The sequence below is a fragment of the Sturnus vulgaris genome, chromosome 26, assembly GCF_052056855.1.
Source record: "Sturnus vulgaris isolate bStuVul1 chromosome 26, bStuVul1.hap1, whole genome shotgun sequence".
In the NCBI taxonomy this organism is placed as follows: domain Eukaryota; kingdom Metazoa; phylum Chordata; class Aves; order Passeriformes; family Sturnidae; genus Sturnus; species Sturnus vulgaris.
Genome location: NC_142268.1, coordinates 1,200,220 through 1,308,667, shown reverse-complemented (window position 1 = coordinate 1,308,667; position 108,448 = coordinate 1,200,220). Strand labels below are relative to the sequence as shown.

At 53.2% G+C, this 108,448-nt stretch overlaps 7 protein-coding genes, 1 long non-coding RNA gene and 2 other non-coding genes across 23 annotated transcripts; 5 read left to right on the top strand and 5 right to left on the bottom strand.

Moving 5' to 3' along the window:
* Positions 1-533: 533 nt before the first annotated feature.
* Positions 534-55,787, bottom strand: UHRF1 (ubiquitin like with PHD and ring finger domains 1). 8 transcript variants are annotated; one of them, XM_088179132.1, is made up of 23 exons: positions 55,680-55,787; positions 53,810-53,860; positions 47,986-48,120; positions 47,610-47,765; positions 17,985-18,067; positions 17,590-17,662; positions 16,677-16,757; positions 16,173-16,241; positions 10,194-10,457; positions 9,252-9,424; positions 8,625-8,840; positions 7,772-7,878; positions 7,433-7,616; positions 6,577-6,700; positions 6,395-6,502; positions 5,509-5,613; positions 4,848-4,954; positions 4,101-4,263; positions 3,864-4,001; positions 3,398-3,509; positions 3,124-3,281; positions 2,782-2,880; positions 534-1,977 (listed from the first exon to the last, which is right to left on the bottom strand). In XM_088179132.1, exons 7-23 carry the CDS (start codon positions 16,737-16,739, stop codon positions 1,831-1,833), a joined length of 2,337 nt encoding a protein of 778 aa, XP_088035258.1. In that variant the 5' UTR covers positions 16,740-16,757; positions 17,590-17,662; positions 17,985-18,067; positions 47,610-47,765; positions 47,986-48,120; positions 53,810-53,860; positions 55,680-55,787; the 3' UTR covers positions 534-1,830. The 8 variants fall into 8 exon arrangements, 7 of the variants coding, with proteins under 7 accessions (XP_088035258.1, XP_088035257.1, XP_088035256.1 ...); XM_088179131.1 differs by having other exon boundaries at positions 47,610-47,762; XM_088179130.1 differs by having other exon boundaries at positions 47,610-47,734.
* LOC106859680 (uncharacterized) lies at positions 22,784-28,239 on the top strand. Of its 2 annotated transcripts, none has more exons than XM_088179137.1 (7): positions 22,784-22,852; positions 23,284-23,479; positions 24,021-24,103; positions 24,375-25,569; positions 25,993-26,192; positions 26,380-26,508; positions 26,580-28,239. In XM_088179137.1, exons 1-7 carry the CDS (start codon positions 22,793-22,795, stop codon positions 27,159-27,161), a joined length of 2,445 nt encoding a protein of 814 aa, XP_088035263.1. In that variant the 5' UTR covers positions 22,784-22,792; the 3' UTR covers positions 27,162-28,239. The 2 variants fall into 2 exon arrangements, with proteins under 2 accessions (XP_088035263.1, XP_088035262.1); XM_088179136.1 differs by having other exon boundaries at positions 22,793-22,852; positions 26,577-28,239.
* TICAM1 (TIR domain containing adaptor molecule 1) lies at positions 28,458-32,049 on the top strand. Its single transcript, XM_014887143.2, has 2 exons — positions 28,458-28,531; positions 29,653-32,049. Exon 2 carries the CDS (start codon positions 29,790-29,792, stop codon positions 31,803-31,805), a length of 2,016 nt encoding a protein of 671 aa, XP_014742629.2. The 5' UTR covers positions 28,458-28,531; positions 29,653-29,789; the 3' UTR covers positions 31,806-32,049.
* Positions 34,231-38,225, bottom strand: FEM1A (fem-1 homolog A). The gene has a single exon (XM_014887200.2). It carries the CDS (start codon positions 38,071-38,073, stop codon positions 36,067-36,069), a length of 2,007 nt encoding a protein of 668 aa, XP_014742686.2. The 5' UTR covers positions 38,074-38,225; the 3' UTR covers positions 34,231-36,066.
* A 5,129-nt stretch (positions 55,788-60,916) lies between the features above and the next one.
* LOC148221189 (uncharacterized) lies at positions 60,917-69,520 on the bottom strand. Of its 2 annotated transcripts, none has more exons than XR_015808502.1 (4): positions 69,354-69,520; positions 69,076-69,239; positions 68,055-68,182; positions 60,917-66,454 (listed from the first exon to the last, which is right to left on the bottom strand). It is a non-coding gene; the product is annotated as an uncharacterized LOC148221189 (long non-coding RNA). The 2 variants fall into 2 exon arrangements; XR_015808501.1 differs by having other exon boundaries at positions 69,076-69,235.
* Positions 69,521-69,547: 27 nt separating this feature from the next.
* On the top strand, positions 69,548-69,620 carry TRNAV-CAC (transfer RNA valine (anticodon CAC)). Its single transcript has one exon. It is a non-coding gene; the product is annotated as a tRNA-Val (tRNA).
* Positions 69,621-69,984: 364 nt separating this feature from the next.
* TRNAG-UCC (transfer RNA glycine (anticodon UCC)) lies at positions 69,985-70,056 on the bottom strand. The gene has a single exon. It is a non-coding gene; the product is annotated as a tRNA-Gly (tRNA).
* A 650-nt stretch (positions 70,057-70,706) lies between these two features.
* DPP9 (dipeptidyl peptidase 9) lies at positions 70,707-90,177 on the top strand. Its single transcript, XM_014887198.2, has 21 exons — positions 70,707-70,769; positions 72,573-72,660; positions 74,924-75,177; positions 77,779-77,891; positions 78,606-78,779; positions 79,334-79,502; positions 79,670-79,783; positions 80,058-80,186; positions 80,683-80,744; positions 81,264-81,364; positions 82,742-82,919; positions 83,083-83,248; positions 83,340-83,419; positions 85,212-85,364; positions 85,450-85,585; positions 86,349-86,494; positions 86,982-87,128; positions 87,272-87,424; positions 87,908-88,050; positions 88,345-88,456; positions 88,865-90,177. Exons 2-21 carry the CDS (start codon positions 72,605-72,607, stop codon positions 88,955-88,957), a joined length of 2,679 nt encoding a protein of 892 aa, XP_014742684.1. The 5' UTR covers positions 70,707-70,769; positions 72,573-72,604; the 3' UTR covers positions 88,958-90,177.
* A 2,356-nt stretch (positions 90,178-92,533) lies between these two features.
* MYDGF (myeloid derived growth factor) lies at positions 92,534-95,921 on the top strand. The gene is made up of 6 exons (XM_014887207.2): positions 92,534-92,741; positions 93,469-93,519; positions 93,768-93,829; positions 94,129-94,210; positions 94,761-94,833; positions 95,132-95,921. Exons 1-6 carry the CDS (start codon positions 92,562-92,564, stop codon positions 95,209-95,211), a joined length of 528 nt encoding a protein of 175 aa, XP_014742693.2. The 5' UTR covers positions 92,534-92,561; the 3' UTR covers positions 95,212-95,921.
* Positions 95,922-97,078: 1,157 nt separating this feature from the next.
* On the bottom strand, positions 97,079-104,412 carry TIPE1 (TNF alpha induced protein 8 like 1). 5 transcript variants are annotated; one of them, XM_014887206.2, is made up of 2 exons: positions 103,851-104,412; positions 97,079-98,466 (listed from the first exon to the last, which is right to left on the bottom strand). In XM_014887206.2, the coding sequence occupies exon 2, from the start codon at positions 98,462-98,464 to the stop codon at positions 97,904-97,906; it is 561 nt and encodes a 186-aa protein (XP_014742692.1). In that variant the 5' UTR covers positions 98,465-98,466; positions 103,851-104,412; the 3' UTR covers positions 97,079-97,903. The 5 variants fall into 5 exon arrangements, with proteins under 5 accessions (XP_014742692.1, XP_088035269.1, XP_088035268.1 ...); XM_088179143.1 differs by lacking the exon at positions 103,851-104,412 and adding an exon at positions 103,286-103,402; XM_088179142.1 differs by lacking the exon at positions 103,851-104,412 and adding an exon at positions 101,988-103,279.
* Between the last annotated feature and the right edge of the window lie 4,036 nt (positions 104,413-108,448).

Genomic DNA, 108,448 nt, shown 5'->3' with positions numbered 1-108,448 from the left:
CATCCAGTGCCAATTTGCACTCAATTATTGCCGAGCGGATCCTGGGTTCTGTGCCCACCCTGGGAATTCCCAGAATAGAAGCGGATCCTGGGTTAGAGTTTTGTTACTGTCACTTGCCCAGGAACTTTGGTTCCCGTTCCCATCCCGGGTCTTTGCAGCAGGAAAGGACCCGGGTGTGAGTGGGAGGTGAAACATCACCCCAGCACATCATCCCCAGCCTGAAATTCCTCAATACCCACAGCCAGAGCCACGCTCTGCAGCACGGGAATTCTCCTAGTAGGGCTTGATAATTTGGGACAGATAATTTTGGCAGATCTCGCCAGAAAGTGTCCAATTTGCAGAGCAATTCTAATTGTTGCTCAAAAAAGAAACTAAAAGAACAGTACGTTGGCACCTATGGAGGAAACAAAGTTTGTTTTCCAAGTTCCAAATAACAAAACCAATAAACGAAGGAAGCAATTGCAGTTTTTGCAATTTAAATGCAATAACACTTCCTCACTTTTACTCACTCACCCCCAATGAACAGTCAACAATTAATTTTAAAAGATATTTATTTTGAGAACATCAACTTGCACATTATACAAAAAATTGACAAATTCATCAAAAAATCTATAAAATGTTGTGGGGTCTTTTTCCCTAACATATTAACATGATCACTTTCCAAAAGGGTAAAAGTTGAGGAAACCAAAAATAGGCACATTTGTTCCAGTCTGTCTGCAGAAAAGTGTGATTAAAAACATCCCTGTCTTGCTGAGGTATCAAACTGCAAACTTTGGTCACTTTAGAGGGAGACCAAGGGAGCCTTCTCGAGGCGTGGCCAATAAAAAACAGTTCATTAAAAAGCCAGAATCAGTTATATTTCATTTCCAGGTAGAAATGCAGTGAAACAAAGAAAAAAAAAAAAACTCCCCAATTCATCTATGAGTAGGAAACCTGATCCTCTGCAAATCCCCGCTAATCACACACAGCTACAGTGATCCATGCTCCCAAAGAATCTGGCTGGCAAGTCCCAACTATTCAGTGCTTATGAAAAAAAAAAGGAGATCATGATGGTGATCCAGAGCCCAGTCTTCCAGCAAAGGACAAAAGGCACTTAAGAATGGCTTTAGGATATTCCACAATGGCATTTCGGGATAGGGGACAGCGCCTGGCTGAACAAATCCTTCCCTAAGAGAAGTCCAGTGAGGTAGTACTTCATATTGCTCCAACCACTTGGCTCTAAGCAAGCAGCCTTCTGGTTCTGAGATACAAAGTTAGCAGGAAATGGCTTTTTGTCAAATGTATAAAACCCAGTTCTTACCAAAAAAAAATAGCAAAATCCCACTTGTGGTACAAAGCCAGGAACCATCTTGTACAAATTGAGTATCAAAATGCTGCCAAGGTGATGCACAAGTCTACCTTGATGGCCAAATCCCCAGACAGTGAAGATTGTTCTAGCAACCAAGCCATTTTTGGAATAAAAAAATAAAAATAAAGGGGGCACGGGGGCACTCTGAGAACTTTCCTCATCATTAGCAGCCTCACCAGAAGCACTTTCAGTCCATTAGAAACAAATAATTCTGTGCTGATGAATGGCAGGTTTGAGGGCATGGAAAAAAAATAAAAATGCAAAGTTCAACATGGAGAACAAACACAAAATCCACGAACATACAGAAGGATAATCCTTGGAGTTTACAGGGTTTTTTTAAAAACAAGGAAGACTTAAATTCATTTTTTTTTTGTGGGGAAGTGGGAGAAAACACAGACTACCTTTTTTTTGTTTTAAATTAAGCCTGGGGCAGGTGTGGGGGAGGCAGAGGAGAGGGGAGGAGGGAGAAGTGCTCTGGGGGATCATCGACCACTGCCATAGCCAGGGAAGAGCTGGGCCAGGACGCTCTGCAGGGCCTCGTTCACCTCCATGCTGTAACTGCGGCCCAGCTCATAGCGACACGCGGGGCAGCTGAACACCGAGGCCTTGAAGGACCTGTCCAGGCAGTCCTGGGGACAGAAACCAGCAGGGTCAGGGAGGGGAGCTGGGCTCAGGTGGCACAGCAGGGTCAGGGATGGGAGCTGGGCTCACTGGGCACAGCAGGGTCAGGGACAGGAGCTGGGCTCAGGTGGCACAGCAGGGTCAGGGAGGGGAGCTGGGCTCACTGGGCACAGCAGGGTCAGGGAGGGGAGCTGGGCTCACTGGGCACAGCAGGGTCAGGGAGGGGAGCTGGGCTCAGGTGGCACAGCAGGGTCAGGGAGGGGAGCTGGGCTCACTGGGCACAGCAGGGTCAGGGATGGGAGCTGGGCTCAGGTGGCACAGCAGGGTCAGGGACAGGAGCTGGGCTCAGGTGGCACAGCAGGGTCAGGGAGGGGAGCTGGGCTCAGGTGGCACAGCAGGGTCAGGGACAGGAGCTGGGCTCAGGTGGCACAGCAGGGTCAGGGATGGGAGCTGGGCTCAGGTGGCACAGCAGGGTCAGGGACAGGAGCTGGGCTCACTGGGCACAGCAGGGTCAGGGAGGGGAGCTGGGCTCAGGTGGCACAGCAGGGTCAGGGATGGGACTGGGCTCACTGGGCACAGCAGGGTCAGGGAGGGGAGCTGGGCTCAGGTGGCACAGCAGGGTCAGGGAGGGGAGCTGGGCTCACTGGGCACAGCAGGGTCAGGGAGGGGAGCTGGGCTACTTTGGCACAGCAGGGTCAGGGAAGGGACCCTACCAGGGATGGAGCAGCCACAGCTTCCCTGGGAATTCCATTCCAGGGCCTCCCCACCCTCATAGGGAACACTTCCTTCCCACTAGCCCAGGCCCAGCCCACCTTGCAGACGTTGTGCTGGCACACGGTGGTGACAGGCCTGAACACGACCTCCTGGCAGCAGATACACAGAAAGGCCTCCTCCACTTTATTCAGAAATTTCTGCAAAGAGAACATTTGAATCAACTTAGTGCTGACAGACACATGAATTAACCCAAACCTGCACCATTAAACACAAGGGATTACTTTGATCACAGAAAGATTCTCAACAAATCTTACTAAGCAAAATCTGTCCCATTAAAGCTGATTGGGGTGTTTACACTAAAATAAGACCATTTTAAGTCTGAGGCTGTTCTTTAACTCGGGGGACAGCACAACTACAGCTGGGGGAAAAGCCCAAGGTACCGGTCCATCTTTGAGAGCCTCTAGGACTTCATTCCACAGTTTTTCGTTGGCTTCATCACTTTTGATAAGAGATTTCTGCTGGGATGTCAGTTTGTATGGCTCAACTTTAGTTTTCTTTGGAGACCCTACTGGAGAGCTGATGAGGTTTTCCTCCCCACCTGAAAGAAAACACAAAGATTTGTTTAAAAACCAAAAAACCCCCAGAAAAGAGTAATCAAGTAAAATGCACAAAAACCTCCAAGGCTTTCTATATGCACTTGCCTACTCCACAAACCTGCTGATTTCCTTTTCCTCTTCCCTTTCCCCGGGGTATCAAATTCATCATCTCCATTATTTTCTTTTTCCTTATCTTTGTTTGCAACAGCTTCCAAATATCCTTCAGGATACTGCAGGGAAACAAAACAAAGAGCATCCAATGCAAACACATCAGGTCAGACTCACTGACCAAGGCACGTCCAGGAGTGACCTCTGGAGAACTGCTCCAGGAGCAGTTTTAGTCTATTTTAAGCAACAGATCCCTGCTACAGGGAATCACTTCACAGCCTATAGAAATTCCATTAAAAAAAAAGTGAGTTTTGTCCTTTTAGTCTCCTGATGTATAGAAACAAACAACCCTGGAAGCATTTCTGTCCCCCCAAGTCTCAGTTTTTAGCTAAGGATCATCCTCAGTGAGAACATGTAACAGAAAAATCCCTGCTCTCCATTAAGTTCAGAGTGCAGCTGATGACCCAAGGCAGTACCTGCATTGTCAGGCCAAGTTTTTTCATCCTGTCCTTTCCCTCTTTGGTCCAAGGAGCAGGTTCTTCATCGTCCCTCCTGAGCAGGTAACGCCACACTAGAAACCCAGATTTCCCCGTCTCAGGCCAGTATTTCACAACCTGGAAAAGCCAAAGCAAGCCCATCACACCCTGCCAGAGCCCCTTGGCCATACCCACATCATGTTTGCCAGTCCAGGCAGGAGTCCCAGCCCCCCTCACCTTGTAGATGCCATCGTATCTGTTGCCCTCCAGGGGAGCGTACTTGCTGTGCTTGCCCCCCTTGACGTTCCTGACCACCCTCACCGGCTTCCCTGCACGCCAGTCCTTGGCCTCTGCCCCGTGCTTGTCATTGATGGGGGCACTGCAGTTCAGAGCCAGGGCCCTGCAGGAGAGAGCAGAGTCAGTGTGACTGCCTGGACACAGCACTGCCATGTGTGACACCTGTGTGACCCTGCCATGCAAACCTGTGTGACCCTGACACTTCTGCCCTCACTGAACCTCCTGACAGGGGCACATTTCACACTGCTGATTTTCCATGGCATTACCCTAATGCACCAGCCCAGATCACTCCCTCAAGTCCAGGCTTATCTGTGAGAGTAACAGCTCAGAATTACAAATGCACTGGTCCCCCAAGCTGGCCAGTGGCTGCAAAGGTCTCCAGGAGAGAGCAGAACTCCTACACCAATTTACTGCTCTGTTCCTTAAGTTCAGCCAGTATTGCATGTGACACCAACACCACTCCCAGTTCTGTCCCACTGCAGTGCACTGAAAGGAGCATCCCCATCGTACAACTGCAGCCCAAACCCCAGCCTAGACCCAATCCTGACCCTTTTTCCACTCAGCCACTTTCTGGGGGCTGTTTGCAGCCAAGCTCAGTTTGATTGGATGCAAAGATTCCCCCCAATAATCCCTGATGCTGCCAGACTGGCAGGTGCTGAGGGCAGGATGAGCACAGACGGTGCCAACCTGTTCATGTTGGTGAGTTTCTGGTCACAGGATTGCTCTGCCGTGCGCTTGTTCCCAGACAGGTCTCGCCCTCCACTCCCCGTGTACGTGAAGGAATTCCCGTGGTCCTGAAATCAACATGGGTGGGTTTGACACAGTCACAAAAAGAATTCAATAAAAGAAGAAGAGTCTTTCAACCACGCAGTTTTTAGCAGGGCAATTTCAAATAAAGGATTTAAGCTCCAAACTGGGCCAGTCTCTGGCTCTCCCTGAGGCTGCCAGGCTGAGGCCAGGGTGACAGTTGTCAGGGTGACAATGCTGTCTTGTCACAGCCCTGAGCAGTGCAGGGACCCTGAGCAGCCCAGGCTCACACAGGACCTGCTGGAAGTGAACAGCAGCAGCAGAGCCCATGAGACTGTGCAAGCTGTGGGTGTAATGCAGACCTTGAGAAGTCACAACTCTGGGATCACAAGTTAACGCAGGGATATTAAATTTGGTTTGGATGAACCTGTGGCTCAGGCTGACACAGATTATTGCAGTTTTTCCTTGCCTCATTTGCTTCTGAAGGAAATAGGTGAAGCTGGGCAAGTGTTTGGTGTAGAGTGTAAAAAGTAATGAAGGTCAAGCCTTTGTTTTAACAACTTTGTTTGGCTCTGTGCATAAAGAATCAGAATCCACTCACGATGTCATCCTCATATCCTCCTGCCAGCACCAAGGAATAGGCTCCATCATTGCTCCTGCCATGGATCCCTGCCACGTGGGGCCTGTGCACCCCGGACTCGCTCACCTGGGGACAAAACCAAGCCTTGGAGGGACCTGCTCCCAACAGCCCCACAGCACTGGGCTTGGAGCTGAACCACCTGGGCTATTTCAAATTTGCTTTCCATGTATCACAGGGGGAAGCTGCTCTCATCATCATCTTCCAAAAAAGCTCCAGGCAGAAGAAAGAAAAATTAAAAATGCTTCTTAAAAAATAAGGCACTGACTGTATCAGTAAATTGAACACATGGATGAGGTTTGTGGTGCAAACCTGACAATTGGGATAGTTCTTACTGAAATTGCTTATTAAAAGGCATAAAACAGGCATAATAAAAGAATAATACAGATATTAAATATTTGTATAAAGTTTTGAAAGAGTTGTAATAGCAACCTTCCCTCAATACTCGAAAACAAGATCTGTGTAGGCCAGCGCTTTTTTCTGCCCCAATTTTCTAACAGGATGAGAAACTTTGTTTCATATATGTTTGAAACACACTTGCCAGGGCACACCACACACCTCCAGGACAAACTACTGGGAACAAATCTGTTTGCTTTGGGGTTTCTGAGTTCCCAAAAAGAGCACTAAAACAAAATAAACCAGCATTGATGGGCCCCAACAATGCAGCATTAGTTATGGAACACTTGATCCAGACAAAGCCAGAATTCTTTTCCTCCTGCCCTTCCATATATCCAGTGACACACACACATTTCCACATTAACTGTTTCAGGTTTCTTGTTTCAGGAGCTGGACCATTTGGATCATTCCCATTTTTGCCCACAGTAGGTCAGGCCAGGATTCAGCCTCATACCTGAACTCTGAATTTCCACATGGTACCAACAGGGATGCCAGGAATGGGTCCATAGTGGTTGGAGGGGACAATGGTGCATTCCTTGGTGCGCCCCACACACGCCATGCCCTGGGCAGAGAGCAGCATCAGCCAAGAGCCCAAAGGAACAAACACAACTCCAAATAAAACAGCTTTGGACTGACCTTGCCCCAGTCTCTCCGGGAGGAGGAATTAGCAGATGCCATCTTTTGTTTCTTTTTACTTTCTTTTAATTTCTCTCCTGCTAAAACCACCTCACTTGCATCATTTCGACATTCAGGGCAATACCTAAAGTCAGTGAAAATTACAAGTAGCAAAGCCTTCAGTTAGGAGCATTTCCTCCAAACACAGTGAGTTCTTGTTACAACTTCCCCCTGTGAAACCAGTCAGGACATGGAAACACTCTCCATGCTGGAATTTGACCTACAACATCTCCTGTCCTTGCAGATATGTCAGGAAGCAGCTGTGCCATAAAATCATTGCACACAGTGCTGAGACAGGGCAGAGAGAATAAAGCACTGCATTTCACTAACTCTGTGTCAAGTGAAAGATGCATTTCAGTATCCACATCTCTCACTGTACATATCTCAAGTACAAACCAGCCTGATCTGACGGGGCCTGGGGCCTGCCTGAGTGACCCATAAAAGTCACTGCACAACTGAAGCCTCCCAACATCAAGTTCTCACTTGGTCCTCTTTGAATCCCAGGCTGGTTTGGGTTGGAAGGACCTTAAAGCTCATCTTGTTCCACTCCCTGCCATGGCAGGGACACCTTCCACCATCCCAGGTTGCTCCAAGCCCTGGCATCAGGCAGGTGCACAAAAAAAGGCACCTAGATCCCAAAAGTAGGAAAAGGAGTGTGCAAGCCACTGGCTTAAAACCTACTCTCATTGAACTCAAGAAAAGTTGTGAAGTTTTACCAAAAAAAAAAAAAAAAAAGCCCCAAAACACACACATCCCAGTACAGCTTCAGGCCCCAGCTGATGTAACTGTGACACCCCCAGCCCTCCCCAGAACCTACCAGTCCTCATCTGGGATCCTGCTGAGGGGAGGGTTCAGGCAGTAGATGTGGAAGGCCATGTCACACTCGTCACACATGAGCTGCTTATCTGGATCCTGCTTGCCCCCACAGATGTGACAAGCACAGACCCTGCAGGTCTTGTTTGGGTTGTCCTTGCAGGCCTTACACACAGGTCCACTCTGTCCTGTGGGCAAACACAAACCTCGCTCAGAGAGTGCCAACGTCCACTGGAAATGGTCAAAGGAGGCACAACTGAACGAGTTTTGGGACTCTGAAACCTTTGATCCTCTCAGACACAGCTGGCAGGACAGACATGCAAGAGCTTCACATCACACTCACGTTTTGGGGTACCAGCACTGATGGGAGAAGCAGTGCCTGGCTCTTCAATTTTATAGATTTCATCCACTAATATAATTGTGCAGTCATTCAAGGAATCACCAGCTTCCCTAGAAGAAGTTGAGAAAAGAGATGAGACTTTGGAAGTATCCCACAGCTCGAGTTCACAGCTGTGCATGCATCAGACTGCCCTGGTATTTAAAATCAAATCACTTTCATGCAATTAGAATTAACCCCCTCTTATGTCAGGGAGAATCCAGGTACTTGTAGCATTTCAATTATCAAGAGTGACTGTTCTCCCTGCCCCCAGATAGATTTCAGACTAATGCTTCTCACATTTCATAGTCTAAAAGTCAAAATCACTGTGGTGAGAGGAAAAAGGAGGAATATTCTGGCAATTCTGTGAGAATTACCTGACATTTAAAAAAAATATATCCTTTTCTTCCTGAAGTTGAGAGTCTCCTTCAGGAGAGAACTGGAATGATTTTTCATTACCTTTATAAAGTGAAAGTTCATTCTACATCATCCTATCTCCACAGAAATATTGCACTGCAGTTTTTGTAAAGCCATTATGGATAATAAACACATAAACAATAATTTGCCTCATGGTGAATAAGGGGCTCTGCATCCTTTTCAGCATTAAGTGAATGGGTCAGCATTCCTTAAAGTGTCCAACTCCTCAGTGGAAGTTAATCAGAACTGCAGAATGTTCAAGTTAATCACCCAAAAAGGACAGGGCACTTTTCATCTGCCCCCAGCACTGCTGTTGTGCCATTCTTTGCCAACAGAGTCACTCAGACCTCAGAAAGCTGGATTAGAGCAGGAGAATTCAATTTATTCCCTGTGAACAGCTTACCCGAGTAATATCTTTGCATTGAGCTCCCTGGTCATTTTTGTTTCCCTTTTCTGCAGGATTTCAGCATCGTACCAGAAGCCCCTCTCCTTGGGCTCGTCAGGGTTGTAGTTGACCATCACCACCTGCCCCACCTCCAGCTGGTGCCACTTGAGGATGGTCCTTGCCCGAGCCCGCACGTTCCCCGAGCTCATCTGCACCACCCCATTCTCGGGGTAACTGCGAGGGAAGGAGGGAGGGAGGGACAGAACAAGAGTCACATTCAGCAGCAGCTCTCAGGAGGAACAGGTGCTGTGCACACACGGTGATTTTGCTGTGCAACACAAGAGCAACATCAAAATAAAATCTCCTCCACACAGACACGGCCAGGACCAACAAGTCTGGCTTTGCTGCTGTTGCCTCCCTTTGACACTTGCACATCAGCATTTCCTATAAATGCTAAAAACATGATTCCAGCCCCCTGGAATTCCAACTGCAAAACAACTTTACAGTTGCCAGGGTTCAATGACATAATCACTATGTCACTGTCCAGTTTTGCTTTAATTTGTGCAATATCTGCAATAAAATTTCCCGTCAATATCATGACCCGAATGACTTTATTGGCCGAGAAGGCAACAAAACAAAACTCACTCATCATATTTCACATGATAAATTACATCTTCTTCAGGGACAGCTGTGGGCTGCTCAGGATCTGTGCAGCTCTCAGCTGATTGACTGGTGGGTTTTTTCCTGGTCACATTCACAACCTGGGCTTCAAACCACGCTCCCATGTCCGTGTCCCGAGCATCCACCAAGTCATTGATCTATACAGAGCAAAGAGCACAGCTCACCAAGAGGGATTTGCAAAGGAGGCATTCATTCCCAATCTAGCTGAAGATTTAACCATCTCAAGAACTGCACCATTATCAAGATATTCAACTGATCACCTTAAAAATTAAGATTTCCTCTGTTTTCCCAGTCCTGTTGTGCAGGCCTAGAGTCTTAGGTTGAATTTGTAAGGTTATAAATCCATTCTACACCAGCACGTGTAAATCCAGCCTTGTTAGTGAGCCCAAAACATCATTGGTTAGTCTGTAACAGAGTTTCAGAGTGTCTTGCTCATAACCTGGCAAAGACATCACTAGATCTGTAACAAAATCCATTGAAATAGAGAAGTAAAATTATTCTAAACAGTTGCTCGAGATTTTCTTTTGTTCATTCAAGAAAGTTTCGGCTTTGACAAATATAGTGACTCCAAGCAAAAATATTGTGAAAATTTGTAACAAAAAAAAAAAAAAAATCAAACCAGACACTCTGAATACTCCTTTTTTCTTTTTTTACTCAATTAATGTATTGTAGTTTTAGTTCAAAGGACAAAATGAAAAAATTAAGTATTTTGACCTACAGCATGTTGCATTGAATTGGTTTGTGGGTTGGTTGGTATTTTTGTCTTTGTTATTGGAGGGTTTGAGAGGAAGAAAGGAACTGCCCACACAATTGGAGTGTGAAAGATTTTTTCAGCAATTCTGCAGCTCGGAGAACAATTCCCCTGGCAGGGCACAGCTCGGGGGGCTCCGAGCTGGGAGGACCCACCTTGTAGAGGCCGAAGCCGGGGTCGGTCCAGTGGGGTTCAGCTGCAGTGCTGGGCTGTGCCTCCAGCTCCAGGGCCCCCTCCCCATTGTGGGAGCTCTTGTCGGACTCGCTGGGGCCGGAGCCGCAGCCGGAGTCGCTGTCCCAGAGCTCCGAGTCCTTGTCCTTGCTGGCTGCAGGCAGCAGGGCCGGGCTTTGTCTGACCAGCAGCTGGACGATATCGTTCAGCCCCACGCTGTAATCGAACAGGGAGTGCCCATCTTCCATCTGCAGGGGAAAGCACGGAGCCATCTGGTCACTGCCTCCAGCAGGCACCCCGTGCTCACCCCGCTCTGCCCGCCAACATCCACCACGTGGCTTTGGAACCATTATCTGGGCCCTTCTTCTCTCTTAGTCCTGCTGTTTAAATGTTCTTTTTTTCAGCCACCCCACAATCTAAGAGAGAAAGGTTTCCATGCTGCCCTGGGCTTGCTAGCCAGCGTCTGTGAGATCTGGGAAAGTTTGCAGCACATTCCCTGGAAACACCAATTAAACAACTACAGACCCCCCCCACATTCCCGTCGGGATTCAAAGATAATTCCACATTACCTACACACTCAAAGGGAAATTATTCTTCCTCAATTCAGACACATCCCAAATGCTAATGCAGACTGTCTGTATATTTTGTGTGTGATCCAGATTATTGTTACACCATCTCCATTAATTGTAGCATTAAGTAGAAGCCAGAATTAATCACGCACTTTTCTCCCAGCAAACACACATTTTTTCCATTGAAAGTAAAATCAAAAAAGATTCAATTCAACTTGAAACTACCCATCCGCTCTTTGGCATAGCCAGGCGTGTTCTAATTTCACACCCTCTCTAATTCTAAGAGTTTATTTGGCAAGTCTGGTACGGTTTGTAGTCAAATCAAGACCCTGCCCCTGCAAAAAGAGAAGTGCAGAGGGAGAAAGAGGTCCCTCAATAACCCCTCAGGAGCTCTAAGGAGCACAAGCATTTCAGAGTTAACATGTAAGGCTGGAGCCCACGGAGCAGTCAGAAGTTCAGACAAGCTTCCCCACATATTTAAGGTCTGACTAAGAAATTATACAGGAAATGATCATCCCCTTCCAGCCCAAACCACCAGAAAAAGCAATCCCTGGAGCTTTGTTCTCTATCAGGGGGAAGCAGAGCAAAACCACAAAAATTTACACTTCACAGGAATCACTATGATAATTCAATTCTGATTTATGGCATCAAATGGCTATGGAACAATCCCTGGAAATCTGACTGCACAGGAAGAAGTCTGAGCTTTTTGCTGGTTTAGATGAAAACTCCTCGAGATGCAGAGGAACACACCAGAATTTGGTTGTCTCTTCTCAGCCCGGACTCAGCGTCACAAACATGGGAACAAACCCAGCAGAGGACACGAGTGACAACAGGTGCAGAGCAAAAGGGAAGAGCACAGGAACGGGACAGGAAACCACAGGAGCTCAAAGCACAGCCAGAGAGAAGAGCCCGGGACTCAAACCTCGAACAAAGGAGGCAGGATTTAACCAACAGCCAATTTTCTAACCCCATTTCAAATTGTTCACGAGTAAGGAATGGAACATTTGCAGGGATTCCAACAAAGCACAATGGGAACGAGGCCTAAGAGAGGCTGGGAACGCTCCTGCCTGAGCTAAGGAAAGCTGGAACTGCAGGAGGAGGGATTGATTCCCTTTGTAGGGCAAGGACATCCTGACTGAGATCATCACTTCTGAAAATCTGTTTTATCCCCGGTGTGTGCACAGACCTCAGGGTAAGGCTGACAGGTGACACCTGCCCTGAACCAACCCCTCCTTCTCACCTGATTTACAACACAAATGGGTCATCAATGCATCCAAACCTACACTAACCCAGCAGACAGGCAGGTCACACCCAACAGCCCTTCCGAGATGCTACACCAGCCTACGAGCCTCTTTTTATGCTAGAACTGGTACCTGAGCTTAGACTGAGGCTAGTCCAGGTGTATTTCCATGTTCTACAGCCATACCTGCTAATTACAGAGTACAGTTAGCTCAAGACTGCCTAAAACAGAAAGAAAAGCAGATAGAAAAAATTGTCCATCTCCATCCAACTCAGCATCCCGCTGCTTTTCCTGAAATTAATCCATGATCAACAAAACATCAGATCAGGATTTTCTCTAGCATGAAGGTTTAGCAGCATAGGACTAGGCAGAACACAGCAACCGTATTTTAAAATTGTTTTCATTGATTTCAGTGCTAATTGAGTTATATTATTAACTCACAGGGAAGAAAACAGCTGTACAACAGCAATTGTAAACGTATTATTGAGAACATAATCAGCACTGAACCACTCAAGTGCTCGGTACCTAGCGTGAATTTGATACCAGACCTGAGGAACTTCAAAATCATGAGTTGCTTTTCCCAATAAGAAAATTGAGATCTTTATGGCTTTCAGAGCAATGAAAACTTGCAAGGCTCAAGAACATTTAAGCACTTTAAAGATCATAAAATCACTGGTAATTTTCAGACACTTCATAAAGGCGATGTCAAGGCAGAAGAGCAACACATTAGGTGGAAAATAGTAAAGAAAAGTAAGAATAAAGGCTTCTCTGCAGCTGGCTCCTGCGCTTGCAAACCCACGGCAGGAGCAGCGCGGGAGGAAGCCGGGCATCACTAGATGGCAGCAAAACCCCTCATTTCCACTCAATTAAAAATAAATAAATTAAAGCCCTCGTCCTCCGCTGGAGAGGAGTACGGGGATGCGCGGGCTCCCCGCCGGTGCCGCCCCGCGCCTGTCAGTGCCCCCGGCGCGCCCGTACCTGCTTGCCGCGGTAGAAGAGGCGCTGCCGCTGGGGCTCCACACCGAACACCTCGTGTATCCGCAGGCGCAGCCCCTCCACCTTAGTAAGCTTGGAGAGAGAGTCCACGCGGTGCGTCTGGCTGCCGTCCATGGTGCGCACCTGGATCCACATGGCGCCGGTGCTGCCCCGGGAATGGGACCGCGCTCAGGCGGCGGCACCGCCGGGGCGGGCCCGGCGCCCGCGGCCGCGCCGCCCTCACGCGCGCGCCGCACGCCATTGGCCGGCGGCCCGGCCGGCTCGGCCGCTGATTGGCTGCGGGGGGGCTGACCCCGCCCCCCCCACGCGGGAGCCTAACGGCTCCGTTCGCGCCGGCCGCATCTCGCGCCACAATTGAAACCCGCCCGCCGCGCCCACGCGCAAAGTCTCGCGCGATCATGCAAATGCAGGAGGGGATAAAGGGGCTGGGGGGTGAGAGGTGGGGGGGGAAGGCCGCGCGTGCTCTTAAAGGGGCCGTCACCGGCACCGCCCGCGCTCCCGGCGCGGCCCCGCGGGCACGGCCAACCGCGCACAACGCGGCCCCTCGGCCGCACACGCACCCCGGGACAGGAGGGGAATGCCAGGGTGTCAGCGACCCCCGCCGCGCCCGGACCCGCCCCAGCCCGGCCGCGCGCATCCCGCGGGGCGATGCCACTCTCCGGGCCCGGAGGGCACCGGTGCCGCCGGCACCGCCCCTGACGGCCACACCCCCTCCCGCGGGCCCGTTCAGGGGCGGGGGTCGGTGCTGCTGTCGCGGCCCCGAGCGACGCGTCCCGTCCGGGACACCGGACCCGAGCTGTCACCGCCCGGGCACCGCGGAGCGCTCCCGCCGCTTCCCGCACCGCCCGAGCACCGGCACCGCGGGGAACACCCTGCGCTCCTCGCTCTCCTCCCGTTCCCGGTGCCACCGGCCGCACCACGGCCCGCGCCGGGATCGCGATGGGACAGCGGTGTCGGGATCGGGGGTCCTGCCGGACTCACCGGAGTCGGGGGTCCCGCCGGACTCTCCGGGGCGCGGTGCCGGGGTCGGGGGTCCCGCCGGACTCTCCGGGGCGCGGTGCCGGGATCGGGGGTCCCGCCGGACTCGCCGGGGTGCGGTGCTGGAGCCGGTGCCGCGCGCGCTCTTCGCGGGCTTTGGAGTTTGGCGCGGAAAAGCCCCGCGCGCTCCCCGCGCGCGCCCATTGGCCGCCGCTGGCGGGAACGCGCGGGCGGGGCGGGACCGCCGCCGCCTCCCGGGACCGGGGGTGGGGGGGCCCTGGTGGGGGAGAAACGGGACCGGGAAAACACCCCCAGGAACCGGAGACGACAATGGGGATCCCCCGCCGCGCCCCCCGCTCCGCTGCGATGGTGGGGGCGAAAGCCCCCAAATCCCCAAGGGCTCCATCAGCCCTCCATCCCCGGCGCCGTGGGCACGATACCGGTTATTGTCCTAAAACCTGGTGAGCCCCAGCGGGAGAGGGGACTCCAATGACGTCCCTGTGACAGCCACCCTTCCCTGAGGTGTCCTGTCCCCCTGAGGGGCTCCAGGCCCTACCCTGATGCGAATAAACGGAATAATCCGAATAACCGAATTCGAATAAACGGAATAATCCGAATACACCAAATAATCCGCAAAAGGGCTCTAACTCCCCGGGCCGTTAGCTCCACAGGGATTTGTGGCACTTGTGGCAGGGCCCGCTGGTGACAACGTGGCCAGGGTGACATGGCAGGGCCGTGGCGTGGCCGTGCAAGCCGACAGAAAGGGCTGCTCCGGCAGGATGTTCATCCCCAAAACCACTGATGCTATGAGGAAATTTAAAGTGATAATATTTGCTTAAAACAACCATTGCATGGGGGAAAGCGTGGCCAAGAGGCCCCTGAGAGAAATCTGCTGGAAGAAGAGGGAGGATTGGTGATTGTGGGGGAGAGAGGCCGGGCGGGGATGGCGGCGGGTTGGGCCGGAACAGCCCCGCGGACAAAGGAACACGAGGTGCGGGAGGCCCCGGCAAACCCCGGCACAAAACCCCCTTAAACCCCGGCACAAAAACCCCTTAAACCCCGTTAAACCCCATTTCCCGTGCTCTCCTCCCCGCCCCCCAGCCTCCCTCTCTGCACTAAAACACAGAAAGCAGCGGGACGTGGTGCCCTCCTGGCCCGGGTTTGCCCCACAAAGGACACGCAGGGCAGCGCCTCTGTCCTGTCCTGCTCCTTTCTGTGACCGGCCCTGGACCCCTGGACAAGCCCCAGATCCCGGGCTGGCAGCCAAGGCCCGGGTGGGTCGGTGCTGGAGGCCTGGGGGGTGTTGGGGCGCTCAGGCCGTGTCTCTGACCCATGGCCTGCAGCAGCCAGGCTTCATTTCCTCCCAGGGCTCAAGGCTCTGCCTCGACACAAAGTCATTCCTTGCCCTTGGAGATGTACTGGAGGATTTACCTGAACCCACCACAGCACCTCCTGCAGCCTGAGAGGGTTTTGGGATATGGGGAAGGAATTCCTCCCTGCCAGAGCTGCCCAACACAGTCGTTCACCACCCCTGACCCAGCTCGTCCCATAGCAGTGGCAGACAGGTCCCAACCCCAGTTTCTGTACTGCTGGGGTGTTCTGTGGAATGGAATATCCCTCTGGCCAGTCCAGCTCAGCTCTCCTGGCTGTGCTCCCACCCAGCTCCTTGTGCCCCTGCTCGCTGGCAGAGCCTGGGAAACTGGGAAACTTGGAGTAAATACAACTCAGCCATAACGACAACATCGGCTCTTATCAACATTATTCCCATGCTAAATCCAAAACACAGCACTGGACCAGCTACTGGTTAGAAAATTAACTCTATCCCAGCCAAAAGCAGGACACAGGCAGTGGCATTTATGCTTTTATGTGCATAAATGCATATTCCTGCCATAGCTGTTGCCAAGGACAGGTGATGATTCAGGCCTGTCACACGCAGCACAGCAAGAAACCTGCCCCCAGGTGAGGCAGTGGGACTGCAGTCAGGGGCAGCAGTGCAGGGGTGTTCCAGCCCCACGTGCTCTGGGATGATCCAGAGTCACACTGCACCCAGGAACTCTCTGCATTCCATGTTCCCCTCCCTCCATGCAAAGCTCAGTGTGAGGGGACACATTTAGCAGGCCCAGGTGACATCCCCTCTCCCACCTACCAAAACTAAGCAGCTTTACACTACCCCAGCTCACCTCTACCTCAGACGAGAGAGCAGCAGCAGAGGGAAGAGCAGCCAGGCATGTAGAAAACCATCCTGCAGCCTGAAAAAGCAGCAGAAAGGTGAACTGGAATATTGGGAGAGCAGCCAGGAAGCATCAGGCTGTTCCCTGCTGTGAGGGCAAAGCGGCTGGAAGGGGAGCAGGAACCTGCCAGCACCTGTCCTTGTGGGAGGTGGGCTGAGCTGAGGGAGGGGAGCAGGGCCTGGAGGTGAAACAGGGGCTGGGGAGCCCAGGGGAGCTGCTGGAACAGGAGCAGGAGTGGGACACCCTCAAGGTGAACCAAGCAGGCACAGGAGACAGGAGGGTCCTGCTGGGCTGATGCAGCAGGACAGCAGCAGAGAGAGACCTGCAGCACATCCTGAGCCAGGAGAGTGCTCTGAAGGCCTGGGGGGACCAGGAAGGTTGGTGGGCTTTGCACAGCAGGGAATGACAATGACACTAAGTTGTCCCCTCTGCCCAAGGGTTTGCTTCGCTTACCCAAGGAACAGAACCAAAGCTCTTCGTGCCCCAGTCCTGAATCATCATTCTCATCATTCCCATCACTTCTCGTGCCTGTGCCTGCTCCAAGGAAGGTGACAAGGGGAAGGTGACTATGGCACGGTGGCAGCAGATAAATCTGCAGTGGGAACTCCAGTGTCACGTGTGGCCTCTGGACCCAACGGGACAATGCTGAGCTGTGACACAGCACAGAGCAGGGAAAGGAATGGTTCCCAACACAGGGACCTGACCCTCCAAATCCCACACACACCTGCAGGGTTTGCACTCAACAGAAACCCCACAGGCAGAGCCAGGAGGCAGCTGGAGGACAGCAGAGGAGCAGCAGCAGGGCTGAGGGACAGGGCACCTGGCAGCAGGTGGAGTTCACACCTGGAGGATGCTGCCCCAGGTCTGGATGCTGCAGCTCTGCTCAGGGCTGCTCAGGGCTCCTGTGCTCCAACCAACACAGCTCCTTCCCCAAACGTGTTTCTCCACTTCCTCCCACGCCTACCAAACCTCTTAGTGATGATTTTATCTTGGATTTAAATCTGTGTATTTCATACAGCACCAAGGCTCACAGAAATGATTGTGCAAACCTTTGCTCTGACACTGCAATCCCCCAAATGCAGTGTCCTGGCCCTGCAGGCAGTTCTGCCAGCCAGCAGGAAATCCCAGCACTGATATTTTACCCTATTATCAAAGGCACACATTAGATATTAAACACTGCCTGGTTAGTTTTAATGACTGGTTATCACTTCTCACGTTCCCCTGTGCCCCACCACAGCCACATGAAGGTGCCTCATGCAGACAGTGCTGAAATAGAACCTGTCCCATGAGACTTTCACCACCCCACCACAGCTGACCCACTGGGGCACCTCACACCCATGAACCACCTGGATCACTGACACGTTACCTGAGGAGGCAGCACTGGCCATGTCAGGCCAACACTCCAAAGCACACAGGACTCATTTCTTGATTCCCTGTTCCTGTAAAAAAACCCTTCATTTCATCAACTCTTCACAGGACAGACAAGAACAATTTCTATTTCCCTTACAAACATCACAATTGTTAAAAGCCAACACTCCCAGCTAAGTCAGCATCGGGATGAGGATTCCTTCCAGCCCCAAAGCTGAGGAGTGACAATTGTCTAAATTTTTGTCAGCTTAACAGCACGTTTTTTAAAAACCATTGGCACCCCCCTGCCTGAATGGCAATACAGAAACAGAGCCAAGGTCTCCTGCATGCAGGGCCCAAAACAAGGTGACTCAACCACTGTAATAGCATTAAAAGACTTCAGATAATTTTTACCTGTGCCTCAGTTTCCTCCCCCGCTGATCTTGAAAACAGACAACAGGAAGCTTAATTGATGTTTTCAAACCAGTTTTTGAGAGCTGGGGATGAAAAGGCACAAATGGAAAAGCATTAACTGGAGTTTTCAGTATTTGTTACCACTGTTAAAAAGCCCTGAGCTCCCTGGAGTCCTGCACTGCTGGGTCCTCTGCAAGGAAAAAAACCATGAATCAACTCCTACCCTGAAAATCCCAGCAAACAGGAGAAGCAGAAAGTTTCATCATCAGGTGTCTGCTGGCACGGGCTGAGGTGGGAGAGCACGTCTGACCCCTCGGGGAGGCACAGCAGCCCCGATGTGAGCTCTGCCAAAAAAACATCAGAATGATGATGGTGATGATGGTTCACACCACAGCCCCATGTCCTGCTTCCTTGGGACTCGGTGACAACATCTGTGAGCCCCTGCAAGGAGCAGCCCAAGGGCACAGCCGGGGACAGGCAGGGCTCAGCTCTGTGCAGGAACAGCTCCCGGGTCTGTGCAGGGCCAGGGGTTGATCCCTGTGGATCCCTCCCAACTCAGGGAACTCCAAGATTCCATGACCCCAAGGCCAAAGCAGGGGTGGATGGAGACCCTCTGACAGGTCCCCTGGACGCTGTGCCGGGTGTGTCCATCCTGAGGGGACAAACAGCAGCTCCCAAACAGCTGCCACGGCCCCGAGGGCCCCCAGCCCCTCACCTGCGGCCCCACCCGCTGCCCTCCGCCCCTCCCGCTCCCCATTGGCCCGGCCGGCCCCAGCACCCCGGGGTATTTAACTGGGGCCGCGCCCAGTGCTCCCAGTGCCGCCAGTGCTCCCAGTGCCGCGCCGAGCAGGCAGGTAAGGCTGGGCTGGGCTGGGGGGAGGTAAGGTGGGTAGTGGGGGGTGGTCTGTGACTTGGCTGGGGGCTCCTGCTCTCTCAGGGGTTCTGCAGCCCTCGCCAGGGTGGAGGTTGGGATGGCCCCGCTCGGTCCCGCAGCCCCTGGCAGGGGGAGCCGCGGCTCGGGGGTCCCTTGGCTGCGGGAGGTCCCTGCTGGGGGTGCCACAGGTTTTCCTTTCCACAGCCTGGGATAACAGGAGCTGGGGGCTGTGTCCCTGTTTTTGCTGTGCGGGGAGGGGGCTTTGCTTTCTGAGGCCGAAGGTGACACTTTCTGGTGTCCCCAAGTGTCTGCCTCGGGTAACAGGGCCAGGCTTGGGGGTCAGAGGTCGGTGATCCTTAAGGTCCTTCCTAACCCAAACCATGGTGGCATTCAAACCCTTCCCAGCTTCGAGAGGGCTCCTCGGTAACTCCATGAATCTCTGAGCTGTGACTGAGCAGTCTGGGCTTGGTTTAAAAGTTCTTTTCTGCTTTTTGTCTGTTGAGGATCCCGGCTGGGGGGGGTCCACAGGCGGTGACTCCCAGCACCGTGTTTGGGGACAGGATGGATGGGACAGGTGACACCCCTGGGGACATGGGATGCCAGCTGGGCATTCCCTTCCCGTGACAGCGCTGCCAGCCCTGCCCGGGGCTGTTTCTCGTGATCCTCTGGAGGAGGCACAAGAGCTGAGTGATGAGAGAACTCTTGCTCAGGAGCGCCCTGTCCCTGCAGGGCTCTGCCAGCTCCCAGGGGGAGCTTTAGCAAACTGGATTAGTGTTTCTCAAGACTAACAAGGCTTTAAATGTGGTCATGACTACCCTGAGCTGTGGATGGCTGGGAAGGATTTCAGTTTCTAAAGCTGGTTCTGCTGAAAATTCCAGATGGAAATGTGCTGAGCTGCTTGCTCTGCAAGTTACAGCTTCCAGGTGAAACCAAGAGCTCTGTCCTCATGGAAAGTTTGGGAAGTACTGAGAAGCTGTTTTAGTTAAAACTATCTTTCCTCTTTCCTATAGTATCTCTGCTCCAAGCAGTTACTGACCCTGTAGTGGCCGCGTTGTGGTGTTTAATTTCTGTTGGAGGGTGAGGGTGAAGCCCTGCATCTATCAGTAAGAGTGGCTTTGGTCTTTGAGGTTTCCTAGTGCTGCTGGTTTATCCAGAAAGGTGAGATGGGCACCTCTGCCAGCCCTCCTGAAACTACTGTCCTCAGGTCAAAGCTGGGAATCATCTGATCTTCCTCCTAAAACTGATTCTGTCCTCAGAGCATTTGCAGCCCATTCCCCACAGACATCCCATGACCCAGTTCTTTGTTTTTTGGGAACCGGGTATCAGTGGCAAATCTCGACAAGAATGTAAATGGGTGCTTTAACCACAATCGAATTCCTCTGCACTGATTAGCCCTCCTGCTCACATCTAAAGCACTAAATTTAGCTTTGTTTTCCTCAGTGGTCATTAAGGAATTGCCAGTTCAGCCACTGAACCAGCCACGCTGGCTGTGGCTCAGTCTTCCAAGGTACAACCCCTTGGAAGGGGGAGAAGCTCCCTGAACATGAAGATCCTCTGGGAGCACAGAGCAGCAGCCTGTTCTCATGGAGCTGAGCTGCTTCCCCAGGGAAACCTCCCAGCCAAGAGGAGTAAAGAACCAGCTTTAGGTGAACTGTTCGCTGCAGTGACAGAAATCAGGGAGGTGCTGATGCCAGCAGGGGAGTTCCTGGCTCTTCTGCCAGGCCAGTGAGGGATGAGGCAGGAAAAGGGAGCAGCTGGGTGGGTTTGGTGTCACTGTCCTGCTGTCTGGTGCCAGCCCTTGCTCTTTTACTGACTCCAACTGGGCAATGAGCAAGAGTTCAGCTCCTGATCCCAGAAAATCTCTTGACCTTGATGCTAGAAAAGAGCACTGAAGTTTCATCGTTCTGAAACCACCTACTTCAAGAGCTTTCTCCAGCAGTGACCTAATATTTCGGATGTAGCAATGGTGTGAAATCGTCTGATCATCACTTTCATACGAAGCAAACCACAACCCATGCAAAGTGCTGCTGTTTCTGTTCCTCTGCCCGCTGGGATTTCCACTCCCAACCATCCTGGCTTGGCTGTGGCTTCTCCAAAGGATTCAGAACCACCTGACCCAGAGTTGCCAAGCACTGGGCTTTCCTGCAATCTCTCGAGTAAAGCAAGGATTGCTCAGCACTTCTGCAGGGCAAGAGAAAATAAAACCATGCCACGGATAATAAATAAATAAATAAAGCCTGCCCACACTGCAAATCTCAAATCTGGGCATTGCAAAACATGGATTTCTCCCACACAGTGGAGAGCAAACCTTGTTCTGACACGGCTGTGCAGGATTGGCCCTGGCAGGCTGCATCCATCATTAACATGGGATTCCTACACTTCAGAGGGACAATCTGAAGTATAAACTGACTTTATAACAGTTTTTGCATCAGCCAAGGAGTTACTCCTGTATTATTCTAACCAAGGTCCTCCCCTCTTCCTTTTGCTGCAGTGTCTCTGAGCTAGCCCTGACATCAAGGCCACCACAGTGTCAAACTCCACAGTCTGAGCTTTTTTTCACCTGTCCAGAAGTAAAACAACTGAGCAAAGGGGTTGTTTGTGATGGTGTTGAAAGAGCTGTGCTTTGCCCCTAAGCCAGCCCTGCTTGGCTCCAAAGAAATAACAAACCTGCCCTGAGGCAGAGAGGGACAGCCACTGACAGCAAACCCATGGACTTTGGGACTTGGATTTTATATTCAGCTTTGCTTTGGAGGTTTTTACAACTTCTCCCAGCCTGGTGAGGATCCATTGGTGTTTTTGCAGTGCAGGTAAACTGGGGAGTGCTCCCAGAGGAGAGCTGGTTCCCAGCTTCTCACTGGAGAGGCTGGAGGTGACAGCTTGTGTGACAGCTTTTGCTATAGGCATGTGGCACTCAGCATCCCTGCCCTGCTCAAATCTCACTGAATTCTGACTAATTCAGGGGTTAATGCAGCAATATTTGCTGTTTTGCCAAGTCACCTCCTGAGAGGTCCCTGGCCAGTGTCAGAGCCCAGCCCAGGGCTCACAAATGCTGGTTTCACTACTTCTCTCCATCTCTCTGTTCCTGTTTCTCAGCAAAGAACACAAGAAACAAGACAATGGGTTCCACCACAACTCAGATGGCAAATTATTTTGGGAAGAGTCTGCCAGTGAGCCTGGGGCAGTGCATGACTTGGAAATCCAGTTTGGGAGGAATTTTGGTTTGAGAGTTTTCCACTGGAAAATGTCATAGCAAATCTAAGAATAGATTAACTGGCAAAGGAGAGAAAAGCAGAGTCTGTCCTGAAGAACAAATGTGCTGAAATCCCTGCTGTGCCTGACTAAGGCTCAGAGTAATCCTGGGTTTATCACCAATACTGGAGTGTCCAGATACCACAGGAGATCTGTGCTGGTGAGCCAATACCCCTTCAGATTGTTGCAACATTTTATATTTCTTCAATCCCCTTATGTCACCACAATGTCTCAGCCTTGGTTTCACAGGAAGTGAGATTTCCTGCCTTGCTGGTCAGTAGGATGGGAAGGCAAATGTCCAGGTAGCCATGGAATGCTGCAGCTGGGAAACCTGGCTCATCCTCCAGGGAAAACTCCACAGGACTTTCATGTCCTTCCCAAACTGGTTATATTGTTCTATTTTCTCTGCCCTGCCCAGCTGAGGAGGAGGGTGATGGAGTGGTTTTGGTGGGTACCTGGTGTCCAGGCAGAGTCATCCCACCCCACAGAGAAAACACAAGACAGATAAAATAGTTCTCACCTCTTTCTAACCTGAACCGTCCTGGGAGCAGCTGAATGACAGATCCCAATGGATTTGTTGCCCTCTGCTTTTCCCCTGTTCTGGCAAGATTTTATTTCTTTGGAGGCAATGAAGTTGTGCTCATGATACTTTTGTTTTTTCCCTCCAGCTGCAGCTGAAGTCAGCATGGCCTCAGGAAAGACCCCAACCCCAGACCTGCTGAAGGCTGAGGAGCAGCAGACTGAGGTAGGTGCCAGGGCACCCACAGCAAAAAATCACCCACTGACCTCTGCCAGCACCCCAAAACCAGGCTGGGGGGACAGAAAGATTAGCCCTAGGAAGCTGTGGCCAAATCAAAACCCCCTCAGTACAGAAGGTAATTGTTTTGCTCAAGAGACAACTTTGGGGCTGGCAAAGTGATGCAGGCAGTTCTGAAGCAGGAGCTGTTACTTCCACATCTGGTTTGGTGCTGAAACCACTCTGAATTCAGGAGCAGAGTTCAGACTTCTTAACCCTGGCTTGTTCACTTGGTGGAGGCCTTTGGCTGAGTCTCCCCAGCTCTGAGCTGGAGAAGGATGAGGAGATGGATTTGTTGGGACCTTTCAGGACAGACACAGGGCTGTGTTCACTCACCAGCTCGGCCTGGGCTCTCATGTCACCGTTTCTCTTGGCTTTAGAGCGCTGTCAATCGAGTCACCAGCCTGCCCTTGCTCAGCTCTGCCTTCAACCTGGTCTCCTCTGCCTACACCCACACCAAGGAGTCCCACCCGTGCCTGGGTGGTGTCTGCAGCGTGGCTGAGACCGTGGCTGCCGTGGCCGTGGGCAGCGTGGTCGGGGGGGCACAGCCCATCCTGAGCCAGCTGGAGCCACAGAGTGAGTGCAGGGCTGGGGACCCCTGGGACAGAGGGACACAGGGAGGGGACCTTCGTGTGTCTGTAGGGTGACCCCACCTCCCACAGCACCCTCTCCTCCAGCACTGAGCCTCCCGAACACTGAATGGGAATGAAACTGTTTCCAGCAGAAACACAATTTGATTTCTTTAAGTTACTAAGTAGCACCTCCCTGCTCGCTCCCCCACTCAAATTTCTGACCATCCCAGGTAGGAGCTGTGTCGGTCTGGGATAGAGCTCAGTCTGGCTTATCCCAACACTTTCCAACCCTTTAAACCCACCAAGGGCAGGTACTGCACTGCAGTTGGATTAAAGTCTACAGTTAGAAAGCTGGGAAGGCAAAATGGAGACTATTTGAACTCCCCAAATTAAAGGGTTTGTTCACTTTTAACACATCCCATCCCAGAATGGTAATTTATTTTCTGGGGGGCTTGTTTTCATGAGTGTATCCTGAATCAGCCATTGTAGGGTTAAAAAGCCATCCACAAATGTAAGAATAAACTGGTGCCTGTTGTCTCTTTCAGTTGCCCTTGTGAATGAATATGCCTGTAAAGGTCTGGACCAGCTGGAGGAGAACTTGCCCTTCCTGCAGCAGCCAGCAGACAAGGTAAGGACAGGCTTTTCCTAGGGAAGCCATGGCTTGATGGAACTGCTATGGGTGCAAAAGAGCACGGGGAAATAAATAAAAGCTCAGCAGCAGCAGGGAAAGCTGGAGAGGCACTGAACACATCTGTGTCAATACAGGTGTGCTCACCTGCCCAGCCTTCCCACAGACTGCACAACTAACCCAAGCTGGAAAGCTTTTTCAGGGAGGGAAAACATTTTTTTGGAACAACAACAACAACAAAAAAATCTTTTTGTGCCTTTTCCTGGTGCAGGTAATCTCGGACACCAAGCAGCTGGTGACCACCAAGGTGACATCAGCCATGGACGCCGCCTGTGAGGCCAAGGAAGCAGTGGCTGATAAAGTCACTGAGGTTGTTGGGGACAGTGTGAAGCTGACCAGGTCTGTGGTCACCTCCACTGTCAGCAGTGCTGTGGAGGCTGCCCAGGGTGCCAAGGAGCTGGTGACCAACAAGGTGACAGAGGCTGTGGATGTCACCAAGCACATGGTGGAGGACAGCGTCGACAAGACCAAGTTTGCTGTTGCCTCCACGATTGTCAACGCTGTGGAGGCTGCTCAAGGGGCCAAGGAGCTGGTGAGCAACAAGGTGACAGAGGCTGTGGACCTCAGCAAGCACCTTGTGGAGGACAGCGTTGACAGGACCAAGTCTGCTGTGACTTCCACCATCACTGCAGCTGTGGGGGCTGCCCAGGGGGCCAAGGAGCTGGTGGCCAACAAGGTGACAGATGCTGTGGACAAGGTCACCAAAGCTGTGGATGTCACCAAGCACATGGTGGAGGACAGTGTTGACCTGACCAAGTCTGCAGTTGCTTCCACGATTGTCAGTGCTGTGGAGGCTGCTCAAGGGGCCAAGGAGCTGGTGACAGACAAGGTGACCAAGGCAGTGGACCTCAGTAAACACATTGTAGAGGACAGTGTTGACCTCACCAAGTCTGCTGTTGCCTCTACAATCGTCAACGCTGTGGAGGCTGCCCAGGGTGCCAAGGAGCTGGTGACCAACAAGGTGACAGAGGCTGTGGATGTCACCAAGCACATGGTGGAGGACAGTGTTGACAGGACCAAGTCTGCTGTTGCTTCCACCATCACTGCAGCTGTGGGGGCTGCCCAGGGGGCCAAGGAGCTGGTGGCCAACAAGGTGACTGAAGCAGTGGACCTGACCAAAGGGGCTGTTCAAGACAGTGTTGAGAAAACCAAATCCGTGGTCACCTCTACAGTCAGTACAGCTCTGGATGCTGCCTATGGCACCATCAGCAGCAAGATCAACACAGCCCTGGAGCAGGGCAGGGAGGCTCTCCAGGAGGGTGTGGAGATGACCAACTCAGTGGTGACCAACAGCATAAGCAAAGCCAAGGCAGTGAGCCAGGCAGTGGCTGGAGGTGTGGAGTCTGTCCTGGGAATGTCAGAAGATCTGGTGGATCATTATCTCCCAATGACTGAGGAGGAGCTAGGTAAGAAAATCCTTACCTGGCGCTTGTAAGTGCAAGTCCTTTTCCACGTGAGTAGAGAGCACCTGACACAGCAAGACTCACCTTCTGAAGCAGACAGGTAGCTCTGAATTTGTCACCAAATTTCTGGCTGCTAACACCAAATTGCCACATGGTATGGGACTGAGTTCAAGCATTTGCTGGCTGGTCCTTGTCCATCAGCCTCAAAGTAAATAAACTCGTGGGTTCACACTTCAACCTCTCCATCATCTGCTCACCTGAAGATTGAGCAGGGACTAAACCTGCCTTTAACACACGAGCAACTCCAAACCTCCAGCTCCCACAGCAAGCTTCAGCCTTCGTGTTTTCCAATGGGTGATCCAACCTCTACCACCCCTCCCAGCTGGCAGTGGAGCCCAGCTGCAGCTGTGTTCTTGTTTCCTCCAGGTAACCTGGCCACCACGGTGCAGGGCTTTGGCGTGGCCTCGGTGGAGGAGCAGAAGAGGCAGAGGAGTTACTTTGTGCGCCTGGGCTCGCTGTCGGGCAGGATCCGGCACCGAGCCTACCAGCACTCCCTGGCCAAGCTGCAGAGCTTCAGGCAGAGCACCCAGGACACCCTGGCACGGCTGCAGCTGGCAATAAAACTGGTACCAACATGCTTTGCCCTTCTTCCTCCTGTCTGTAGTTTTTCCTGCTCTGCTATCCAGCTGGAAGCTCTTCCTCCATCCCACACCAGCTCTGTGTCACCTCGGATCCTTCCCTGGCAGGGAAGCACTTGTGCCTCTCTTGGGTGTGCTTGCACTACAACCTTTCCTCTCCTTTTTCCCCCGTCAGATTGAATCTGTGAAACAGGAGGTTGGCCAGAAGCTGCTGGAGGGGCAGAAGAAGCTCCATCAGCTGTGGGTGGACTGGAGCCTGACCCAGCCCAAAGGAAACCAAGTCAGAACCGCGTGCCAGCCAGAGGTACCGGGAGGTGCCCGGGGCAGCCCCGCGGGCCCTGCCCGGCCCTGGCTGAGCTGTGTCTCTCCCAGCAGGTGGAGCCGCGCACCCTGGCCATGCTCAGGATCATCACCCAGCAGCTCCAGCCCGCCTACGAGCGCCTCCGGCTCAGCACCCACGGCCTCCCCTGCAGCGTCCAGGAAGCCGTGGCTCAGGCCACTCGACACATCCACAAGCTCCACAGCTCCTTCTCCAAGGCCGTGTCCTTCCAGGACCTCTCCAGAACCACCCTGGCCCGCAGCCAGGACCGTGTGGCAGAGGCCCGGAGGTCCCTCGATGTCCTCTTGGAGTATGTGACTCACAACACCCCTCTGAACTGGATTGTGGGGCCCTTCAGGGCCATGGCCAAGGGGACACAGGATGGCAGAAAGCACGAGAAGAAAGAGAGGAGGAGTGACAGAAAATTACCTGAGTTGGAAAAGGCTCCACTATCACAGGAGGCGACAAAGGCACCTGAAGAGCCAAAGGGAACCAACAGGCTCTCAGAAAAATGGTGTGAGGTGCTAGACAAGCTGGAGGAGAAGGTGGGGAAGCCAGAGGAGAAGGCAAGGAAGGACACAGAGGTGGCCCTGGCTGCAAAGGAGATAAAAACCAGTGCACCAGAGGAAGATCTCTGATAAATTCCAGCTCTTCTGGCCAAGACTACTTGGCTAGAACAGCACTGGATCTTCTAATGTTGTGCCCACTTGTGCCACGAGTGCCTCTACTCTCTGAATTTACAGTCAGATGTAGTTGTAAGGAAATTTGATAACCAAGGTGGGGAGATTCTGAATCTTAGTTTACTGTTTTTAAATCCAACTGCTGTGCTGAAAGGGGAGATGGGACCTGCACTTCAGCTTTTTAACTCAACCCAGCTGTAGCTGTGAGTGCCTAAATCTTGCTGAAACAAGTTGTGGGAGAGAAGAAGTGATCTCAACTTATTTTTAATGCTGGATTTGTTTTTAATTCACCCAAATGCTCTGCTTGACCTTTGATACCATTTCCCGCCTCCTCCACGTTTAAAAACACAACTTCCTTTGTGCCTGTTGTGCTTCCGGGGAGGCTCGGCCCTGCAGCACATCTGGCACAGCTGGGGGCAAGGAGCTGCTTCTCAAGAAGAGATTTATTTTCATGGATCAGCCAAACACTTTTTCCTTCACTTGGCAGTGTGGGCTTTTCTTTAATCATCTTTTCTAGTTCTGTGAATGGCTTCAGGGATTATCTGTAAGTAACTCCATGTGTAAAACACTTCATAGCCATTAACTGAGGCAGCTTTTCCCAGGAGTTATTCTGTCATGGGATTAGGATATCTTGTAACTAAAATAGGGGGGATTTAAATCCAGGGGCTGGTTCTTTCCCAGAAAACACTACTTTGTAACGATTTCTAATGTAACTTATTTTGGTAACTGTTTCTGGCGTTGTCCCTGTGCCAGGGCTGGTGAGCAGACACCGGAATAAAGTGTGACCTGTGTTCGAAGCTCTGTGGGTTTGTGTGTCCCTAAAGCTGAAGTTGTTGTGTTCTCCCCTTACCTGAGCTGTGGTGAAGCCTTGCCTTTACCAAATCTTGTCCCTGGCCATCGTGTCTGTTCCCTGCTCTTGCTGGAGGGGAAAAACAAAGAGCCTTTAGCAGGTCCCATGCTTTCTTAAGCAGAAAAATACCTTAATTATTTTGTACCCCTATTGTTATTCTGTATTCCTGAGGCTCAGGTGCCTCTGTTCGTGCCCCACTCTTCCTCTTCACCCCCAGCTCCCTCTGGATCCTGGGCTTTGCGTTGCTCACCCCTGGTTCCAGCACTGCCCAGCCCTGCCTGTCCCCAGCGCTCCGTGTCACCTTCGGGGGACACGGGCAGGGCTGGCCCTGGCTGGTGAAGGTGGGGGACAGGCCCAGGGCTCTCCCGCCGGGGTTGGAGCCCGGGCTGTGCTGTCCCAGCCCCGGGTCCGCCCCGCTCCGCCCCGGCCGTGCCCATCGCCCCACGCCGCTTCCGCCTGTCCCGGACACCGGCCGCAGGTAGGCTGATCCCTTCCCTTCCCGGCTGATCCCTTCCCTTCCTGGCTGGTCCATTCCCTTCCCGGCCGACCCCTTCCCTTTCCTTCCCTTCCTGGCTCGTCCTTTTCCTTCCCGGCCGATCCCTTCCCTTGCTGGGGGAGCGGCCACGCGGTCCCGGCGCTGCCCCGGTCCCAGCTCCAACTTCCTCCAGCCCGGCCGGGCCAGCCGGGGGGACACAGGGCAGGGCTGGCCCAACGGGGAGCGAGGGCAATTGGGCAATTCTAGGGTTTTCATGAAACAGGAAAACAAAACCGAAATTGGTAACTTTCCCCAGTTGAGAGCTCTTTCAGGGCGTTTGCTGGGGCTGCCTTTAAATAAGGAAAGTTCCTGCAGCGGGCTCAGGCAGAGCTTGGAGCAATGTCCAACCGCTCTAGGAATCCGCTCCTCCCCTCCTGTTGTTTAATTAAAATCCTATCAGAGGCCTGGGGTGAGTGTGGGGGCTCAGGGATCACCTGTGGACGGGGATCTAAAGTCTCCCAATGAAAGAAGGAGGTGGAACTGCTGGAGAGAGTCCAGAGGAGGCCATGGAGCTGCTCCAAGAGCCCTTTGCCCTGGAGCCAGGCTGGCAGAGCTGGGGGAGAAGCTCCAGGGAGAGCTCAGAGCCCCTGGCAGGGGCTGAAGGGGCTCCAGGAGAGCTGCAGAGGAACTGGGGACAAGGGATGGAGGGACAGGACACAGGGAATGGCTTCCACTACCAGAGGGGAGGGCTGGATGGGATATTGGGCAGGAATTGTTCCCTGTGCATCTTCCCTGATAACACAGGTTTATCGACTGGAAAGGGTTTCCTCTACACCTGTTTTATTCCTTGACTGCCAGCACCAGGAGCCTGCAAGAGCCCTGGAACCAGCTGCCTAGAGGAGACACTTGGATGTACCTAAATATAGCCTTATTGCATCAATTATTTTAAACCAGTTGTAATTAATGTGAAATTAACACAAAGAATGCTTAATCACGGAGTTGGAATAATGCAGCTGCAAGTACGGGACAGATGCAAAAATCTTTGGGAGGTGTGAGAGAGAGCCTGGCAGCTCCAGGAGCACCCACATCACCCCTCTGACCACTGTTCTCTGTTCTCCTCACAGATCCGAGCCCTGTGGGCACTTTGTGGTACCAGGAGTGCGACTGGGGCACCCCCAGCCCCACAGGCAGCCAACCCTGTGCCATAAGATGCTTTTCCCATCCCTGCTGCAGTCTGTGCTCCGGGCCAGAGGCCGCTGAGATGGCTCAGAGCGCTGAGCTGCAGCCCAGCTTCGAGGATGTGTTCAACATTCTGTGCCAGGCCCCATCAGAGAAACTGCTGAGCCTCAAACTCAAACTGAAGCACTCGAAACCCGGGCCCTGCAGCAAGGCACTGCAAGCTATGGTCCTGCTCACTCTGGGGCAAGAAACGGATGCAAGGATTTGTCTGGATGCCCTGAGGGATAACCAGGCAGCCCAGTACATCCAGCAGATCAAACTGGGCGCTGCAGGAGTGCAGAAAGATGGGGAGGCTGTGCAGCCACCCCAGCTGGATGCAGGTGCCATGGCACTGCTGGCACAGGTGTACTCAGTGCTGGCACAGGAAAAGCTCTGCAGTGCTGAGGCCGGGGACAGAGCCTGCCAGGCTGCCACCAAAGCCAGCAAGGACACTCAGCGGGGGACACTCAACAACATCCCACCCAAGGAACAGGACAGACAGGGCTCTGCAGCCAGCTCAGGGGACAGGTTTATGACACTGAGATCCCATGAGGATGCAGAATTTCCATGCACAGCCAGCCCCCACTACGTGCTGAGGAGTTCACCAGTGCAGATCAGAGGCAACTCAGACCTTTCACGCCCACGGACCTTGTGCTCTGAGGGGAGCTCCTCCCTGTCCAGCTGTTTGGAGATCAGTGCATCACCAACAGTTGCTTTTCACACCCAGCCCTCTGTCCCCGAGTGTGTCCCCTGGCCCAGCAGTGCTGGACACCCTGACGGGGACACACAGAGCCATGGCCCGCAGGAGTCCAGCTGGGCCAGCACACCCAGCTCTGCCCCTGGGCAGGACAGAGCTGCCCAAGAGCCCTGGCCAGAGAAGGCTCTGCAGCCCAGTCCCTGTCACACTACCCCTCTCCCCATTCCCGAGACACCACTGCCCTCAGAGCCTGCCCAGAGCAGTGACGTGTCCAGCACAGTGACAGAGCCTCACACATCAAGAGACGAGCAGCACGAAGAGCAGAATGAAGAGCAGAAGGATGAAAGGATAAAAATCTCTACTGGTGTTCCTGACCCAAGGGCTGCAGTGGATACTGCTCCTGCCCGCAGGTCCATAGAGGATTCCTACATTCCAGGCAATCCCTGTAACTCTGCACCTGCTTCTATTTCAAACTGTTCCCTTCCTCCTCCTTCTTATTCCTTCTCCTCAACTCTTCGTCCTCTTCAGGAATCTCACTCCAACGTTTTACATCCCCCTCCCCTGCGCTCATCCCCCTCTCCAGCCTCTCCTGCTTTCCAGGATCCAGCTGTGGATCCATCAGAGCCAGAGTTCTTCACGTTTGTTGTCCTGCACGCCAGTGAAGATGAGCTCGTGGCCCAGCGGGTCAAGAACCTTCTGGAGAGCATGGGAGTGCCCAATGGTGCCACAATGAGTGAGGAGTTCTTCATCCCAGGATGCAGCCACATGACTTGCTTCCAGGAGGCCATGGAAAACTCTGCCTTCACGATCCTCCTGCTGACCAAGAACTTCCCGTGCAAGCTGTGCCTGTTCCAGACAGACACTGCTCTGATGCAGTCCATCCTGGACCCCTCCAAGCAGGACTCAGTCATCCCATTCCTACCTAAGGAAAACGCCCTGGACTGCAGGCAGATCCCCAGGATGCTCAGTGCACTCGTGACCCTGAAGGAGAGCTCTCCTCTCTTCTCCAAGAATGTGAACAAGACTTTCAGCCCCAAGAGGATCACGGAGAAGAAAGCCCAGTGGACGGAGAGAAGGAAGTTCCAAACCCAGCAGAAATTGGCTGCCCTGAGCCTGGGCTCCCATCCGTGGCTGCCTCCAGGAGCACCACGGCCACCAGAGCCATCAGCCCAGCCCTGGTGTCCCCCTGCCCCCACGGACCCCCCAGGCCACTACAGCATCACAGCAGGCCAGGGGGGGATCCCACCCCTCATCATCCAGAACGCCCGCATGGTTCAGATCGGGAACCACAACGTGATGCAGGTGGAAACTGCCCCACCTGGGCCAGGGGACAGCCAGGAGCACACCAGGCACAAGGTCTGAGACAAAATCAATCTCAAAGCCTGGATTAGAGTGATTCTGCTGGGAGTGGGACGATTATTCTATGCAATAGGAGTGCCATTTTCCTGAAGCACAAAAAAAAATTCTACATTTTTTGATGGAAAAAAGACGTGGCAATCTCTTGGAACTGTTTTTCCTTGTGCTTATTTTCAAATAACTGAGAAAATTATTTTCCTGATTGTCTGGAGCTACTTGAAGATTTTATAAATAAATTTTAATTAATTTATTTGTGTTCCTCTGGTACTTTCCCATAGAATATGAAAAGGGATAGTCAGGGATATATTGAAAAATATTCTGCATGTTGGCTGGAGGGGCTGGGAGATGGCACTGAACAAATGATTTGAGGGACAATCTCCAAGGGATGCTTTGGAAAGCTGCCTTTAAGGAAGAAGTGGAATAAAAAACCAAAAGCAGTGAGCAGAGTAGTGCAGAAGGGTGGAGAAATCCAGGAATGGGAGGGGAACAAGGGATGTACCAGGCTGGTACCCACTGAGCTGTAACACCAGGAGGGCACCTGGAGCGAAGCCCTGCTCCTCCTCCCTCGCTCCAGGCACAGCCATTTCCCTGATCGTCAGCAGAGGTCACCCCAAAGCCACCGGGAGATGGAAACGGGGCTGTTCCCTCCCGGAGCAGGGCCTGGAGCCAGCCCAGCCTGGGCCAGCACAGGGCAGAGCTCCTGAGGAGCCACTCCCCGAGATCAGCACAGGGAAATGACCCTGTCCCAGGTACTCCTGCAGGTCTGTGTGTGCTGCTGTCACTCCCTGGCTTCCCCAGCAGGTCCCCAGTATCCGTCCCAGCAGGTTCCAGCAGGATCTGAGCCCAAGAGGCCATCCCAGCCCTAGGCCTGTCTGAGCTGGGCCCTCTCAGGGTCTCATTCTGGACTGCAGCCTTGGTCCAGGAGCCCTCTGAGCCCCAAGGCAGCCCCTGAGTGACACAGACATCTCTAAATCCTGGGAGGAGACTCTGAGCTGTCCCCAGCGCTTGGCTTCCAGCTCCCAGACTGGATTTTAACTCTGCAGGACCCAGTGACAATGGATTAACTCATCTACTCCTTCCAGAGCCTGCTGCCATCCTCCAAATTCTCCAATTCCTTTCACTCTCCTGGTTTCTCTCCTCCAGAGCAGCACTCAGAGGTGTTGTGTTACTGCAGTTGGTGCAGGACAGTCCCTCCCCTTGGGAGCCCTCATATCCCTCCTTCCCTGGCTCCTCTCCTACTATAAATAAAAACAATTAGTCAACTGGAAGCTGCTCCAGCTTGTAAACAACCTCAGCACAGCCACATCCAGCATGCTTGGATCACACAAAGGGGAGGGAGAGCTGTGTCTGGGGGACAGGAGGCTCTGCAGCCACCACACTGGAGAAAAAAACTCCTCTGTGTCCAAGAATTAACAAGATAATCACTGAAAAATTGCCCTGCTCCCCACATGGAGCTGGCCCTACAGTCAATCAGGCCTGTTCAGTGTAATTACCCTTAAATCATGCAGTGATTTCTCCCACCCTGTAATTACTATCAACATTTAATTGTTGGGCCCTCTGTAATTACAGATTATTTATGTGTTTAAAAAAAGTGAAGCCTTTTCCATCACACAGAATGTTCTCCTCCTTGGGGCTGTGGCACCTGACTGGATCCCCCAGCCCCAGAGCTGCTCCAGCCTGCCCACCTGTCCTACCTGCAGCCCTGGGTGCAGAGGGAACTGCCCTGACCAGCCCCTGCCTCGTTCCTGAGCCCACCTGGCTCCTTTTACCTGCTTCCCCCACACCTGGAGATCACCTGCAGCAGCACAGGGGGAATGTCTGGGTCCCCAGGCTCCACAGACACTGCTCAAATGGCATTTTGAGCACAAAGGCACCATCATTCATCAGGGCATCCAGAACGAAGGATGGAGCAATTAATGACAGGACAAACATTCAAATATTTTATCCATCCACCCTCCCTGGGGAAGACCAAGCGTTTTTGGGATCCAGGTTCCTGTGTGGGACTAACTCCAGTACCATTCATTCCTCTGTTTTTACCGTCCCTGATGGATTTGGGGTTGGAATCCAAACTGATGACCCCATGTCCCCCTTTCTGCTGGCTGTGCCCACTATCCCATGTGTGTAAGGCAGGTAACAATCGAGTCAACACAGATCCTCCCACACTGTTTGATTTACACCAAAATATCAGGCAAAACATGGAAGAGGTGTCATTTCAGTGTGAGTGTTACTCTGTTCCAGAGGAAATGTTTTCCCCTGCAGCACAGATTGCTTTTTCATAGGAGTAACCATGAAATGAACCAATCACACCTGTTAATTGCAAACACCTCAGGATTCCACACCCAGTGTCCCATCCCTGGGAAACAAACTGAAAATAGAGGAAAGCACCTGAATATAGAGGCTTATCAGGAAGAAGTCCAAGGCACTTGCACTCTAGCAGCCATTTTTTGTTTTATTATTTAAAGTTAAGAGCGCTCATCAGCTCACAAAGGAACAAATCCCATTCCTGCAGTTTAGTTCAGGTTTCAGCCAAAAGGGGAAAAAAAAAATAGAAGGCAGCTAAACTAACTCTGCACTTTACAGCTCAATTCATGTTAAACTTCCTCGCTTTATAAATAAATGTTATAGTCAACACTGCAAAATGTACTGGCAGATCTACAATATCTGGAAGGGGCAGAGCATGGTTATTGAGGCTGATAAATACAAGTAGAGAAGCTTCAGTAGCACAGAGAGCGAGGGTGGGGCCAGGGGTCTGCTCTCCCAGCTGGGACCTTTCCCAGAGCTCCAGGCAGCTGCTTCCCCCTCAGCTGTGCTTCCCACCCTGCTCAGGGCCAGGGCAGGAGCCAGGGCTGCCCATCACTGCCTGCACAAGGACAAATTGCTGGAAACTCTTTTGTTTTCCACCACGGAGGGTTCTGCTCATGGAGGCAAAAACCTGCCCTGAGACCACCGAGTTAAAAACAAGGTGTGTGCAGATCCTCATCAAAGGAAGGAGCTTGCCCAAACAGCAGCCAGGTGAGATTTCAAATTCTACCTTGGAAGTAGCACCATCCTCAGTGAAGTTACAAAAAAAAATTTTAAAAAGGAAAAAAAAAGAAGACTCAAAAGCCCAAACCAGCTGCTAAGAACCCACTGCATGAGGTTTCAGAGTGGGGCAATAACAGAGCCCAAGCAGGTGATACTAAAACCTCCGAAGGACAAGGAGGCACCTTCAACTTTCATTTCTTGCTTCTTTCTTCAACCCACCCTGGTGCAAACCCACCACACTCACTTGCTTTCATAACCCCCTCCAAGCACCTCCACAATGCAGGTACCACCTGGTCTCCAATATAGTTCCAACTGTGCTGTTTTGGCTCCCAAACCGTCCACATTCACCCTTCCAGCTCGACCCCTGCTGCCCTCTGGAGCCAAAGCAGGAGCATGCTGGGCATGGAGTGAACGGGTGTGGAATGGACAAGCCAAGGGCCTGAACACCACATCAGGATTTTCTTCTAAAGTATTTTTTTCCTCCCCACTCATAAACTACAACATCTATGGATGAAACTGTATAACCAGAACTGACCTTCCTCTATCTTACAGGATTGGAGAAGTCTTGCAGCATAGATAGGGCCTGGCTCTACGAGAGAAAAAACATCCCAGCTTTATGCACAATCATGGAAATCTCAGGCCTTTAACACCATTTGCTACTTGGCCAACCAAGAGAGAGACAAACCCCATCCTCAGCACACCCAGCCCTGTGCCATCCCCGGGCAGAGCATGAGCCCCTCGGCTGCTGGGCATGGGCTGTCCCAAACGTGACAGGAGGGAGGGGAAGGGGTTAGCTGGAGGGTATTTTATTCCTTAATCACTTTCTATCTGTTGGGTGTGTGGGGTGGGAAGGGCCAGAGCACGTGGGGGGGATGTGTAGCTGCTCCAAAGCTGAACACTGAGTTAATCCAGCACTAATGGGAGAGGCAGCAGGTCCCAGGGAATCTCCATTTCCTTCCTTCTCAGGACACGATGGTGGCACAGGGAAGGGCAGGGACTGTGGCCATCTGGGGACAGAGTGCACTGCAGAGAGCTGGTACCTGAAGGTGACAACGAGGGACAGCTCTGGGGCCTCTTCCTCCCCTGCCCCGACACGCCAGCTGGGTGGTGACAGATGGGGACAAAGCTCAGCACAGCAACGGCCCTGGGCACTTTGGCCCAGCCAGCCCGAGCCCTCCAGCCACACAACCCCAGCAGGGTGGGACAGGCTGGGGACAGGCTGGGGACCCTCAGCTGTCACGCCCTAGTGCAGCTCAATGAAGGCTTCCAGCTCCTCGGGGATGAATCCCTTGTAGGGAATCTTGTGCTTGTCCAGGGCGCGAGCAGCAAGGCACTGGAGGGTGATGTAGTTGAAGGGCTGCATGGTGCTCTTGGTGAGCAGCTTCTCGTCCAGCAGCTCGTAGGCCGTCTGCTTGAAGGCGTTGGTGGCATCCATGTGTGCCCCGGCCTCCATCAGGGCACTCATGATCAGCGGGCAGTTGTTGCGGGCGGCCACGTGCAGGGGGGTGTTGTTGTCATAGTCCCGGCTGTCCGGGTCCGCCCCACACTCCAGCAGCAAGTTCACCACGTGCAGCGATGGGAATTTGCCCACGGGGTAACGGCCCACCGTGGTGGTGTCCTTGTCCACGGCCATGTGCAGGAGGGTGAAGCCGTTCTTGGCTCGGGGGCTGCACTTGAGCAGGCGGTAGATGGTCTGGCGTTTCTGGTGCTCCTGCTCCGGGGTGCACTCCACCTTCTCCAGCAGGAAAACCAAGTGCAGGATGATGGCCAACGTCTTGGTGAACTGCGCCGAGTCGGCCACGGGGTCCTTGCCGTGCACCAGGGCCCTCTCCACCTCCCGGACCCCTTTGTTCAGCACCCCGATGAGGTCGGAGAAGCCCAGGTGGGTGGCTAAAGTGCCTTTGGAACGGTCCTGGAGCACGTAGGAGTAAAGCTCGGCAAAGGAAAGGAAACTGCTGGCAGTCATGGGGCTGAGGGGCTCCAGGTTGCCTTGCTGCATGTCCAGGGCGTACTTCCACAGGTTAATGCAGCGCTCGAAGTTGCCGGAGTCGGCGTAGACGGCACCGCGGTAACGGATGTAGTAGGAGGTGTCGGGGTGGGAAGGGCCCAGGATGCGCTCCCGGATCAGCAGCGCCTGCATGCGCATCTCGTCGGGGTCTGTGATCAGGGCTTCCAGCTCCTCCAGAGAGCTCACCTCCCGTGAGTAGTCGTAGGCCAGCACCAGCTGCCGGGGCTCGGGTTTCGGCAGGTACTGCCCTCCCTCGCAGCGCAGCTCCATCGCCCTGCGCCAGTACCTGTGCGCTCCCAACAGGTCTCGTTTCTTGTCCACAAACGTGGCACCCAGCAGCTCCAGCGCTTCCACGGCGGCCTCTCGAGTGCAGAACACGTTCGGGACCTCGTCCTGACTGGAAGCTGAAGCACCACATCCCTCACAGCCCTCTTCACTGCAGCCGCTCTGATGGCTCCCACCTGAGGCACAGGACCCGCTCTGGCTCCCCGCAGCCTCGCCCTGCCGCAGCCCCCCCTGGATCAGGTACTCCACGATGTTGGTGTGGCCGGTGACACTGGCAGCGAGCAGAGGGGTCATGCCATAGCCGTCCTTCTCCATGCGGGCCTTGGAGCGCAGCAGGAGCTGCAGGATCTCCAGGCTGCCCGACTCGGCGCAGTCGTGCAAGGCCGTATTTCCCTTCACGCTGCGCCGGTTCACATCGGCCCCTTTCTCCAGCAGGTACCGCGCGATCTCCCGGTGCCCTTTGTAGCAGGAAATCATCAAGCACGTATGGCCGTGCCGGTTGGCCACCTCCAGGTCGGCCCCGCGTTCGCCCACCAGGTACCGCACGATCTCCAGGTGCCCATCGAAGCAGGCGGCCCGCAGCGGGGTGGAGTTGGTCAGCGTGGTCTGGTTCACCGAGGCGCCGTGGTCCAGCAGGCTCCGCACCACGCCCAGGTGCCCCGCAGCCGAGGCCGCCCACAGCGGCGGGGCCCCCTCGATGGTCTCGCCGTCGAAGCTGACGGAGCCGCCCTCCTCCACTCGGGCCCCGCAGTGATCCAGCAGGTATTCCACCACCTCCAGGTGCCCGTGCCGGGCCGCGATCAGCAGCGGAGTGCTACCGGCCCCGGGGCCGCCACCGCCGCCGGGCCCCGCCGTCAGCGCCTCCAACTCCTCCCGGCTGCGGCTGCCCAGCAGCTTCTGCAGCAGCTTCAGCTTCCCATCGCGGGCCGCATTGTACACGGCCGTGCGCAGGTCCATGGCGCCTGCGGCCGCCTCCAGGCCATGGACAGGCGGCGGCGGCGCGGCCCCAGCGCGGCGCGGGGCGGGCGGGGGGCGGCGGGACCCCCCTGCCCTCAGCGCGGCGGGACCTTCACCGCCCGGGCCCGGCCGCCATCTCAGGCTGCGCTGCGGAACAAAATGGCGCCGCGCGGGGCGGAGCGGGACGTGCAGTCAATGATGGGAACGGTAGTCCCGGGAGCGGAACCTCTCGCTCTGCGCCTCGCCGCCCGCACTCTGTTTCCCAGGAGGCAGAGCGGGCGGGGGGAGAGGTGGGAAGGATGTGCACCCTCTCCTCGCGGGGCATGCTGGGCAGTGTAGTCCACTTGCCCCGCGGCGGTAGCGCCGCTAACGGGGCTTCTCCAGCTCCGGGACTACGCTTCCCACTGTGCCCCGCGCGGACCGGGCGCTGTCCAGGTGTGTCTGTGGCTCCCCGCGTGTGCTGATTTCATAGCGGTTTTATTTCTCTTAAATTCCTTGATGTTATGGCACTTCAAAACACTGCGGCTGCACAGCATTAATCTGGCGTGGTTTACTTGCAGGTTTTATGAAGTCATAATGTCCTGAGCTGTAACGGAGCCACAGTGATGACGCAGCCCAGCCCAGGGTCCTGCACAGGTCTGATGGTGCGTTTTAAAGTACGAGTTTCCTGCTTCGAGGTGACAAAACCTCGTCCCCACCAGCGAACACAGATTTATTCGCTCCAATTCCCCCCACGGGACATTATGTCCAGCTCGCTCCATCCTTGAGTGAAAATACCAGCCTGGAGTGAGGGAAAACACTCAAGCAATAAATAGCTCACCTTAGATGAGCAAAGCTTTACTCACCAGAGTCTATTTTTAGGGCATAAGTTGAGTTTAAGTGCCCCTAATCTTTATAGAGAGAACGGGCACAGGGTTTCTCCCATTGTATTTTATTTATAGCTGGGTTTCTCCTACCCAGGGAAATAAGCTTAGTCTCATTATTTCCATTATTATTATTCTGTCTGTCATGATTATTATTCAGTCCATCCACCCGTTTTAGGTCTTGTCTGGAATTACAGTGGATTATCCCACTGATGCCTGTTGCCTTCACACAGAATATCACTTTTGTTGCTAAGAAACTGCTTTTGCATAACAGGCAGCAGGAGCCCAATTTTCACTTGAGCAGCTTCTGGAAATCCCTGGGAGCAGCAGCTGCTCCTGGAGCCAGAGTGTCCGTGGCAGAATTCCCACTCGAGGTCTGTGCCTGGGGATTGTTCCCTGTGGGAGTGGGATGGATTTCCCATGAAAAGGCAGCTGTGGCTGTCCCTGGATCCTTGGCAGTGTCCCAGGCCAGGTTGGACACAGCTTGGAGCACCTGGGACAGTGGGAGGTGTCCCTGCCATGGCAGGGGTGGCACTGGGTGGGCTTTAAGGTCCCACCAGCCCAAAACTTCCTGGAATTCTGTGACAGCAACTTTATGTTTGAGAAGAAAAGGGGCAAAGGTCCCTTAAACATCTCCAGGATGTCTGTGCTGTGCAAGGGCAGCTCCCTGCACGTCAGGACAGGAGGAACCAGGGGGGGATCCTTGAGGTTGGAAAAGCCCTCCGGGATCACCAGGTCCAACCTCTCCCTCAGGGCTGTGAGAACACACAACTCTGGGCACAAGTTCATCACCCAGAAAAAGCCTCACGAGTTCCATCTGAACACTGTGAACCCTCTGGGTGTGTCTGGGAGTGCCTTGTCCTTGTCCCTGTTCCTGTCCCCTCTGAGAACACCCAGTGCAAACCCCAGCTCCAGGCTGGCTGTGCTGCAGGCCAAGGCACAGACACGGTGACATTTCCTCTCCTGCTGGCTCTCGTGTTGCCATGGTGACCAGATGCACTCGCTCTTTTATCTGAAGTATCTATTAACCAAAGCTTCCTATTAATTTTCCCTCCATTGAATCCATTAGGAATTCACCAGAACACCACACAGGTTTTTAGGTCCCAAATCCACCTCAGAGCCCACCCCCCGTTCCTGGCTGGGCTCAGAGACATCGTGGGGTAAAGTGCAGCTGATGGAAATGGTTTTCCCATTAATGAGAAATTTCTCAGTAATGAGAGAATAAAGAGCAGGAGGAGAAGTGTCACAGCAGCCTCTCCCCGTGGATCCCTGGATGTGGAATGTGCTGGAGCCTCAGGACCTCACCCCAACCTTTTATAGACCAGGGCTCCAAGCCTGATCCAGCCTGGCCTTGGACACTTCCAGGGATCCAGGGACAGCCAGAGCTGCTCTGGGCACCCTGTGCCAGCCCTGCCCACCCTGCCAGGGAGGAATTCCATCCCAATGTCCCATCCAGCCCTGCCATTCCCTGTATCCTGTCCCTCCATCTCCTGTCCCAAATCCCCCTCCAGCTCTCCTGGAGCCCCTTTAAGCCCTGGAGGGGGCTCTGAGCTCTCCCTGGAGCTTCTCCAGGTGAACACCCCCAGCCCTCCCAGGCTGTTCCAAAGTTGGAGCCTCTTCCCTGGACAGCTCCCACTTCCACTGAGACAACAGCTGGGAACAAAGGCTCTGTGCCACCCTCTGAGGGTGACAGGGACGTGTGGCTGCTCCCCTCTGATCTGTGCCACCCTCTGAGGGTGACAGGGACGTGTGGCTGCTCTCAGGTTCTCCTGCTGAGCTCCAGCTGCTGCTGCTTCTCCCAGGAGCTGCCGGGATCCTCCCCGTGGCAGCAGCAGCTCAGGAACGTGGGTGAATCCTCAAATCTGGGGCAGGAACGAGGGGCTCAAACCCCCCACGTCCCTCCCCTCCAGACCACGGTCCCCCACAGGGTTGTGTAGGGTTTTTGGGATAGCACAGAAAAAAAACCCAGCCAGAGTTCTGGGAATAAGAGGGGAGTTCAATCCCCAGGGGAGGAAGAGCAGATAAAAAATGAGACGTTGTGACAGGGCTGCCAGGCTGCGTGGCAGGAGGGTTAATTTTTTGTGAAACTGCCATTTCATATTCCCTTTCAGACAAGCTGAATTACACGGTGCTGGCTGCTGCAGGAGGAGCATAATTTCCTTCACAGAAATAATGACAGGGTACTTAAAGAGCAAGTGAATGGATGGCTGAAGTACTGGGCAGAGACTTCAGAAATCCAGGCTGAGCCCTCACCTTTACAGGAGGCTCCTTTGGTGACCTTGGGCCAGTCATTTAATCTTCCTGTGTCTCAATTCCCTGCCAATAACACAGGAATAATAACTGTTCTCTGTCTGCCTGCCTTATTTAGGCTTCAAACTCGGAATTTACAGCTTGTGTTTGCTCTGCTTTGAAGCCAAAGAGCTTCAGTCCATGCTGAGGTGTCTGGGACAACCACGATGTACAATGTGGAGAATAACAAAGGGCTGGGATGGATGGTTTGGAACATCCTCAGTGTGAAAGGCTCCAGAATTCTTAATCCATTGCTCCCCATCTCTTCCCTCAAAATGTGGAGAAGTTTGGAGCTGTGCTAAGAGTTCCAAAAGCATCAAAATAATTTAGGAGCAGAGTCCGTACTGATTTATTGAATCCCTGAGTTCCTTCTGAAGCAGAGGGGATAATTTAGAAACCTGCAGAAATTTATTTTGTGCTCAGTCAGGGCTGCAGCAGCTCTTCAGGTTGTTCAGTGTAAATTGAGGTTTGCAGGCTCCTGTGTACCCAGATTTTATCCATCTCCAGCTTTCAGCAGCTTGTGTGATTTCCTGAAGCCAGGGAAGATGGGTCCCTGCTCCCAGAGCCAGTGAACACCAGATTGTCTCTATAGTTAAGCAATTTGCTGTACAAAGGGAACAATTCTAAAAATAGGGAGAAATGGCACCCTGACATGAGCAGGAAGGATGACCCAATCCCCACCTTGCTGCAGGGCCTTTGTCCTGTAAGTGCCTCCATCAGCAGGGCTCTGATGACATTATTTTCTGTGCTGATGTGGGCCACGAGGCCGGGGGTACCTGGGAGGGAGGATTTTGCTCAGCGTGCAAAAGGAGGATGAACACTTCTGGGGCAACACTAAATCAAAGTTTCATTTACATCAGACACCAGCCTGGCCATTGCAGCATTTAGGGTTGCACTGCTGCCCTCAGAATTTTGTGTGGGTTTAATCTGTCAGTGGGGAAGGAAAAGACAGGGGAGAACGAGTCGTGGTGGTTTATGAAACCTGGATCTTTTCTTTCAGGCACCATCAAATGGCAGCGATTTGTACAGGTTTAAAACTCTCCTGGCAATAGATTTGTGGCTGGCCCTGGATCCCTGGAAGTGTCCAAGGCCAGGCTGGACATGGCTTGGAGCAGCCTGGGACAGGGGAAGGTGTCCCTGCCATGGCACTGGGAGAGCTTTAAGGTCCCTTCCGACCCAAACCATCCTGGGATTCCTAAATCACATCTGCCGTGGGCAATGCTGAGCCTGGTAAGTTTTAAATTAAAAAAAAAAAAAAAAAAAAAAAAAAAAGGAAAAAGAGAAAAGTGCTCAACAGCACAAACAACCCAGATTATTAAAGATATTTGAGTGTATTTACCACTGGTCTCGGCAAGATTCAGGAGTTTCATTTTCACACTTAAATACCTTTGAGAATGGAGGCTCTGAGTGGTGTTGAAAATTTGTTCTTTTTATATTTTAAGCAAAGGGCTCAACTCTCCAAACAAGCCCTGCCAGGCATGGAGGTCCCAGCAGTGCCCTGACCCTGCTCTCGTGTTTGGGGAGGATTCCTTGGGTCCTGTGCTGCTTTCAGCTGGGGCAGACTGAATTTCCTTCTCTTCTCAGTGGCTGCACAGGGCTGATAATTCAGATGTTTTTGTTCTTGCCAAGGCCTTTCCTGCCCTCGTCCAGCCACTCTGGGGAGGGGCTGGGGGTGCCTGGGACTGACCCCAACTGACCCAGGGATGTTCCAGACCACAGGACATCATGCTCAGGATACAAACGGGGCCAAAGAAGGAACGGGGGGACATTCGGGCTGAGAATAAGCCAAGACAGGAGCTCCAGCACCCCAAAACACTTGCACACCCAGGCTGTGGCAGCCTGGGCTGTATGGCAGGCTATGATTTGTTGTCACCTTTACAAACACAACAACAAAATCACTAGTCTTCCACACAGAGCCAGGCCAGGAGAGCAGCATTTCCTCCTCAGGGACGAGCCCCTGCCCGTCTTCTCCCAGCATCCTTCCTCAGCTCTTCTCATCCTGGAATCCTTGTTCCTGTCTCTCCTTCAGGGATGGATGCTGCCCTTTGCAGCGTTCCTCCTGAGACCACATCAAACCTCCCTATAATCATCTCTCCAATTTGTGCTGTTCCCATGAGTTTCTGCTCCATTTTCTCACTCCAGAGACTCTACAGGGACATCAGGGCTCAGCAGGGGCTCCTCTTGCCTTACCCTGTGATAAACTTCTCCAGGAGTGCTCTGTCAACCTGTCTGTCTCCCAGTTGTGTTTGAGTCTGACTACAATAAGCAAATGCAATCTATGCTGGGGAACGCTGGAGAAAAGGACTCTGCAAAGAGAAAGATAATGATAGTGCTGAGTTTCCTGGGATCCTGCTGAGAGGCTGACTTAAGCAAGGAAAACAAACCTCTTTTGCTGTTCCCCTTCTCTGGATTTGTTGATGAGCAATCTTTGGTTCAGGTCCAGCTTTTCTTTGGCTGCCCAGCTTTTCTCTGTTAATCCCTCACGTGGATGAGGTGTGGAAGGACACTGCTGGCTCACACCCACGGAAAGGATCTGACTATTCCTTGTCCAGTAGAGCTTTACTCACCTCAGCCACTGAAATCAGGCAGGGAACAGCCTCTTCCCATCTTCACCCAACTCTTGTGGGCACTTTTGGAAGCGGGTGGAGGGAAAAAGGGAAAGAAATAAAACCATTCCTCAGCAGCATTGGCTGCTCCTTCCGTGGGAGGATGAAGAGTGTGCAGCAAAGGAGAGGGTTTGGCAGGGGCTGTGCCCTGTGGGAGCTCATGGGGAGCAGTCCCATCCCTCCCTCTCCCTTTTTTATAACATATGTGCTTCCTGTGCACACTTTATTCTAACTCCAGATGGGTGTTTCAGTCTGGGGATTTGTGCTGCTCCCAGATAAGAGCCCTTTGTGCTGGCCGAGGTAGCAGGAGTGTTTGTGATAGCTGGGGCTGATACCAGGACATGTCCAGGTGGTCTTATTTAACAGGGAGCATTAGTGATACTGCCATTGTCCAGGAAATCAGATAACAACGGGTCCAGGTGTTACCCAACACCGTGTTTGTGTAAGGACAGAGCCAACTGAACACTGGGGGATGTGTTCCTGTACAAAACTGCTGTCACCTCAAACCTCCCAGGTAAAATTTAACCAGGACTTAGAGTGGGATGATCCTTGTGAGTCCCTTACAGCTCAGGATATTCTGTGATTCTAATCTGAATATCAAGTGGAACAGTAATGAGTATGCAGTGAAAACATCTGGGGAGTGAGACAATATTTAGAAATAGAAATTCAGGAGAATTCAGCCTTTGGCCCCAGATAACTGCAAGAGAGGATGAATTGTAAAGAAGAATTAATTTGGGAGAGAAAACAGTTTGGGAAGTGCTAGACGACTGGAATTAAAGGTGACAAGGCCAGTTTTCAGTCCTTGTTCTGGGACACGGCTCCACAAAGGGATTTACCACAAATCATTACTAGACAGGTCAAAATCAACAGGAGACGTGTGAGCAAGAGCTCCTCTCCTGGTTTCACACCCAGCCATTCCCTGCTCAGAGCCAGGTGCTCAGCAGGACACAGAAACTGCAGGCTCAGAGGCTGTGAGGGTGTGAGTTTTTTTTGTCTCGACTGTCTCTCTATTTCTCCCTGTGATATTTGGCAGGAAGGGATCTGCCACTCCTGGTTTGTCCCAGAGATTTCAGGGATGTGGCTCCTTGTGCTGATGGCAGCTGGACCTCGCCCCTCTCCTGGCACGGGGAGGCTCCTCGGTAATTGTTTCTATGGATGGGAGCTAAACTTAGCTCCAGAGCAGGGGAAAAATCCTGTCTGCAGAGAGTGGGGACTCTTGGCCTCCAGCTATCTGTGACCAGGCTCATCACAGAGAGATCCCCAGCTGCACTTCCAGGCTGTAAATTAAACAAACAGAATTTCCTCTACACCAGACCACAGGGAGGGCAGAGAGAACAATGTGGCCTTATTGCTGTTATTTCCTTTGGTTTCAATCTCTGTCCTCTGCCCCCCACCTCCTCCCCAGCCCCATGTCTCCCACTTTACCCGATTTGTCATTTATTACCGTGCTTTAAAGAGAGGCAGGGGGAAAAATGCTCAGTGCAAATTATATTTTGAGCTGTTGTGCTTTGCCCCTTTGGCAGATAATAAATCTCTCTGGCAATGCTCCTCTGTATAGGATTTGTCATTAAATGCAATTAAACAAACCCTGCAGGTGTCCATGATCAGGCCTGCAGCAGCCCATTCACAACTGCAATGTTATTATCAGCCTGACAACAAAACACCAGATATTTCCTGAGCTCCTCTGATCGATGAGCTTGCCTGATTTGGAACTGGAGGGAGGAGAGAACCAGAGCGGTTCAAATGCTCTTTAAACTTATTGATGGAAAAGTCAAAAAGCTGCTCAGCAATCAGAGGGAAGGTGGAGAGAGAAAAGAGCCGAGGGACAGGAGGGCTAAAAGGGAAAAATGAGAGAGGAGTGTTAGGGAGTCAAAAGGCAGAAACAAGGTGAGTTATCACATGGTGCCCTTCCACCCAGCGAGTTTGGTAATGCACAGGACTGGAGTTTAAAAGGCAAGGAGGGTATTTTAGGGATGATTTTATGGCAATTGACCTTTCAGTGTTGTCATGTAGCCTCCCTGCCCAGTCACAGCCCTGGGACAGGACTTGACTGGCAGGTTATCCTGTTGTCCAGGGATGTCTGTCTGTCTCCACAAACTGTAGCCAGATGGTTGGATCAGACACCCAACTAATTTCAAATCCCACCTGGAACAGTCAGTGGAATTGGACAGGGCTTGGAGCAGCCTGGGAGAGTGGAAGGTGTCCCCAACCATGGCAGCTTTATGGTCCTTGCAGCCCAAACCATTTGGGATTCTCTCTGAGTACAAATTCTTCCCTATCCTCATTCACACCAAAGCATGTCCTGGCACAGCTTTGGGAAGCTGCAGAGGTGCTGCTGACAGGACTTGTCCAAAGCAGATGCAACTACATTCACACCAGAATTGTTGTGTGCTCTGACAATCAGGAACAGGAAAAAAATCTCCTGTGGTTTCTGTGAGCCATCCCAGGCAGCCTGTGGAGTGTGAAGGTCAGGGATTCACAGGGGACTGGCTGCTATCAAGTCCAGTGAGAGAGAAAAATTTGCCATCACCGTTGAAATTCTTCTGCCTGACTCGTTTGCTCAGCTCAGCCCCTGGGTGCTCTGGGGATGAAACTCGGGGTGCTCTGGGGATGAACCTCTGTCCCCTCCTGTTCTCACCCCAGGAATCCTGGTTCAGCCCAGCTGATTCTGGGGCACACATGGAATTGCAGTGACAAGGGACAAAGCCTACATTACTGTTCTAGTGTCACATAAATAATAAATTTTGGGATTGGATAAGGGGAGTCAATGGTATCAGTAGTGCCTGTGTAGAGTGTAAGGAGTGATTATTTATTGCTACAATAAAAAGCTTTTGCAGGGGTCTTTGACAAAGATTTTAAACCTCATCTGTAGGGTAAATACCCTGTTTGCTGCCATCCGAGGTCACACTGGGATTGTGACACAAGGAGCCAGGAATTCTGTGATTGAGCCATGGGTCTCAGAATGAAAATTTCCCTGGAGCCTGCACCTGGATCACTCTGCAGCACTGCTCTCTGACCCTTGTAAAAATCCATGAATAAAATTTATGAATAAGTCTATTTTGCATGGCCTCTCCTACAGACGGTGGGGACATGTGAGGTGACCCTGGGTCAGCACACCTGGGAGCCATGGATGTGACAAACCTTTACTGGAACGGGCATTGCCCCACTCCAGTGCCTCCATCTCCCTCTGCTCCTGCCTGGACTCTGCTCTCGGCCCCATCTGCCAGAACCCACAAGCGCCGCTGATTCCTGGCAGCTGATTCCCCCATCCTGGAGGTTTTGGGGGCTGAGGATGCCACAGGGAGCTGCTCTGTGCTGGGGCAGAGGGACAGAGCCAGCACGTCCAGGGCCAGCCCCGGTGAGCTGAGGCTGCTGCTGAGCATCCCCGGCACGGTGAGCTGGAGCTGCTGAGTCCTCAAGGACCCTGCGGAGCTGAGGATTTACACCACGGGATTTACACCGCGGGATTTACACCAGCGAGGCCGGGGCTGGGCTGGTGGAAACCCCCCGGAGTTTTTCCATCAGTGCTGCGAGAGCGAGGAGGGAGCAGATCTAGGGTAGCATGGAAATGCACAACTGATTGGATCGACTTCAACAAACCAACAAACACTTTTTTTTTCCCCCCCCCGTTCTTTCCACTCTTCTTCCTCCCCACCTCCAGCAGTTCCTCTCTGCGCGCTGCTCATCTCCCTTTGTGCACCTCTTACCCGCACTCTCCTCTCTAAACAGGTGCAGTTGCCACTCAATAGACTTTAATTACCACTTCAAGGGCTCTCACCGGGGTCTGCGGGAGGGTGGAGATGAATTTTCCCGAGGATTATGCGTGTGGCTGAGTTCTCTTCAGTCAGATGCTGATATTGCTGCCAGCCAGGATCCTTCGAGAGATCGGTTCTTCGGTTCTCTCTGTTCGTGTTAACAAAAAGGAAAACTGCTGCTGAAGGGAAAAAAAAAAACAACCCAGCCATTACCTGGATTAATTAGCAGGACACAAATGGGTCTGGAGAAAAACATTACAGAAAATTTACAGCCCAGAAGTCTCAGCTGGGCTTCCAAACTATTATTCCTTGCAAATCAGAAGTGGAGAGCTCAGCATCTCGGAAGATTTCTATGGGAGACTGGGCTCTAAAAATACAAGTTGTTTTTAACCACTTTACCTTTTTTTTTTTTTTGCTCCGTGCTCTTCCCATCACGGCTTACTGGAGAGACGTGCTGTTAATGCATCCTGCTGGGACCCTGGGGATTCCTCCCAGGGAACGTGTGGGTTCATTCCCGGCTTCTGCACAGTTTGCCTGTGATGGAGGAATTATTCCCAGTGTTTAACTAGTAACATAACACTATTTTTATTATTAAGATCCTCTTCAAAAGACACTCCTGGAGGATGCAGAGCAGCTTCTGCCTGTCAGCACTGCCTGGAATTGTTTGCCCAGGATGGGAGTGCACGCTTGTGGGGATGCATTCAGAAATTTGGATATGTGCTTCTCTGTGCTGATACATGCAGAGAGGAGCTGGGACTATAACAAGATCTTTTGGGACAAGGCAGATTTCCAAACATTTAAAAATAATTTCTTTCACTCAACATTAACATTTCTATTTTTTTTTTTCATAAAATGAAATGTAGGAAGGAGATTTTTAGAGCAAATTAAGCAACATTTTGTTCTGCTGCAATCAAGTTTGTTTTCCTAAACAAGAATTCCAACAAACTGGGGAAATACTGCAGCCAAATGTGCTTTTGCAGATGTGTTTTCCATGAAACATTTTGCCTAGCTCCAAAACAGCTGGGTATGTGCAACATCTGAGCTTCTGCTTGGCTTCTGTCCTGGTCTGGTGCCGACAGCAGGGTCCATGTGGGCTCTGCTCTCCCAGTCTGGGATAGCTGGGGCTGAGCTCATCCCCCTGAGCCAGCCACTGCTCCTGGGGCAGGCTCCAGGCTCCTCTCACCTCTCAGGCATTATCCCAAGCAATGAGACTCTGGCTGAGGATCCCACCTGCAGCCCTTTCCTGCACCCCTCGTGTCCCTCCAGCTCCGTCTGTCCCTGTGCTCCCATCTCTGGGATTGTGCTCAATCTTTGTGCACCTGCAGCACAGAGACAGGAGAGAGGAAGAGAGGAGGCAGGAAGGAAGGCAGGAAGGAAGGCAGGAAGGGTGGATCTGATGGAATGATTGAACTCAATTTCTCTGTGCAATACTCTGGAGAAAGAGCAGAGTGACCAGGGCACACGTGAGCCCCGAGGCATCGCTCAGTCCCTGGGAATGTTCTGTTTCTCATCCCTCAGGCTCAGGATGGAGCTGTGCCCTGAGAAGTCAGGGGGTAGAAGACACAGGGCCTGAGATGGAAAAAGGAAGAGTCACAGGTTCCCACTCACATTTTTCAGGTTCTCTCCTTCTCATGTAACTCATTCTTTCAGCTTCTATGATTTAAAATTCTTCTGCCTTCATCACCTCTTCCTCCCACCCTTCCTTTCCTTGTGCATTTTGATTTCCAGCCCCATCTATCACATGTTTTCCTGCCATTTCTGCAGGACTGGGATGAACATTGATCACAGCCATCTCAAGCCCATCTCTCCTTTTTCCCAAAGAGCCGATGAAAATGTCACCCATGAGATAATCATCATGTTGCTTACATCCCTTAATTGCTCTCAAAGTACACGTCGAGGCTTCAGAGCCTCTTTGAAAGGCAGGTTCTGGCCTTTGGCACATTATTGACAGGCTGTTGATAGGCCCCTTTGTTGAGAAGCAATTTTGTCCTTTTTCCTGTACAATTTTTTGGCTTTTCTAAAGACAGCCCTTTCAGAGAGAGTAGATTTTTAAAATAGAGCTGAGCTTAGAATGAACAGACATCAGAGTTATTCCCGAGGAGCAGTGGCACACGTGGGAGAGGAGAGCTACCAGCACACACTTCGTGCAGGACTCTGAACAGGAAATCAAACTGGGATGACAAATGGCTTCATCCTTGTTGCTTTTTAGTCCTTCCCCCTCTCAGACCTGATAATTAGATGTTTATTTGCAGTGTATTACTAAAGGATTGGATGTCTTGTGTGTTCTAGTGGATTGTTCCATGGTAAACAGGAGAAAGTCGACACTTCAGCTGTGCAGTGACTCATTTCTATCTATTAATGATAATTCTTAGGGGTTTTTAATACCTGCTGATAAAAGTGGACTGAGATTTCCTCATCACAACCGCCCCTCCTGGTCTCCAAAGCTCTGCAGGTGTGGGGCAGGGCCAGAGCAGAAGCAGGCACTCAGAGCCTCCAGCAGCAGTGAGGAGCCTGTGGCTCCTGCTTGAGTGATTCCCACCTCAGCTGCTGACTCCCAGGGACACACAGCCTTTAAAGTCACCCCTTTAACAAAGATTTATTTTAATGTGCCCCTGATGTGAGCCAGGGCCCCTCTGGGGCAGATGCTGGGGTCCCTCTCTAGGTAACCCCACCACAGCCTCTGGCACAGCCCAGCTCCACGCTCCAACACAACCCTGAGCAAAATCCCCAGGCTCTTTGCAACTCAACCCCAACCCTGAGAGAAATTAAATTCTTTCCTTTCTGAAACAATGTCCCTTGGAATGATTTTGCCCTTAATGAGCCCCGACTGGCTGCTGTGTTCTGGAGCCACTGGTGTGCATGTTAACGAGGAGCTCTCTCCGTGTGGAAGTGTGGAGATGGCTGGTCCTGTAATGGGAATCTGTTCAGCATCCTAAGTCCCACATTAGGCTGTGCCTGTAGGAACCCTGGGATGTTCCACAGAGACTGCCTGAAGGTAATCATCTCTCCCAGTCTCCTGGCTGTCCCTAACCAGTGCTCAGCTTGCAGCTATTCCAGGAATCGCTGCAGACATGATAAAGTTTAGCCCCTAATGCATTCACCAGCAATAAGGTGGGGAAAGAACCCATTAATTCAGGATGAAAAGGGAAAAGGCAAAGGGCTGTGGTACCCAGAGAAACCTCCATCTCACTGGGATTTGGGTCTTGAACCCAGGGAGGGACTGGGAGCCCTGGAATTTCTCTGAGTTTTCTCTGAGTGGGTTCAAATCATGAGTGATACTCAAAAAAAACACCATCTGCCTCAAATTCACCTTTGATTCAAATGATGCACCCCAGTATTTCCCATCCCAGAAAACAATTTCATACATCACATCCACTTAAGTACACATTGTACAACAGGTATAGATACACACACACATTCAGATTTGTGTGTTACATGGAATGAGTCCATTCTTTAACAAGTCCAGGAAAGGAGTTCTTCCAAACCCATTCCCTCATTGACAGACCAGCAGAAAGATATAATACTTCTCTTCTAGAAAAATATAGCAGCTCATTTATTTTTGAAAGTTGTGAACTCATTAGCTGTCAATTAATGTTCCACCCATCCCTGCAGCCCCTCGTGAGGTCACGTAAAACCTGCCCAGAGCTCCAAGCCCACCTTCATCAGCACAGGGTGAGAACTGCTGAGATAAAATGTTGTCTGAATTAGATGGGGAGGATTAGAAAGGTGATAAAAGCTAAGCCAGGAGAAAATCAGACGATAAATAGGTCTGGCAAGATAGATGGATAATCTTCCTCCCAGGCCAAACCTGACAGGATAATCACCTTTCTCTGTTCTCTGGTTCCATTTGCTCTCAGACCACCAGAGCTTTAAGATATCACTGAATTTGGTTTTATGGTGCCCTGGAAATGGGGATCACAAGGTCTGTCTTTATGGACAAGGGATTTGAGGTACCTCATTTAGGAATGGCTTCAGGTTTCAGATTAGGATTGCAAAAATCAAACAATTGCCTTTCCTTTGTTTCTCCTCTCTCGCTGTGCCTCGGGCAGGGCTGAGGAGGAGCTGGTCAGACCAGAGCTGCAGCCAGAGTGGGAGTCAGTGCTGTCCTTTCCCAAGGGTGTCCCTGTCACCAGCAGCAGTCACCAGAGCCAGGCACTGTGCAAGGGCACAGCTCTGCTGCTGCTCCCTGGTCCTGCTGGGGTCTGGATTCAGCCAAGCACCTGGCCATGGGATCAGGGCAATTGTCCCCTCTGTCCCCTCTGCTTTCAGGTACAGATTAGCTCTGAGCAGATCAAAACAACCCATTGGAACAACTGAGAACTCTTTAAACATTCTGAGCTCTTTGCCAGTGGGAAAGGTTTGTCTGAACTGGCCTTTGCTCTCCTCACTCCTGAGAAACTCCCATTGCTCCTGATCCAAAGCACTGCCCTTTCCTGGAGCCTCTGCCCTCCAGGTGGGGACTCTTTGTCTGAGGGGAGGAGCTCAGCAAAGTTTTCCATCTCTCCACGGCATTGATTTCCCCACCAACATTTGACTGCAACACGGAGCAATGGAATGTTTGATTAGCCAGAATTACAGACCACAACATTAATAATTTTGTGAGCCGAACTGAAAAGATTTGCACTTGATCTCACTGGGAATGGTGCAATTTTCTCCTGTCTAAAAGAAACTTTGCTCTAATGGCAGGGTGCATTGTCATCCCACGGGAGCAGGTACTGACTGTTGCCTCTGATTTTGGGGGGCTTGAATCCATGCAATTTTCACCTGGGCTGGAATCTTGTAGGTGGACTGTTCATCATGGCTCTGGATTTTCAAAAGAAGTTAGCAATTTTGGACACCTTACATTTGTGTTTGAGACACTCTGAAAGGAGCTGATTACAAGAGGCAGGTGCTTAAAAGTCCCTGAAAATCAGGATTAATTGGAATATGTCATGCTGGGCACCTGAAAACTCTAAAATGCTTTGGAAAATCACAGGGGAGGGAGTTGTGTTTCTGAACATGACTTGGGAAGAATGTACAGCCTTAAGTAAGACAGGATAAAGAGAAGATCTTTGCATAACATTATGGAAACATCCTTTAATCCTCAGTGCAGCCAAGTGCTTGACTTTAGTTTGATTCCTGAGGGAGTTCAGTGCTGAAGTTTGTGCAAGTGCATTTGTATTCTGCTGAAGTGGGGCCTGATATTGTGTAAGTTACTGCAGGTTTATGAAAAATTCTGAGTCTCCAAATTAAAATAAATCAAAAGGCAAAGTTCTCTCCTCGAGGACATGCAGGGTTTGCTGGTTTGCTGCAGGTCCATGTGTTCACCTGCAGAGCCAGACTGTGCTATGAAAGGTCTTTTCTTTGCCCTTCCTAAACCCCTGAGCCAAAGTCCCAGATTCAGAATCTTTTAAGTGCTGAACACACATGGAACACAATTTCCATGTCCCAAGGAGCTTTAAGGTCCCTTCCAACCCAAACCATTCTGTGATTCTGTGATTTGCATGAGCAGAAAAACCAAATCCTTGGATCAAACTTCCCTGAGATCTCACTCTGGCCCTGAACTGTGGCCTGAAGCCTGCAGGACCGGGGTGGGTGTGGGCTGGGGCAGGTCCTGTGTCCCCACTGCCCTGCAGGGCCGGGCTGGGGCAGGTCCTGTGTCCCCACTGCCCTGCAGGGCCAGGTGTGCCCCAGGGCAGGGCCAGGCTGGATTTGGCACAGGCCCAGTACAGGGTTTGAGAGGTGAACAGAGGTCTGAGATGAACACTCTGCAGGTGTCTGGGGCAGAACAAATCCCTGCCAAAGGCACAACAACCTCACCCTGTTTATCCAGGCTCAGACATGGTCACAGATCTTGTGTCTGAAATCCACTCTCCTTTTCCTGCTGAGATTCCCAAGCACCTCCCAGTCTCCAGCTACTACCAGATGCCACGATTGCAGTGGAGTGGCAGCGACACACAGACAAATATTTGTGCAAGGCACACAGAGCCAGGAGCCTGGAACATTGTCTGTGTGGTGGAGGGGGAGAGGGCAAGGAGGATCCTGCCTTTAACAGCCTTGATTTCTATTGAATTTTAAACAACACAAATCTGCATGTCTGTATGGTGTTTATTTCTAGCAACACTTCAAATATTCCCTTTCAGCACGTGATGTGGGACCCTCCCACCAGATTGATTTCCAGTTTACTCATTTTGAAGAATACTTAAAGGGTCAGTAATTAAATTGAATTAAGTTCAGACCTTACCCTGAGTCCTCTGTTCTTCAGAGACCTCTGGGTTGGATCCATCTATGAGATCTACAGAAAATTGCCAGTAAAAAAAAAAAAAAAAAGTGACAAAATATGCCCTGAACAAATGGAAATGAAACTTTGATGAAGCAAGACTGCACAATACAAAATTTAGTTAGCTTTGAGGATATGATATCATCTGTCCTACTATTTTTTATATTAAATATGAAATCTAATTATGCAGTTTCCCAGATTGTGGAGATAAAGCCATAAAAGCAGGAATAGGTATTTGGTGCAATATAATTTTCTGGCTTCTTCTGCATGGCTTTTGGGGCAGCAGGTGAAGAATATGGGGTCTTTTTCCTTCATTTTATAGCTGAACTTCAAGGGGAAAAGCCCGATATTGGTGTTGGCAGAGGCAAGGCACTGCCCAGGCTGAACCTCAGCAGTTGTTGCACTCAGGACAGAGCAGAGTCACTGAGTGCACACAGAACTGAGGGGAGATGTTAAAAGATTTCCAGAGAGATAACAAAGATCTCTCTCCATTCCAGTTCCACAGGGAAACATTACCACCCTTACTTTGTTCAATGTCCATAAAATATGTCTAAAGGCTGTGTGGATATTCAAGGCCTGAAAGGAAATAACTTTCTTTTCAAGTGTTTTTCTTCTTTTTCCCCAGAATATTAAATTTTGAAATAACAAATAGGAGTACCCTGAAAATGGAGAACAGCTTGTTTCCTTTTCCTCCCAGAGACCAACATCGCTCAGGAAAAAATACAAGTGTACAAAAATACAAGGACAGGAGATGTGGCCAGGCTGAGCCTGGATTAAATCACCTTGAGCATCTGTTCAGCAAAGTGTTTAAACACACATTTAGCAGAGCTGGGAGAGAATTTCCAATTTCATTCAAGGAATATCCCAGCTTCCAAAAATGGAGATAAAACAAATGCAGCAAATCACTTCAGCTGGCAATAGCTCTGTGAAATGCTTGATTTCCAAAGTGCTCAAACACTTGGACATTCTTTTTTATTTTCTGTATTAGATTCTTGCTTTAATAATCTAAAGAGAAAAAAATGTTTTATTTCAGCTTGAGCCAGAGATAAATACTTTGTTGTTTTAATTTTGTCAAAATTAAAAACAAAATCCAACCACTTTGTTTAATTTGATCACACTAAATTTTAATATTTTTTTTCTCTGGGAGGGAGCATTTTGGGAAAAAAAAATCCATTCTGATTTAGCCATCGAGCACTTCAATATAACACAATGTGTCAATGGACCCAAAGTGTGCCACTACTGCAAGGCAGATTTTGAGTAGTCAGGTAGAATCAGCCATGGAGGAAAAATAATTTCAAGTAACTGTTCATGAAGGCATCATCTCCCAGCAGTATCTAGGTGAAATGTCTTGTTTCTCCTACAAACTAGGGAATTTTAAAAGCAACTTTACACACGAACTACCAGTCAAACACATTTTCAAAACAAGAGTGTTGGGTTTTCCAGCATAAAGCTTTGATGTTGAGTAGAAGGGGGGTGCAGGTTACATTTGGATTCATGGAATCATTCCGTGCTTCCCTGAGGATTTTATTCCCTGCCCTACCCTGTGAGTGTGTCTTACCTGAGGCTGGCAGGGATGTTTGGAAAACGCGTCCATCCCAATGTCCCTTCCCACCTCATCCAGCCCTGGGCTCTCAGCCGGACCCCGCGGACCTCCCGAGTCCGTGCTGGGGGCAGCGGGGCGCTCCGGGCCCCCGTGTGTGTCCGTGTGGGGCAGCGCTGGATGGGGACACGAGCCGGGGACCCCTGTCCAGCCCTGGGGACCTGCGGGCAGTGTCGGGGCTGTGCCGCTCTCCTGCCTCCCCTCTCCCGTGAGCCCTCTCCGGGCTGGACTCACCCTGGCCCGGCGAGCAGTCCGCGGTGGCTCCGGGTGGGCGGCGATGTCCCGGAGAGTCCTGCTCGCCCCCGCCGGTGCGCGGTGCCGTTCCCGGTGCCGCTCCCGGTGCCGGTTCCCGTCCCGCCTGGGAGGCGCCGCCGGGCGCTGTCCGTGGTGCTGATCGCGGCCCGGCCGCCGGGATCCGCTCGGGATCTCCCCGGGATCGCCCCGGCCCGGCTGCCCCAAGGCCGGGAGAGAGCGGCCCCTTCCCCCGAGCGCTCCCCGCGCTTCCGCCGGGTCCCCCGCGCCGGCGGAGCCGCCCGGTAGAGGCGGCACCGGCTCCACAGGTGGCCGGGGAGCCTCTCGCAGCGTCCCTGAGCCGCCTCCGCACCTGCGGGGCTCACCTGTGCCTGGGTCACCTGAGCGGCGGAGGGGCCGGGGAAGCTGCCCTGCCTCTGCCTCGGGGCTTTTATGGCCCGCCGGGGGGGCGGCGGGCGGAGCGCCCGGGCGGGGACTCCGCGCCTCGGCCAACGGCAGCGGCCGCTCCGGGCAGCTGCGGCAGCATTACATCATGGGACCGCCCGCCTTCAGTGTAAGAGTCTCAGCGGCGCCCGGCGGCGGGGACACGGCAACAGGTCCGGCCGGAGAGCGGCGAGTCCCGCAAACGGGGCAGCGCCGGCGGAGAGCGCTCCGAGCTGTCCCTGGGATGGGGAACAGCGGGGACAGCCCGCCGGGAGAGCCCAGCTGGCTCCAGCGTGAGCGCGGAAGCTTTGCTTTGTGGGGGTCACTTGCTCCGGATTCCCCAGGAATAAATGCCACCAGCCTGTCCTCTCCATCCTGCTGCAGTGTCCCTCGGCCTGGGGGCTCGTACCCTCTGTTTTCCCACTCCAATGGACAAGCCAAGCTTCAGCCCTTATCATCCTGTTTTCGGGGCTGGCACAAACTCCAAGCCTCCATTTCTTCCTAGATACACCAAACTGAAAGACAGCCCAGATCTCAGTACCTGGAATCCGTTTGCACCCCTCCTGTATCCAGGAGGTCAGACAGCTATTCCCTCATGTGTGCCAAGGAGCACAGCATTCAGCACTGAGAACAAATTTATTTCCTCACCATCACCTCCAGAAACACTCATGTTCCTGGGTTTGACTGGGGTGTCAGCAGGGATGGGTTTGAGTTGCACTTCTAAGACAGAAAATACACAGGTTGCAGACACCAATTTCTCAAGACTACTCCAAGTCACCCTAGATGCTCAGGCTGTTGAGTAAAGCTTTGTCTTCTGCTATATCCTGTGCATGGGATGTGTTACCACACGACACTGAAGGAAAAACAGTAATTGGTGGCAATATTAATTAGATAGAAATCAAAATGGTCCAGAGTTGAAGGCTTGGTCTGAGACTTGTACTGGCCTCTTAAAGCCTGTAAGAGCGAGCAGATGACATGAAGGAGCCCATTTTCGAGTGGCATTGGATGCCATTCAAATTACAGAGTGATTACAATAAAGCCAGGTGCTCTGTTTCCAACTCTTTTTGTTTGTTTTCCCCCACTACCATGGATCACAGGCCAAATCCTTTCCCTGGCTTATGCCAGCCCAGGCCCTACCCAGCCACAGCGACAGCGCTGTTTTGCCTGAGATAAAAGCTGTTTTGGGGCAGACTGTACCTGTGTGTGTGACACAATTCAGTGAACAGCCTGGGAGGCTCAAAGCCTGCAGCAGGGCATGAGCCTGGCAGGACCTGATGGCCTTGCCATGAATTAGTCACCACACAGAGAATGTGGATTGGTGTTAGGGTAAGAGAAGACGTTACAGCCTTGCTGGTGCCTGACCTTGGATGTGCGTCTGTGAGAGATTTTCCTTCAGGAGACAAATCTGGAAGTCACTGCTCTCACTTTGTCCAGGCAAAGCAGAAATTTGGGGGAAATATGACAAGAATGAGAGTTGAAGCTGTAAACAACATCTTACAGAAAATGCTGAGGGGTGCTCAAGTCCTTTGACACCTTGGACACCTTGGACATCTTCTTCCTTAGAAGATCCTACTAGAAAGGAAACCCAGAGAAAGGGAACACCCCCAGTCCTCCCAGCCTGGCTCCAGAGCAGAGGGGCTCCAGCTCTCTGTATCTACAAAGAACAGCCATTTTGCAGCAGTTCACAAGGGATGAGACGTGCACAGGCACTGCCTGTTTTCCTGAGAGCTGCAGCCCCTTCTTTTAGGGCTGTTGGGCAGGACTTTGGACTCAAGTCCTTTCCCTGCATTCTAACTGGTGATGCTGGCCAGCAAATTCAGTTGAAGCTTCAGAAATATGATTTTCAAAGGGATCCAAGTGATGAACACAAGCTGTACCTGTCCAGCCCAAAGTGTCTCCAGTCTGATCTACTTATTCAAAAGATTCATTTGAAATATTTGGCTTACTTTGAGTAGAGAGCTGGGAATTATCTGAGTCCATGACACATTCATTCTCCCCAACTCTTCCACCTCGGGAGACTCCTCTGCCTCACTCATTTGCATTCAAGATTTGTTTCAGTGGAAGAGGGGATCGGGCAGATTTTTTTCATGGAGAAAGTCTGCGATGAACTTAGAATCCACGACAAGAAAGGTCACTGTTTGATTTAATTATTTTGAGTTGTTTTCCAGCCCGTACTCGGAGCAGCCCTCGCAGCTCAGTAATTAGCAGTGGAGCAGAGGGGGAGCGCGCTGGACTTTGGCCCCATCTGACCTGATTCATACAACATTTCTGATTAATGCACCTGGTCACATGGCAGCTGTCAGCACTTGTTGCTGGGCATCCAGAGGTTTCCAAGGGAACCGCTCCCTCTCCTGCCGATGCTCCTCAACAAGTGCGGGAGAGCCGCGGTTCGGTCCCGAGGGCCTGACGCCAGCCGGACAGAAGACAGGAGCAAAGGTGTGCGGAGGAGAAACACCCGAAACAGAAAACACTGGCGGGGAATTCGGGGCTGTGCCTGGCAGAGCCGCTCGGGCAGAGCCCTGCGTCCCCGAGCCCTGAGCTGCCCTTGGCTCAGCCCTCCCGGCCGCCCATCCCAGCAAAACCACACCACAAAACCAAACAGCTCCAGAGCAGAGACGCTCCCTGGGAGCTCTGCACACAGCAGCTCGAGGACGCCTTTGAGACCCCTTTCCTGAGGTGTGTTTAAAAAGTCTTTTACAGCCACAGAGGCCTCGATGGAAGCTTTGCACCGCTGCACGGCGGATCCAGCCTACCTGCATCCTCTGCAGGCTGGCACAGAGCTCCCACGCAGACCAAGCTCCTGTCTCTCCCCCAGACGCCTTTCCCTGCACATGCAGCTGCAGTTCTGCCCACCCGCAGGCGTGGCAGCCTCCCCGCACAGCCACGGCAGCTCCTCGCACCTCCCTGCACAGCCCCTCCCGCTCGGAGCTACCTGCAGCAGCTCTGAGCACCGCACAGCCCCGGGCAGGGTAATCACCGCCTGTTCGCACACACACACCACAGAACCACCCGCAAGTTTAAGTTGGAAAAGACTCTGATACCACCGAGTCCAGCTGTTAACTCAGTACTGCCAAATCTACCTCCAAACCTTCCAGTGCAAAGGGAAACTGAGGCACGGGCAGTCTCTGCAAAGCTCTCTGCAGTGCAGAGTACTCAGAACCACAGCTTTGAGCACAGCAGGAGGAAGCTGCAGAGCAGAGGATCACAGAATGGTTTGGGTTGCAAGATCACTCAGTTCCATCCCCTGCCGTGGGCAGGGACACCTTCCACTGAACCTTTTACATGATGAGAAGGGCAAGATTCAGTCTGGTTCCTCTACCTGTTAGTTTTACATCGGAATCATGCAGGAGGTGTATCCGACTGAGGACAAATGTTATTTGGACTAAGACCAGAGGATTTGCAAGAGAAGTGTCCTGGGTTTGGTTTGGGTAATGTTAATTTTCATTCTATTAGCTGCAGGCACGATCCAAACTGCCTGTGAGACAGTGTAAGTTAAGGATGCACCAGCAAAGAACAGCTCCAGGAAGGGCAGAGACGGCTACAAATGAACAGCAGCTCGTTAGAGTCAAGGTCTGCACAGCCTCAGACACGCTGGTGTGGGGCTGAGCTCTCCCTCCACGCTCAGATTACGGCTGCGAAAGCACAAGGGCATGTTTGTGTGGAACAGCCCACTTTTAATGAGGTGTCTGCCAAAGGCACAATCAAGGAGCGGCGGAGTCGCTCGCTCCTCGGGGGAGTGGGGATGTCTGTCCTGCCTTTATGTCGGCGCTGCATTGAACCCCGCGTGCCCCTTGAACCTCTGACATTGAGACCGTCACGAACATAATAAGGAGGAAGAGGTGGCTCCGAGGCGTGTGCCTGTCCTTGGTGGGGTTTGTGCTCGCAGCTCCCGCAAGGGACTCGCGGCTGCTGCAGCACTTAGGAGGAGGATATTGTACAAAATAAAGCCCGTGCAAACAGAGTAAACAAGGAGCTTGAGAACTGGATCTGTGAGGGAGTAGGGCAGCTTGTAAAGAGAGGTTAAGGGGAAAAAAATTAAATAAATAAAAACAAGCTGAAGAGCAAACAAGAGCACTGGAGGCAATATTTCCATAAGCATTAAAAGTAGAATCTGTGCTCCATTTTCAGAAGTGCTTTTAACACATAGAAGTCATAATCACATGCCCTTCCAATAAAATCTGGGATTCTACTTCCCTCAGGTACTTTAGATGCTGTTTCTCACAACACAAGGAGTCAGTGTCCCAGTGAAATTACCAGGCCAGTTTAAAACAAACAAAAAGAATTGCTTTTTCACACAGCACATAATTAAATTCTGGAGCTCGTTTGCCACAGGATGTCTTGTAGCCTGAAAATATAAAGAGGTTCAAAAGGTTTTAGACAAGATTATGGAGGTTTGGTCTATCAGTGATGATTACACTTAATCGTTTGGATGCAACATCCAGGCAGACCCCACATATTGCTGGAAGCTACAAAACTACGGGTGGGAGAAGCCTTATTCTTTATCCACCTTGTGACCTGTCCTGAGTATCTTCCTCTGGTTACATCCAGGGCCAGCACATTGGGATAAGGACCTGTCTCCTGTGGAGCCGTCAGACCATGTTGATAGTCCTCCCTGCACCCCACTCCAACTCAAACACCCAAGCCTTGTTTTGGATGAAAATGATGAAAAATAAACCCCTTGTGAGGCGCTGCAGAGCGTGCTCTGCTAGAGAGCAGTCTTATTCATTAAGGGAATGGTCTTGTATGCATTTGGGCCTGTTATCAGTAACACTCCAAAGGGAAATGGACTACTTAAACCTATTATATCACTGCTTTATTCACCGTGTGCTGCCATTTACCTCCTACATGACGCTGGGCTCTAATAGCACCAGTTCTGAGAAACCCTGCACATTAGCCACAAGCAGCTCATTAATCCACTGTTTTCATTCTTGCAAAAAAATGGGCTCCAACCACACAAGAGCTCAGATGCCGAGTGCTCAGCCAGAACCAAAACAGCTCTGTTGTGCCAGCAGTTCTGAGGGAGCCCCAAACAGAGCAGCACTTCCAGCTGATGGGGCACAAAGGAGGATCCTTGGGCTCGGATGATCAACAGCTGTGCAACCAGGGAATGGGACAAAGCTGTCAGCCAGCAGCTGCTGTAGGGAGATTTGGAAAATCCAATTCCTGGAGGCTCCAAGTCAGCTCTGTGTGGTCTTCACCAGGATCAGGTGCTGGCTGTCGATGCAGCTCCATCCCAGGATATCTATTGTCCCAAACAGAAGGAAAAAAATGAACGGCATGTCTTGAACTCCAGTATGGGGAGTCCACGAGCAGGCTGGGGACTGGCAGAATTAATTCCGAGCAGGTACAATGAGCTCTTCCTCGAGAGCCCTTGAGGAAAATGAAAGGCCCCATGTGGCAGCCCGAGGCACAGCCCAGGGAGTCCTTTGGCCGCTCGGCAAACACGCAGCGGTTGTGGCACAAAGCAGCTGCCACATCTGTTCCATCAGGGACAAGAGCCCTGTAAGGGCCCGGCCTTTCTCTCCCGAGCCTGCTCCTGTTCTGTGCTGAGGAGCCAAGCTGCTCCATCTCCTGGCTGCTGCAGTCCCTGACCCAGCTCCTCTCCATCCCAGGGCAGAGCTCCTGCAGAACTGCGTGGGTGTCTCCAAACAGGATTATTGCTGCTGCAATCTCCAAGGCTAACAAAGGAACCTTTACCTGGAAGACGGACAGGAGCTCACATGAAAACAACTGCTCATCCACGTGGGAGTAAGAGAACATGTGTGTTCACAAACAAGGCACAAAGCAAGGGGCAATACTTTTTCATGAATGAGACTTCAGGAATCTGAACTCTGTTCTTCTGGTCACTTTTTCCTGTCTTATTTATCCTTCCAGCTCTGTCCCTGTCCCAGAGCTCTCCCAAAGTTATCAGGATGCACAGAATGTAGAATATCCTGAATTGGAAGGGCCTTACATGGATTATCAAGTACAATTCCTGAACGTGTTGCTTTATTTGAGCTGGCTTAGGGAAAAATGTAAGTAGGTACATCAAGCTTAGAGGTGAACAGTTGAGTTTATTTCTGCTTTTGTGTGAGGACATGAGTGAAATGGGAGGGAAAGGGGTAGAGGGCAGAATTCCTGCCTGCCTGCCTCGCTGGGCTCTTAGTCCTGCTCAGGAGAACTGACAGCACCTCCATGCACACTGCCCAAGGAGACTGAGGTAGACAAAATCCCTCTTGCCAAAAGGAAATGTGATTCCAGGATCCTGCACCCTCCCTGTTCCAATGTGTCTGTGCAGAACAGCTCTCAATGAGCAGGGAGCTGAGAGGCACTTACAGAGGCATTTAGTCTCACACAAAACATTCTCCTGGGGCACGAGGGGGATGGAGCAAGGCCGGGCAGACTCCTCTCATCGAGCTCAGCTCCACTGAAATCAATACATGATTAGGCAGCGACTCCAGCCTTTAATATTCCAACTCTGAACCATGTTTGTGTTGAACAAGGAAGATTTAGGCTAGACATGGGGAAAAACTCTTTGCAGTGATAGGGATAATAAATATCTATGCAACAATCACTTTACCCAGCTGCAGAGCTCTGACCAGTGTAGGTGACAGGCCACAGCTCCAGGCTGGCTCTGCCTCTCTTTCCTCTCCAGCTGAAGCTGCCAAGCCAAGAGCCACGACAAACAGGCTGCAAAGCCCTCTCCTCATCCCCACCTCCTCTATCTCCCTGCCCCACCTGAGGCCCCGTTTTCTCTGTGGTGCTTCTAATGAAACTAAGTGGCTGCGAGCAGAAAGTTTCCCTTCCTGCCTCGGGGCTGATTAGTACGGAGCTGCCACCGGCAGCATCCCGGCTGGAGCCGCTGCGGATGGGAACCCTCGGGGGAGGGATTAAGTGCTGCTCCGTGCCCTCTGCTCAGCGAGCACCATTAGAGCTCTGACTGCCTAACCTGGCAACCTGAGAGAGCAGGACCTTGCTGCTCTGGCTGCTGGGGCCAAGGTCTCTGGAAAACATGGGCTGGTGCATGGATGGATGATATCCTCCAGTCCTTGACACTGAGTTGCAGCAGCAGAACTCAGAGAAGAAGAAGTGAAGTTCTTTTATCAGGCATGCTGCAGCAATCTTGGCTGGTGCTGCTCAAGGAGAGCTGTGCTTAATGCTGTCAGGAGACACTGCCCTGCCTCTCTGGTGGATAGAGACTCTTTGTGTCCTGAGGGGGGAAAAAGGGGCAGCTGCCAGGTGCTGCTCCAACACTGAACAGTGACAGAGATTGGGGCTGGCTGATGTCACATGCCCTCTCTGGCTCTTGGGTTACACTCCTGCACCTCAGAGTTCCTGGCTGTTCCTGGAAATCTGGGCTGAACCAGCAGGCCTGGGTTGCCCTGCGATCACCTTGGGGATAGGAGGGGAAAGTAAACAAGATTCTGCTCAGCTCTGCAGAGACCAACTGCTCCAGTGTTGCCTGGCAGATGGGGCCCAAGAGGGAGACCATCTGTTTCCAAGTGAAACCCTAAACTTCTCCCTGTGAGATCCCAGGCTGAAGAGATCCAGCAGAGTTCAGTGGGCACAGGGGAGCAGCCGTGACCTGGAGGGCTCCTTCAGTCCTTGGTGGGCAACTTCCAGAGCTGAGCCAGGGCTTGGATCTTGAGTCTGTGGGCTGTTGGATTCCTGAGCGTTCCTATTCCCTACATTCTTTTTTTTTTCTCTCTCTCTCCACATCTCCACCCTCTTTTCCTCTTGGCAGTCCTTCCCATGTTCATGCAGTGCTGTAGAACAGTCTGTGTTCCCTGTTGCAGAGCTGGGCAGGGGCTGTGTGGTTCACAGCTCTGCCCTCTGCCCACCCCACTCTCCTTGTCCCACAGCCCCCACCTGGCTGTGCCAAGGCCACCTGCCCAATCCCTGGCTGTTGTCACTTCACCTGGCTCCTGCAGCACATCCCAGTGACGCCAGCAGGGCTTATAAAGAGGCACACTGGGGAGGTTGGAGAAATGCTGTTAGACCTCAGGGCAGGGGCTGGCATCTCAGAGAGAAGGGGGTGGCATCCAGGGAAAGCTGGAGAAGGAAAGAGCAATTTGCTGACAGTCAGCATGGCTGGGAAGCTGGGAACATATTGCACTAAAGTGATAATAACACCTTGAACAGCAGGGTGGTCGTTTCCATCTGGCCTCGTGCTGGGCTCGGCCTCTCTCATTTCTTGCCCCCTGCAGCCAGGGAATCTGAGGCACTGGGATGGCACAGGTCACCCAGGCAGGCTGCAGCTGGAATGAGGAGAGCTGCCACAGCCTCTTGGCTCTCCTCTTGCCCCAACTCCATCCTTCTTCGCCTGGGGAGTGGGAAGGCACTGGAGCTCTTCGCTTAATTAGAAGTAACAGCTGAAGCACTTGAGAAACAAAAGCTCTTTTCTTTCTCTGCCCCACTTTTACTTGGGAGCCAGGGGTTGGGAGCAAATTGCTTGGAAGCCAGAAAGAGCCCTGGATCTTGTCACCATGGCTGCACAGGCACAGCCTCCTGTTATCTCCAGAGGAGCAAAACCCTCCTCCCACCCTCCCCTGTCTCAGCTGGAGCTGATAAAAGGAGAAGAAATAAACAAAACAAATAATAGTAATAATAAGAATAGAAAAATACCCCAGCCCAAACCAGCAAATAAATATTCAGGGAATAAACCAATCTTCTGCAGAATGTACTATTTGCTGCAGTGGGTTTTGGGTTGTTGGAGAGCTGAAGGACTCCAACGAGCATTCCAGGTTATAGAGGCCATCTCAGGAATCCTGGGATTACACAGTCACAACTCAGGAGCATCCCAGATGATGCTGTTTGCTGGAGAATAACAATATCTACCTACAGACACATAATTGTACCATTCTGATTTATCTATATATACAGATGTGTGCACTAATAACATGATCAGATACAATTTTTATGTCTTTTTGTTTGGAGCCCATAATGATCACACCCCTAAGCTGTCAACAAGAGCTGGACTCCTGCCTCTTCTGCCTCTGGTCACTTCACATGCAGGGACAGAGAGAGATGTCCAAACACTCCTGGAGCTCTGGCAGCCTCGGGGCTGTGCCCATTCCCTGGGGAGCCTGGGCAGTGCCCAGCACCCTCTGGGGGAAGAACCTTTTCCTAATATTCCACCTGATAGACAATATATTTTTGTGCTACCACAGTTGAACTGCTTTTGGTACCTGGGCACCTCCAGTTTCCACTGCAGTGTGAGCTTTAGAAGGTAAATCATAAAGCAAACCTAAGTGGGCTGTTGCTGTTTTCGTTGTGTTCTCTCAACTAAATGGCTAAAAATACACCCAATAGTATAGCTGTAAAGCAGTGAAAACTAGCAACCATATATTTGTACTCTGAGAGAAATTAGGGCTATTATGGTTGCTCCAGACGGGCTTCCTACAGGAACTGGGTGGATAATTTCACTGGGTGCTTCTTGCATCAGAGCTCTGACCATCTGCTGAAGGGAACATACCTTTTAGCAACATGTCTCGTTTTGGCTCCATGCCTGGGGGCCACCTCCCTACAACAGGCACTATTTCACTGCTTAATTACACTTACTGGTAAAAAAGGACAACTTATTTTTAGTGCCTGTCTTTCCAATATCAGCTGGTGGCCACCGACTGTTCCCTGCCTGTGTGTGCTCATGGGAAACAGGGTGTTTAAATCAGCCTGGGAATTATGTAGGCCATTGGAGCTGATGGCCCAGAGTAGCTCTAAGCTGTCTTGTATTAAAAAAAAAAAAAATTAAAAAATTATTCATGTGTGAACAAACAAATGAAGGGGAATAGGAACAACTGATACTTCAGCTTAACCTAGTTTCCTCCTTTTGGCACTGGCTGGCACACTCAGTGTTTCAGCTCACCTACTTTTTTACTATCAGTAGTAGAAATCATAACACTTGCAATTTTAGCATGTAAATTATGACTTAGTAATACAATGAACATTTTTCTTAAGTACTGTTTTTTGTTTACAGCTTTTTTTTTTTTTTTGCAGCTACAAAAGAATATCAAGCAGTCCTTCCAAAAAGACTGAATTAAGTGCCTGATTGTGTCTTTCCACTTTTCCACACCCAAAATTTCCACCACTGATATTTGGCCCAATGTAGCAAAGTGGCACCTATAAAAGTCCAATCTGGGGCACAAAAGACCATTCATTTATTCCTGGGAGACTTGAAAGGGTGGACTCTCATTTTTAAACTTACCTGCCCTTCCTTTGCATATGGATTTACCTGGATAAATTCATTTTGATCATGACAACAGCTTGCTGGAAAGATCAAGCTCTTGCTGATAGCTCTGAGCACACTGCTCTTGTGTCCTCCCATGGCCAGATAAACATGAACATCTGCATTGGCACTGTAAAAACAGCAATAAGGATATTAATGAAACTGGGAAGAAAACTGGGACGAGGCTCCAGTGTTCACATCCTGCTGGAAAATTCTGCCCAGGACCTCTCTCTGAAGGCAGATACTCGGGTGGCTTTGAGAACCTGAGTTAAGAGATCATTTTGAGGGAGTTGCTGATATTTCCCCAAAAACACCCATCCCTAAAGAAGCCAGTGTAGGACTTGACAGCACACCAGGTATTCAGGCCAGGCATGGACTTTTGGGGAACTTATATAGTGAAAAAAATTGGGCAATGCCGAGGACTGCAACTCAGATCATGGAATCATGGAATACCCTTAGTTGGAAGGGTCCCCCAACCCAAGTTGGATCATTAGTCCAACTCAAGGCCCTGCACAGGACACCCCAACAATCAGGAAGGCCCCTCCTGAGCCTCCTTTTCTCCAGGCTGAGCACTCTCAGCTCCCTCAGCTGCTCCTGCTGTTCCAGATCCTTCTCCAGCTCTGTTCCCTTCCCTGGACACACTCCAGCCCCTCAATATCCTTCTTGTCCTGAGGGGTCCAAAGCTTCTCACCCCTGTGTCTCATAACCAGTTATGGTTAAAGACCAATTTCCCAGGGGCCCATGGCTGTGGTGTGGCAGAGCCCAGGCAGTGTGTGACCTCTCTGTCCCCTGCTGGCCGTGCTGCCCCTTTTATGCCTCAGCATCATGTGCTGGGTGAGTGTCAGCCCTGCACTATCCCCCAGCACCCACCAACTCCCAGCATCTGTGCCACTTGCTTGGCCTCTTTTCCTTTATGCTGCTCCCCTCCACCGTCGTGTGACAGCTATTGTGTGGTCCCTGCCACACAAAAGCCAGCCTGACCTAATTTAAATCAGTGCTATTGAAGCCGTTCTTGTTTTATCTCCCAGCACAAGGGCTGTGCTCCCCATTTCAGAGGCAGAAGAAATGAATGGCTAATTGGGGGGGTATTGTGCACGGCAGCGTTGTCTCCCGGCCCTGATTGTCAGCTCTCCTGTTCCACGGTGCTTCCAGCTCCCCTCTTGGAACAGCCACGCAGGCTTTGGGAGTGGAGGGAGGAAAAGGGGAGCTGGGGACTGTGCAGCGTATCAGGGAAACAAAGCCGAGCATGGCCGCTGGTGAGAGCTGGGGGAGGGCTCCTCGCTCACAAGGGGCAGACGCTGGTGATAATAGAAGAGAATATCCAGCCTTCACCTCCGGGGTCTTTTTTCCCTTCCTCGTGCTCTAGGACCGTCCATGGGGAGCGGGTGAGGCACGGGGGGCTCCCACACCCAGTGGTGCCACACGGGTGGGAAGTGCTGGGAGCAGAGAAGTGGGAGAGGTCAGCGACTGGAAGGGAGAGCGCTGCGGGATCTTTGTCCTGCGGGCAAAGTTTGAGCCGTCCCTGACAAGGGATCTTTGTCAGAAAAGGCAGAGCATCCCCGGGAGCCATTCCAGCAAGCAGGAACCAGTGGGAAGAGGGGGTTTTGTGTGGGCCCCCAAAGACAGCGCTGCCCACGCCAGGATCATCACAAGCCCACGGCTCGATGTGTCCCAGGGCTCCCAGAACAGAACCAGGCACCGCCGGGATCCGGGCGGGTTTGGGAGCTCACCGAAAGCACGACGCCTTTCATGGAATTCCTGCCTCTGCCTCCCACAGGTACCTTCCAAGAGCTTCCCTTCCTCCCTGGCGCTGTGTTCTGCAGCTCCTCTCCCCACCCATCGCTAGACTGGAAGAGGCCTGCAGGAGAAAACAAAAGCCAAAGCGTTTGGGTCTGTCCGTGGATGCTTTTGGGTCCCTCACTGATCCACTTCCCCTGCTCCAGGGAGGGGACCTTGTCCCCAAATATTGATCAGCTCTGCCCCAGCACGCTCAGCTGATGCTCAGTGCAAAGGTTGTAACCAATCCCCTCTGCAGCTCTGCCAGCTGCAGGCAAAAAGGATTTCATTCCAGGATGCTTCACAACAACACGAAGCAAACAAGTCCCGAGACATCAGGTTTGTCACAGACTTGGATGTAACATGATAATCCTTATCATAAATCAGATCCGAATAAAGCACTGGCAAGCCCTGAAGTTTAAAGAACACATGACAACCTCTTCTCTAGCCCTTTTGGCCCCAAATAAAAAGATCAGCTACAAAATTATAAAATGAAATTGTAAAATTAAAAGTAGATTTTATTAAGAGCCAGTGTTATTGAAAGTGAGATTCTTTTTGTTTTCATCTGGGTTTATGATTCATTTCTCCCTTCTAAGCTTTTCTCTGCAGCCAGCAGAGCATAAAATACACCTAAACAAAGAAAACAAAACAGGAAAACATAAGTCTCGTGTTACCACCTGATTCCAAGGGCTGAGGTTTTACCAAAAAGGGAAGAAATGCCATTAAGTAAGTTGTTAACATTGCATTAGGGTAAGAAGAACAAACTTAGAACTATCTGGGATTGTCAGCTCTTGACTGAGGGTGTTGAGGCCTGGGAATGGAATTCCCAGAGCAGCTGTGGCTGCCCCTGGATCCCTGGAATGTCCAAGGCCAGGCTGGACGGGATTTGGAACATCCTGGGACAGTGGTAGGTGCCCCTGCCATGGCAGGGGGTGCAATGAGATGAGATTTAAAGTTCTTCCAATTCAAACCAACCTGGAATCTTGTGAATCTGTGATCGCCAACAGGCCTGTCCTCGGGGGCTGTTCCTCTTCCAGGCCCCGTCCCCTGGGCCAGGCAGGTCCTGTCCCTCCCGGCGGCTCTCCAGGGAGCTCCACTCCCTTGTCGCCACTATTCTACCGACATCTGGTGGCAGCTGCCTTAGGGAAAAGAGACATTTCCTCAGCAGCGCCCTGCGCCCCCTCAGCGCGGACCTCCCTGTGGGGCTGTGTCGTCTCTGAGGGGACCCCCGAAACCCTGCCCGGGACACGCACCTCAGCCGCCTCCTGAGACCAGCGGGTCTCTGGGAACTCCAATTAGTCATTGATGACAATCACTGGGACTCCCGCGCGGCGCTTCTAAGGGTTTACGGGAGATTTATTCTGAGGTTGCCGTGAGGGAGGCTCGCGTCCGCTCAGCCGCCATGGCGGCAACATGAGCCACCACCCGGCAAACGCTCGCATGGCGGGTTTCCGTAGTGTAGCGGTTATCACGTTCGCCTCACACGCGAAAGGTCCCCGGTTCGATCCCGGGCGGAAACACCTGTTTTTTTTTTCCTCATCCCGTGGTGGTTTTTTGTGCCGGTTTATTTGGGTTTGTGTTGGTTTTTTGGTTTTGTTTTTTTCTGTCCGGAGGGGCTTAAGGATTTTTTGAGGTTTTGTAATTCGGAGTTATTTATTTATTTCCCCGCCGTCTCCTGACAACTCGTGGCCTCCGACTCAAGTTGGGAAGAGAAGTAACGGGCACCGTGCGCCCCATTGCTGACCAGCGCCCGCCTCCCGCCGGGGCTCAAGTGGGCAAAGCGCAGCCGGGCGGGCGCTCCGCGTGCCGGTGAATCTCAATTCGGTTCGGATCGGGAGGAACGGGGGGAAAAAAATAATACGAAGGGAAAAACAAAAGCGAACTTGCGTTGGCCGGGAATCGAACCCGGGTCAACTGCTTGGAAGGCAGCTATGCTAACCACTATACCACCAACGCTCGTTGTCGGTGCTCTTCCCGCCTTCCCTCAGCAACATCACCAAGAGGGACCCAACCATTCTCCCGTGGTTGAAGGTGAAGCACAAAGTGAGATGAGAATGGCTCCACACCCGCCCCACAACGGCAATAAATGCTGAATTAGGGGCCCATTTCTGAAGGCGAGGGAGAATCTTCTCTCCGTGCTTTATTTACCCTGTATCAGCCTCAATTCTCTCTATGCACCCCACTCTCCCTGAAGATATTGCAACGGACTGCCCAGGGAGGCGGCAGACTCACCGACCCTGGAGGTGTTTAAGGACAGACTTAGCTCCATGGTCTGAACGACAAGGTGACTGTCGATCACAGCTTGGACTCGATGACCTCAGAGGTCTTTTCCAACACCTTATCTACTCTGTGTGATTTTGCAATACCGCCGTACTCCCACAGACATCATCCCCCCTCCAGAGTCAGTGGTTCCTCCCTCCCGCGCCGCCCGGGCGCGCTCCCGCCACGCGCGCGCGCGCGCTCCCGCCACTTCCGCCGCCGGGTGAGAGGTCGCGCCGTGGCCGCCACCGCCCCCGCGCCCCCGCGCCCCCGTTTCCGGGGCTGCCCCGCGCCCGGGACATGGAGCGGCACTGACGGAGCCGCCGCCGCCCCCTCCCTCCCCCGCCCTCCCTCCCGCGCAGGAGCCGCCCCCACCCCCGCCCGGCACGGGGAGGTCGCCGCGCCCCGCGGTGAGTGAGGAGGGGAGAAGGGGGGGGGGGAATGGCGGGGCCGGGGGGTCCCGCCCCGGTACGGGCAGGGCTGGGTGGGGTCCACGCCTGTGAGGGGAGGCTGGGCCGGGTGGGGAATGTTTGCCCGCTCCGTGGGCCGCATCCTCTCTGCGCTGGGCCGGGGGTGCCCGCGGGGCCGGGGGTGCCCGAGGGGCCGGGGTTTGTCCCTTTCCGTGCGCTGTGTCCCCCATAGGGATGGCGGCGGCCCCGGGGGGCGATTGCTCGCCCGGGCTCGCCCCCCAGGCCTGGCCCTCGGGGGTCATTCGCAGTTCAGTCCCCCCGTGTGCTGCCCATGGATGGGTTATGGGGGTGACCCCTGCCCTTGGAGGGGGTCCCGTGTCCCCCCAGCTCAGCCCCGGCGGGTGAGGGGCTGCTCGCCCCTCTGAAAGAGCCGCCTGCAGCAGTGAGGGAGATGGGGAGCACAGGATGGATGCTCCATCCCCGGGGATTCCCCCTCTCCTGCTATCCCAAATCCCGGCCTTTCCTCTGCACCAAGGGCAGAGCTCCCGGCCGGAGCTGCAGTGGGACACGGGCTGCTGGCAGCCTTTGCCAGAGCTCATTCCTCTCTGGAGAAATCCCCACTGGTTAATCCCACCCTCAGTTGCTTTAATTTTTGGAGATCTTAAAGCTACCAGCCACGATAGGGACGTGTTGTAAGGGCTCCTGTAGGTGACTCTGTTCTGTGTTCCATTGGCTCTTCCCGAATGATTCACGCTATTTCCTGATCTCTTTTGTCTATTTTGCTCAGCTGCTTTTTTTTTTTTTTTTCCCTGGTTCAAGATTCTACTGTTCCTTCCTTGTGTGAAATGCGTGATCTGGGCTGGGTGCAAGGAGGGTTAAGATGTTCCTCAGAATCATTAAAATCACAGAACAGCCGAGCCTGGCAGGACCTCGGGAAGTCTCTGCTCCAACCCCGTGCTCAAGGCAGGGTCAGCTGGGAGATCAGACCAGGTTACTCAGCATTCCTGAGCATCGCTCCCACTGCCCTTCATGCCTGCACCAAAAACTGCCCTGAAATTGCTGAATGCAGCTGCTTCCTCCCTCTCTGCTCTCCCCTGCAGCCGAGGAGTTTCTTTGTGATGCTTTGTCTCTCCTGGTCCCCTGTGAGTGCGTTTTTTGGCTGTTAGGAGCCTCGACAGAAGGCAGTGGCGGGGTCTATATCTGTGATTCAGAGCTAAAGACCTTTGTACTTTGGGAGAGAAGACCTTGGGCAGAGAAGCACCTTTCTGTGTTGCTGGAGAACAGATTGGTGTGGGGAGCCAGGGCTCCTCGTGGCAGCAGGCTGGGGCAAGGGAAGCAGTATTCAGGCTTGGAAGATAAATGTGGTTTTTATGTCCCAGGTGGGACTGTGGACCTCTGGCTGGTTCCTTATGGTGTGTCCTTTGTTTGGCTCTTCCCTCTAAGTGTATGGACCAGACCTCTGTTTTATCAGTTTTTAAGTACCTGATACTTGCGAGAATTCCAGGATTTTGGGAAGGGAGTAGCAGAAAGGTTCAGTACTCAAGATTCTTGGATTATAAGAAGAATTTTCTGGGAAAGAACAAGGCACACCACAGAGTTCCCTGAGCCTCATTGTTCAGATGAAGTCTCTCAGAATTATCAGGGCTGTTGAAATCCAGGCTGTGCTGACAGAACAGATTTGGAGCAAGGAATGAAACCCAAGGATTTATTTGTGCCTCCCCGCTCAGTTGGAAATGTGACCTATGGAAGATGCTTTTATCCAGCAGTTGTATGAAATCTCCTTTCTCCCCTCTTCCTCCCCAGTTTCCTGTCCTGCCCAGCTCTCTGAGTAGTTAATGCAGAAGATAAAGAGGGTTCGTCTGGAAAACGAGACTGCAGGAAGTTGGAGAAGGTACGTGCAGGTCCCTGTGTGGCCTCTGTGTGCTGTGAGACAGAGCAGCAATCACCTCTGGAGCTGGGACAGAGCAGCAATCACCTCTGCACTGAGAGGCTTCTGAGAAATCCCATCTGTACAGTCCTGCCCAGGGAGCTGTGTGTCAAGATTTGTGAGTCAGGAAGTGACTCAGGACAATAACTTGTTTCACTCACTTCCAATATCGAGCTTTACATTTTTTTCCGGGTTCTGATTTCCCACCTGTGCTTGTGGTCCCCTCCAGGCTAACACCTTCCCCCAGAGCAGGGCTTGGTGGCTCACCCACCTCACCTGACAGGGCACAAATGCCATTAAAAGGCCCCCCAAGGGGCAGCTCCATATTTTTGGGAGTGGAGAGAGCAGTGTTCCAGCAACAGCTCTGAGTCATCTCAGTCCCTGCCTCAGCGTGGGGCAGAAGGGACATGGCTTCAGCAAGGTGGAGATCTTCCATGTGCTATTGCTGCCTGTCTTAAGATGGTTAATAACTGGTGTCTTGATCCAGCTCACGTTTGAGTAATGTAATACCAAAATCTACTCTGAGATAAGTTACTCCTTGTACTTGTTTACTTACGTACAGTGTTGCCAAATACTGACTTTGTCTTTTTCCAGAGGTGGCTGTAGTGACAGAGGCAGAAATCTGAGTTTCCTTTTCCTCTGTATCATGCCAGGACCTAAGTTTTAGGGGTTTTTTTTCCCTTCTGGTGGGAGGTATCCTTGCCCATGGTTTGGAATTAGATGATCTTTAAGGTCACTTCCACATGATAAAATCGTGGCAGGTTTGGAAGGGGCTCCAGGCTCCAGTTAAGCTGGGGACAGGTACCAGTATCACATTTGTAGACTGGTTTTAAAGGCTAAACTTTTTTGCTTGTGAAGAGCCAGCCTGGCTGAGATGGATTCATCAGCAAGGGCCAGGCTTTGTGAGCTGAAGCCAGAGTATTTAACTGGCTGAGTTGACCTGCAGTGGGATGGGGTTGGAGAATTGCACTCAGTTCATGGATTTTCATGATCTTCCTGTCATGTGTCTCTGACAGGCAGCACTTCTGCCTTCAGCTGTGATTTTAGCTGCTGCAGTGGAGAACCTGGGTGCAGGCAGAGGCCACAGACACACAGTCTTAGAACATCCCATCGTGTTCTCTTTTGTGGTTTCACTTGGGCTTCCTGCCTGCCTTTGACTGGAAAATACTCCTCTTTATGCATTTTCAAGCTGTGGATTTACTGCTGGGCAGTAGGTACCAGGAGTACCTACAGAATTATTTTGGGAGCTTGTGCCTGTGTTACTTTTGGCACATTTTGTACAATTTAGGGACTTAGGAGTCTGAGATGTTACATTTTCAGCCCTTGCACAAGGCTGATTCTGTCTCCTTGGGGCAAAATTCTCCAGGCTAATTTTTGCCCAGTAAACTGAAGTTCTTCTGAAATTCTCTGTAACATTCTTTCAGGTACCTCCAAAACCCCTCAAGTGTCCTCTTGGAGGGACATCCTCCTTCTCAAGTGAGGTGTCAGAAACAGGTTTCCCTAGTCCTCAGCTCATTCCTGCTTTGCAGTGGATGACATCACTGACCTTGGGCAAGTCTGTGGGTCCACCTCACCTCAATTAACATTTGTGTTAATGTGGAGGCGGTTCTTGTCCTCTCCTTCCACACCTGCTCACTGGGAAATCTCTGAGGAATGTGCTCACGTTTCTCAGGATACAGCCAGGGTCTTCTCCTGCTGCCTTCTCTCTCTTAGCAAAGCAGTTGCACTTTTTCTTCCTGTTTCCCCATCTCTATTACTTCATTCCTGGCCTCAGCATCTCCTCAGGTAAGTGAATTGCTGTCCTTGAGTTTGAACCTGTCTCCCCAAGCCATGGCAGGTTTTCCTTTGGGATAGGAAGGGGATTCCACGTCTGTGGTCTCACACAGGGCAGGAGTTTATGTGCCTTTATGATAGGTCATAGCTTTGATGACATTTCCGTCCGAATTCCTGGAGTGGTTTTCCTTTGAGTCAAGCTGCTTGTTGTCTGCAGCAGAATCTGCTGCTTGTGCTTCCTTTAAGAGCTTATTCCTAGAGCCAGCCCTGGGAGAGGGGAGTTTGCTGAGGTCAATATCTTCATTTGCAGGATTCCATATGGGATGGGAGATGGACTTTTCCTTTCAATATGTTTGAAATGTAATCTTTGAGTGCAGAGAATCCCGGGATCTGTAGTTTAAGGAGAGCCTGCTTGATTTTTAGGTTTAATTCTGTCCCTCTACTCCTCCCTCAGTTTTTTGCCCAGTTCTGAAGGGGAAGCGAGGATGACTGCAGTGGACACGCTCTCGGACAGCTCTGAAGTGGTCGAGATGGAGGATGTGCCTTCCCAATTCCAGGTGCAAAAGCATTCTTGGGATGGGCTGCGTGACATAATTCACAGCAGCAGGAAGTACTCGGGCATGATAGTGAACAAAGCTCCCCATGATTTCCAGTTTGTCCGGAAAACTGAGGAGTCCAGCCCGCACTCTCACCGCCTCTATTACCTGGGTAAGCCTCGTGCCAGCATCCTGGGGAACCTGGGGGCTCTTCAAACCCAGCAGGCAAAGGAAGGAGTGGGAGGGATGTCCCTTTGTGACATGGGGCAGCTGAGATTGGGTAACGTGGCTCAGGGCTTGCAGGATCTTCTGCAGAGCCTGGGACTGAGCAGGGATTCCCCAGTCCCAGACAAGCCTCAAGCACAGGGATCAGCTGTGACAGGGGGAGTGTTGGCCAGCCAGCACTTCTGTCACACAGGGGATGGGGCAGAAGGGACTATCTTGTGCCTCTGTAGCTTGGGAGAAATGGGATTTACTTTCTTCTTTAACCAGACTGACTTTCCAAGAAATTTGCTGTCAGTAATGACTAATTATGTATTGCAACATAGTAATGGCAGGGTGGTGGTGTCTCCTGCTTCATTAAGTGTCATGAAGGTAGGATTCTTTCAAGAGCAGGGAAGAAAATTGTGGTGGGAGTGAGCTGTTCTTGGCATTTTCAGGGAAATATCCCTTTCCTTCAGTGGGACTGAAAGCAGAATTCTGTGTTGTACAGGTCCCTTGTTCCAGATGGAGCCACGATGTAATTAGTGACAGAGTTGTTGGATTTTAGGAACTGGATAATTTTGTGGCTGGTAACATGAGAAGCTTTATAGACTATAAAGAGTTTGTTGTGCTTTGGGGCATGAGCTGATCATTACTGGGCCAGTACAAAAATTGCCAGATGTGCAGTGACTGCTGCCCTGAAGTGACCCTGCTGCTCTTCCTTCTTTTTCCAGGTTTGGAGTGTAGGTCACTGTAGGATGCTGGATTTGAGGGACTGATTTGTTTTGTCATTAAGCAGCTCCTGTGTGCCAGTGACTTGATTTGTGACTTTGATTTGTGTGGTTCTCATAAATTCTTGGGACACAAGTGCTGCTCTGAAGGGCAGGATCCAGAGCTGGCATATTTTTCTTGTCAAGTCTGAGCAGTGAGGCTTGATTTAGAGCTGAATGTATTTCCAGTTCACTTTGATACTGGTTTTGATCTAGATGATTAAAGAACTAAGTGGTTAATTTTAAATTTTTTTAATGTTCTGTTGTATGAAATGGCAACCAAACCAGCTACTGGGTGGTTGGTGTTCTGCCAGGGTGTGACTGTTCCAGGAGCCAGAACCAGGAATGAGGATACACGAGTGCCTTTTCAGTGTTTCCTTCCTTAAGGAATTGCACAGGGCTTAGAGCAGATTAATCCCTCAGTTAAGATCAGCATCAGCCAGGTAATCCCAGGGTACCTGTTCTCAGATGTCCCTGATAAAAGGTAAATTCTGATTTAAATGCTGATTCTTTTGCCATAATAATGGACACTCCCAGGGATGGGGCAACCACAGCTTCTCTGCAAGTTCACAAGTGTTTAACTCAGTGTGCTGGTACTGCCCCAGCATTAAATAACATTTTTAAAGTGTTTAATTTAAACTGAGGAGTGGATGGAGACTCCTGATGAACTTTGCTGTAGGCTTGAGTATTTCATTTGGAAGCAAAAGTAAACTGTCTTTTGGGGAGGAAGGCAACATTTTCCTTGTAAATGCCAATTGATTGTAGTCAGCCTGAGGTCATTGGAGAAAGTTCTAACAGAAGGGGAAGTCCAGGTCACAGTGCCTGGGTGTCAGATATGTGTGTCCAGAGTCATTTGTTCCTCTCTGCAGTTTTTCCTCTATGGCCATCTTCAATCATTCCTGGGCCATCCCCCCTGAGTTTTCTGTTGTATCGTGGCAGATGCTGCTTATGTTAAACACCACATGCTCAGCACTTTGGTGTTCCTGAATCTCTGAGGATTAGATCCTCACATATTGCTCTGCTTCCCGAGCACTTATTAATATTTCAGTTTTAATTTGAAGTAACTACTGCTGGGTCAGCCAGCTCAGAAATCTCTCTGTTCTGCCCAGAACATGTGCAGAGTAGGCAGTATCAGGGCACATATCCCTGTGTGAATTTCTGATCCAGGGAGTCTCTGTAGCATAAGTAGAGGGCAAGTTCATGGTCTTTGTTTTTGTGGAAACTGTCAAAATCACACGTCAGGATATTTGATGGTTGTTTTGGAAGTTGGATGAAGGCCAGGAGCTGATTTGGTAACCACAGTCAAAGGCTTATGTAAAATGACAAGGTCTTTTGACTCTGTAGGATACTGTTTCACATTTGAATGGGCTCTCTGGAGCTTCCAAGCTTTTCCTTCCCCCTCCTTGCAAGCTGCTTCCTTGGCCTGAAGGAGGTCCCTGTAGCAAATTTCTGTATGAGAGATGTGGAGAGGAACATTGAGTCACCCGTTCAGGGAGTGGTGCTCTTGGAGTGGATCTGGGGCACGGAGAACAGGCACAGAGGGGGGAAATTGGACCTAATACATTCTGGAGAGGTGGGGTAGTGTTAAATCCTGCTTAGGAAAATTCCAAACAAATCAATATCTAAGTGGTTTAGATGTTATTCTGGGTTTGATCTGGGAGCTGCTTGGGAAGGAATGTGGGTAAAGCTCTCTGGGCAGCCCCAGCCCCTCTGTTTCCAGACTTCTCTTTGAATTTGCCTGTGGGCCTCTTTGTCCTGGCTAACTCGTGTTAAGTAGGATGATGCTTTTGTCCTCCTAATAGGAATGCCATATGGTAGCAGAGAGAATTCCCTCCTTTACTCAGAGATTCCCAAAAAGGTACGGAAGGAGGCCTTGCTGCTCTTGTCCTGGAAACAGATGCTGGATCACTTTCAGGTAAGGCAGAGTGGGGAGAGCCTGAGCTGTCAGTGCCTGGGAAAGTGGGTGATGCTGTGGGGCTGCTGTGGTGGGGATATCTGTGTGGTGCCTGTCATCCTTCGTGCTTTTGAAAAGTTGGGAAAGTTGAGTTTAAATTGCTGCTTCTGCCTTACACTGCTGTGAGTGCCCCAGAAAGGGAGGGAATTTTCCCCTCCCTGGTTTCAGTACCTTCATGTCCTTTGTCACTGACAGCACTGGAGGGTGTTGCTCTTTTCTCTCCTACTTCAAAAGTTCCTGGTGGAACAGAATTGTCTTGACCCCATTTGTGCTGCCAGTTCTCTCCAGGGTAATTCAAGATCCCGGAAGAACTTTTGTTTGCAGTGTCTGACATGGAAACTGTTTGTGAAGGCTGCAGATAACGTCATTAAGTTAATTGCTTACATCTGATTTGCATAAGCAGAGCAAGTGCAGCTGTTCTCAGTTCATGCTGAAGTGCCAACTGCAGAACTGAGAGAGTCACAGCTCAGCCCTCCTGTACAGGGAAATTTGGGGGGGTGTGGTGGGTTCAGGTCTCCTGGACCCCACAGCTGTAGCCTGGAGTGCAGGAATTGGGGACCTGTACCCTGACACTGCTGCCTGTTTGAGCTGGGCTGTTGTGACAGCCTCAGAGCACTCCTGTGAGCATTCCTCTCCTTGCAAATCCTTTCAGATGTTCCTTCCTTTCAATTCCAGGCAACCCCTCACCACGGGATGTATTCCAGAGAGGAGGAGCTCCTGAGGGAGCGCAAGAGGCTGGGTGTCTTTGGGATAACATCTTATGATTTCCACAGTGAGAGTGGCCTGTTCCTCTTCCAGGCCAGCAACAGCCTCTTCCATTGTCGAGATGGGGGCAAGAATGGGTTCATGGTGAGTCTGCCAGGGATTTCATGGACATCACCTCAAAGGGGCTTGGTGGTTTGGACTGGAGATGGCTGGATTGGGGTGGAAGGGACATTAAAGCCCATCCCACTGTCACCCCCTGCCATGGGCAGGGACATCTTCCACTGTCCCAGGGTGCTCCAAGCCCTGTCCAGCCTGGCCTTGGGCACTGCCAGGGATCCAGGGGCAGCCACAGCTGCTCTGGGCACCCTGTGCCAGCCCTGCCCACCCTCACAGGAGGATGCACTTCATGCACTGCAAGGGGCTCTGAGGTCTCCCCAGATCCTTCTCTTCTCCAGTGAACACTCCCAGCTCTCCCAGCTTGGCTCTAAAGGGGCTCCAGCCCTTGGAGCATCTCTGTGGCTCCTCTGGACCTGCTCCACATTTTCCACATCTTCATCCATTTGGTGGTGGCTCTTGTATCCTGTCAGGCCCATTTGCCATCATCCCCTGGGCTGTGCAGTGTCTCTGGTTTAGGTTTTTTTCTCTGCAGAGCTGGGAGCTGATGTGACACCCACCTCTGTGTGTGTCTCTTGCTGTAGGTGTCTCCAATGAAGCCTCTGGAGATCAAGACTCAGTGCACAGGGCCACGGATGGATCCCAAAATCTGCCCTGCTGACCCAGCCTTCTTCTCCTTCATTAACAACAACGACCTGTGGGTGGCAAACATCGAGACGGGCGAGGAGAGGCGGATGACGTTCTGCCATAAAGGTAACAGAGCTTCCTGCAGCCCCGGAGGGGAATTCCTGCTGAGGATCTGCCTGCAATGCCCACATTCCTGGCTCATTTCTTACAAGTGCATTTGTCTTTGGGTCAGCATTTTCCAAGGAGATGTAAATGCAAAATGCAAATGCTGTCTTGTCTTTGTTCCTCTCCAGGCTTATCCAATGTTCTGGATGACCCCAAGTCTGCTGGTGTAGCCACTTTTGTCATTCAGGAGGAGTTTGATCGGTTCACGGGCTATTGGTGGTGTCCCACGGCTTCCACAGAAGGTCAGTCACTGTTCTGCTCATCAAATCCTGGCCCTGTGACTGCTGCCTCCTGCTAGGAATGAGCTTCTGAGCATGACTTTCCCGTGGCCTAAGTCTGGGCTGTTCCTGGGGAGATCACCTGAAGGAACAAAGCACTGAGGGGATTATATTGTGGAGTGTTTGCAGGTGGTCACTGAGAGCTGGGGCTGGACAGGTGTTCTCTCTGCACCAGTGCTCCAGGCAAGGCAGAAACAGCAGGAAATGCTGTTGCAAACATTGCTGCTCTGTGTCCCAGGTTCAGAGGATTTAAAAACACTGCGGATCTTGTATGAGGAAGTGGATGAGTCAGAGGTGGAGATAATTCATGTTCCTTCACCTGCCTTGGAGGAGAGAAAAACAGATTCCTATCGGTACCCCAGGACAGGTGAGTGAAACACGTGGGGCTGCTGAGGCAGCTCTGGACTCCTGCTGGAACCAGCAGTGGAATTGGGGCTATAAACTTTGCATCATTAATCTGGGCACTTACTGGGCTGTAGGAACTGGTTGTAAATGTAGAGACCTAATTGACTCTCCAATCCCAAAATCTGCTGCAAGAAAGGCTGAACTTTAAATCCCAGCCCTAAATGAAAGGATTGCTGAGGAAGTGGAATATGTCTGGTGGTGTATTGTGGAATACATTCTGAATCCCATCTTTCCTCTCCCTCCTGGGAACATGCACAGCCAGCTAGGGAAGGCAAAGCAAACTGTTCCCATTCCCAGAATGACTCTGGTGTTTGCTCACATGCATATTTGATATTTGTAAATTCACACAGAGCCATTTCAGTAGGACCAGGGGCTGTTCTCCTTTAGAAGCTGTGTTTTGTGTAACCACAGAATGTTCAACTTGATCATCTTGGTGTTTTTTCACTTCTTTTCTGCAGGCAGCAAAAACCCCAAGATTACATTGAAACTGGCAGAATTTAAAACAGACAGCAAGGGTAAGGTAAGTGATAACTCACAAGGGGACATTGCACAGGAGGGCTTTTGAAGCTCCCTAGAATTAAAACAAGGTCACAAAGAAATCCTACATAGTATTAGTCTGGGTTTTTTATTCTCTTGTAATACCTGGTTCTCTAATGCATTTATCCAAGAATTAGAAAGACTTGAAGATGCTGAGAGGAATAATTCTGGAGGAGATTCAGCTGGGAATGTGGAGGGAAAGGGAAAGTGGGGCTTGCTTGGTACACCATGGCAGAGACAGGAGGGCTGGAGCCAGGTCTAATCCAGGGCTTCAGTCCCTGCCTGTGTCCTTTCCTGTGGCTGAGTGCCAAAATCATTTTGCTTTGAAGCCTGTGTTTCCCTTCTCTTCCTGCCCTTTGTAGCAAGCCTTGCTTCTCCTGGCCTGACCCTTGCTGATGCCAGTAGCTAAATTTCCTTGTTCTGCCATCTCCCTGAGCTTCCCTGGGAGGAGGTGATGAGCTCTGGTGCTCTGATTTGATGTTGGGCCTTGGTTTTGCTGCAGATTGTGTGTGCTCAGGACAAAGAGCTGGTGCAACCCTTTGCTGCCTTGTTCCCCACTGTGGAGTACATTGCCCGTGCTGGATGGACCCGGGATGGCAAATTGTGAGTCCATTTTCCTCCCAAAATAACTCTCCCTAGGGCTCCTCTGGTTGCAGACCCTCGACATGCTTCTGCTGTGTTCATGACCTGGTTTAAAAGCCCCGAGTGCCAGAAATGGCACAAGAATATTTGGTTTCTTCAGTGCTGTAACATCCTAAAAGTAGGAATGAAGCAGAGCAGAGTGACAGGCTGTGGGGTTTATCACAGCCAGAGTTAAATGACATTGATGCATTAAGTGGGCAGTCCTGGGGATTTCTTTGGAGCTGAGGGTGTTTAACACAGGTACAACGTGTTTCCTGCTGAAGATGGGGGTGTTCTGTGGGCAGTTTTATCTTTGTTCAGTGACACAGTTTGTCATCAAAGCCTGAATCACAGGGTAGGGCAGGGTCTGTGGTGCCAGGTCCTTCATGCAGTGTGTCCAAAGGGAAGGACTGCTCTGGGACTGGCTATTGCTCCAAATGGGATACACTGTCTTGCCTGAAGAGTTACAGAGTGCACCCCAATCTGATTGAAATTTTAAAGTTCTTACATTTTCCCCCTCCCAAGCTGCTTGGCTGTTAACTGGTGTGTGTGCAGATTAAGAAGGTGACTTGGCTGTCTTTGAAGGTGGCATTCTGTAACTTGTCATTAATTTTCTGCTCTGGAAAGGAAATTTAGAGAGCTTTCCAGCAGGTAATCCCAGAGGTGATTGTGATGTTCTGCACCAGAGCTTATCTAAATGTGCTGAATATCTCAGTTCCTGAAATCCTGCAGCACTGAGGGAGAACTGGCTCTTTTCAAAATCTGTCTTTGATGATGAAACTCCCCGGGATGCACTCGCAGGCCTTGGGGTGGCCGTGCTTTGCCATCTGTCATGCTGAGAGCCTGCAGTGCAGCACCACTTGCAGGGCCTCTCCTTGGAGGGGAGCAAGGCTGGGGCTGAAGCAGCTCCTTCCCCTGGCACTCGTGTTGGGTCTGTGCCTGTCCCTGCCAGAGGAGGAGGAGGAGGAGGCTGCAGACAGAGCTCCTGGAGGGTGATCACTTGAACTGGAGAAGAGCTGGAGCACAGACAGGGCTTCCTGATGGAGGGGTGTCCAAGGAGGAGCTCCCTTCTGGAGACAGGGCTGTGCTAGCAGTGCTCCCTTGGAACAGGCACTGGCAAATCTGTCAGACATCTCCTCGCAGTGATACCCCTGTGAAATACCAGAGCTGTCTGGCAGTACGTGTGTCTTGGCACAGCTTCCAGGGGATTAGAAAGCAGCAGTGATGAGAAAAGCTTTGCATTCAGATGCCCAAATCCTTTCTGGCAGCGGGAGGGAAGAAAGGGGTTGCATGCTCTGAGTGTTGGAAAGGAACCTCTATTCTGTGGTGCTGACATTCACCTCTGACTTCTTTCCCCAGTGCCTGGGCTATGTTCCTAGACAGACCTCAGCAGCGGCTCCAGCTTGTCCTCCTGCCTCCAGCACTCTTTATTCCAGTCCCAGAAAACGAGGAGCAGCGTGCTGAATTTGCCAAAACTGTGCCAGAAAATGTCCAGCCATTTGTGATCTATGAAGAAACCACTGATGTGTGGATAAATGTAAGGGAGAACACAGGCTGCCCCTTCCTCCCCTCACTCAGCTTGATTGGGTGTCCAGTTAAGTCCTTGCTCAGGGCTTTGCTACTCGGTGCTCCCAAGTTTGGTGTTGAATGTGGGGTTTGATAAAGCAGATCACTCACAGGTTTCTCATCTCGTGTGGCAGGTTCATGACATCTTCTATCCTTTCATCCAGCCGGAGGGGGAGGAGGAAGAGCTCTGCTTTATCCGAGCCAACGAGTGCAAAACGGGGTTCTGTCACCTGTACAGGGTGACAGCAGTCCTGAAGCCAGGCAGCCACGACTGGGTGCAGCCCTGTGTCCACACTGAGGGTAAGGGCTGCAGCCCTGGCAGCTCCCCCTCCTCTTGGCCTGGCTTGTCCTTTGGGGAGACAATGATTGATGCTCGTGGTCTCTCTTGCAGATGATTTCAAATGTCCCATCAAGGAGGAGATTGCCCTGACTGCTGGGGAATGGGAGGTGCTGGCGAGGCATGGCTCCAAGGTAGGGGTTATTTTTATTCTCTTGCAATGTCTCAGCTCTTCACTGTCTGCCCCCAGTCCTGGCCTGAGCCCTCCCTTGCGCCTGGGACCTGCTAGAACTGCTTAAGCTTCATTTTGTTGCTGTTTTTATTGCTGCCTCTGCTTTCCCCAGAAGTGCTGTAGGCCAGTGCACATGGATCTGATTGCCTTCTTAATCAGACTTCGGATTGCTCCTTAGGCAAATCCCAGGAGTGGGCCAGACCATAAAAAAGGACACAAGTCTGAGGTTTAAGAGCAACAAAGAACCATTTTGTGGAGAAGCTGGGGATTGCTGCCTTTGCTGAGGCATTTTAACTCCAATGAGTTCTTGCAATGTGGAAATGTGTCCTGGCACTCAGAGTGAACTCTTGGTCTCCAGCTGATCCCTCAGCAGAGCCTTTAGGAAGAAGGCAGCAGGGGAATATAAAGCAATTTAGAATATGGAGAAGCTGTATCTGTTGTCGCTTGCAGAACAGCCAGAAATGAATTTTTATTAATCTTGTAGAAGCCTGGTTTCATTTTTGCGTCAGGAATTAACTCCGAGTCTGATCTTTAACACTCCCAGGTGATTTCTGTCAAAATAAAGACCTTGTCTGTTGATTTCCAATTAATCTGGATTTTCACTTCTCGCTTTTTAAAAGACCAACAGCTCCAAGCTTTTGGTTTCTGCTGCTTTTCCTCAATCTGCAATTAACCTGCTGTCCCTCCCCATGTGGATTCTCACTGTACATGCTGTTGATTTTGGCCACAGCTCTTCCCTGCATGTGTTATGGCTAAAATTGTGTTAGCAGCAATTATTTTGATGCATTTGTTGCTCCACAGGGCTCTGCCTGGTTTTCCTGGCCAATTGAGTTGGATGTGTTTTTCCCTTTGCTGTTCACAGGGGTCTTCAAACTGTGGGTTAGCCAGAAATAGCATTTGGAAACTGTAAGGTGGAAAAACAGTTCAGTTTCTGTTGCTGGATCAATGCAGGATTTAAAAGCTGTCGCCTCTGTTCCTGCCTGACTGGGTGATTTTTAGAAACAGCTTTATCTGAACAGTAAAAAACCTATTTTAATGTCCCAAAGTTTGGTACTGAGAGCTGTTAGACTAGTCCTCCCACAAATGGGAATTCATTACCATGATGGCTGGAAAAAAGGCACCTGTACCTTTATAATCCAGCCATGCTGGCTGTGGCCAGGTGAGCTGGGCTCTTCTCCCAGGTAACAAGGGACAGGAGCAGAGGAAATGGTCTCAGGGTGCACCAGGGGGATTTAGGTGGGAGATGGCTTCACTGGAAAGGTAAATCAGGCACTGGGACAGGCTGACCAGGGCACTGAGGAGTCAGCAGCCCTGGAAGGGTCCAGAAGGGTGTGGATGTGGCACATGGGGATGTGGGTTAGTGGTGAGCTCAGTGCTGCTGGGTTAATATCGGTTCTGGTTCATCTTGGAGGGGTTTTCCCATTTTCTCAATGATTCCATGGTTCTGTAAGATCCCATATAAGCACAGAATGTTCCTTGTTAAGAGGATGGCTTCCTCTGAACCTGCAGGGAACAAAGCCCAGCTTTTTATTTCCATTAATAAGCAAGTGCTTTGATCTTTAACAGAAAGGCTGAGGGGCTTCTCTCTGTCACTGCACTGTGTTGTCTGCAGTTCTCCAAGTGCTGTGTGTGTTCTCTGGGCCCTCAACCCCCTGCCCTGAGCAGCCCTGCCCTGGTGTGTGTGTGTGTGTTTTGGACTGGCAGAGGAGCAGAGCTTGTCCCTGCCTGTCCCTGAGGCCTCTCTCCTGGCACAGATCTGGGTCAATGAGGCCACCAAGCTGGTGTATTTCCAAGGCACGAAGGACACCCCTCTGGAGCACCACCTCTACGTGGTCAGCTATGAATGTCCTGGGGAGATCATGCGCCTCACCACTCCAGGCTTCTCCCACAGCTGCTCCATGAGCCAGGTTTGTTGTTTCTTGGATTCCCATCTCAGACTGCCACGGGTCCTGGCTGGACCTCGTTCCCTGACTCTGCTGTGTTCCCTGGCAGAACTTTGACATGTTCATCAGCCACTACAGCAGTGTGAGCACTCCTCCCTGTGTGCACATCTACAAACTCAGCGGCTCTGACGATGACCCGCTCCACAAGCAGCCCAAATTTTGGGCCAGCATGATGGAGGCAGCCAGTAAGTCCTGGAGAACATCCCAGGGAGGCCTCTCAGTGAGAGCTCTCCCAGCAGCAGCCCAGAGTGGTGGGGAGGGAAGGGGTCTGGGTACCTCACTCTGAGGGAAGGTGAATTGTGTTTTCTTGTGGGGGAGAAATTTCTCCTGGTCAGCTCACCCTGGAAATGCTTTGTGGGCGTTTGAGGTTCACACATTGAGCAAAAATCCTGCTCAAGGTGTACAGAGCTGACACATCCACAAGGATGTGGCTTTACTGTGGAATCACTGAAGGGTTTAGGTGAGAATGGACAATGAAGTTCATCCTGTTCTCATGCTCTGCAATGGACAGGGACAGACTTCCACTCCCAAGCCCTGTCCAACCTGGCCTCGAACACTTCAGGGTGTTTTTTTATTTGTGATTTGTCTGAAGAGAGAAGGGACAAGTACCTGGGATGCAGTAGCTGCTGCATTCGGCACTGCAGGTTTTAAAAGTTTAGGTAGAGCTCACAGCAGCACCTGAACCCCTACTGCAAACACTTCCTCCCATCCCTGTTCTCACCCTCTCCCACCCTGCCGTTGTGCAGAACTCCCAGCCAGTCAGGTTTTCCTGTGGAATCCCCTCCCTGTGCAGGCAGGTGAGGGCTGTGCTTCCCAGGGAGAGGCTTTGCCTTGGTGTGGTTTGTGAAGGAGCCTTGCCCAGGCTCAGGTTTGCACAGAGCTGGTTCAGGGGGGTGGGAGCAGAGCCTGCTCAGTCCCTCAGCACTGTGTGTGCCCCTCCTGCTGCAGGCTGTCCCCCAGACTACGTCCCCCCGGAGATCTTCCACTTCCGCACGCAGTCGGACGTGGAGCTCTACGGAATGGTCTACAAACCCCACGATGTGCAGCCTGGCAAGAAACATCCCACGGTGCTCTTTGTGTATGGAGGCCCTCAGGTAAAAACCCAGGGGAACTGCTGGGGTCAGGGCTGGGGCTGTTGCCCAGGGCAGGGCTCTGTCAGTCACACATCAAGATTTGCACCTTGGGTAGCAAAGAACTGTCATGGAATCGTGGAATGGTTTGGGTCAGAGTGACCTTAAAGCCCATCCAGTCCTGCCTCTTCCACTGTCTTAGGTTGTTCAGAGATCCAGCCTGGCCTTGAACACATCCAGGGATGGGGCAGCCACAGCTTCTCTGGGCACCCTGTGCCAGGGCTTCACCACCATTACAGCAAAAATCTTCCTCCTAATATCTAATGTAAATCTAGTCTTTTTGTCCCCGTGTTTGACCTCTGCTTCAAACCTCAGATGGCTTTTCCAGTCTGTGGTTTGATATCTATGGCTCTGATAGCTCAGTGAGTGGCTGCTGTCCAGCTCAGGATCCTCCATTGACACGGGAAGGCACTGGAAGGCAGCAGCTCTGAAACTCTTCCTCCTTGTGCAGGTGCAGCTGGTGAACAACTCCTTCAAAGGCATCAAGTACCTGCGGCTGAACACGTTGGCATCCCTGGGCTATGCTGTGGTGGTGATTGATGGAAGGGGATCATGCCAGAGAGGCCTCAAATTTGAAGGAGCCCTGAAAAACCAAATGGTAACGTCCTCCTTGTGCTGGAAAATCTCTGATCATTTGTCCTTCCTAAGGGTAGTGGCTGCTCATTTCCTGTGTGACTGTTCCTGCTTCAAGTTTCTACATTTACCAAGTTCACTAACATGAGCCTCCTTGTTGCCTTTTAGGGTCAGGTGGAGATAGAGGACCAGGTGGAAGGTTTACATTATGTAGCAGAAAAATACGGGTTCATCGACTTGAGCCGGGTCGCCATCCACGGCTGGTCCTACGGGGGCTTTCTGTCCCTCATGGGGCTCATCTGCAAACCCAACGTCTTCAAGGTGAGCTGGCACCTTTAGGACACGTGGCTCTCGCAGCTTCTGTCCCTCTTGGCAGCTGGAATTGGTGTTCTGGCTTGTTTGTGGTGGACAGGTGCCTGCCTGACTCCAGTCCTGTGTCCTGCAGCTCATCCCTGGCTGGAGCTGGAGGAGTATGGAGCTGGGATGGGCTTGGTCTGCCATACAGGCAGATACTAATGTGCTATTCCCCATCCCAAGTCCCCAGCACAATTTCTGGATCATTCACAAGTCCTCCTTGCAGAGGGGGAGGCCTTTTGTGCAGGAATTTCTCCCACTGTGAGCACAAGAGGAATAACAGGAGGAGGAATCTGGGTTGTGTGTGGGATTGCTGAAGGAGAATCCTGCTCTGAGTGACAGAACAGCCCAGAGCCTGCTTTCTCCTGCCTCTCCAGGAAAGCAGGGAGCACTGGTGGTGCTGAGCAGGCGGTAATGGAGGCTGTGTGGTGGCACCTCTCTGTTTGACAGATTGCCATAGCAGGTGCCCCTGTCACCGTGTGGATGGCCTACGACACCGGCTACACCGAGCGCTACATGGACGTCCCCGAGAACAACCAGCAGGGCTACGAGGCTGGCTCGGTGGCACTGCACGTGGAAAAGCTTCCCAATGAGTGAGTGTCTGCCCCACACCTGCTCCTGGTGCCACCTCTGCCCAGTCTCAAAGGGATGGAGGGGTTCTGATCTGCTCTAGCTCAGCACAGCTGGGCCACAGCACCCCCAGCTCCCCTGCCAGGGAGGGCTTGAGGCCCGTGGCCATGGCCTGGCACTGCTCTTGCTTGGGTTTGGTTTGTCCAGCTGGCATCTCTTTGCTCAAACCCTCTGCAGAGCTTTTATCTGGTGCATCGTCGTGTTTTCCAGCTGGTTTCTCATCCTGTTTCTCTCCTTATCTCTCACCCCATGTCCAGGCCAAATCGTTTGTTGATCCTTCATGGCTTTTTGGATGAAAATGTGCACTTTTTTCACACCAACTTCCTGGTATCGCAGCTAATCCGGGCTGGAAAACCTTACCAGCTGCAGGTAGGATGGCTAGGAGTGAGGAGGGAAGGTCCCATAAATCAGGAGAAGGTTCCCTGCTGTGTGTTCTGGGGATGGGAGGAGATGGAGGCAGACCCCCCACATGATGCTGTGATGCTGGGGACAGTGAACACCTCGCTGGACTCAAGAGGAGGCCGGGAGGTGGCACTGTGGCTGTTCCACGGCTGGCAGATGTGGCATGTGCAGGCAGGGCTGTTGCCCTGGGGCCTGGAACTTTCCTCCTCCAGGAGCTGTTCTGTCCCACTTGGTGGCTGCAGGGAGGGAAGGGGTGCTCCAGACCTTCCCTGGCACTTCCTTGTCCCAGTGGAGACTGGATGGAGGGAGCAGGGCTGAGGGGAGGGAGTTGTGTCCCTGCTGAGTGACCAATGGCCTGTGTCTGCCCTGGCACAGATCTACCCCAACGAGAGACACAGTATTCGGTGCCCTGAGTCAGGAGAGCACTACGAAATCACGCTGCTGCACTTTCTACAAGAATACCTCTGAGAGCACGAGCCTCTGCAAACTGGACACTGACAGCTCACCTGCCCCGTGCCCTCCTGCTCCCCAGCAGCATCCAACCCAGAGCACAAGGGGCTGAGTGCCCACGTCGGGCTGGGGGTACCCCCAGGCCAGGGGGAAAAGCTGGAGGGCACCTTCCCTTTGGACAGTGCCACCTTCTCTCACTTTCCAAGCTGGAGGTCTGCCCCTGCTCAGCTGCTCGTCCTCCTCCTCTCCTCCAGCCTGGCTGTTCAATGCTTTTTTTGCTGCTACTCCCTCTCTCCTGGGAATCAATGGACAGTGGTCTGTGTCCCGAGGCTGAGGTTTGTGTCCATCTCTTTCTCCCCAACCCTTTTCCCCTTCCACTGCACCTGTGCAGTTCCCAAACTCTTACCTGCAAGAACTCAGTGCCTGTGTTGGAAACGGAAGAGCCGAATCAGAAGCTGCCTTAAGCCAGGAGTGCGAGGGAAGAGAGAACTACCTACTGCTCACCTGGGGATCTGCTCTGTGTCCTGGCCCTGCTGCCACACTGGAGCCCTGGGAGCTGAAGAGAGGTCTACAGAAGCATGCAACACTAGTCATTTTTTTATATATATCTCTATTTTGCAGTTTAAATTTGCAGAGCAGATGGAGGAAGTGGCCGGGGCCGGTAACGGCGTCCTCTGATCCTTCCTCTCATGGCCGCTCTCACACAGAGTTGTGCCAACAGGTAGCACTGGCAGCTGGCTACAGCCAGAGCCTCTCTCCAGAGCTCACAGCAGCATTTGGGTTTTTGCAACACAAGATGGATGGTATTTATGCAAATCCTCCCTTCCTCTGTTCTCTGTGCCGCCTCCCGACCCCCCCCCCCCCGGTCCTTGCCCGAGCTTTCCCACGTGCACTGAAATCGGCTGTGCTTCAGTTCTCTGCGGGTCAGTGACTGGTCCCCTTGCCCGTCTACTCAGCAATGCTCTCTCCTGGTTTTTATTTACCTGGGCAACAGGAACTGCAGTTCTGGGGAGGGGGATTGAGCAATCACACCTCAGGGGAGCACATCCCCCCCTCAAGCCAAGGGTTCTGCCAGGGGCAAAACGAAAACACAAACAAAACCCACCCAAATGAACCACGTTGACTTGCCCTGGAGTATTTTAAGTGCGTATTATGAAAAGAAAATATTTTTATGGATTCTTATTCTTTTATAATTATGAGTGTAAGATGTAGCGACTCATTAAAATATTGGAAAGAGACGTGGTGGCTGCTTTGGGGGGCGGGAGGAAGCAGCAGCTGCTGCCACAGCCAGAGCAGCTCTGCTGAAAGCCAAGTGCTCTGTTCTTTCTGTGCCGAGCAGTGGAGAGAATATTAAATCCCTGATGTTCCTCGGGGGAAGCATGATCCAAGCAGCTGAGGGTTGGGAATCCTGGGCTGTGTTGTTGGCTCGGAGTGACCTTGAGCGAGTCAGCACCAGCCTGGGGTGGGCACCTCCCTCCCTCCCTCCCATGGGTTCGGGAGGTGCAGCTGCCCTGGGACTCCCGGAGCTGCTCCTGCCGAGCTGGGCCTGCCTCTGCTCGCCCTCCCAGCTCACAGCTTCCCGAAAGTGGCCTTGCTCTGCCTTCCTCCGTGGGAGCTGCTGTTAATTAACCCACTGTTAATGCCCTGAGGGTGCTGCTGCAGGGTTGTTCTAAATGCTAAGCTTCTTCCAGATGGAGCATTTGGGTTCCTGGGGATGGCTGGGAGCAGATTTTGCCCCCTCTTCTTGTCTCTGTGCCCAAATAATTGTCACAATTATTGCAGCTGTGGTTTAGCTGCTACAAAGCACCTCAGGTGTGAGTTTTGAGGTCAGAGGGATGGAGGAGGGACAGGTGGAGAAAGTTGCACCTCTGAGCTGTGTCTGTAAGAGAATCCTGCAGCCAGCAAAGCTGCACCCTCTGTCCCTGTACCCTCACAGGTGGATGGGTACTTCTGGGTGGTAAGAAGCTTTTATTTTTGCAGGGTTTGTTTCTGTGCTTCCCCTAATTTAATTTTTAGGCTTAATTTAAACTGCTTTTTTCCTATCCCCGAAAAGTCAAGTGTTTCTTAAAATGTCTTAAATCAACTCTTGTCTAGAAGAGTTTGCGGATCTGTCTGCTCCTCTGATCCCTCAGCTTGCTGCAGGATTGTTTGGCACCATAAAAAGGGATTGGTCGTCTTCTTTTGGGGATTGGGAATCCCGAGAGGACTGAGCTGGGAACTCTCCGGGGAGCCGGAGCTGTTCCATATGGAACAGGCTCTGTGGGGGATTGAAACACAAATGATGTGGGAGGCCCCACCCCGCTGTCCCGCGGGAAAGGTGATGGGAACAGGGAGCAGGGTGGCTCTGGGTGGAGGATTTGCAGCTGGAGGATGAAGCTGAGCTAATTTCCTGAGTGAGCGGTAATGACAGAGGAAGCAGCAGGTGCTGGGGAAACCAGGCAAAAAAACGACTCTTCCTCAAGAATTTGGGGCTTGAGAGTGGCTTGGGAAGCATTTCTCTCCTAAAAGCCACCCTGTGGGGCTTTATTTTTAGGTGGATGGTGTGGAGGGAGAACAGATGTTCTTGAGGACTTATTTTTAAAACAAAATCACTCCTCAAGCTACAGAATTAGCTCAGAAAAGTCACTCCTTGCCCTGAAAGATGCTCGAATGGAAAACTTCCCGGCATCTCCATTCCCAAAGTGGGTGGGATAAAGGTGCAAGGACAGCTCTGGCTCTGGGAAAGTCACGTCAGTGGAAATTCTGGGTGCTTGGGGGGGTCTCAGGCATTTGATCTCTATCCTGGGCCATGCAGGCAGCACCCCCAGAATAACTGAGTAACAAATCCCAGGGTCCCCCAAAGGAGGAGTGAGGTGTCCAAGGAAGGCACAGGGCAGGGCTGGGCTCTGGGTGTGTCTGTGCTGCCCGAAGGGTGTAAATTGATCTTGGAGAATCCTCTCGGAGGGATTTTGGTGAAATCGCAGGCATCCAGGCTCCGTGCTGGACACAGGGATGGCTTCAGGCTTGGCCTCTGCAGAAAAATCTCCTGTCCCTGCTCCTTCCTCCAGCCCCTCTCGGAGCTGGCACAGATTTCTGTGTCTCCCCTCCCCTCTCATCCAGGATTTTCCTGCTCCCAGCCCCTGGCTGCAGCTGGAATTTCCAATTCTACAACTCAGGCAGTGACTCCTTTTTGCGGGTGAACTGAGGCAGGGCCACCTCTGCAGGCCTGGGCTACTGAGCCCTTCTGGAGCCCTCACCCTCAGGGACTCGGTACCACCGCCTGGAAATGGGACCAGGCCCAGCCCTCAGCTCGCCCCGGCTCTGCTCCCCTCAGGCATCTTCACTTGCCCATGTGGCCAGCAGAAACTGAGGCACGCCATGCTGCTCGTGGGCTACAACACGGCCCAGATGGGCAAGTGCAAAGATCGCTACTGGATCCTGACCACAGAGCTTCTTGTCCCCGCGGTTCCCTGTGCCCTCGTCTCTCTGTCCCTCAGCCTCCTGCCCTGTTGTCCCTTGATGTCCCCACGTCCTCCTGTCCCTCCGCGGGCCCGCCCGGGCTCCTGCCCACACCCAACATGGCCGCCGTGCCGCCGCCGCGCTGACCCCTGCCGGCCGCCATAGCCCGCGCTTCCTTTCCAAGATGGCGGCGCCCAGCGGGAGGAGCTGCCCGTGCGCGTGGGCCGCGCTGGTGCCTGCGGCCCTGCTGTGCCTGGCGGCCCGGGCGGCCGCGGAACCGGGCACGGCCCCGGGAGCGACCTCGAGCACGGCCGAGTTCGACGTGAGGCCCGGCGGGGAGGTTCACTCCTTCTCCCGGAGCCTGGTGAGCGGCCGGGAGGGAGGGAGCGGGAGGGGAGAGGGTACGCGCCACTCGCTGATTGGCTGCGTCTCACGTCACTCATATCTCCTGCTGTGGTGATTGGCTGAACGCGAGGGAGGGCGGGGCGAGCGGGTGGAGGGGATCCCCAGGGAGAGAAGGGTCCCCAAAGGGGGTGACAAAGGCAGGGGGGTCCCAGGGGGAACGAGGGTCTCCAAGGCAAGAGGGGTCCCAAAGTGGGGGGCTCTAAGGCAGGAGATCCCAGGGAGAATGGGGGTACTCAAGGAGGGAGGGAGCCTTCACAGAAAAGGGGGTCCTCGAGGGGAAGGAGTCCCCAGGGAGGGTTCTCCAACAGAATAGGATCGCCAAGGAAAGCAGGTCCCCAAGGTGGGACAGTCTCTGTAGCAAGTAGACATCCAAGAGCGCTCCAGGCAGGAGGAAATGGCTTCAGGTGGTGCCAGGGGAGGTTTAGGCTGGATATTGGAGGAAATTCTTCATGAAAAGGGAGGTCAGGCGCTGGCACAGTGGCACTGGTGGAGTCTCCATCCCTGGAGGGATTTAATCCACGTGGATGTGGCACCTGGTCACAGGGGTCAGTGGTGGCCTTGGCAGTGCTGGCACACTGTTGGACTTGATGGTCTTGGAGGGTTTTTCCAAGCTCAGAATTTCCTGGATTGTGTGGAAGAAAAGCTCGTGCTAAAGTGAGGCTGCTCCTGTTCCTCTCTCCTGGCAGGGGGATTACAGCTGCTCCTTCACCTACTCAGCCCAGGGTGGCACAAACGAGGTGAGCTGGGCAAGCCCCGGGAATTCCTGTTGGAATCAGCTCCTTTCCCTCATCCTAAAAGCCAAAGAGACTCGTGACTGTTTTGTGTGAGAGCACAGTGGTAACTGTGGCCAGGAGGGAGCACTGGGAGCCACCAGCGACTGCTGGGGGGTGGGGTTGGGATATTTTGAAGCTCCTGGTGCAGCTGGAAGGGAGGGATTGGCCTGGGAGGGTTTTCCCCGCGTTGACTGCGGGTGTTCCCCGTGCAGCAATGGCAGATGAACGTCGGAGTGAGCGAGGACAGCGGGCTCTTCTCCTGCTCCATCTGGAGGTGTGTGCTGAGCAAAGGCACCGCGGGGGTGGCCGTGGGGCAGGGACAAGGACTCTGCTTCCTGCGTGGATTTGCATCTTGCAGGGAGGGTTTTCCTCTCCCAGGGTTGCTGTGGTGCTGGGGGCTTTTGGTGCAGATGTTGGTTTATGAATTCTGTGTTCCCCTCTCCCCCATTCCTGCACAAAAGCTCCAGGAGATCCAGAGGTGGCTGTGGGGGGAGGGAGGAAGTCAAGAATCCTTCACTCCTCTGCACCTCCGCCCTCTGTGCTGCTGACAAAGGCTCTGCTTTCTTCTTTCAGGCCCCAAGGGAAGTCTTATCTCTTCTTTACCCAGTTTAAAGCTGAAGTGAAAGGAGCCAAGATCGAGTATGCCATGGCTTATGTAAGTCCCAGCTGAGCCCGGGGAAGCAGGAGTGTGGGAGGCTGCTATAAAACATGAATTAGACATGGAAAACATTTATTAGACATCTGTGCCATAAAATGTGCTCCATCGTGTCCCTAATTAGAGGCTGGTGGCAGGCAGGAGAGGGGCTGCAGGTGGGCAGCCTGAGCCTTGCTCCATTGTGTTCCTGCCCTCTCAGGCACTGGGATTTGCTGGGAGGGGGCTCCAAAGGCACCGGGACACAAAGGGAGTCTTGGATTGCCTCAACAAATTGCATGTGACAAAGCAAATCAAACCTCTCCTGGTGTTTTTGTCTGGCTCATTCTTCCATTTCCCAGTTTCCAGGGGTGAGGCTTTCACTCACCCCAAGGACACGATTCTGTGGTTTAACAGGAGATAGAAAAACAGCCAGAGATTTTCCTTCAGATATCCTTTGTGCACTTAATTCTTTCAGTGCACACAAATCAGGAACTCGTTCATTTTCAGTGTGCTGTTGTTTGGTTGGTTTGAATTGCCTCAGCCTCTTACACCTCCTTCCTTCCTGTTACAGTCTCAGGCTGCTGCGGGTGCCCTGAGCGACATCCCCTTGAAACAGGAAGAGTTTGAGATCACTGAAACAACAGGTCTGTGCCTGAGGGAGCTGTGAGAGAGGGGCTGGGCTGGGGGACAGGCCAGAGACCAGAGTAAACTCAGACAGTGGTGACAGTGCCATGGAGCTGGGGGTACAGTGCCCTCAATCCATTGGATTTTGTGGGTCTCATCCCAGTTAAATTCCGAGGATGAGGGGGGAGTTCTCCCCCAGCCTGGCATGTGCAGGATGGGAAGAGCAGTGCCTGACACCCTGGAAAAGGCCCAGCAGGGCTCTTTTGTTGCTGCTTTTCCATCTGCTGATCCTGGGCTTTTCTCTCTGTCTCTCTGCAGTGTCTCACAGGGAAGGCAAGTTCCGTTTCGAGCTTTCCAAACTCGTGATTGCAGCAAAAACCCCCCGGGACGAGCTGTGACCCTGAGGCCAACCCTGGGCAGGGGGCTTGGCCAGGCCAGCATGGCACTGAAGGATTTCCTGGTCACCTGCAGGGTTTTTCTTTTGGTTGGCCGAACCTTTTATGTTTTCCATACTGAAATGTGCCGGGGGACCAACGTGAGTGGGTCTTGGAGGTGTGAGGACAGGTTTGTTCTGCCTTGTGTCAGAGTAGCACTGAGCTTTGAGCTGGAAAACCCCCAGGAGGCTCCTGAGCCCCCTGTGCCCCTTCGTGCTCGGCTGAGCAGGGCAGAGCTCCCTGCTCAGGGGCTCCTTATCTGCCTGGCTGGAGGAGCAGTGCAGGGAGATAAGTGGCTGGACTTAAGCTGGGCTTGCTAAAGGGAACTTGTTAACTCTGTAGTCTCTGGAGGGGAGATGGGATTTGTCTCTCCAGCAGCAGGAGGAAATCATTAATTCGGGGGAAGGGGGTTGGCCAAAGCTCTGATTCCATGGCCAGTGTGTGGCTGGGGTGGATCCAGGGCTGGGCTGGGATACCTCGGATGGGGGAAGGCAGAGCAGCTTATTCTGACACAATCAGGAATCAATCCAGGCAACACTTCCACGTCTCAGCACAACCACGGGACTATTTTATACCTACAGAAAAGTGATTTTTTTTCTTAACCAGAGTAATAACAGGGAATGTGCAATTCCTTTCCTGTGTAAATACAGCACAAATAAAGAAATAAAGCATCATGCCCTGGCCTGAAGCTGCTCTACTCTGTCCCTCCTCCCTTCTCCAGCTCCTTTGTTGCTGCTTGACCAGGAGGAGCTGAGGTGTCCCACGGGAATTTGGGGGCTGCAGAGGGTTCAGGGGGGTCTTGGAGCTGACATGGACACACACCTTGGGAACAGTGAAGAATTTCTGGCTGGGCATCCCTCAGCCCCATCCCACCACATCCAGCACGCTCCTGACAGGAACACAGCAGCCCAAGGGGGACAGGAGTTGTTCTCAAAGGGCCCCTGCCCTCCTGAGGTGGGCTCCTGGTGTTCTCCACACCCCCTTGTGAATGGGCTTTGCCCCCACCCCAAGCTGTGTCACACAGTGATCCCTGACAGCTGCAGCCAGGCCTGTGAAATGGCAGAGATGAGACCTTTGTGCCTTTTATTTCATCTTCTATGGCTGAGAGTTATCAGTGCCAGTGGTGGGAAGGGAGCAGGAGCAGGAGCAGCCGCCCGTGCCTGGAGTCATCCAGGGAACAGGAGGCACAAGAAGGTCACAGAGATAAGGCCAGAGAAGACTCTGTGGTGTTTTGGATGCTAAAAGGGCAATTTCCAGTGCTCAGGGCCCGTGCTGGGAGCAGCTGGAGCATCCCTGCCAGAGCCCCCCCTGCTCCCAGAGCTCTGCTTTTGGGCTCCTCCTCAGCAGGGAGGGGGTGTGGAGGTGCAGAGGAGCGCCCAGAGGAGTGTGGGTGTCTGCTGGAAGCAGGATCTCACAAAATCAAGGAATGGTTGGGGTTTGGAAAAGCTTTAAAGCTCATCCAGCCCCACTCTTGCATGGGCAGGGACACCTTCCACTGTCCCAGATTGCTCCAACCCCCAGTGTCCAGCCTGGCTTTGGACACTTCCAGGGATGGGGCACCCTGTACCAGGATCTCCCACCCTCACAAGAAGGAATTCCTTCCCGAAATCCCATCCCTCCCTGCCCTCTGGAAGCCATTTCCCCCTGTCCATGCAAGTCCAAGAGGTGCTGGGGCATTGAGCAGGGACAGCACAGCCAGCAGCAATGCCAGGGGACAGAAAGCACAAGCCCCAGGTCACAGAGAGCCACCAGCACCTGGGGGACAGCAAACCCAGCTGTGCCCAGGGCTCATTTTGTCCCTGTCACCACTGCTGGAACAACCTCACGGAGCTCCCAGGCCACACGGGTGAGTTTATTTAAATAACTCATCAGGGCTACAGAGTTTGCTAAAAACGAACATCACTCAGTCAGGGGCATGGAAAAGGGATGAGATCCCAGAGGAGCTTTGGATCACCACCAGGGACAGCGCTGGAGCTGCCAGGAGGCAGAGCTGCTGGAGGCTGGGGGAGTTGTGGGTTGGGAGAGTTGCTGGGATCCAGGGTAGGAGCAGCTCCCCCCCAGCTCCCTCCCAGCCTCCTCCAGGTGAGGAGGGATCCTCCTGGTCTCAGGACTTGTCTTTGGACGCTAAAGCCCACGCAGCAGCAGATTCCTGCCTGAGGCAGCACAAGTCTGGACCGTGATTTGCTCCCACCACGTTGTGGAGCCGCTGGGAGAAATCCACGGAGTTCCACAATGCTCCAGTTAGGGAGTCTCAGAACTTCCACCCCAACAACATCCCAGCTGCTCAGAGACACCTCAGAGGTGCTTCACACCACGAGTCTTTGGTTCAGTTTCCCGCCAGAGGTTACAACAGAGTTCAAGGCAGAGTCCAAACCCTTGGACTCTGAGCTAAAGGCACTTGGTGGGCAAAGGAAATCAAACTGTACAGAGGGGCCCAGGATCCCCTGGTGAGCTCAGGGAGGGGTTTGCAGACCCTGGGCAGGGCGGGGAGACAAAGTCAGGAGGTTCAGTCTCTCGGAGAAATGAGGAGAACACAAGTGAGCACTGCAGAGGGGGAGGAGGGAACGGCGAGCCCGGTGAAAAGCTCAAAGCAGACATCACAACCTCGGCCTCACAGGAGGCAGAGTCCAGCTGCCCGAGCCCCTCTGGGCCACCCTTAGATGTTTTCCTCCTCCAGCATCTTATTGACCCCCTCGCAGATCCTCTTGAGGTGGGTGCGGTAGGGCTCGGCCGGGCCGTACAGCGCCGACAGGAACTCGTAGTCCGCAAAGTGGTTGAAGACGTGGTTGATGCGCGAGTGGGACTTGGCCGTCAGGTGCCCGTTGACAGCCTGGTGCAGCAGGTCCCGGCACTCGGTCAGCACGCTGGCCATGACCCTGCGGTCGAAGGTGAAGTCAATCTGGTGGAAGCTGACGGCCGTCATGGCCAGGGTGTGAACTTTCTTACGGAACCTCTCCATGACAAGCAGCTCCTCGGGGCTGAACTGCCCGTTGCGGTAGAGAACCCCCAGCTTCATCACGATCTTGATGAGGTTTTTGATGATTTTCTGCGCCTCTTTGCGGTTGTGGGTGTATTCCTTGGTGGCCCGGTACAGCTCGTCCAGGATCTCGCTGCTGGTGTCGTCGATGAAGGCGTTGGCGATGGTCTTGGTGGCCATTTTGCTCAGGAGCTTCTTCTGGGCCTGCAGGGCCAAGTTCTTGGTGCTGAAGGTGTCCATCTCTGCGGGGGAAGAGGCACACACGGATCAGTGTCTGCTCTGCAGCCATCCCCATCTCACCTGGGCTGGTGGAGTGTCCCTGGCCATGGCAGGGGGTGGGGCTGGATGAGCTTTAAGGTCCCTTCCCACCCAAACCATTCCAGGATTCTGTGATTCCTCACCTCCCCATGCACATTTTTAGCAGGAGAAAAAGCATCTCCAGGCAATGGCAAGACTGAGGGAGCTCCTGGGTGCCAGGGCAGGTGAGAGCATGAGGTTTGGTTGGTGGGATCAGTTACAGGGTGTCCCCACCTTCCTTTTCCCAAACTCTGTGGAGAGGTTGCAGAGAGCGAGGTGTCCCTACCTGAGCACCTCCCGTGTCCCTCCATCCCGGTGTCCCTCTGTGCCCGAGCCTCCCTCCTCCCGGCACAGGAAGGACTCTTACCCCATCCTTTTAACATTTTTTCCTTCCTTAAAACTTGACTCATTTCCTGCAGGGTGAGCTGGGGACAGCCCAGGTGACAGCTGAGTCACCCCCCCCGATGCCATGTGCCACATCCACGCCGGTGCTGGCCATGGCTGGAGTGGCACAGCCGGTTTGCAGCACCCAGCACTGGCGTGGGAGCCCTTTTCCCTGGCACTGCTCACCCTGCAACACCCACACAAGCTCGGGCTTGTTCTGCTGCTGCCCCGGCCTCCTGTGGAGTGAATAATTCACCCAGACAGGAACCTCACCTACAGCCCAGCTCCCACATCCCGGCAGGACCAAATCCATCACCTCGGGCAGAGCACGGCTTTCAACCCTGCTGTGAACGATTAAAACCCGACCCTGGAGATGCATCCTGGCCTGGGAAACCGCAGAGCCACAAATCACAGGGAGGGGAGAACAGCAGGAAAACAACCGGGATGGATGGGCAGGGCTGGGAGCTGCTGATGCAGGAGCTGCACATGGCATGGACAGGCTGGCAGGGCAGGAGGGGAGGGGATCAGCCTGTGAATGAATCCCCAGGGAGGGGAGAGGAGATTTCAGCTGAGGGATGGATGGGGATAAATTGCTCACGGATAGGGAACGGGTTTAGATTTGATGTTAGGAAGGAATTTTTCCCTGACAGGGAGCTGAGGCCCTGGCACAGGGTGCCCAGAGTGGCTGTGGCTGCCCCTGGATCCCTGGAATGTCCAAGCCAGGCTGGGCAGGGCTTGGATAAGCCTGGGCCAGTGGAAGGTGCTGAGCCCCAGCTCCCTGAGCATCTCCCATCTGCTCCCAAACCCAAGGGCAGCCAGGGCTCCGTGGGGATGAGAATTCCGGGAGCAGAAACGGAGCCTGCAGGGTAATTTACAGCCCTCAGGAAAAACACAGAGCATTGGAAGCATTTCCTACAATGGGAAAACATTGATTTTTGTCAGCTTGAGCCTCGAGCTGAGCCTCTCACACTTAATAAGACGAAAATGACAACGCAGAGCTTGGTGACAGCAGCTCCTGGGTCAGGCTGGTGGAATTCCCGTGGCTGCATCCAGAGGAGCTGCCCGGAGGGAGGGAAGGGCAGGATGGGCAGAGGCAGCTCCGTCTGCTCTGCCCTGGCTGAGAGGGGAGGCCTCACTTGAGCCGTGCCAGGAATCCTGTCCGGAAGGAGCAGGGCTTTGCCGTGGTGTTGACAGCCTGGAATTTCCCCCCGCAGGGCTGTGGGGTGCCCTGGGAACGGTGCCTGGATAAATAGGAATTCCCACACCCCAGCTCTGCCTTGGGTGACCACAGACATAAAGCCAGTGCAGACTCCACCTCCAGAGAGCATGAAAAATAGGAAGTGCCAAGTCCTGCGAGCTGCCCACGGCTCCCAAATGCCAGCTGGAATAATGGATCAGCCCTCTGCTCTGCTCGCTCTGCTCCCTGCATCAAAAACTCCCGGCTGCTCACTGCTCTCCCTGCCTGGAGCATCACTCCGGGGGGAAACTGAGGCACGAAGCATTATGGGGGGGTCTAGGGATCCCAAAAGTGATGTAGGTGGGGATGGACATCCCAAAATTCCAACCAGCTCCCTCTCCAGTGCCCAGGGATGGTTTTACAGGCTGCTCCCTGCAAGCCCCAAGGAAACCCAGGCTCACCTCCTGCTGGCTCCCGCTGCACCAGGACGGTTCCCCCGGACCCTCCACACCACACCCGGCCCGGCAGGACCTGCTGACTCAGCAGCAGCAGGAGATTTCACCGGAATGAGCCTTTTTCCTGCTGGGAAGGGCCCCACGACCCCATTGTTCACGAGGGGCTGCTATCAGTGCACGGAAGAGTCGAGCCTTGCCCCGAGCAGCCAACTGGAGCCCGAAAATAACCCACTTCACTTCCTTCCTGTCGCTGAAGTTTCCAGCCCAGTTCAGGGTTTGGGCTCCCCCCCCACCCCCTTCTTTTTAATGAAAACGCCCTAAAAAAAACAGCTTCTCCTTCCGAAATGGAGCAGCCGAGCGCCGCTGTCACCAAGTGCCTCCCTGCTCCGGAAGAGTGTGGCAGGGCTGTGGTCCCAACCCTGGTTTTGGGGACAGGTACAGCCCTTCCTTGGAGGGTTTCCACCCCTTTTGGAGGTTTTTGAGGAAGTCTTGCAGCCCTGAGCAGTGGTGTGAGGGCTGAGGTGTCCTGGAGGGGACAGACGTGGTCCCCTGGGGACAGACACGTGCCGTGCCCATCTCCGGTTTGGCGTTTGCCCCACTGGGCTTGCACCTCTCCCAACACTCAGCTCTGACCTGATTTCCCCAAAAAAACCCAAAAACCCTCCCACACCACCAGGGGCACAAGCATCAATGAAAGCTCCTGTCTGAGGGGGGAGGACAAGACCCTGTCACCCTGTGGTCACCTGGCATGGGTGGCACCACAGCAGAGCTCCTTTATGAAGAGGGGCCAAACCCAGCAGTGACATCATCCCAGTTATCATTTTTACCTGTCCCAAAGACCCCTCTCCCTGCCTGTCCCTTCCACCCGCTTCCCACCAGCGGCTCCGTGGGCTCGGCCCCCCAGGCCCCCCCAGTTCCCCTGGCAGCGGGTGAATATTTCATGCAGGAAAGGAAAAGCACCTAAATAATTCATGGAGCAGCACAGAGGGGGAGGCTCCACAAAGCTCCAGCTCAGAGCAGAGGCACCTCTGCCTCCTCTTCCTCCTCCTCTCCCTCCTCCACATTCCCAGCGCGGTCACAGTAACTTGGATTGTCTCGCTACAAGTTTCCTCCAACACGGAAACATCGTTTCCCAACAGGATAAACATGGAATAGCCGCGATGTCCCTGGACTTCCCTCCATCCCACATTCTCCCACTCCAATTCCCACTATTTTGGGAAACATCCCTGCTCTGCACCCCAGCATTCCCGAGCCCGTGGCTAAATGCCAGGCGGGTGGAGGGGATCCCGCTGCTCTGCTCTCCATCCCCCCAGCATCGCTTTCCCCGTGCTCCAACTCCTATTAATTAATTAAACCCTCCTGCATTACAGGAGCGCCGGGCAGTAATTGGAGAGCTCCAGCCCGTTCCAACCCCCCACCCGTGACCCCCGCAGCTCCCAGGGCTCGTTACCAGCTCCGGGAGAGCCGAGGAGGAGGAGCAGGAGGAAGGACGCGTGCCGGCCCTCGCAGGTTGCCATGGGTGCAAAGAGCAGCCGGAGATGCCGGCCCGGGCGCGTGTGTGCCCAGCGGGGCGAGGCCAGGAAGAAGCCGCTGAGTAAACACCTGGCCCGAGGAAAAGCTCCTTTCTCGGGGTGAATCCGCGGCCGTGGCGGCTGGAGAGGGGCCGGGAACGCTGCGGGGCAGCGGTTCCTTCTGCCTTACCCCGCTGGCTCCCGGTGCCCGTGGTGCCAAGCTCTTGGCGTGTCCCCACCATTGGCACCGGGATCTGAGCTCCTCCATCCCAAAATCTCCTTCCCGCAGGTGCCCTCGCTTCGGCTGCAGATGCTCCCGTGGCAAGGAGACGGGTTTTGGTTTTGCCTGGGAATGCTGATCCGCCCTGGCAGCTCCGACGTGTCTGTGCAAGGAGCTGAGCGGAGCTTCCGAGGGGCTCCGGCGGTGCCAACCCCGGGCACGGGTGGGGAACCCTCGCCAGAGCTTCCCGTGGGAATGGGATCCTGGGATCCCATCGAGGGGTGCTCAACACAGGGCAGGGGGAACCTGGGGGCTGAGCTGAGGGTCTGCTGTGGCATCGAGGAATTCCCCCCTGGGATTACTGTGCCCCAAGGGGGGAGGCAGCTGCCAAATGGAGAGGAGGAGGAGGAATTGAGGTTATTTTAAGGAGAGAAGGAGAAGGAAGAGGAGGAGGAGGAAGGGGGGTTATTTTATGGAGAGGAGGAGGAGGAAGAGAAAGTGGACGAGGAAGAAAGGGGGATTTTATGGAGAAAAGGCAGAGGAAGAGGAAGAGGACGAGGAAGGGGGTTATTTTACAGAGAGGAGGAGGAGGAGGAGGAGGAGGAAGGGGGGATTATTTTGGAGCATCTGTCTCGCCTTCCATTTCCTCCTTTTCTTTCTCCAGCTGCCATCAAGCTGCTCTCTCTGGCAGCAACTTCCTTTCTCCTTCGCTCGGAGCAGACGGAGACTTATGGGGAAGTAGAAAACAGAGGCTGGGAGAAGGGAAACTGAGGCCAAGCCACCATCCGTCCGTCTGTCCGGCTGCGGCGGGGGCCAGGGCGCATCACATGCCCCGGGATCAGGAGGACAAAGTCGCTCGGGGGGAGAGGAAAACTCCATGGCACAACTGGGGTCCAATACTGGGCTTGAGGTCAGCGAAGGATGGCCCAAAATGGCCCCAAACCCTCCCCCTCCAGGGGAAGATTAGTCAGAGTTGGGAGGTTTTACACCCAGCTCCTGCCCCGGGATGGATCTGACCTCTCCAAAGGGATTCGTCTTTCCAGGAATCGAGGAATTTCATCCTCTGGAGCGCAGGGCTGGGAGCAGAGACGGGCGATGCTCGAAGCCAAGTGCTGCCATGGGGCACCCGGGCCTGCCCTGGCACGTGGGGCAGTGACAGCCCCGCGGGGGTGGCTCCGGTGCCTCCTCCCAGCTCCCGTTATCCAGCGACCACCGGAGCCAGCGCTCTTTCCAGCCCCGTCGCTGAATTCGGGGGGGGAAATCGCCCTTTCCCCGTGTTTTATCCACCTGGGAAGGCTGAGGCACATCCAGGGGCCCTGCCCGCGCCGCAGCTCCCGCCCCTCGCGGCTCCCCAGACTCTCCTTTCCCGGGGGTTGAGTGGGGGCTGTCGGTGCCCGGTGACACCGGGGTTAGGGGACACACACGGATGATTCCCGGGGTGGGGGACGAGAGGCTGCGTCCCGCAGTGCAAGCACGAAACGGGCCGGTACCGAGCGCCCCCGCCCCCACGGACCGGGGAAGCATCGGGAGAACCGGGAGGAACTGGGGGGTACCGGGAGGTACCGGGAATACCGGCCCTTACCTGCAGCCTGCCTCGGGGAGAGCGGCGCCGGGACCGGGACCGGGGCTGCTCCGGTGCCCCCGGCGGGACGGGACGGGGCGGGACGGGGCTGGACGGGGCGGGGCCGGGCGGAGGGTCCCGCTTCCCCCGGCGCCTCTCCCTGGCCGGCGGGGCCCCGCAGCTGCTACCGGTGCCCGGTGACGATGTCTGGTGCTCGATCTTCGATGCCCAGAGCCAGTCCTGGTGTCCGATGTCCGGTTCCCGGTGCCGGTTCCCGGTGCCGGTTCCCAGCTCTCAGTGCCCAATTTTCAGCTCTCAGTGCCCGGTTCCCGGTTCTCAGTTCCCGGCTCTCAGTGCCCGGTTCCCGGTGCCGATTCCCGGCTCTCAGTGTCCGGTTCCCGTTGCCGGTTCCCGGTGCCGGTTCCCGGCTCTCAGTGCCCGGTTCCAGTGCCAGTTCCCGGTGCCGGTTCCCGGCTCTCAGTGTCCGGTTCCCGGTGCCGGTTCCCGGTTCTCAGTGCCCGGTTCCGGTGCCGGTTCCCGGCGGGTCGGGGCCTCCCGCCCGCGGCCGCTGCCAAGTCCCGCGCGGGGCCGGGAACAGCGGGGGCGGGGCCAGGGGCGGGGCCCACTGGCGGCCTCAGCCAATGGAAACGCGGGGCTTGCTACGAAGCAGCCAATGGGAGCGCGCGGACGGGGCGTGGGCGGGGCGGGCGCGTCCCCGTGGGTCCCGCGCGCGTGGGCCGGTCCCGGGGACGCGCGTGGGGCGGGCACGGGGCCCCCCGGCCTGAACCGGGGAGGGACGAGACACGGGAGGGTGATGGGGACACTGGTGGGTGACAGTGACACTGGTAGGTGACGGGGACAAGGGAGGGTGACGGGGACACCAGTGGGTGAGGGCGACACGGGAGGGTGACAGGGACACGGGAGAGTGACGGGGACACGCTGGGTGAGAGGATCACGCGTGGAAGCGGCGCGGGACGCCGGGCGGGCGGCGCTGAGGAGCAGGAGCTGAGGAGGGCGCTGCTGGACCGGGCTGAGCGCGGGGTCCCGCACAGCTCCCCCCACTCTGCGCCAGGGGATGTGACACCCGTGGGAAGAGGGGGAGGCGCGGGAGCTGCTCCCGACAGCAGCGCGTGCGGGAGTGTCGAGGCCTGGGCAGCTCATCCCGGTGCTGGGGACCCCCCGACACCCCAGAGATTCTGAGCTCCCCAGCATCTGGAGTGTCAGAGCATCCTTCCTTCCTCTTCCTCCTCACGGCTCAGTGGGTAGAAGAGGCAGCACGGGATCCTAATTCCCAAAGGTGGCATTAAACAGATTAAAAATGGGATTTAAAGCGGATTAAAATCTGGATTAACGGCAGCCTTGACTTGAGTCTTGGTGTCATGCAGCGGCTGGGAAGCCAGATCCTCGCCAGCCCCCCGGCCCTGCTGCCCCCCCGGCCCACGGCACCCCCGGGGCATCGCCCCCACTCCCGATATTCCCGGGGATTTGCTCTGGTCCCAGGCCGTGCCGGAGCTGCTGCTGCCGCCCTTCCGAATTGTGGCACCGACCCTCCCGGCATCAGTCACCCTCCGGGCTCTCCGGTGGCCACCATCCCACGTTCCCATCGCCGGGACATCCCCGCAGCTCCTTCCCCTCGCTCAGGCCGCTTTTGGGATGTTTGGGAGGGTGACGGGATGGGGTGGGCAGCACCCTGCGCCCTCCAGGGCGTGCCCAACACCCAGATCCCGCAATTCCCAGCTCAGGAGGGATCTCGGGGTGTCCTCAAGCCTTGCAGGGCTCTGCTCCTCACTCCTGGAGCAGCGGCCGGTGCTGCTCGGCTGGGGTCACACGGGGGGAGTCCCCCCAAATCCATGTCCCTGCCTGGGGGGCGCTGCCGGGGGATGGAGCAGCCGCTGCTGATGGATCGGAGGGGATGGGAGCTGGCGCCGCATGAAAACAGGGAATAAAAAAAAAAAGAGAAGCAGCAGGATCTGGGCCAGCTCCGAGTGGCCTCTCCCCCCCCATCCCTCCTCTCCTTTCAGGGAAATGAAATGGGGCTTTGCAGCGGCTCCTCTCCTGCCCGCTGAGCATCTCCCGTGCTCGGGGAGGCGGCACCGCTCATCCCACCGGGACAGCCAGCGCAGCTCCAGCAGCACCAGTCCCGCTGCTCCCCTCCGGCGGGCGGGGGGAGCATCCCCAGGGACGCAGCGCCTGAATAATTCAGGAGAAGTCAGCGAGAGAAACTGGATCCTCTGCCCGCCGGGTCGCGGGGAAGGGAAGGGCACGGAGTCGCTCTCTGTCCTCTCCTCTGTCGCCGGTGTCGCTCTGCCAGGACCCCGCAGGGCCCAGATTCCAGAGCAGGTTGCTGCTGGCGCATCCTGGTCCAAGAGCACCCAACACCTGGTTTGGCTGAGCCGGTGGGTGTGCAGGGGGACAGGATGGGGATAGGATGGGGACAGGATGGGGACAGGCTGTCTCCAACACCCACCTGTCCCCACGATGGCACATGCCAGACCCCGGCAGCTCCTGGGACAGGGAATGGTGTCGCTCCCCATAAAGCCACCATTGTCACCGGGGCACGTGCGGGGTGGGGGGAACCCCCGTGGCGGGGCGGTGGATCCCGCAAGCCCTTCCCTCTCCAGCATTTTGCATTCCCACTGCTCCCTGCCCGCGCCGCACAGCTGTGCCTGGCCACAATGGCCCCTTCTTGCCGCGTCACCGGCGCCGGCTGCGCTCCCTCGGCCCCTTCCCCGGGGCCGAGCCACCCCGCTGGCAGCCGAGGCGGAAAAATTCATCCCTGTAAAAAAAAAAAAAAAAAAAAGAAAAAAAGAAAAAAAATCCCTCCTGGCAGGCACCAGCTCCGGAGGAGAACCGAGAACCGCGAGCAGGGCACGCTCTCCTGACCAGTTACCCCAGTGATGCTCCACTGAGAGCGTTAGCCGGCGTTGGATGAAAGGAGAGGGACGATGGAGGTGTCAGTGAGGGGTGCTGGCAATACCCAAAGGCAGCTGGTGACACCGTGGGGCTGTCCTGGAGCCGTGGGGACAGGCTGGGACTCCTGAATCCCGGGGTTGTATCCAAACTGTGCTCCTGGCCCTCCCTGAGGGCAAAGGGGACACCCCAGCGCCACATTCCTGAGCAGAGCAGTCCCCTGCCCCTTCCGCTGCACATCTGGCCTGGTGTCACAGCTGGATCGGGCCCGTTCTGCCTCCGTGTGTTTGCTCACGGAGCGGGGAGCGCTGAGCTTCGTTAGTTAATTAAAGCTCGATCGAAGCTGTCAGGCAGTGCCGCTCCTCCAGAGGCTGCGAGCGCTCCCGTCCCCCGGGAAGGGATGGGGGACGATGCTTCAGGGCAGGGGGAAGAGGTTTCTGTGATTCCCCTCCCTGGGACGACACGAACCTCCATCCCTATCTTGGGGACACCGCTGTGCCTGAGTGTGACCCACTTAGCCAGGCTCAGCTGAGCCCTGGCTGCTGAATTTGGGGCTGGGGGCTCTGAGAGGGACCCTGACCCTGAGATGTGAGCCGAGCCCAGCGCAAAGCCTCGGGCACTTTTGTCGGGACAAAAGAGAATGTAGGTTAAGCACAAAGTGCTGCGGCTGCGGTGCTCGGGGGGGCCGGGGCAGGCCCCCATCACCGCAATTAGCTAATTGCTGCTGTTGCCTCGCAGAGGATGCTGTTACTGCTCCCTGCTTCACTCTCCATCTGATAAAACTGCCCTGGGGGACACCGTACCCCCCGCCTGCCCCTCGTGCTCTGCTCAGAGCTGAGAGGGTTCAGGATAAAGGGAAGGGGAAGGGGAGTCCCCCCACACCAGCCCTGCTGGATGTGACATCCCTGGTGTCACCTGCTGGGGACTGTGGAGATGATGCCCTTAACACCAGGGATGGATCTGGCTTTCCCCCACATTTTGGGGGTGTCCTGCTGCATCCCAAGGCTTCAGGATCCCTCGCGGCCAAATTCCATCCAAGCTGCTGAATGAGAACCTGGAGTGAGCGTGGGAGGCTGTGACACCACCAGGAGCCCGAGTGACAAATGACATCATCAGAGGGGGTCCTTGTGGGACAGAGAGACCCCCCCAGCCTGTTGGGTGATGGTAGCAGGAATGGGCGAGGGGATACAGACAGAATGCTGATGACATCATCAGGATGATCCATGACATCATCAGGTGACAATTAACAGGGGGCAGAGAGAGGGGCCGGAGCTCGCTGTGCCGGGACTGCCGGGCGAGGAGGAAGAGGAGGAGGAGCGGGAGGAAGACCGTGGCCCCATGGAATAATGTCCCCAGCTCATGGTCGCTGAGCCTGTCCTTGTGCTGGTGACATATTGACTGACAATTCTTAATCAAGTGGATTATTAATTAGCAGCAGAGCTGGCTGGTTGATCCCCGGCCAGGCTGGGAGCTGGTGGTCGGTGCTGACACAGCAGGATATCGTGACAGTGACACCGTGCTGGTACCCGCCGTGCCAGGGCACCCACGCTGGCCCAGGGCATCCCCCCGGGGTGGCTTCAGCACCGTGCACACTGCTCATCCAAATCCTGCCAGGTTTCACCCCAAATCTGGTGGGTGGCACCTCAGGAATCGCCCTGGCACAGCGGGACCGGTGGCTGGTGGGTGGGCGCCCGTCTGTGACGTGCCTC

What these genes read in the sequence shown, in the direction of transcription:
- UHRF1 (XM_014887216.2), bottom strand. Translation starts at nt 13,149, where the DNA reads ATGTGGATCCAGGTGCGCACCATGGACGGCAGCCAGACGCACCGCGTG. An exon ending in CAGTGCTGGTACCCCAAAAC is followed by an intron (nt 7,617 to 7,771) that starts GTGAGTGTGATG and finishes GTTTGCCCACAG; the next exon opens with GACAGAGTGGACCTGTGTGT. An exon ending in CCCGGAGAGACTGGGGCAAG is followed by an intron (nt 6,503 to 6,576) that starts GTCAGTCCAAAG and finishes CTCTCTGCCCAG; the next exon opens with GGCATGGCGTGTGTGGGGCG.
- LOC106859680 (XM_088179136.1), top strand. Translation starts at nt 22,793, where the DNA reads ATGGCCTCAGGAAAGACCCCAACCCCAGACCTGCTGAAGGCTGAGGAG. An exon ending in AATGACTGAGGAGGAGCTAG is followed by an intron (nt 25,570 to 25,992) that starts GTAAGAAAATCC and finishes TGTTTCCTCCAG; the next exon opens with GTAACCTGGCCACCACGGTG. An exon ending in TGCAGCTGGCAATAAAACTG is followed by an intron (nt 26,193 to 26,379) that starts GTACCAACATGC and finishes TTCCCCCGTCAG; the next exon opens with ATTGAATCTGTGAAACAGGA.
- TICAM1 (XM_014887143.2), top strand. Translation starts at nt 29,790, where the DNA reads ATGGCTCAGAGCGCTGAGCTGCAGCCCAGCTTCGAGGATGTGTTCAAC.
- FEM1A (XM_014887200.2), bottom strand. Translation starts at nt 38,073, where the DNA reads ATGGACCTGCGCACGGCCGTGTACAATGCGGCCCGCGATGGGAAGCTG.
- DPP9 (XM_014887198.2), top strand. Translation starts at nt 72,605, where the DNA reads ATGCAGAAGATAAAGAGGGTTCGTCTGGAAAACGAGACTGCAGGAAGT. An exon ending in ACTGCAGGAAGTTGGAGAAG is followed by an intron (nt 72,661 to 74,923) that starts GTACGTGCAGGT and finishes CTCCTCCCTCAG; the next exon opens with TTTTTTGCCCAGTTCTGAAG. An exon ending in TGGACCCGGGATGGCAAATT is followed by an intron (nt 81,365 to 82,741) that starts GTGAGTCCATTT and finishes TTCTTTCCCCAG; the next exon opens with TGCCTGGGCTATGTTCCTAG.
- MYDGF (XM_014887207.2), top strand. Translation starts at nt 92,562, where the DNA reads ATGGCGGCGCCCAGCGGGAGGAGCTGCCCGTGCGCGTGGGCCGCGCTG. An exon ending in CCCAGGGTGGCACAAACGAG is followed by an intron (nt 93,520 to 93,767) that starts GTGAGCTGGGCA and finishes TTCCCCGTGCAG; the next exon opens with CAATGGCAGATGAACGTCGG. An exon ending in TGAGATCACTGAAACAACAG is followed by an intron (nt 94,834 to 95,131) that starts GTCTGTGCCTGA and finishes GTCTCTCTGCAG; the next exon opens with TGTCTCACAGGGAAGGCAAG.
- TIPE1 (XM_088179142.1), bottom strand. Translation starts at nt 102,054, where the DNA reads ATGGCAACCTGCGAGGGCCGGCACGCGTCCTTCCTCCTGCTCCTCCTC. An exon ending in CCTCGGCTCTCCCGGAGCTG is followed by an intron (nt 98,467 to 101,987) that starts GTAACGAGCCCT and finishes CTTCCCCCGCAG; the next exon opens with AGATGGACACCTTCAGCACC.